The sequence below is a fragment of the Notamacropus eugenii genome, chromosome 4 (genome assembly GCF_028372415.1).
Source record: "Notamacropus eugenii isolate mMacEug1 chromosome 4, mMacEug1.pri_v2, whole genome shotgun sequence".
In the NCBI taxonomy this organism is placed as follows: Eukaryota; Metazoa; Chordata; class Mammalia; order Diprotodontia; family Macropodidae; genus Notamacropus; species Notamacropus eugenii.
This window is the reverse complement of record NC_092875.1, coordinates 453,995,378-454,139,556: the sequence shown is the minus strand read 5'-3', so window position 1 is coordinate 454,139,556 and position 144,179 is coordinate 453,995,378. Positions and strand designations below refer to the sequence as shown.

At 36.2% G+C, this 144,179-nt stretch overlaps 1 protein-coding gene across 1 annotated transcript; it reads left to right on the top strand.

Annotated features, from left to right (window-relative positions):
• Positions 1–27,640: 27,640 nt before the first annotated feature.
• Positions 27,641–141,257, top strand: RASA1 (RAS p21 protein activator 1). Its single transcript, XM_072606203.1, has 25 exons — positions 27,641–28,607; positions 64,644–64,796; positions 65,893–66,028; positions 72,461–72,531; positions 75,520–75,637; positions 77,715–77,746; positions 83,626–83,678; positions 84,827–84,977; positions 88,362–88,440; positions 95,663–95,783; positions 96,584–96,740; positions 102,434–102,521; positions 104,913–104,990; positions 110,717–110,874; positions 111,275–111,351; positions 113,832–114,004; positions 120,756–120,915; positions 121,688–121,830; positions 123,538–123,653; positions 124,319–124,405; positions 125,985–126,052; positions 127,963–128,051; positions 137,879–137,956; positions 138,820–138,954; positions 140,102–141,257. The coding sequence occupies exons 1-25, from the start codon at positions 28,138–28,140 to the stop codon at positions 140,183–140,185; spliced, it is 3,075 nt and encodes a 1,024-aa protein (XP_072462304.1). The 5' UTR covers positions 27,641–28,137; the 3' UTR covers positions 140,186–141,257.
• The last annotated feature ends 2,922 nt before the right edge of the window (positions 141,258–144,179 follow it).

Genomic DNA, 144,179 nt, shown 5'->3' with positions numbered 1-144,179 from the left:
TGATGTGGGCATGCCATGCTGAGCAGTCCTGTGCCAGAGTCTCCCATGTCACACAAACAATTACAATTTTGACCACTTATCTATTGGGGAATGGCTATTAGTCATATATACACACATCCTTGTATATGTATATATACATTTTTGCATGTATATATATGTATATATATATACAAATTGTTTATATATCTTGGATAATAAACCATCATCAGAAAAATTTGATATAAAGATTTTTTTCCCATTTCACCACTTCCCTTTTTATCTCAGGTACATTAATTTAGTCTGTGTAGAACTCTTTCAATTTCACATAAATCAAAATCATCTATTTTATTTTTTATAATTGCCTCTACCTCCTGTTCAGTTAAGAATATGCCTTCTTCCCATAGTTGTGAAAGGTATATAATCTGTTTCTCCTCCAATTTTTTTTATTGCAGGATTTTTAATATTAAGGTTGCTTATCTACATAGAACGCATTGTGGAATATGATGTAAGGTGTTGGTCTAAGCCGAACTTCTGCCATACTGTTTTCCAGTTCACTCTTTTTTTATGAAATAAGAAATTTTTTTCTGGCCAATTTATGTCTCACACTTTATCAAATACTGAGTTATTGAGTTTTATTGTTTCTGATTCCCCCTCATCTAGTCTGTTTCATTGATCTCTCTCTCTTTGTTTTTTAACTATCACCAAATAGTTTGACTGATGTCATAATAAAGTTTGGGGTCTGAAAGTGTTGTTCTTCCCATGTCCCTGCTTTTCATCGTTTCCCTTGATTCTCTAGATCTTTTGAGTTTCATTTATTCTGAATTGGAAGGGATTTTAGTAACCATTTGACTCAGTCCCTAATCTTGCAAATGAGGAAGTTCAGACCAAGTTAAGTAACTTGTCTAAGATCACAAAGGTACTAAGTTGCAGTGTAAGGATGTGAACCAGGTCTTTTGATTCCAAATCCAGTGTAGTTTTGATTTTTACCAATAAGCGAAGAAAACAGGATTAATGAAAGAAATGTGAAGATAGAACTAATAAGATTTTGTGAATGGTTGGATAATAGAAGTGACAGAGTGAAGTTTCCTTACCTGTAAAGTGAGGAAGTAGAAGTAGGTGGGTTGTCAGTTCCATTCCAGATCTAAATCTATGATTCTATGAGTCAAAGATAACTCTGATGTTGTGAACCTATGTGACTTGGAGGATAGAAATAGGGAAGTTTCAGGAAGGGATAGGTTTATCTGAGAAAATAATAAGTTCCATATTAGACTTAAAGGGTTTGAGATACTTAAGGTACACCTGCAAGCTGAGGTGTCTAGTAGCCAGTGGGTGATGCAAGACTACAGATTAGGAAAAATATTAGAGATTTGAGAGTATATTCATAGAGATAACTGAACCAATAGAAAGTCCTAAGATTTCCAAAAGAGAGTGCCATGAAATAAGAAGACCCAAACAGCTTTGGACAGAAACCTAGAGTAAAAAGTCAGGACATGGATAATAATACAGAAAAGCAGATTCAGAAGGCATAGTCACACAGGAAGGAAGAGAATTGGGAGAAAGCAGTGTCATAAAAGCTCAAGGAACAGAGAGGATCTAGGAGTAAGTGGTCAGTATTGTCAAAAGCCATATTATATTGAACAATGATGCAAGACAATTCCAAAGGACTCAAGATGAAAAATGCTATCTACTTCCAGACAAAGAATCAGTCGTGTCTGAATACAGATTGAAGTATAGTATTTTTCACTTTCTGTATTTTTTTTCCTTGGAGCTGTGTCTTCTTTCACAACATGACTAACATAGTAATATGTTTTGTGTGATTGAACATGTATAACCTATATCAAATTGCTTTGAGGGAGTGAGAGAGAAAATTCAAAACATTTTTTTTAAATGAATGTTAAAAATTGTCTTTACATGTAACTGGGAGAAAAATAAAGTATTTATAAAAAACAAAAGCTGTATTGAGATAAAAAGAAAGCTGAGATGGTTGGCTTTAATTATATAATTTAGTAATTGGGTTAATTGGATTTAATCAAAATATTTATTAAGCACCAATGAGATCATTGGTAACCATGGAGAAAGTAGTGTCAATTCAGGAGTAAGGTCTGAAGCTAGATTGCAAGGGATTAAGAAGTGAACAGGAAATTCAACAGCATCAGACAACCAAAATAAATAAAAACATAAATAATTTCATTAATATTATGCATCTATTATCAACTTAGCAATTCATTTTTAGAGATATAACTCTTAAAAAAAGTAGTCAAACTTGTCTAGTCCTACAAAATATACTCTGTAATGAATCCTGGTCTGAAGTTTTGTATCACAGTAGACTTCAGGCATGAATTGCTGTATGTATATATATATATATATATATATATATATATATATATATATATATACACACACACACATACATACATAGGCATAGACATGGAGAGAGAGAGAGAGAGAGAGAACACAGAAATCAAACCAAAACTGTTATGCAATATAATGAAAAATTATAAACATTTAAGTTTATCATGGATATAAAAATATCTCAGGAGCATCTTGAGTGGTATTTACAATAACTGAAATCTCATGCCAATATAATAAAAAAATATGATATTGCCCAAATTAGTATACTCATTCAAGGCCATACCAATTCAACTACCAAAGGATGGCTTTTATAGAGCTATACAAAACAATAAGATTCACTTAAGAGGATAAAAAAGCTAGTATCTCAAGAGAGATAATTAAGAAATGTAGGCTTGAAGAGGAAATAACACTTTTGGAGCTACAATTTTCTTATGAACCAAGAATCATCAAAACTGTTACTAGTTAAAATAGATTAGTGGAAAAAAATTACAAATAAGGGAGAATCAGAAATAATCAAATGAGATAACCCTATATTGGATAAACCTGAAAGCATATTAAAGATCTCTGTGTGTGATCAAAACAGGGTACTAAAACTAAGTTCACCCCTAACAAAGGCAAAAATCTCAAAATTGTTTTGATACACATTTCTCTTCATTGTAATGATTTAGAGCAATCTTTAATGTTGTTAATAATTTGCAAATCTTATGTTGAAAGCTCTGTTCATATCCTTTGACCACTTATCCATTGAAAAATGACTCTTGATATTATATACACTTGTGTTAGCTCTCACTATGTATTGAATATCAGAACCTTCCCAGAAATATTTGATGCATATTTTTCTACTCAAATCAACACCTTCTTTTCTTATTCAGTTCCATTAATTTTGTTAGTGCAAAAGCATGTCAATTCCATGTAATTGAAATGATTTATTTTATCTCAAGTGACTCTCTCTTTCCCTTGTTTGATTACGAACTCTCCCCAATATGATTGTCTTCCATATGACCTTTAATATTGATTAATTGAGTTTATTTTGATATATTGTCTAAGTTTTTGGCCTAAAGCTAATTTATGCCAAATGAATTTTCTGTTTTCCCAAGGGTTCTAGTCACATAGGGAGATCTTTCATCAAGTAATGTATGTTCTTAGGTTTATCCAACATTGGGTTATTGAATCTGATTGTTTCTGATTCTTTCATATTTGTAGTTTATTCCAATTAACTATTTTTAACCAGCACTAGTTTTTATGATGCTTGCTTTACAATATAATTAGAGCTCCAATAGTGTTATTTCTTCTTCATACTTACATTTCATAATTATTTCCCTTGAGGTATTCACCCTGTTAGTTCAGGTTCAATTTTGGGATGAAGTAAGGCACTCAAAAGTCATTAAGTCGTTAACAAAAGTAAGTTAATTCTGCCCTAACAGACATACAAAAAGCATACAGTGACCTTTAACTATCGCTTTGGTAGATCTGGCTATATTTGTCTCCTTAGTGAAACATGTTTGTTCACTAGGGCAGGCTTTGATGACTTTCATGATGTCAAGCACCCACCAAGTCTGAAAGACCCAGACTTAATGTGAGTGAAATTTTTATGCCCTTAGGTGACCACAAAATTATGTCAAAAGATGTAAGAACCAATCAGGTCCTAGGGACTGCTTTGTCTTCTTCTGGGAAAAACCAATCCTTGTTGTAAGGGGGACAGGGAAGATGTGGGTTAACATTCTACTCCACCTAATAGAACCATGTTGCTTAATCTCCTAAAACTACTTAATTCCTTATGTGACTACAGCTTTCAAGAGTTCTGTTGGAATAGTCAAATTGATCCTGTAATCAACACCCCTAATTCTGGCAAAATAGGAAAAACAATGATTCTACCCTTTGTTTAGTCATAACTCTAATCCCTTCAGAAAATGTGGAAGGTAATATTAACTAGACAAGTTAATTTCTTGTTCCAAGTTTATTTACTACCCTTAATCCATTTTTTTCTAAGCCTTAGCTTTTGTTTTTGACTTTTTATATACTTCTTTAAAGGGAAAAGTTTGGAAAGGGCTTTAGGCTGAAAAAATATTTCTTTATATTTTTAGATGAAATAAAAATGAATTTTGTATACACATACAAAACCAATCTTCTCTCCCACCTAGTTCTACCTATCTTTCCAGGTAGTTGATAATCCAGCTTCTTTTAGAATATCTCCCTGCCTAACTACCTTTTCCCCCACAAGTTCTTCAGTTGTTTTCAGTCATATCTAGTTTTTCATGACCCCATTTGGGGTTTTCTTCGTAAAGGTACTGAAATGACTTGCCATTTCCTTCTCCATTTTATTTTATAGAAGAGGAAACTGAGGCAAACAGGGTTAAGTGACCCACTCAGTGTCTGAGGCTGAATTTGAACTAAAGCCTTCCTGACTCCAGGTCTGGAGTTCTATTTGCTACGCCAGCAAGCTGCCCTTTTCCCACACACAAAAAAAGGGGATTTTCCCCCTTTCTGATCCCTTGTTTTCTTCATAATTCAGTCAGTGCAGACTTGTACTATCATTTATCTTTCCATATGTCTCATATTATTAAGTAAATTATGATCTTATTGAAGGAGGGATTGTGCTTATGTATAAGCAAAAGTATAAAATATGGAATTCTTACATATAATATGATCTCAATGAATAATTGTTAAAGCTAAAATAAAATCACTAAAAATAAAGATAAGGCCTAATTGTTAAGACTGAACAATTACTGAATTTATAAACCCATGTAATTTGGTGAAATTCATGGCTAAAATGCACTGAATCTGATCATATAAATGCAAATTTCTTATTTTAGTCCATTCTCAGGACTGATTCATTTCTGAAAGTTTTTTCATAATCTACTCAATTGCCATTCCTTAATTAAGTCCTATAATAATACTTTAGATTTGCATGGCAACTTTGCTGCTATGAACTCGAAGTTCTTGTACTACTCTTAACTTGGCTTCTTCTTTATTAGTGCTGACATATCACCGTGTTAGACTGATAATTTGTTAATGTGAATAGACATCCATTTAAGAACTAATTTAAAGCAATAGAACTCAATTCTCTTTTGAAAAAGTTTGGATTCAAAACTATATTTTCAAAGAACAGCTAATATTCTTCTGGTTACCAATGATCTTTTTTCTGCTAATGAAACACATAGTAAGAATATTAGTTATCACTAATCTTACATTAAAGTAGAATTTTCAAAATGACTTTTAATTACCTGTTTAAGAGGGAAGTAGCCTAGGTGGAGCAGTATGAAAGGTAACCAAAGGTTGCCAGTTTTCCTCTGCTTCCAGTGTTTCTAAGTGCTTCCTTGAGGTTTATCTGAACTCCAGGGTAATTTGCATAGTTCTAGCACTAGTTGCCAGAGGTAACCATGAAATATTCCAGCTTTTCCCCATCAGTGGGATGGGAATTTATATGAGATTGTACCCCCTTCATGAAGGAATTTAATTTGATATTTGCTTTGCTATTCTGTCCTAAACAATAACTTTTCTATTTGGTTTGTTTCTCCTGGTGGAGAACGCACGGGATAGGGGCTCAAGTTGTATTTGCATAAATACCCCATACTTAATTGGGAATTGTGTAGTCCTCATAGACCAGCCAGACCTAATGGTTGTTTTAATAAGAACTGAAGAAAGAATTTGCTTTATGTAGTCAATATAACTGAGTCTTAGAGAATGAATAATAAACCCTACAAAATGGTCACATGAATTCAAATTGGCACTATTTAAAGTCATAATTAAGCAAAACATGATCATCGATTCTAGCCCTATGGAAATATGCAGTATGAATTCAAACAGTGCACCCACACAATGGAATTCATTGTTCACACTATGTCATTCTGGAAGGTCTTCAATGAGGTAGCACAGGGATGTTAGGCCTATGTGCTTAAAATTTTTTATCAATGACTTGAAAAAAAAACAAAACAGATAGCCCTTAACAAATTTGGCTAAGTACTAGAAATAGAATTAGAAAAGTAAGACATTCTTAGCTATTGATAGTGAAAAGTAGAAAATGAATAATGGAACTGACTTTGTCATAGACTATCTCCATTTCCTGTAGAAGGTTAACCAATGTAAGAGGCAATTAGGTGGACTGGGAGCTGGACTAGAAGTCAGGAAGGAGTTGAGATCCTGTGTCAATTACTCCCTAGCCATGTGATCCTGGGCAAGCTATGTAACCTTTGTCAGCTTTAATTTATTCATCTGTAAAATGGGGATAATAATAGCACCTGCCTCCCACAGTTGTGAGGATCACATTAGATAATATTTGCAAAATGCTTGCAAAACTTAAAGCGCTACGTAAATGCTAGCTTGTAGATATCTATATAAATATTTACCTATATGTCTTTTTTCTCACCTGTAAAAAATATTTTTAAGAATAATCTACATAGCTATCAAGGATATCCTTTATGAAAAGATGAGGAAGGAACAAGCAAACTTTCACAAAGGATATTCTGAAGCAGATTATATCTTTACAATCACACAATGGACTGAAAGGTACAGAGAGCACAAGACCCTTCTGTGATTACTGTTAGTTGGCTATCTTAAAAAATTCAAGTTGATAAGGTAAGCAAAATATATCCTTAAAGGTTTTGTTTAATCAAGGTGCTCCTCATATGTGATGCTAGCATTAATTCACTTGTTCAACAAGTATTTATTAATCACCTAAGATGAATTGGCACTATGTTAGGTACTAAAGATCAAAAAAAAAAAAAAGAAAGAAATAGTTAAAGAACTTCCATTCTATTTGTGGGTGTCTTAGGTCTCATGCATGTTGGTTCCAAATGTATATTCAGGATTTGGAAAGACTTTGTCAATGAGTCATATAATTAAAAATGAAAATAAAAAAAATCTTTTTTACTAAATACATTTAGTAAGGGAAGAAAGAGAGAGAGAGAGAGAGAGAGAGAGAAGCTCTTCAGATACCTATCAATGGGGATGCACCCAGATCAATAACAATATTAAATTGTTACAAGAATAATCAATCTGTCAGTTCTGAAGAGCTACACCTCCTTTCCAACTCTGGTTTATACAGGAGTTTCCAAAAAGTGGGGCTTTATTCATTTAGCCTATTCTAGTGCAGGATCTCCATGACTAAGGGCTCTTGCATACACTTTCAATTAAGACCATGCAGCCTAAGCCACTCTTAAGCCCAGTACTGAGGCAGAAAAAGTAATGCCTAAAACCTTATTACCTTTGGTTTATGTCCTAGCATGGCCACATCAGGACTAAGATCAAACTTATTCCTGGCAGAACATGACACAGCCCCCTCAATGAATTCCAGGATCATGCAAAAGAAACTGGTCTGCTGATCCACATCAGATAAATCAGATGAATGAAGAATACCTACTTCCCAGATTATGATAAACATTAGATGAATACTTCATTGAGTAAGTCCATCAGTTTGTATCTCTTAGATATAAATTACAGATAGATAATAAATGCCACAGGATTAAATAATAATAATAATAGTATTTTTACAAAACCATTACATTTTGAAAAGTATTTTACATAGGGTATCTCATTTGATCCCCATAACAGCCCTGTAATGAAGGTTATATTTTACAAATGAGCAAACAGGCAAACAGTGGTTAAGTAACTTGCTCAGTGTCACGTAGCTAGGAAGAGTCTGAAGCAGAATTTGAATTCAGGTTTTCCTGACATTAGGTTCAATACTTTATCCACCATCCCATCTAGTTGCCACATAAATAGGTATAGATTCTATTTGGAAGATTGCCAATCTATCTCCTGTCATACACAAAAAACAAAAATATTTTTAACATAAATACTCTCCTGATGACATTAGCTATATAGCTGTGAATTACATAGTATTATGAGCTCAAAAAATTTAAAAAAATTTCAGATAATCTTTTAATGGGCATGGTGGATTTAAATAGTTTGCAGCATATTGCCAACCATGATCTTCATGGGAGAAGTGGCTTAAAAGATGGCCTGAAGCACACATACATGCATTAAAGAAGATGCACTAGTGCTATAATGAGAACAAAGGAGAGCAGCTGTACAGTGTGAGTGTGACCCTTGCATCTATGAAATATTTAAAGAACCAGAATAGGTCTCCAGGGTCTGGGATACATTCTTTGTGCAGGATTTATGGAAAATAAATAGGGAATACCCATGGCCAAGAATCACACAAGATGAGAGAGAAGACATTGATGGTTTGTCTTCTTACCAATTGAGGGAGAATCCATACTGATGATATATGTTCTTTGATGAAGCAATAATAATAAGCAGTATTTACACAGAATTTCACAAGTATAAAGTAGTTTGAGCATCTGATCTCTTTGGATCATCATAACAGTTCTGCAAAGAAGGCTGGACAAATATTATCTTCTTTATTCTTTACCAAAGAGCTAAATAGGCTCAGAGGGGTTAAATGACTTGTTCAAAGGTTAGACAGCTAGTTAGTGTCAGAGCCAAAATACAAACTCTGGTATTTTGGCTTTAAGTTCAGAGAGAGGTTTTTTCAAACGACAATACCTTTTGTGTTGTCAGGCATATTCTGTATGTTGTTATAATACTATAAAATTGTTGATGTCATCACCATCACCTCTTTGGGAAGCAATGGGTTCCCCTGATTGGGGGGTTTCAAGCAACGATGACATATCACTTATTGGGGAGATCATGATGGGAATTCTTGTTTGAGTTCTTTAGCCTCTGAGGAATGTAGTAGCTCTAGATTTCTATGATTCTGTGACTTTATAGGTGGCTAAAGTCATCTTAGATGTGTTTGGGCGAAGTATAAATTACATTGTGTAAAGTTTCCCCCTCTCACACCCTACAATATTTATATATGTTTAAATTAATAAGCCATTGTTTGATTAAAATGACTTACATTTCTGTAGCACTTCAAGGCTTACTAATTCTTCATAACAACCCTCTGACATATGGTTCAACTATAGTAATCTTCATTTTACAAATGAGGAAACTGAGGACCTGATATATTAAATGATTTGCCTAGAAGCATAGACTGTCATAGCCATACCTGAAATGAGGTCTTACTCTGGGCTCATTATTCGCTCTGTTAAATCAAAGTAAATGACAATCCAAGAGAAATTTGAAAGAAAAAAGAATCATCAAGGAAAGAAAGAAGAAAGCTACTGCCAGGCATCCAGATATAATCCACTGAGAGAATTTAGAAGTTGGTTGTGTGTACTAAGCCTTTGAATATTTTTTTTCAGTATCAGTTAGAACAGCCCCCTCTTTCTTCTTTCTCTGGAGCCCAAATCATGGACTGAGGTCAGGATTTGCCATACCTCAGAGACACAATAAGCCATGTTATAATAAGATTATACCATAATAATGGTATGACCTAATAGAAAATAAAGACTATTTCAAACCATGAGGAGTTCATTTATATTTCATTTTTTTCTTTGTGTTGTCAGTGCCTACAATAGTTCTTTGCACATAGTAGGTACTAAATAAATTTCTGTTGAATTGATTTGGGAGAAAATGTTTCTATCCTGAAGACTACTTTCAATTTTTTAAAAAAGCAAAAGGTTCAGAGTAATAGAAAATTATTACTCACTTTATTTCATTTTGACACAATACTTTGAAATGACTCAGCTGTCAATTTTTAGGAAATGCTTGGTAATTGTTTTAAGACACTCTCTTTGGTGCCCTCAATAATTTCAAGAAAAATAGCACAGTTTATGTTAATGTCCCGGTACATTTTGCTCATGTATTAACTAATTTAAAATGAGTGTATGCCAAGTTTGAGGATTAGAGTAATTTTTAGAGAGTATTGAATGCAAATATGTCTTTTGTGAACATCAGGCAAACAGTTTCAGATTTCATGTTCCCTTCATTTTTGCTAAATTATATCCCCATTGAACCAAATATGTCACTTGATTAATTTGAATTCTCATTTATCTACTCTGTCTTAGCAACATAAAATAATACGGCAAAGGAAAAGAACATCTTTGTGGGTAAAAAGAAGAATCAACAGTCCTAAAGTTATGACCTAATGCCTGGAAATTTGGGGTGTGACACTTACTCATTACCACAACAGGAATGTCACCTCAATGTGGTGCTATGATGCAAGCAAAAGAAACATTTACTGAATTGAATTGAATGGAATGTAGTGTAGTGGGAAGACATTGTGTCATTAGGACTATCTGAAGATCTATTTGATACTCTCTCAGTCTTTTCCTTTCTTAGTTTCAACCAAGTTCATGGGAAATACAATTGGAGCTTTTCAAGTCAAGAAGCATTTCTTAAGCATTCACAATGCTAGGTTAGGCACTGGGCTAAGTGGTGGGAATGAAAGCAGCGGACAGATCGTCCCGAGCTTCAAGGAGCTTACCTTCTAACAGGGTAAGATACACAATAGGGATCCAAAAAGTGTGTGTATGTTGGGGAGGGAATTACCTATACCTGGACATGATAGGAAAAGTCTGGAGAATCAGGAAGGCAGCCAGGAGGGGAAGGAAAACATGGTTAGCCTGAGAATCCTCCTTCAATCAGAGGATCTAGGAGGAACCAGTCAATCAAAGGAAGAGGCTACAGAGGTAATGGGTTGAGAAGTTCAGGGGTAAGTGGGCTTCTAGAGTGAAGAGGTTTCTGTGGCATGTATGATAAAGTCAGGAGTGAAGTCTAGTAACCAGGCTTGACACCAAGCATCTCAGGCAGCTGGTCCCACTGGATATGGCCAGTTAAATGATGTCTTACATTCTGTGCCTTCTCCTCCCCAACGGCTTCCAGTTTCTTTGCCTTTGCTCTTCCTTCATGGCAACTTGTCTCCCTTGCCTTGGCAAGACAATGTTATCATGAATGTTGTCACTGACATCCTTCTTCTCCTATCAAGATTTGCTCTCTGGTTTCATGTCAGTTTCAATACTCCCAGGATCCATTACTTTGTACATGTGGCTATTCTTTTCACTGATACAGAGCAATACCTTCCCCTCTACAACCCAGTAGATGGTCTCTGGACATTGCTGTGGCTGAAAAATTAATCATCTTAGAGCCAACCTGCTCCTATAAACAATAGACACTCAGTTGGGTAAAGGGCCTTCTACTCTAACTCTTGAGTTTATGCACCATTGGCACCATCTTTAAGAACTAGGACCACCATTACTTACACTAGGAAAAGGCATGGAGTAAAAATTCAGTGGAGATAATTAATTTAATTTACACTGAAATATACATGAGAGCTTAAAATCTTACTGTTCCCAGAGGAATTTTCATTTTAACAAGGATCAAAGGATTAAGCTAAAAAGACAAAAGCTCTGCTGGTAGAATTATAGACTTAAGCTAGGGAATAGGGAAAGACCTGGGGAAGGAAGAATCATAACTCTTCTGTCTTCATCTTTCCCTAGCATATACCCTAAAATATCCCTACTTCAAATCTCTGTAGATTTATTTGAAACTCTCTTGTCAGCCCTACCCTCAAATTTGCTGATCCCTTCACTTGAGACTGAAAGGCAGGGTAATGAGTTACTGATTTAAAAAATGATGTATCAAATCTCTTCTGCCTTAAGCTAGAACCCTCTCCTTGGTTAATGAGGAGAAAATCTCAGAGTATGAAATGGCTTATTCTCTATACTTTCAGGAAGGTGAGAATTCAGAAAGAGCCTCAATTCCCAGACATATGAGAGAAAATTAGGATCAGTATCAATTAAAGAATGATAGCATTTTAGAGCCATAAGGAAACTCAGAGTTCATCTAGTCAATTCTTTTTCCTCACTCCTTCCTATCTTCATTTGATATATTAGTAAACTGGGGCCTAGGGAGGTGCAGTACATTGCCTAAGATCTCATGTTAAGTGGTTAACCTGGGACCAGGACCCAAGTCTGCTGATTTCACGTCTTTTCTTCTTTCCATTCTATCAAAATTGCCATTACAATAATCATGTTACTTGGAGGGGGGTTCCTAAAAGAATGAGATAGATCAATAATACAAAAAACAATAGGCTTTTTATTTTGGTGAATTTTAACTAATACAAGTGGAGACAGGGACCTAAAGCAAAACACTGGTGTAGGGTCATAGGGTTGAGGGGAGGAGCAAAAAAGAGAAGGAAACTACCAAGATGGGAATCTTGGATATGCCAACCTTTAGGCTACAACAGGAGAAGGAAGGGGGTCAGAAAAGGTACTTTAAAAGGGCCATTCAACTCAGCATACCTATGCCGAGGTCAAAATCACCTGTGTGTTCCTAGAGGTAGCTGAAGTCATGGGTTTTATGGGGAGCAGGGGGAGGGAGGAAGGAGTTCTTGCTCAGGCAAGCCTGGTTTCCTGTCTCTGATTTCACAGGCTGAGAAATGATAGGTATTGGCTAAGAGGAGAATTCTGGATTAATCAAGTAAGTAGCCCAAGTGCTGGGTATGGAAGCTTCCACAAAATGGGAGGGCAGTGATGTTACACAGGGAAGTAGTGGGAGTGGGAGTGAGGGAGAATGCCCAGCTCTACCCCTCCAGGTCAAGGAGGGGCCTCTACTATTACCTCAAATTCCTTGGCAGTCTGACTATGCCCTGAGACAACTGGCAGCAGGTGGGGTGTAAGTGTAAGGTCCTGCCATTCCTATTTCTTGTGGAAAGACACAACTGAACATTCAGCTATCTGAGTCTCATTTTCTTCATCTGTATAATCATTTTTGTCTTACCTATTTTACCAGATTGTTGTCAGAATCAAATTACATAATCTATATGAAAATGCTTTGCAGTTATATGAGTTATTATAATCATCTGAAAATCCAGGAATGAAAATTAATAATAGCAAGCATAAGGACATAGTCAATCATTATATGATTAGTTGAAATTATTCCTATGCTATTATGGGAAATAAAGGTGTTAGGAAAGAATCCATAGAGGTACTATCCAAACTGAACTGGAAAACAGAATATTGCTTAGGAGCTGAAATAAATTTTTGTGTTAGCCACACTGTTGTAGGAGGAATTGTACATAGAAGTATTGTATTTTAGCAACGTCAGGCCTAAATTAGCTTTTACGATTACTAATGCCAAGCTTGGAAAGCCTGATTGTTTCACTATATTCTGAAACATAATTGAGAAAAGGGCAATAGTAAACAAACAAGGCAATAACACATTATAATTCTTATCTGCTTAGGAGATCAAGAGAATGAAATGACACTGGAATTATTTGTCAACTACCAGAACATTCTGGTGCTTTGATTTTTCATACAAAAAGAAAATTCTGACTTATAATTTTTTTCAAGTTGCACAAACACAAGGATATACAGAACTAAAATGAAATTAATTTTCATTGGTGAGCACAGAAAAACAATCATGTTAGGAAGAACCTAACTTGCAATTCTAAACAGAATTATAGACTTTCTATAAGCAAAGAAAGGGAGAGCTGAGAAATAATTGGATTAAAATGAACAATGTTGAGCTAAACTCAATTCATTTTACTTTTATTTTACTTTATATTCATATAGCACTTTATTTTTCACCAAGCATTTTCATGTGGATTATTTCATTTCAACACTGCAAGACACTGGGTTAGATGGTGAGAAGGATATAATGAGGAATATGACAGTGTCCTTTCCCTCAAGGAATATAGAGTCTACCAAGGGGGCAGATAAGAAACATATAAATATAATTCAAAGTAGGAAATATGTGAGAACTGAAGAGTACTGTAAGAGTTTAGAGAGGGTGTTGATCATTTCTAACTGATCTAAGAAGGATCAGAACAATTCTATAAATTAGATGAAGCACACGTTTACAATAATAACTAATGCTTTATATGTCCTACTATGTGCCAGGCACTGTGCTAAGTAATCTACAAATATTATCTCATTTGATTCTCACAACAACCCAGAAGGTAGATTCTATTATTATCTCCATTTCACAGATGAGGAAACTGAAGCAGAGGTTAAGTGACTTGCCGAGGATCACTCGGCTACTAAACTGTCTGAGGCTAGATTTGAACTCAAACTTTTTTTACTTCAGATCCAATGCTCTATCCACTATACCACCCTAGCTGTCTCTATAGTATCATTATTAACCCTTAATGTGGAAACTAAGACTTCTTCTTGTTATACATTTCAAAATCTCTTATATGATTTTGTCTTATGTAAAGGAGATATCAGAAAAAAGCCCATAAGGTAGCATGTTGTTCTATAGAATCAAATTCTTTTTAATAGTAAACAAACAATATGCACAGTAGGATCATGAATTTTCTATATCTTTTAATCCAATGTGATTGTAAATATATGGAATATTACTTGCAAAAACCTGCTTCATCAAGGCTGCCTTTACTGTGTCTTTGGATTGTTCTTCTAAAAATTTTGGATAGACAAGAAAGTGGATATAAGGTACAGTAGTTATTAATGTTCTCTCAGTTGCTTTTGAGGGGGTGGCAGAATAATAAGTTCTAAGATTTTTTTCCCCATGCCTTTGACATTCTCCCCTCTTCTCATGCTGAATCTTCAGTGCTGTCAAAGTGATGTTACCCTCAGCTTAGACCTCCTCTATCTAGTTCACCTGCTTTTCCCATCTTTACTTTTTAGTGCTCTTTCTTCTTACTCTAATAGCACATTCTGGACTGTGGTTTAGAGTCCACATGTAGGAATTAGTTATAACGATCTTTATATACCTTTACCATTTTTTTTGTTTGCTTGTCATTTTCTTTCTAGGCTTATCCTCAAATGACTTTACTTCAATGGGTCTCTCACCATTTTCTTTAAATTTGTTTTTCCCCTCATTGCTCCTCACTGTTTTATGAGGTAACACCATTCATAATGTTTCACCATCCTTCTCAGTAAGATTTTACGGACGGATTTACATTGGTCATGTTAGATCGGTTTTAATCGAATTCCTTATCTTTTTTCATATTTTTAGTCTTCTAGGTCAGTATTAATTTTAATTTTTGCTCTAATAATCCAGTGGACTGACTATATATAGACGCTACTCTAAAATTATTCAAATCACTTCCTTTCCAATAAAATATAATCAATTTCATTTTTTATGATAGTATTTGGTGTTTGCCATATGTGGTGCTAGTCATTTATTTCTTGAAGAAAGTGTTTATGACATAAGCGTACAGCTTCTATTTAGTCTCCAAGTCTTTGGTTAGTTGAATTCCTTACTCCTGAACCATATTTTCTAACTTATTTTTGTTGTTGTCTTCATATTTTCTCCCCCTTCAATTGAAGTCACAAATATTAAAGTATACATTGATTTAAACTGAAGGGTCCTACTGAGTTCTTCGCAGGATTTCTTTACATCTTCATTTTCTACAACAGGTATTGACACACGTAAGCTGTGATTATTTTCATGATTGACTTTTTTTCAAATATTTATCATAAGCACTGAATTAAGAAATGATCAAATGTCCAATGAAACTATGTTTCTTGTTGTTTTTGGATTCATGATAAAACCAACCCCAACAAAGCCTTTATTTGCTTCTTTAAGGAGAAACTGTGAATCTTCTTTTCATTTAGCTCCAACTTTTGTCTTCTGGTTTGGGTTATAGAGAGAGTGTTATGATGGATGTAATTTAGTTTAGCTTATCTACTTATCGATCATTGGACAAGGCCCTTACATTCAGAAAATCTAAGTGAATGTTTGTACAAGGTTCAGAAACTATATAATCCTTGGTACCACCTGCCTTCTTTCCTAACATTTTGCCACCATTACTACAGGGATAGGGGTAGTGCTGGTGGTAGGGGTGTAGATGGGACAGGAGGAGACATAGGATTAAGGACTATAGTATTTTGTATTTCCTTTGTTTTATGGGTTCCCATGACTACCAAGTCACAGACTACTGGTGGTGACTCTCTCCTTAAATAGCTAGTTTGTTCTTCCAAAAGTAGTCTATTCCCTTATTTAGTTTAGTTTTTTTAAACAAATAATGTCACAAGTAACCCTTGGGGAACTGAAACTTTAAGCCTACCTCCCTGAAACTCTCATGTTTCATTTAACCAATCTTTAATCCCTTCACAATCAAAATTCATCTCTACTTCTCTAGGTACTTAGTAATTATAGTACTTAAGTACATCAAGAAGGTGTGACCAGAAAGCAGCAATAGAACATAACTCTTTCCCTTTGGGAAAGGGGGATTAAAGTGAATAATCTTGTTTTATTTTGATGCTATTTATTATTATTAATATTAGGAAGTGGACGAGAAAGGGAAAAAGAGGAAGAAGAGAGGAGTATAATTGTTTTGGGCCTCGGCTTTCTCCAAAGTGCAACCAAGGTTATATGACATCCTTGAAAGGTATCAAGATAGCTCTGAGCTGAGAGGAATAGTGAACAGCCATGTGTTTGATGAGTTCAAGTAATCAGACCTTCCAGCTACAGAAGGTCTGGATCCTCCCAAAAAACCTTAATTTGGAGAGGCCTAACTGAAATAAGGGCAGTGAGGAAAGTATACACAGCAAGACCCTTAGGTGCATCAGAAGGTACCTAGAAAGGTGCTCACAAAATAGGATAATGTAGCTGTTGCATACAGTGAACTGCTGGACATTATAGAGTTTCCCAAATTGACAGAAATCCCAAATTAAGATTGTAGGTCACTGTACACAAAGGTATTCTATTGTGATTTGCAAGGACTATAAATTTTTAATTAGGAAAAGGAAGGGGAGGCAATATAGAAACAACAAAGACCAGAAAAAGCTTGGTCAAGGTTAACATCCTTATTGATACCACATTTGAAATACTTCTAGTAGTGACAGGGTCTCCTATAAAAGATTCTCATTGATTACTGATCCCATACCGAGGATGACTGAATGAGTCATGGATAGCCATGCACTTGAGCTATTCCTTGCACCTGGCTTTAAAAGGAAAAGCAAACGCAGAGCTTTGGGATCTAAGAGAACTGGAGCAGTTAGATATGAAATGGGTTATAGAAGTTTAGTTTGCTTATGGAGAAGACTGTGTGTCTATAAGGACTATGGAAGAAAGCATATGGTCTAGGTATGTTGCGGTCCTAGGAAGAACCCCAAGGCCGCAGAGATGGCAGCTGCTACAAGAAGTGCATAGAGAACTCCTAAGGTAGACAGGCCCAGTTCTTAAGTGATGTTCTGGAACCAAACTGAAGAGTCGTGGGACCAAGAAGGAACTGGAGCCAAGGAACAGTAAGAGGCAGAACTACTTTGTGCTACAGCAAATCTGGACTTTGTCTTTCATCAGTACTGTAAATTTTGTGGATTAAACTGGTTCAGAGAAAAGAGACTTTCTTTTCTTTCCTAATTCTTTCCTTCCGTAGGGGAGCTGCAACTCTAGAGAAACATATAGATCCCTGAGGGAGGTGACTTGTAACAGAGACTGTTTAGACTCTAAAAAGATGTGAGTCCTTTGTGTTTTGAGTTTTCTGTCAAGTAAGGTGAAACATCCTGTATTTGATACATTGTTATGTTTTCAGAGGAGATCACCATTATCTTAAAGTTTTTGTGTACATCTTTCCCGGAAGAAGACTATGCCATCAGAGAAATGATGCCATGACTTGCATTTGACTTTGTTTTGAGTGAGTGAGGGCTGTGCAGGTCACCAGCCTCACTTCTCCTCCAGAGCCATCTGAATCCAGTGACCAGATATTCATCAGGGTGACTGGAGATGACCTAGGATGCAGTGGGAGACTTTGGCCCCTTCAGGCCAAGGTCTTTGCAGGCACTCACTTAGGGTGAGGCAATGCTCATTCCTGAGTAGGCCTATTTAAGAAGTAGCCAGGGTATGGCCCCTTTAATGAGACCCAGAAGAAAAGACATCAGACTGGGAGGGAAACAGTAACAGTTAGTATTGATAATCACTGTAAAACTAGAAGGATCCAGAAGAGCCCTTAGGCAGGGGCCCATTGGCATCCCAGTTTCAGAGTGCAGTAGGTTTAAGGTTTTGGGAAAGCACAGGACAGAACAAGGAAAAGAAAAGGATACAAGCCATATGCAATGTTCCTAGGGAAAACCGGGTGGGGACACAAAGCGCTCTCAAAAGCAGTTTGTGAGAAGGTCCTAATATTGAACCAGGCCTATCTAAATTTGGTGCTATAGTTTTGGGCCATGTATGGATTTTTAAAATCCTAATTAATTTTATTATCTCCTGCTCTACATTAGCAATAATCCCCTGTTTCCATCAATGAAAGAGAGAGCTGCCCTTGAAGTAAAGGCACCAGATTTGAATGTGACTTTGCTATTTTACTAGATGTGTGAATGAATCACTTATCCTCTTTGGGTCTCAGTTTCCTCATTTATGAAAGGATCTCTAAGGTCCTAAATTTGTAATGCTAAATAATAATCATGTTCTATGACTCAGGACCAAAGTGCTGGGTTTACAAGGGTTTCTCATCTTGTAGGATTGTCATACAAATCTCTTTTTTCAGTTTATGTCCCCATCCAAGGTTTCTCTTAGGAACATCAGAAGTTGACTCCTCTCTAGTTCTGAACTACAATTTCCCAGGTTTAAAATCTTGGAATAATTACTTTTTAAAAACATTTCTTCACCTCCTTAACACCTTACTTTCCATCACTTGTCAAGTCCTATCATTTATCCATGTAGCACTCATATAGCTATATGTCACTTGTCCATATATCTAATCTAGGTTGCAGATTGATTTAAGATTAAACTTTCCAAAACACTATTTCCACCTTGGCCTCCAGCTGCTCAAAAAAGAGTGGTTTTACACTATCATAAAGCTAGAGACCAAACTCTTCCTTTTGGCTTTAAAGTTCACCTGTAAGCTGGCCTCACTTACCACATGTAAATTTATTACCACTATACGCAAGCAGTTCCCCATGCATACAGTGGTGCCAGAAGGAATGTCTTTTCACAATGCTGTTTTTAACATATAACCAAATTCCACTGTAAAATAGTCAACATTTTTGTAACATTCTCCTCCTGCCCCAATAAAAGCAAGTCTAAAAAAACTTCCCTCTCACTCTTTTTTTTCCTTAGCATTTTTGTAAGCCTCAGGATATCACTACTGGAGTTTTCTTTAGATTCTCTTTACAGATCAGTGTTACCCTTCTGCAAATATTTTTCTATGTATGTTCCTCTTTTCAAAAAAGTCTTTTAAAAATCAGTGCTAACTTGTTTCCTATGCAGTTACATCCCTCTTTTTAGATATCCTTTTTACCTTCTTCTTCCTAAGAACCATTTGTAATGGTTTGTTACCTTTGAGAGCCAGCTATATCTCATAAGTCTCTTTGCATAGAGTTTATAGACATCTGGTTGCCACCATAATAAAGGTCTCTTTTTTCTTTTCTTTTAAAAATTATATACTTATTTTATTTTATTTATTTTTTAAAATTTATTTTTAGTTTTCAACATTCATTTCCATAAGATTTTGAGTTCCAAATTTTCTTCCCATCTCTCCTCCCCCACCCCGACACCTTGCATTTTGCTTTCCCCTTCTCCCAATCTGACCTCTCTTCTATCACACCCCTCCCTTCCCTTATCCCCATCTTCTCTCCTTTCTTGTAGGGCTAGATTTCTATACCCCATTACCTGTATTTCTTATTTCTCAGTTGCATGCAAAAACAATTCTCAACATTCATTCCTAAATCTTTGAATTCCAACTTCTCTCGCTTCCTCCCTTCCCACACATCCCCACTGTGAAGGCAAGCAATTCAACATAAGCTATACATGTGCAGTTATGCAAAAGACTTCCATAACAGTCATGTTGTGAAAGACTAACTATATTTCCCTCCATCCTATCCTGTCTCCCATTTATTCCATTCTCTCTTTTGACCTTGTCTCTCACCAAAAGTGTTTACTTCTAATTACCCCCTCCTCCCATTTACCCTTCCTTCTATCATCTTCCCCCATACTCCACTTATCCTCTTCTCCCCCACTTTCCTGTAGTGTAAGATAGATTTTAGTACCAAATTGAGTATGCATGCTATTCCTTCCTTGAGCCAAATATGCTGAGAGTAATCTTCACTTTTTCCCTCTCACTTCCCCCTTTACCCCCTCCATTGAAAAAGCTTTTTCTTGCCTCTTTTATGAGAGAGATAATTTGCCTCATTTCATTTCTCCCTTTCCCCTCCCAATATATTCCTCTCTCACCCCTTAATTTTATTTTTTTAGATATCATCCCTTCCTATTCAATTCATCCTGTGCCCTCTGGCTATATGTATGTAATCCCTCCAACTACTCAAATACTGAGAAAAGTCTCAAGAGTTACAAAGAATGTAAACAGTTCAACTTTAGTAAGTCCCTTATAATTTCTCTTTCCTGTTTACCTTTTCATGCTTCTCTTGATTCTTGTGTTTGAAAGTCAAATTTTCTATTCAGCTCTGGTCTTTTCATCAAGAATGCTTGAAAGTCCTTTATTTCATTGAATGATAATTTTTCCCCTTGAAGTATTATACTCAGTTTTGCTGGGTAGGTGATTCTTGGTTTTCATTCTAGTTCCTTTGACTTCTGGAATATCATATTCCAAGTCCAGCAATCCCTTAATGTAGAAGCTGCTAGATTTTGTGTTATCCTGATTGTATTTCCACAATACTCAAATCATTTCTTCCTGGCTGCTTGCAGTATTTTCTTCTTGACCTGGGAACTCTGGAATCTGGCTACAATATTCCTAGTTTTTCTTTCCAGATCTCTCTCAGGAAGTGATCAGTGGATTCTTTCAATATTTATTTTACCCTCTGGTTCTAGAGTATCAGGGCAGTTTTCTTTGGTAATTTCATGAAAGATTATGTCTAGGCTCTTTTTTTTGATCATGGCTTTCAGGTAGTCTCATAATTTTTAAATTGTCTCTCCTGGGTCTATTTTCTAGGTCAGTTGTTTTTCCAATGAGATATTTCACATTGTCTTCTATTTTTTCATTCTTTTGGTTTTGTTTTGTAATTTCTTGGATCTACTCCATTCTAATTTTTAAAGAACTATTTTCTTCAGTGAGTTTTTGAACCTCCTTTTTCATTTGACTAATTCTGCTTTTTAAGACATTTTTCTCCTCATTAGCTTTTTGGACCTCTTTTGTCATTTGGGTTACCCTATTTTTAAAGGTGTTATTTTCTTCAGTATTATTTTGAGTCTCCTTTAGCAAGCTGTTGACTCACTTTTCATGATTTTTTTGTGTCGCTCTCATTTCTCTTCCCAATTTTTCCTCCACCTCTCTTACTTGATTTGCAAAATCTCTTTTGAACTCTTCCATGGTCTGAGATCACTGCAAAAATTTTTTGGAGGTTTTGAATGTAGAAGCCTTGACTTTGATGTCTTCCTCTAATGGTATGCTTTGTTCTTCCTCATCCCAAAGGAAGGAGGAAAATACCTATTCATCAAGAAAGTAACCTTCTATAGTCTTATTTTTCCCCCTTTTTTGGGTATTTTCCCAGCCAGTTACTTGACTTTTGAGTCCTTTGTCAAGTGGATGGTATACTCCAGGGACCTGTAAGTTCTCAGTTCCTCCAAGGTGGCACAATCAAGGGAGAGGAGTTTACTCCTTTCCTGTCCTGAGCTCTGGTTTGGGAGTAACCATAAGCTTTTTTGCCCAGGATCTGTGAATAGGGTTCCCTCTCCACAACAGCCTCCAGCTCCACCATGCCAATGCTCCTCCTCACCCCAGGGCTGCCACTCAGGGATGAGATTCAGATCAGATGTTTGATCCCCCAGGTCTTTAGGTAGAGGGTTCCAAAACTGGATGCTACAGAGGCCTGGAGATGGGACTAGGGCAGGACCCTGCTCTCTTCTCACCCAGGTGGAAGAGCTTTCTCACTGACCTTTGAAGCTGTCTTTAGCATTTGTGTGTTGAGGAATCTGGGAACCACAGCTGCTACCCAGGATTCCACACCCTGTAGTCTGCTCCAGCCCTGTCCCTGCCACACTGTGTGGCCAAGGCTGGACTGTGCTCTGCTCTGAGCCTGGTGTGATTAACTTTTCCTGTCAGCCTTCCAGGAAGCCTTGGACTGGAAATCTCTTTTACTCTGTTGTTTTGTGGCTTCTGCTGCTCTAGAATTTGTTTAGAGTCATTTTTACAGGCATTTTATGGGCTTTGGGGGGAGAGCTACAGCAGGTCCATCCTTCTACTCTGCCATCTTGGCTCTGCCCCCCCCCCCTTTTGTTTTTATTTTTATTCCAATGTCCTGGTTTTACCATCCGTCAAAAACCTTTCTTGTAATAAAGGAAAACAGCTGAGCAAAAATAAAAAATACAGCAATAAGTGTAGGCAGCATTCAGTTCTTGTACTATACTCTACTGAGAGAAGAAAGGTTTATTTTACCATGTTTTCTGTCTAATTCTAGTCAAAGACTAATTTTAGTCATTGCAATTAAAAGTTCAGTTTGCCTTTTAGTGGTGCCTTCATTTATATTTTTGTAGTCATAATGTATATTGCTGAGGTACTGCTTTCCTCATTCTGCATCAGTTCATCTAAGTTTGCCCATATTTCTATGAACTCCTTGCATTTGTCATTTTTCACAGAACCAAAATACTCTATTACATTCATATACCATGATTTATTTAGTCATTCCCCCAATCAATGAGCACCCATTCAGTTTTCTGCCACAACAAAAAGTGCTGCTATAAATATTTTTGTGTATATGTAACTTGTGATTAACCTCCTTCAGGTGTATGTCCAGTACTGAGATTCATGCCTCTCTACAATGCTTGGAAGTCAGTTAAATTGAATTAAATGAATTACTTTGCCATTTTCCTCTTATCTGTTTTTTTTTCCCTGTTACCTTCTAAATATATTCAAATTTGTGCCTCTAAAGAAAGTGAAATAAAGATTACAATGGAAAAAGGACCTCTAGGACATAAAAAGTGTAAGACTAGCCATAGTGTTAAACTTATTAATATAACTTCTGAAAACCTAGAATTGTGTCTGTATAAGACTACACACTAGAGCTAGGATTGTGTTCTTCAGACACTGATGCAAATCTCTTACAACTGGCTCTTCTTCTCCTTCATGTTCATCATATAATACTCTAAACCCTACCCATCTCCTTAAGAATGATTTAGTGGAAAGAACACTCACTGGATTTGGAGTCTGAGAACTGGCTACAAATACTTGTCAAATACAGTCAAATACTGGCTACAGTACTTGCTACCTGTGTGTCTTCAAGAAAGTTACCTGATGATATGTGTCATGTATTATTAACTTTCTAGGAATGATATAAATTGTACTTATAGCATTGCCTATGAAATTACAACTTTAACTTGATACTCAATAGTATCAATACATGTTTTATTCCAGGATGAAATCAACCCATTTTTCAAGATGCCACTGAGCACTGAGAATAACTCATATTATAGACTCTTTTGTAGCTAATTCTTTTCATTGATATAATATTCGATTTTTTCCTTTTCATTAAACAACGTCTGGTGTATGTATATAATATGGCAAATTATTCACTTAAACATTTTAATCTCATTTTGCAATTTCTCTCCTACAATTTCCTCTGGATGGTTTGTTTTATTTCTTAGCACCTCCCTATGTAATATTGTCTCTGAATTTCATTAACAGATTGTTTTAACAGATGTTATAAAAGAACAGACTTAACACCCACTCTTACTATACCCCAGGACACCTCTCTCTAACTAGATACTGACACACAGTTGCATATTGTCACTTTGTTGACTTGCGGCTGGTTTTCTACTCTCCTGTCAGCATCACTTACATCTAAGCCAAGTGATTCAGAAGCTTCTGAGTAAAAAAAAAACAAAAAAACAGACAAAAGAAGAAAAAGGGGAAATTAACAACAAAAGCCAAGAAACAAAGGAAATAAACACAACTAAGGAAAATATTTTCACACACGTGAAAAATCATAGAAAAAACCCAAATATTCAGAACATGAAGCGTATTGGAAGAGAAGTAAAAGATGAAGAAAAACTATCTTATGACATTTCTTCTCATCCTTCGAAGAAGGAGCCTCACTTAAACATCAGCATACATTTAAAAATATCATGCAAAGGAAAAAAATGTATTTTGCAATGTTTTTCAGAACAAGAAATGCAGTTATCAGAAGCCTTTCTGTTGAAACAATCTATGTAGTAAAGCTTTCAAAAATATTTTTGAGGGGTTAAATATAAACTGTTCTGTTCAGTGTTTCTCATAAAGGAGACTGTGAAAAAAGACAGTTGTTAAGAGACAAATACATATTAGGAATTTAAATCTGGACTGGAAGTCACTACTAGAAAAAGTGTCAAAACACATAGCTCACAGCACTCCTGAGAGCAGCAGAACCAGATTAAAATGTAATTGGGAAATATTTTAAAAATAAACAAAATACAATAAAATATAGATTAATATTACATTTTAAACTGTCAACACATGGCCTGCAGGGATCTTTATGTACAAATGAGAGGTATGCACTTCTAGTTGAGTTTCACATTACTTCAGTAGTAGTGTGCTAGGCATTATGTAGAAGATAAAAAAAAAAAGACAACCTTTTCTACTTACAGTGTAGTAATGTATCTGAAAACATTTATAGAAAAATATAAAGCAGCAGTGTTAGATTCTGGTTCCTTGTTTATAAGTGCTAGAACTCCAAGGAGGAAAAAAATCTGACTCTACCCTATGAAGTTGGGGGAGGTGGGACATGTGTGTGCTGTGAGAAGTATTTCCTTATCCTTCAAAGTGTAATAGAGATGGGAACTCTCTGATCACTGTTCTCAATTCCTGTATCCCAAGGTGGTCCACAGCTACAAGTAGCAGCTCAGTACTTCCTAATATGCTCCTTTCTCTCCCTTACTGTGATACTACTGGGCGAAACTTTCCTTTTTTCAGATCTTTTTCTCCAGTCAATTCTGGCTGGTTTGAATGTCAAGATCCCTCAATGAATTCCTAAATAAATTTCAATAGCTCCACCCTTAATCCTCTCCACTCCTCTCCTTCTCTCTCCTTCCCCGCCCCACCCCCCCAACCCCAGTGGTACATGGTCAAGTTGCTCCAGATTTATTTTGTACAAAGTGTACTGTAGGCAAACTAATGAAATAAGTATCCATTCCTCCAGTGTCTCCAATCATCCCTTCCTGTGTCCTTCCCTCCTTTGGGTCCTTTCCCCATTTCTCCCCAGGGTATCAATATTCTTCTGACAGTTACTTCATTTAGAAAGGAAATTTACCTAAAAAACAAATTCATATTATGCTGTTAGGAATTTAATATTACCTTTCTCAAAGGTATTTTCATTAAAAAGGGGAGAAAGGAATGTAGAGGGTAAAGCTTAAACCACTTGAATGAATCAAATGCTGTTGTAATTTCAGATGGATGTATAAAGACTTTCTGGTAACGTTTAACAACTGGCTCAAAAAATTGGAGTGCTTTAAAAAGCACTTTTAAATTTAGTCTGCATAATTATCATTTTCTTCTACAAAATTAACAAAATAATGAATTATACTCAATGTGTAGCATTTGATGATTTTTGAAGTGTGACTGCTCACATTGAAAATTTAACAATTAGTTCTCAGAGCCTAGGAGATGGGTCAAGTATTCCTCCTCCTTACCAAAAGACAACTGCTTATTTTGCCCATGCACACACTCCTTCTTACCAATGAGTTACTCTTTTTAGCTTTTACTGCTAATGGAAAAATATCCTTTGCTATATAAAGAGACTAAAAGTTTCTTTCAAGAATTTATTGGAAAATTTGGAAGAAACGTTATGCAAAGAAACTTTAAGGATAAGTAATTTTCCCTCAACTAAGTAATGCCACAACCCTCCTGTACCTTTAGTGACTGTAGCAGAAAAATTCATTTGCCTACGCCAACTAGGTGATGAGCTTCCTCAAAATTGGCTAGGCTAGTCCTTGCACAGTACATACAGTCAAATAGGGTCCTTACTCTAAGCCTTTCCAGCGTGGTAAGACCTGCTAGAACTTGTGATATCTGGCATAGTGTTCAAGACCCTCTCCATGCCAGGATGAGGCATGGGAGAACTTTGGTGGTGGTATGCACAGATATCTTTCACTATTAGTTCCTCTGGCCTGTTTCAGCTTGCAGAGGTTGCCGATTTTCAGTCTTCTAATTGTCTGTCCTGGCACATTCAATAGAATGGTGCCTGCCTAGAACTCTTTGGGGCAGGGGTTAAGACAATCAGTTCTTTAGTTTAGTTTTAAGTATTTTGCTTCCTTCCCTGGATCAGACCACCGTGGTTACTTGTCTTAATTAACCTGATGAGAAAAGGCACAAAGAAACCGAGCACCCTAGACTAAGAAAGAAAAGCATTAAGTCAGTCAACCAGCCGATAAGCATTTATTAAGCTGATACAATGTGTCAGGTAGTGTGGATACAATGAAGCTAGGAAAAGATTAAGCGATTTTACTGCCCAAGGTCACAAAGGCAACGGGTGTTTTCTCTTGGGTGCTCTTTCCACCTTTTTAATGTTTTTTTGATCTTTTCAGATCCTATCCCAAGAGCACGGTTTCCGCCTCCTGACTTCCTTTAAGTTACAGCTAAAAACTTCTGTGGGCAGCTTTCCCCCATCCTCTTTAATTCAAGGCAGGCTTCCCCATTTGTACAGTTATTTGTACATGGTTCCCACCTTTCGACGGTGACTTCCTCGACAGCAGGAGCTGCCTTTCACTTTTCTGCATCACCAGCGCTTAGCTTACAGTGGGTGCCTAATAAATGTGTATTTACTGACGGACTTCTAAGCTCTTCCTTTTGGGCTTCTGGTTATTAAGAGTATTTAGGAGCCCGAGGGAAGGGTCTGGCAGCCCATTTAACAGCTCGCTCCGAGGGCCGCCAGGAGACCCCCTGGGTGTGGCTCACTTCACGCCCGCTGGGTAGTCTAGGAGCGCCCCATCCCCAAACCAGGAATCCCCTGGAGCGCATCCTCTCCGGTCCCCGCCCCCTCCAGCCAGCAGCCAGCAGCCAGCTCCGGGACCGGACCGGGCGGCTGGGCTGGCCGAGGAGCACAGGGGAAGTCTGGGAACAAAGCGACTCGTGGGCCGCGGGAGCATTTGAACAATGCCTCTGGAGGCGCGCGCGCCGCCGCCGCGAACCAGGCGGACAATTCAGTGGCCGCCCGCCACGCGCCCGGCTGGCAGGAGTGGGGGCCGAGCCGCGAACGCGCGCGCGCCCACCTCTTCCTTCCCTCTCCTCCCCCGCCCCTTCCTTTTCCTCCTCCATCAGCCCTACTCCCGGACTCTCCCCGCGCCCAAAGCTTTCCCAGGGCGCGCCTGCGCACAAGCGGCCCTCTGCTTTTCTTTTTTTTCTTCTCCCCCTCCTCCCCCCTTCCCTTTCTTTCCCCCTCCGGCCTCCCCTCCCCGTCACCCTTTCTCCTCTCTGTAGTTCCTCTCACTGCGAGCTCCAGGTCGGGAATCGCGACTCGGGCTGTGCTCCGCGCGGTCTCCCGCCCCCACCCCCTCCCTCCCTCCTCTCCTCCCCGGCCCTCCCTCCTCCTCCGGCCCCGTGGAGGATGAAGCCGCGGCGGCAGCGGCAGCAGCGCCAGCGGCGGCGGCGGCTGCTGCGGTGGGGGTGGCCGGGACTGGGGCGGTGAAGAGGCGGCCGCGGTGGCGGTGGTGGCGGCGGCGGCCCCGGCTCGCTTCCCCTTCTTCCCGTGCTCCTTAGTTAGTTACCGAGCCGGGAAGTTTTCTTTTGTGTGCGTGTGTGAGTGTGTGAGTGCGAGTGCGCGCGCGCCTTCGGACGGTCTGCGCGGGGGCGTGTGCGCGCCTCGGCCGGGCCGGGGTCGCGGGCGGGTGTTTTTTCCCCTCCTCTCTTTCCGTAGCCGGTCAGGGCCGTTCCGGGGCGCCCGGGCTGCAGCCCCAGGGGCTCCTCGGGCCGGAGGGCGGGCGGGCTCCGGCCTTTTGTTGTTGTTTCCTCCGCGGCCCGGGGAGCTGAGGGGGGGGCCCGCCGGGGAGGGGCGGCCAGGACCCGGGGCCCTGTGGCCCCCGGGGCTCCCGGACGGGCAGGGCCAGGCAGGGCAGGGCCGAGCGGGCTCCAACATGATGGCGGCCGAGGCGGCCGGGAGTGAGGAGGGCGGTCCGGCGACCGCAGGGGCGGGAGGCGGCGGAGGCGGCCCGGCCTCGGCCGCCGACCCCGGCCCTTGCGCCACGGTGTGTCGGGTCAGGACCCCTGCGGCCCTGCCCTGTCCGGTGCCCTCCTGCCCGGGCCCGGCGCCCGGGCTGGGGGGCCCCGCTTTGTGCTCGGCTCTGGGAGCCGGGCCTGGGGCGGGAGGGGTCCCCGCCGCCGCGGCCGGCCCCCAGGGGGACGCCGCCCCCTCCAAGGGTGCCCCCGTGCCCGCCGACGCCCCCGGCCCGGGGGGCTTCCCGCCTCTGCCGCCGCCGCCGCCGCAGCAGCTGCCCGCCCTCCTAGGCGGGGGCCCGGGGACCGTGGACGAAGGCGACTCCCTGGACGGACCCGAGTACGAGGAGGAGGAGGTGGCCATCCCTCTGAACGCGCCCCCGACCAACCAGTGAGTCCGGAGCCGGGCGGGTGGGGGAGGCCGGGGTCGTCCTTCCTGAGGGGTCGCCCCCCCGGACTGGTCTGGAAACCGACCGTTTGGGGGGGACCCTGCGGGCGTGCTCCCCGCGCCTGGTGCCTTTAGGATGAGCCCTTGGGGAAGGCGCAGAGTTTGGGGAGATGCCCGCAGGGCAGCACGGCCCCCGGGTGGGAAGCGGGTCAGTGGGGCTGCTGGACCAACTGCCTGGGTGAAAGGGTGCCAACCCAAACTTGTGGGCGAGCGAGGCGGGGAAGGGCTTTGCAGTTTTGGGAGAAGAGGAATAATTTCAGGAAGCAGTGCCTCCCATTCGTGGTAGGGGATTCAGAGTTTTGAGTTATTACAGCTTTTTTTCCTTCCCAAATACTGTTCTTTTACTGAGACACCCATTCAGTACAGTACTTGTTGAATTGGGAAGAAAGGGAGAAAAGTTTATGCTTCCTTTCGTCGTATTGATAGCTTGCAATATTCCAGTAATCACCTGAAAATTAAATTCGCAATCCCAGGAGAATCTGTTTTTATGGGTGGTACTGCTACTGTATGGAGTGAGCAGTATTAATTTAATTGCTTCATCAAATGATACTGTTTGGATCCTGAGTTTAAAGAGATGTGGGACTTGGGGTTAGAGAAGAAAACTTCAGAAGGAGTGTAACCCTGGCATTCTAAACATTTTTATGACACTTCTCTGTTAGTTTAAATGGAGGCTTTGAATCATACTAGGCTTAATGTGTGACAGAACCAGAAAGATTTAAGTTAAAAATCTGTGCAGGGAAATAATTGGAACACATGACTTACGATATTTTGATTTTAAGCTACTTTAGAAGAGTTTAAGTGGATTATTCTTAAAATTAATTAGGAAAATATGCTGTAATGCTCAACACAGTAAAGCAGGATTCTTTTGATCTTTTTTTGTCAGTGCCCATTCTGATTTTTAGAGCAGAAATATAGAATTAAATTCTATTTATAAAGCCAGGACAAAAAGTTGTATTTCTGATGACCCAGTCCAGAGTGCAGTATTAAGATCAAATTTTATGATTTTAGGATAGCAGGTATGTGTTCCAAATTTGAGTGGTAGGAATAATAACCCTAATTTCAACCTTCTTTTACAATTAAAAACTTTTTCCTGTCCGAATATAATGTTTACCATTTTTTATCAAAAATAAGAAGTGTTTTTTGTACTGTATGACTAGTCTGCTGGATCACCATAGATTTAAGTTGTCAGTTTCATATCTTTAGTAGTCTTAACAGCCCAAACATACTAAGAGATGAAAATTAACAGTAGAAAACTGAGTTTGCAAAGGACTATTTTTTTGTCATGAATATGTATAATTTGAAAAGGCAATAGTTAAATGATGCTGAGTCTCTGGAAGAAAATTTACACTCTTTTGAACATCATCTATTCCCTCAGAGATTTTTGCAGTCCTCACTGAGTGTTGTAAAAATAGGTTATTTGGGGGCTGTTTTTGAAAATATTATGAAAGTTGTATTAATTTTCTTAACTATGTGTCAGATTGTAGCGACATTAAGCATTGTTTTTAAGATAGGCTAATAATTTTGTAGAATGATAGGAACTTGCTAAAAATTCACATGGTAAATAGTTTCAAGAAATGAGCTCACTTCTTGTGAGAATTTTAATAACACTAACGTTTGGCAAAATTTTTACTTTAAAAACAAAAATGTGAACTTGTAATAATAGCCTGCACTTATACAGCATTTTAAGATTTACAAAATGCTTTCTTTACAGTTGAGGTAGGTGCTCAGATATTTATTGGTCAGATGTTATTTTGTTTGTGTAAGTCTTACTATTTCTGAAATAAGCCATGTTTTAATATAGTCTGTAGTTGATTTAGTAAAATAGAATAATGAGCTGGAATCTTAGCTTATTATGCTATTGTCGTTCATGCCTCTGACCTGGTCAGGGTGTGGGACCTCCTTTGAGATAAAAAGATATTTTTGTAGCTGTACCCCATTGGAAGGGAAAACCAAGCAGCTCTTATGTAAAATATTGCTGTCTACATTAATATTTAGACTTCTCACCGGATTTAACTTTTTTGTGCTTAAAACCACAAATGACAACTTGTTAAAATCTGGTTCAGACTTTTATTGTCTGTGTAACCTTGGGCAGGTTATTTATCCTTTGTCTACCTCATTTATAGGTGAGTTTTATCATCTGTAAAATGGGCATAATAATAGCACCTACCTTTCAGGATTGCTGTTGTGTGTATCAAAAGAGAAATTTGTAGAGTGCTTTGCAATTCTTAGGACACTATATACATGCTAGCTATTATTACGAATATACTTTGTTTTGTTGCTTTAAAACATTATAGAAATTCATAAAGCATTCATTGTGACTTGCTTGAAATATGTGGTCTTAAGAGCTGGAGAATATTGGGAAACGTTTAGATAAGGCGTAGTCTCTGACTTTAGGGGACTTGCTATCAAGTGCAGCAGCACTGCTATGTAACAGTGCTTGGACAAATATATGATTTTATTCATGTGAGTACTCCCACCAGTGTTCCAGATCTCAATTTATCCTTAAATTTTTCATCCTTTACTTTACAATTATCCTTCAAGGGGGGAGGAGGGACACACCTTACTTTAGATATTTTGATAGTTCATAGATAGAAGTGGAACATGTAGGTGTTCATGGATTATCAGTCACTATCTACTTCCTTTCATGGTCATATATCTTTTGGATGATACTCTTTACACTGCTTCAGTACTTCCAGTGCATATGCCTAATATACAAATTAAATGCAAGTAATGAGAAATGTGAGGTCCAAAGGGGCCGTCAAATGTATTTGCTTTTGACTAGTTGCCGTGCATACTTTGTGTTATGTTGTATTGCATTTTGAAGATTTGTCCAATGGTGGAATTTATAGTACCTATACATACAGGATGCTTTTTACTTCAATACTTAAAAATCTGTGACTTCATGGATGTGCGGGCGATCCCTCTAGGAAACATGTAGATAGTAATCACTTCAGGATTTTGTGTATAGTTTCATAAAGTGGTCAAAAAATTAGTCACTTGGTCAAACTCTTGGTAAATAATGTATCAACCAAGCAACACGTATAAAGCGCCTGCTATATACTAGGTACTATGTTATACCAATATAAATTTTGAAATAATCCTTACTCTAGGTAGGCTTACATGTATACAGTAAGTATACATAAAAGGAATGGGGGAAGGGATTGGGAAAGTAGTAAGCATTTATATAGCACATACTATGTGCCAGGCAATATGCCAAGTGCTTTTTACAAATATCTCATTTGATCCTTAAAATGTATGAGGTAGATGATATTACTATCCTCATTTTAAATTGAGGAAACTGAGACAAAGGTTTAGTGACTTGCTGGGTGTTACACAGGCTAGTAAGTCTCTGAGAGTGGATTTGAACTCAGGTCTCCCTAATTCCAGGCTCAGTGCTCTAGCCGTGGTACCACCACCAGCTGCCTCATATAAAATATAAAACTATATACAATTTAACGTAAAGTTAATAAACATAGACACACAAATTGACTAAAGTGGTTATTTGGGAAGGATTGACACTAATGCTTAGGGTGTTAGCAGAAAAGACTTCTTGGGTAAGTCTTTGTATTTAGCTTTTATCTGACTGAGAGAGAGAGCCATACTTGAAATTTTCCCAATTTTCCATTAATTGGCAGAGCTCCACTCATCTGAGAGAACCCCTGGTTACCTCCATAACGTGATAAGGCATTGGAAGAAGATTCTGTGCCTAAGGAAATGTTTTACTTGGGTTATGTGTATTCATATATAGCTTTTGCTATCATGATTTTTAAAAAAAATTTTTATATCTTTTTTGAATTTGGAGAAAGATCCTTATTAAGTACTCCATTTGATTTGGATAATTCTTTATCCATTGATCATGGGTTAGTTTTGTGACCAGTGAATTGTAAATTTGGAAGGGACCTCAAAGGCCATTTATACCAGCCTTCTAATTTTAGCAGATGGAAAAAGTGCCCATGGTTGTATGGGTAGTAAGTGATAGCAGTAGGGTTAGAACCTTGCTCTCTGATTCCAAATCCAGTGCTCATTTTTCTACCATACTGTGCTTTTCATTACCAGTGATTTCAGGATCAGACATTTAGAGCTGCAAGAGACCTTAGAGACCTTCTTGTCCGATACCTTGGTTCTACTACGTAGAAACTAACTCCTTTTTCAGACTGAATCCCTCATTATACTGAAATCCTGAAGAGCAGGCACCATCTTTTGTTTTTTTTTTTTTTTTTTTTTTGTATCCACACTACATGGCATATAGTAGGCACTTAATAAATTCTTGGTGACTTGACTTTTGACAGCTTCCTCAAGGTCACTCATGTAGTAAGTGGTGGAACCCAGGAATTATATCCACAACCTCCAAGTTTGTATTCATCATTTTTGCCCACTGTAACTGTCTGTCTTTCGTAGTTGCTGCAATCTCTCATGTGTCGCTTCCTTTCCATTCCCATTGTAACCACCCTTTTTCAAGTCCACGTTTCTTCATACTGTGCTGTTGTTTAATATCCTCTTAATTTTTCTCTGCTTTCTTCATTCCTTCTTTTCAGTTACTCTGCTGTCTGATTAATTTTCCTAATTCATCATTCTGATGATAGTGTTCCTCTACTACTAAAGAAAAAAAATGTTAACGGGCCTTTTCTTGTTGAACAGACAACTTAAAAACTTTTGATCCTGCACCCTCCACAATCTGAGCACCAATCTATCTTTCCAGGAATAACTATGTTACGCTGTGGTCAGTGCCCACCTCCTTTCCGCCTTCCAGTGTCCCAAACTCTTAAAACATTCCTTCCTTCTTTCTTCTTTCCAATACATACCTATTGAAATCTCATTTCTGTTTTTCAAGACCCAACTCAAATACCACTGCTTTCAAGAGCCTTTCTTAGTCTCCTAAATTGAAAATCATTTATCAGATTTCCCATAGCACTTTATTTGGATCTCTTCCATGTACTTTTATCTTCCATGTACTTTAGCACATTCTCTTGTTTAATACCACTTTACTTTCTAATTAGATTTTAAACTTTTTGAGAAAGGAGCTTTGTCTTATGTATCCACCATCTTTCTCAAGTGTGTATTATGGTGTATGGCATTAAATAAAATGTTTGATATATGAATTGATTTAAATTTCTGTTTAAATAACATAATTATGGTTACAGAAATAGTATGAGATTCATGACGGCTTCTAGGCTTCTGTGACTAGCATTAGTTTTGCAAAATAATCCATTTTTTGAATTTGCAGTGTTTTGGAAAAGTTTAAGAAAATCTTACCAATGACTGTTTAAGATGGAAGCAAGCAGGATAGTTCTTAATGTGCTGATGAGTCGTGTTCTTAACAATTAAAATGTCAGATTAATCTTGAGTTGTAACTGTATTAAAACGGGATCAGTGTTTGATTTTCTGACTGATTAGTTCTTATGTTTACAGCAGTGTTTAAAAAAAAGGAGAGAGTGTTCAGGTTCACTAATTTAAACGAAGATGATGACTTCTCTATTATACTGTTACAAGACTTCATATGTTAGCTTGGCTATCTGTACTTTAATCCAGAAGGATAGCATCTTGAATGGATCAGTACAGATCTTTTACAACTGCTGAAAAGATTCATAAGAAAGCTGTACAGACTCTCCTTTGCATGTGAAGACTTTGACTTCTGGTTTCAAGTCTCCGCTCCACTGTTGCAGACTCCACTGTTAGGAGACCGATATTCCTAAACTGCAGTCCAGACCTTGTCATTCCCTTGCTCAGTAAATCCCTTGCTCAGTGGCAAATCACTTAATCATAGCCTGTTTCTTCATCTGTAAAATGAGCCTGATAATAGTACGCACTTTATCAGATTGTGAGCCCTCCAGGACCCGTATTCAGTTTACAATTCTGTTTATATACCTAGCCCTTTTAGCTTTTGGGAGCTGTTCTTTAAAAGAACACTAGCATCCAGGCCTTTGTTAATAGGCTTCACCACGTACCTGGAATGCACTCCCTCCTGCATTTGTCTTCCACAGAGCCAGGGTGAGGGTGGGAGGGTTGGATAGTTCTCTTTGGACTACCATAAGAGCCATAGAAGGGCAAGAACATGGTTGTTTTTCACTTTGTTTATGTATTACTGACAAGACTGTTCATTTGGCCATCATGAGCCTTCATAAAATTCTGACCATTATGTTATTTTTACCTCATGGTAGTAAGCATGAGAAACTATTTCATATTTTTTAGATCTTTTCTAATTATGTTACAGATAGTTATGGTATAGGGCCTACATTTTCTGTTTCTTATATCTCCCCATCCTGTTTAATACAGTTTCCTATAATCAGTATTCTGCTTGTTATTGGTTGATGCTTAAGCCTAAAACTTCCTAGTGATAGACGCAGCCATAAGAAGTGTAGTAAAATCTCCTAGATCTTGAAATCAGGTATCATACTGAATAGAGCCTTGGACTTGGCATCATTATTGGTTGATTTTTAGGTCTAAAACTTCCTATTGATGCATGGAGCAATAAAAGAGGTGCAGTAAATTTCTTGTCTATACATATCTTGAAATCATAGTGAATTGAGCTGAGGTTGGACTTGGAGTCAGGAAGACCTGAGTTCATATCCTGCCTCAGACAATAACTAACACTTAACCTCCCAAGGTTTTTGTGAGGATAAAATGAGATAATATTTGTAAAGCACTTTGAAAAATCTTATAGCAGCATGTAAATGCCTAGCTATTATTTGTTGGTAGTGGTAGTAGATTTGCGTGCTTTTTATTGCCTTTCCCCTCCCTCCCCCTTTTTCTTCCTAATCACTTTCTGTCACCTATCACTTTCATGGTAAATGAAATGGATTAACTGTTGAGCCACCTGTGGATGTGGGTGAGGGGGTAGACATGTAAGCTTGTTATAATTCAGAATTTCTTTCAATGAGCATATGGTTGTTAAATTATGTATTTAAGATAAATTACTGTTTCCTTTAGCTAGGCTTCAGCGGGTAGCAAATCCAAGAGCAGAAGTTCAGAATTCCAAAAACTAAAGCGCTTTTCAGTTTTTCTTCTGGTTTCAGCTCTATCTCTTTACTCATTCTGCTTTTTGATTAACTCCACATCTTTGATCAATCCCTTAGTCTTCCCCTTAGCAAAACTTTTTCAAAGTGTGAAGAAAGAATCCTATGTCTAGGATTAATAGAGTATTAATTTTTAAAGCAACATATATGCCAGTGTGGGAAGCGAGTTTTCAAAAAGCGGGAATGTGCATGGAACATTTAACAGTTTCCCTTATTTAATTTTCTTCAGTTGATATATTGATTCAGTTAATGTATTTACATACCTGTGTGGTATACATTTTAAGATAAAATGGCAGCATAAGAAATAGTGAGCTTTAGGATATATAATTTTTTAGGCAATTAGTAACTTTTATTCAGTGATTAGAAAAGGAGTGAGTACTATACTACTGTGCTAGATGCAAGAAATAAAAAGATAAAAATGATGATTCTCACCCTCAAGGAGCTTAATTTTTATTTGGTGAGAGAACAAGTATATAAATGTATGTGTGTGTGTGTGTGTGTGTGTGTGTGTGTGTGTAAAAATATAATTTCTGGGGAGAGAACTCTAGCAACTGGGAAATCAAGAAAGGTCTCACATAGAAGGTGACACTTGAACTAAGTTTTGAAGGAAAGTAGAGATTTTAAAGGGTAGTCGTGAAGGGAAAACATATTCCAGGATTGTTCAGATGTGTACTTAAATTATTTAGAATAGTAATAGCCTTCTAAGGAGACGCACTCTCTTGTTTTCCTTTTCAATAAAGTTCAAATTACTTTTGCCTAATATTTGAGGATTCTTCTCTATCTGACACTCTACCTTTCTTTGTTTTAATTAAAATTAATTATAATTTATTTATGTAAACTTAAAAAGACTTTGTATGAACAAAATCAGTTTAACTTTTACTAATGATGCTATCTGTGAAGTTGGGGTGGGAGGAGAATTTCACATCTCTGATAATGGCCTAATAGCAAAGAAATATAGATAGCTGCCCTTTCCTCTATTCTTCATTCATTCATTCATTCATTCATTTGTATTGTTTTATTTAATTTTTTTTATGTCCCTGTCACTTCTCAAGGGTACCCTCTTCTAATAAGTATCGTTAAAATGGATGGACACTTTCACCACATCTGATATTATGTGCCTTAATTGTTTCTATAGTCCATCACTTCTCTGCCTAGAGAAGGGAGAGTAAATTTATTTCACTTGATAGTTTTGATGATTTTTAAGTGTTTTCCCTTTTCATAATAAGGTTGCTTTGTAAAATGTTATCTTGGTTCCTTTTTCATATCAATTTATACAAAGCTTATTTCTTTGAATTCTTGATACTAATTCTTTCTTAGATTCAACATTATTGCATAACATTTTCATGTCCTAATTTTTCAGCTGTTCTCTAATTTATGAACATTTACACTATTCCTAGTTTTTTGTTTACCACAAAAAGTTCTGCTGTGAGCACAGTGCCTGGCACTCACTGCTTGTTAAGTAACTGAATGTTTTGGTATGGATAGCACCTTTCCCTCCCCGATCTCATTGGGGTATAATATGCCATAGTGATATCACTGGGTTGGAGAATATGTACAGTTAAGTGACTTTGCTAGTACATTTACAAATAGTTTTCCAAAAATTTGGCCTAATTCTTAGCCCCATCAGTGGTCCTTTAGCCTTATCAACAGTTATCATTTTAAACTCTTAAATTGGAATCTTTGCCAGTCTTATAAATATTAAGTAAAAACTAAGGTATTTTAACATATATCTCTTACTAGTGATTGGGATCATTTATGGAATTGTTGAAAGTTTGTATTTTAGAAAAAAACCCTGGAGGCAGAACCAAGATGACCCAGTAACAGCACGCACTTTCTAGAGCACTGCCCTCAAGCCCAGCCAAATACCTGTAAAAAATGTGTCTAAACAAATTCTGGAGAGACTTTAAATTTACATAATCAAAATGTATCATTTATCTTTTATTAATATCTTTCATTAATGATTTCTGTCTCTTATTCCAGAATGCTCCCCCCTATCATAGTTAGGAAATTTTCTTTATTCTCTAGTTTGTGATACAACCTTTTATTTTTAGGTCGTGAATCATTTTAGAACTTATTGTACATATATACTGCTCTGACTTTTCAATCTTATTTTATATTACTCCCATGTGTGCACTCTACATTTTAGACTAATTGGGTTCATCTTTGTCCCCTAACATACCCTACATTTACCTACTTTGGTCCCTTTGCTTTTCTTGCTGGAGAGACTTAGGTGACGTACTCTCCAGGCATGAAGTCAGGGAGAGTTAAGTCTCAGATACTGCCTCTGTGACCCTGGACAGATCGCATCATCTATTTACCCCTGTGTCCTTAGCTGTAAAGTAGGAATGTTCATCGTAGCTCCGTTATTTCTGTGTTGGAGTAAGGGCAGGTAGATGTTAGCTTTCATTAGGTATTAGTATTATTAGTTTCACCCCTTTACTTGTTTAATTCTTGTCCTTTAAAGTTCAGCTCAAATGCTGCCTACTCCATCAAACCTTCTCTGACTTTCTTAATATTGATGTGACATTTTCCCTATTGATAGTCAGGTAGTAGTTTTCAGGAGAAGGACTGAATTTGATAGAGCAGTCTTTTAGAAGCTTATAAAATTAATTGCTTTTAAAAATATTTTTCTTAGTGAAAGGGAAATTGTGTGGTTTACTATGTGTTTACTTTTAGTGAGTGTGCAAACTTCAATAAATTGTCAGTTTGACAAACCTTTCTTACAAATTAGGAAAGAAACATACCCAGGCTTCCTACTGACCACAGCAGAATGCTTCTAATTAATGTCAAGCCTGAATTTGAGGTATTGAGTTTCTGTGGGAAGACATATTTGAAATTATGATAAAAATGGATGAGGGGGAAAATTACATCTTTACTTCATATAATTGGTTTCATTTGTAATTCTGTTCTGCATTAAAAAACATTCTGAGAAGGGGCCCATAAGACTTCAATAGATTGCCAGAAGGGTCTTTGATATAAAAAAGGCTAAGGACCCTTGTACACAGTTTTCAAAGTAAACCTTGTATTTTGTATTTTGACAGTGTATTTCCTTTTCTTGAAATCCCACACTTTATTTCAGATGTTAACCTTAAAATGGTTTTTTTTTTTTAATATGGTGAACTCAATTTTCCAAATTGCTCTTCCTCCTATTTACTTTAAGGGGATGATCAAAATATTATGGAAATAGATTTTTGAAATAAAAGAACCTGAGTATGTAAGATGAGATTGTGAAATGTATAAAGACTCTTGAAAAGTTATTAGCGAACTTTTCTGGTATTATACATTTAGATCGCTGCAAAGAACTCCATTCAACAAATATTTTATTATTTACTGTATGATTTACTATAGGGTTAGATGTCTAGATATGGAAGTTAGACTAGAATGAAGAATCCTTAATGTGAGGAGGAGGTTAGACACTATCCCCCAAGTACTTAAAGAATATTTTAAAGTTTTTAAACTGGGGAGTGACATGTTTAGGAAGCTTAATCTGGTAGCAGTTGGGAATTCACAGGAGGGAACATGTGTCACCACCTTAGTACAAGCACTCCTCTTACTTACACCTGGACTTTTGTAATCACTTGGTTGCTTAACTTGCCACATGTCTCTTCTCTTTTCAGTCTATCCTCCACTTAACTGTGAAATTGATCTTTTTAAAGTGCAGGGTCTGTCTATGTTATCTCTCTATTCAATAAACTCCAGTGATCCCCTGTTACCTCTAAGACCAAATATAAAATATTGTGATATTCAAAACCTTTCTGCGACTGGTAACACTTTCACTTCTTCCTCCTACTCACTGGCCAAAGTGGGAGAGTTGCCTCCCCATTGCTATTTGCAAGTTCTCCTCCCACCACCACAACCAACTTCTCCTTTGAGGTTCATGCAGTCCACATCTACCACCCAGTTAAAATCCTGGTAGCTGTTGCCTACTTAACTCTAGGATATTCTCTTTCCTTCTTCAAGTGAGATTAGTATCTGGCTTACAATCTTTCTCTCTTGCCAAACTCCTACCCTCGAACTAGGGAACTTCAATAAACATTGATATTCCCTTAGCCTCCCAATTCATCAGTTTACTCATTTTCCTTGACCTACTCCTCCAGCCTACTTTAGCCATGCACCAAGATGGTCACACTCTTGATCTTACCATCAGTCACAAATGATTCACTTCCATGTTCATGAACTCTGATATTCCTTTATCTGATGATATGCTATTAGGATTCTACCTCTTTTTCTGACAGTCTTATACCAAATCCTGCTCTTTGTCCACACCATGGCCTCTAGTCCATTAACTCCTCAGTTCTCAGATAATCACACCATGTACTAGCTACACTCTCCCCGTTTCCCCATGTTGTCTCCTTGGTAAATCAGTTCAATGCTACATCCTCTTTTTTTTTCTTGAGACCCTTGTGTCTTGCCAAGTCTCATACTTAGATCACTTCCACCAGAGAGCAAGTGGCAAAAATCACACAACTGCCCAGACTGGGTCCACCACAAATTTGTTACATAAACCTCAACTGGACCCTTACTGCTTCTAGACAATCCTTTATATGCCCCCTTAATTAACTCACTCCACCATGACTGCCTCTTTTCATCCTTCTTCAAACTTTCCCTGCCACCTCCTCCCTCAGGTGAGACCCTTGCCTCATATTTTACTGAAAAATTGAATCCAGTCAATGAGGGCTCCCTCCTCCTTATCTTATATCATCCAGAAGCCTTCTACCATTATCTCTTCCTTCGCTGCTGCTTCAAATAATGAGGTGGTCTTTCTTGACAAAGCCAACCTCTCTTATTGCATAAGTGATTCCATTCCATCCACTCTCCTCCAACTGATTGCTCCCTCAGTCATCCTCGTCTTCTGTTTTGTCTTTAATCTCTCACTCTCTTCTGGTTGCTTCCCTGTTGCCTACAAACATGCACATGTCTCCTCCATCCTTAAAAAGCCCTTACTTAATCTATCTGTACTTAATCCATCTCATATCTCTCCTGTCTTTTGCTTTTCTTTGTATCACAAACACTTTTCCTGGCACTTTGTAAGTGCTTATTAAATATTTGTTGGCTATTTACTGAGTTGAAAAAAGATCAGTACGGATGTGGAAGTTGATGACAAAAGAGTATTTGAAGACTGAGTGACTGGAGTAATGGTAATATATTTAATCACAAAGATTGTAAGACCTTTGTGAATAATCTTGGCTATCAGCCTTAAGTACCTGTACCAATGCTTCCTAATAGTAGGAAAGACCATATAGTAAAGAACTGAGTTCTGGCCTTCGACTCAGGAAGGCCAGGGTTTTGATAATTAAATCTTTCCAGATACTGGCTGTGTGACCCTGGATAGATTTCTTGACCTTCTCTTTCTTTGATTGCAACCCAAGTTGTGCTGCTTTTCTAAGTGGGGAGGTGGGAGAGTAGAAGAGGGGACCTTTGAAGATAGTTGAAATTACTTAACCAACCTCTTATCCATAATCCTTGTTTTATTGAGTTTTGAGAGTAGGGGAAAATCAGGAGAAAATGTCTAGTCCTTCATCTTATTGGTCATAAGCTACACGTAACTTTTGCTGATGGTCTTTTTGCTTTAGGTAAGATGAGCAAATGTTACATGAAGTAGTGTTTTTTTACTGCCTTTGGTCTCAAGGAAAACAAACTCCACCAGTTCTTTGTCCTTTGAGCCATCTTCCCATTTAGCTGCAACTATCTTTTTATTTCATTTATAGTGGAAATGTTGACATGATTCAGTTCATCTATAGTATATCTGTTCTGTTGTTGGAAAACGACCTTGCATTTAAAGCATCAACAGTCAAGAGTTAGTGTTTTTGGATATTCTAAAAACTGATGTTTAACTCTTTGTCAGTATAGAAGTGAGAGTTGTATATTTCCAACAAAATTACTTACCACTGGCTAAGAATTAATTTTTATTGACTAGTCTATTGGTGATGCTCTTCAATAGTTAATTAGGCTAGTCCTCAAAGAGTAGACAGTTTGTCACCAGGATTGTACTCTGAACTCTTCTAGCCACCTTGGTGAAATCTATTAAAGCTTACCGGCATGCTTGTCCCCAAGGAGTAGGGTTAATAAGGATTCATTTAGATAAATTTGACAATTAGATCTATAACTAACGATATTCCTTAGCTAATGAAGTAGATATTATGGAGTATATACATTTTCCAAGATTCAGTAGCACTGAATAATACTGGTTTGGATGGACTTTGTAACTAAGATTTAGACTATCACTCTGGATTTATATTCTTACAATAATGACTATATAATTTATTTATTTAAAATTTTAAAATTCATTTATTTCCAAATTAGCTCATTTCTCACCCTACCTTTTTTTCTAACTCTTCCCTCTACTAAGATAGAGGTTCTTACTCTGGGGTCTTCAGGAACCCCCAAGAAGATTGTGGATAGATTTCAGAGAGTCTGTGAACTTGGATGAGGGGGAAAATTACATCTTTACTTCATATAATTGGTTTTATTTGTAATTCTGTTCTGCATTAAAAAACATTCTGAGAAGGGGCCCATAAGACTTCAATAGATTGCCAGAAGGGTCTTTGATATAAAAAAGGCTAAGGACCCTTGTTGTACCATATCATAGGAGTAGGAAGCCATGGGGGAAATGAAATAATAGATCGTGATTGGATAGATGATTGTTGGAGTTATTAAACATGAAAGTGGAACACTCAGGGGTGATGGCATGGTCAAAGATAAGACCATCCCTGTATGTAGTTGAGGTGAAGTAGAGGAGTACACCAAGGGAGTTAAGTAGATTGAGAAACTGGGAAGTCATTGGCCTATTAATTATCAAATCGAATGACCTTTTTCAGTCCTAGTTCTTTTTGTAATGTTGGACACTGTTGTTCAACTTTGGATATTCTGTCCAGTATAGATTTTCTTAACACTGCTCTTTCCTTTTTCTCCTCTTATCTGTCCAACTTCTCCATCTCAGTTTGCATTTCTAATCATGGATGTATCCCAAGGTTCCTTCCCTTTTCACTGTACTCTCTTACCTGGTGATCTGTGCAGATAATTCCCATGTCTATATATCTGTCTGTAGTCTCTCCTGAGCTATATAGTCCTACATCATCAACTGCCTTTTGGACATCTCCAGCAGGGTGTCTTTTAGATATCTTAAACTAATTGTGTACAGATATTAGATTCACCCTTCCATCCTCACAGGCACACTGGCCTGCCCCCTCTTCTGAACTTTCCCGTTACTATTGAGGATACCACCATTCTCCTGGTCACCCAGGCTTAGATTCAGTTTCCCATTCCAAATCATGTAGTTTCTACTTCTACTTACACAGCTGCCCCTCCAGTTCAGGTCTTCATCACCTTTCACCTGGACTGTTGCAGCAGTCTAACTCATTCTCTTGCCTCAAGTCTCCCAGCTCAAGTCTGACCTCTATTCAGTTACCAGAGTGAACTTTCTAATGTAAAGGACTGACCACATGGCTCCAGTATTAAATATAAAGGCCTCTGTTAGACATTTAAAACTCTTTATAAGTTGACTCTTTCTTCTCACACGTTTTTCTCCACTGACTCTGTGATCCATCTCTGCTGGCCTAATTATTGTTACTCCAAGTCTCTTGTCATTACATTTGTTCTGCAGGAGAACTAGTCTATTTTGTTTTCCAGTTACACATATCTTTGATTTAAGGTCTGTCCTGCATAACTGCCTAAATAACCTTCCTGATGCATAGATCCCTCCTTAGGGGAAAACCTTTTTTAACTTTTTTTAGGATTTTTTTTTAGAATGAAGCTGCTCCTCAAATTACACTTACTTCTCTATTTTAACTTTGAAGTCAGTGACTGTTTTTCTTTGCATTTCCAAGATCTAGCTTAATGCCTTTCTTAAATGCTTATTGAACTGAATTGCATCATTTGGTTATCGGAGTATTTGGTAAATAGGTTAAGGATTGATGGGAAAAAGGGTGGTCATTGCAGTCAGTTTAGTAAGATAGAGGCTGAAATTATCCAGGAGATAGTTGACCAGGACTTGGTCTAAGATTGTAGTTTTGAGGTCTTTCAAAGAAAAACATATTTTAAGGGAAACAGTAATATTTGAATTCAAAGATATGAATGATACACAAATACAGTTGTATTGGAGTCTCACAATAATGTACATCTATAAGTGGCAGAATTAATCCTATTGCTATTTCTAGGTTTTAAAAACTTATACAAATTTATATAAATTTAATCAGGCTTTGTAGAAAATATACTTTACAATTTGTAGAAAATATTTGTACTTTATAGTTTTCCAGTAGTATTATATTCTTAATGTTCTCTTATTTAGAGATATGATAGTGATATAATAACATTATTTGGGCCAATTGTAGCCGTATAAGTATCTTTAATATTTCTGTGACCTATATATAATCTCTTATCATTGCAGTCCTTACAGGATGGGGAACCCAGGGCCTTGAGGTCCTTGGGTGTGGCCTTTTGATTGAGTCCTAGTTTTACCGAACAAATCCTTTTATTGAGGAGATTTGTTCTGTGAAGTTTGAATTCCCATCCAGGGCTGCACTTGAGGAACTAGAGGACTGCATGTGGCCTTGAGGCCACAGATTCCCCATCCCTGCATAATTATTCAAGTGGATCTGTAATCTCATTAATTTGGAATATCCTTCCAGCAATAAATCTTTTTCTGTCCTTTGTCTTTCCATAAATTGTCCTGAAGGATCCACCCAATATACTATGTGTCTTCCTGGACTTCTGTCTCAAGAGTAGCATTGTAGCACAGTGTCATTGTTCATTCTTGTGACCACTCTCTCTTTTCTTTTCTCTCAGATGAATCCTTGATGATATCTTTTATTCCTCCTGTTCTTCAGAAAGACCATATAGTAAAGAACTGAGTTCTGGCCTTCGACATATATGTTCGAGCCTACTGACATCCTCCTCCATGCTGTCTTCTTCGTTGCTGTCCGTGTGATGTTAATGTTTAATTCTGTGGGGCCTATTGTATGCTGTATTGTTACCATACAGGAATATGGACAGAATGTTTATGTTAAAAATAGGTATCTTTGCTTTCATGGAGAAACTTGGTATCCTGAAAAGAGCTTTGATGTTTCTCGAAGGCAGTCCATTTAACTCTTCTCTTGCTCCATTTAGGGCCCAACTCCTCCATCTGTACTGTTTGACCCAGATATGGAAACTAATAGAGAAGACAAAAAGGTATATGCACTGTAATAGAGGGATTTAGTGCAGCGTCCAAGTTGAAGAAGAATTCCCAGTGGGCAATGACATTTGCTAGATGCTCCTGTTTACGAGTGATACTGTGCTGATCAAACTAAGCCCCAGAATGTTCCAGGACCTCCTGAAGGAGATCTGTCATCACTCAAAGGAGTTTGCCTTGACCATCTACATGAAAAAACCAAATGGATGAAGAATGTCAGTTGCTCAGATTACAACATGCGTATGGATTAGACAGGCTTGTAGAGCTTGTTTATCATTTCAGTATCATTAGTAATAATTTAACTATTTTTACCACAGAGTAGGATAATTTATTATTCAGTTATATTTTGTCATTAGAATCGTTGATAGTTGTTGGATTCTTTCAAAATATGTCTTGTAAAATAGCCTCGAGACAACACTACTGTCCCTGAAGTTGGTTCTCCTGACCCTTTGGATAGCATTGTTGGTTTTTCCCATTTATCTCACATCATTCCATATATCATACATAGCCTTCATATCCCTATAGCCTCCTTAGTAATCTTCTATCCAGGGATTTTTCATTTAGCTTATTTGAACTTTTAGGTCCTCAGACTAGAGATAACTGATTACCAGTTGAGGCTACCTGATAACCTGTAACACTATCATACTACTGTTTTAATAGTACTTTTAACTATTAGCTATTATTAATAACTATAATTTAAATAATTCTATATAATATGATACTGCTTGATTTAATAGATAGAGAGTTTGTCTATGAATTGGAAAGGCTAAGGTTCAGGTCCTTAGTCTGACATTTATCTATCTTAAGGTCCTAAATAGCTGAGCGTTGGTTCTTTTGCATTGATAAGGAGAGTTTCCCACTGAGGAGTCACATACCTAGTGATATCACATGACTAGACCTTCTTCCCCCTAAAAAAACAAACAATCCACTGTATATAATTATTTGTACAAATCTGAGTTTGCTGTATAATTAGCAAATTTTCTTCTTCATTCCCCTGATTTTTAAAAGACTGTCGCTTCCATCTCTGACTTCATGGTTTTTGTTTTTTTGCAGTTATACATATTAACTTAAATCTAGAGTCCCTACTTTTTTAAAATGAATGATAATAGAAAATGTTTTGGGGAATATAATTTAAGATATTTCAACCTGCTGACAAAATTTGGAAATATTCTGGGTACCTCCATTTATCAAGTAATTGTTGACATCCTCTATCCCATATTTAGTGTTCATCTTAAATATTTTGCTTAGGCTCTAATTCATTCTATCATAGCATAGATCTAGACTTAAAAAATACTTTAGAGGCTGAAAAATCCAGTATTGTCATTTTACAGAAGATGTTGTAGTTTGAGTAAGGTCATGAAGTAATCATCAGAGGAAGGCTTTAAATTAAAACCCAGATCCTCAGACTTTTAATACTGGACCACTCTGGTTTTGAGGCAGATCTGAGTTTTATCTCTTAATTAAAAAGCAAGCTATTTTGGTTTTCCATCATGACAAAATGTATTTTATCCTTTTGGACAAAATGCAAACTCCTGTTTGGCATTTAAACCCCTTTACTGTTCTGGCTTATCCTTCACAGACTTATCTTTCTAGTGTAATTATATATAATTTTCTTGCTTAACATGCTGTGCTCTAGCCAAACTGGCCTACTTGCTGTTTCCAATGTACAAAAACTTATTCCCTACCTCTCATGTGTTTTGTGAACTTTTCATCTATACCTTGAATGTTTTCTCCCCTTCCACCTTCTTGAACCTCAGCACAAAAGCTTCCTCTATCAAGAGCCCTTTTCTGATTCTCCCAGTTGTTAGCTCCCTCTTCCTGATATCACAGAATTTTATATATGTCCTATATTTACTTGTCTGTGAGTATCTATCATACCATTAGAACAGAATTTAACCTCTTTGAGAGTAGGGATTGTGTTTTTATTTCTTGAGCCTAGTACCCTGGTACCTGGGACTTAATAGGTGTCTAGAAAAAGTTCGCTGCTTGATTGGTTTTTATTTTATGTATTTATTTTATTTTGCTGCTGTTACTAATATCTAATAAAAACATTTAAAGTAAACATCTACTAAATGAATGATGAAATTCTGAAGATTCTCTTCTCTCTTCATAGTTAATGAAGTCTTGAGGAGAGGGAAGAAAGAGACTGATGACCTTGAGTAAGGACTACCTCAGGTATCACACAGCCAGTTAGCAACGTGGAAATCTTGAGTGAATCTAATATAATATTCCCTTTCTAAACTACCCTGTTCATTCCACCTTTTATCTCATCTCCTTCCCATAGTAAAAGAAGCTGTTACTCTCCCTTTCTTGGAATTGCAAAAACATGCCTATTTATTTTTAGTACCAGGGTGTCTTGTATAATATTAGGAATCACTTAATTGGGTCTGCCAATGTTTACTAGTAGTATGAGTGTTGGTCCTAGAGTCCGATGACCTGGGTTTATGTAAATGATGTCAACTGTGTGGCTATAGGCAATTAACTTCATCTTACTGAGTGTGTTTTCTTATCTGTAAAATGGGGGTAATAATATTCCCAGTAGTATCTACCTTGTAGGGTTGTTGTGAGACTTAAAAGAAATGATTTGGGGGTAGTATAATTTTTAGCAGACAAGCTGTTTTCTGATATTAGAACCTTTTTCCTAATGACATATCCTCTTCTTTGAATAAAACTAGAGAGTAATTGACTTCATAACTGACTGGGATATTCTTAGAATGCTCATTGCCCCTAAGACAAGTAAGACAGTGGTCCCAAAACTTGTTCATTCTTTGACTACACTCATTCATTGATTCTGGAGATTATTCATAATGCCACTGTATTTAAAAAGTGAAAGGAGACACATTTTCCTGATGTCAGGAAAGCATCTTTTATTTGGAATAAGTATTAGTGATAGTTTAAGGAGAGAAGACTGTGTGTTTTAGGCTGAGTTGCATTTTTCCAGTTACTAATTGGGAGAAACTGTAATTCTAATATTGCAGAGGTTCCTTGCTCACTGTTATCAGGCACCCACCCCTTCCTTTCTCCAAATAGAAACTTGGGGATGGGAGAAAATTCATTATTCACTCAGAAGATAATTATTTCAGCCTCCTGTGGGAGAGGCTGGGCTTGTGGTCAGTGATAGGAAGAAGAGTAAAACACAGCCCCTGCTTTGAGGAACAGTCTAGTAGAGGATAAAGCATGTACAAAACAGTCAGAAACACAAAGGTAAGAAAGCACAGGCATGCTCAGAGCACATGAGGGAGGAGTCCATTTGGACTGGAGGCATGTAGGATGCAGAGAGGAGCAGGAGGTCAAATTGAAATTGTAGAACACCTTGCATGTCACTGCAAGTAAGAGTCCGGACTTGATATAATGTTACTAGTGATCATTATCATTATTGCTGCTCTATATTATCTCATTTGAGGTTGACAAGACAGGATTATTATCATTATTTTAAAGATGAAGAAACAGATTCAACCAAATGAAGTGGTTGTAGCACCAGTGGCAGGCATTCGAACATGAAGGTCAGTGCTCAGCTCCTTCCACAAAGCTGCTTTTCCTGCTATGAGTAAGCATTGAAAAAGCCATTGAAAAATTTTAAGTAGGGGACTGTGTAATTAGATTGATGTTCTAGGAAAAATACTCTGGAAATATTGACTAGGGTTTAAAAAGGAAAGTATCCTGATAGTCTAGCATCTGAGGTAATCAGGACCTGAAAACAGGAATAGAAACTTTCTAACTTTGTTAGAAGTCAAATTAATAGGATGTGGTATCCAATTTGGATGTTGAATGTGAAAGAGGGAAAAAAAGAATAAAGAACCTAAGGTTTTGAGCCTTAAGCATTGATGTTTGAACTAAACTTTTGATGGTGGAAGGAGGATGGTGAACATAATTTAGTTATAAGAAAAGAAATGATCAACTTGAGTGAGATTAGTTAACAAAATATTAGGAAATATTATGACATTGGCAAAAGGCAATTAAGTGTGGAGTTTTAAGAATTTTAATAGGAATACTTAGGAAACAGCTTGTCATTTCATCATTACTGTCATGAGTGATCGTTGTGTTGATCATGGTTCTTTCTTAAGTCTTTCAGCTTTATAATGCTGTAGTCCAAGTGTAAATTGTTCTCCTGACTGCTGACTTTGCTCTGCTTTGGTTCATTCACATCTTCAGGTTACTCTGACTTCATTCCTTTAGTCAGTTCTTAAAGCATTTAGACTCCATTATATTCATGAATCCTAACTGGTTCTGCCATTCCCCAATTAATGGATACCCCTTCAGTTCCTATAAAAAAAGACTGCTGTCAAGATTTTTGTACGTGTGGGTTCCTTCCTGCATTTGTTCCATCTTTGGGGTACATACATGCCCGGCAGAGGTGTCATTCAAATGATGGGCATTGCTAATGGCTTTGGGGGGTATAGTTCTAAATTATTTTCCAGACTGATTGGATCAGTTCAGTATTCCCTTAACAATATACTAGTGAGCCAGATATCCCAAAGCCCATCTAATAATTGTACTTTGCACTTTTTGTCAGTTTTGCTAATCTGATGGATATGAGGTTATTTCTCTTCATTTTTCTATTAATTATGTGGAATATTTTTTTCATGGTTTGATAGTGAGGTTTTCTTCCCTTTAGAACTTTCTAGTCTTGTCCTGCCTTTTTTGAATCAATTCCTTATGTAGTTAACTCTCAAAAAACTTTGTTAGAGAAATGTGCTGCAAAGAATTTACCCTTAGCTAATTTTACCTTCTAATTTTAATATGTTGATTTTGTTCTTGCAGAAAACCCCTTCAATTTTATGTAATCAGAATTGTCCATTATATTTGTGATACTTCCCTCTTTGGTCAAGAGCTCTTCCCTTGTCCACAGTTGCAGAAAGTATCTCCCAGGTCCTCTAATTTGTTTATGTGGTCTTTTTATATCTATGTCCTGTATCCATTTGGAGGTTATTGAAATATACAGTTCAAGATGTTGATGTAATCTTAATTTTTGCCAAATTATTCTCAATTTTCCCAGCAGTTTCTATTGAATAGCAGATCCTTAGTCTAGTAGTTGGGGTCTTTGTGTTTATTGAACAATGTTTGCTTCTATACTCTGTGTACTTAATTTATTTCATTGACCAACATTTCTATTTCTTATACCAAATAATTTGGTGATTATTGCTTTTATAGTATAGTTTGAGCTCTGGTCCCGGTATCCCCCCCTCCTTTTCTATTTATTTCATTATTTTTTCTTGAAATCTATACATTCAGATTAATTTTGCTGTGTGTGTTTGTGTGTATGGGGAGTCTGTTGTTAGTTCCCCAAATAACTGTTTGGTAGTATGATATATCAGTCACTGAACAAACATTTATTCCAGGCATTTATTAAGTGCCTGTTATGTGCCAGGCACTGTGCTAAGTGTTGAGGAATTAATTTGGGTAATGTTGGAATGGTCCAGCCATGAACAGTAAATATTTTTCCAACTTATTTAGGACAGTCTTTTGCTACAAAGAGGGATTTTAAATGTTATATTAATATAATTCCTGTGCCTGTCTTGTTAAGTGTACTCCCCAAAATGCTGTACTTATTTTGAACAGAATTTCTCATTTTGTATTTTCCTGCTGGATTTTTGTTGGTAACATACAGAAAGGTTGATGATTTGCGTGGGTTTCTTTTATGCACTGCTACTTTGTTGAAATGATTAGTTTCAGTTAAATTTTTAGTTGAATCTCTGCAGTTTTCTAATAAACCGTGTCACTTGGAAAAGTCAGTAATTTTGTTTCTTCTGCCTTGATTTCTTAAAAAAAGTTTTTTTTACTGTTACTAACATTTTAAAAACTATGTTAAATAATAGTCGTAATGAATATCCTTCCTTTACCCCCGATTTAATGGAAAGGTATCTAGTTTTTCTTCATTACATATAATTTTGTCTCTTAGTTTTAGATAGAAACATTTTAAGGATAGGTCCATTTATTTGTATGTTTTTAATTTTTTTTTTACAGAAATGGATATATTTTGTCAAAGCTTTTTTCTTTTCATGTAATTGTGATTTTTTTTTAACATTTGCTTTTTGTATGTTAGTCAAGAAACACTTATTATGTGTTTATTATGCGTCACCAACAAGTATGCATTCTAATCTGGGAAACATGTAAATAATCAGGCACAAACAGGCTACTGCAGAGTAGATAGAAGGTTATTTAAGAGGATGAGGGGGCCAGGAAAAACCTCCTGCAGGGGTGGAACTTTTACTAGAGTACTGACAGAAGCAGGGAAACCAAGAGGCTGAAATGAGGAAGCAGTATTTTAGGCCTAGGATGATGGCCAGTGAAAAGACATAAATACAGGAGATGGAGTGCGGTGACCTAAGATACAAGTAGGTTAGGATAACTGGATAAATCTAAGAGAAAACGATTCATGTTTCATCTGAGAATAGAATGAAGGAGGTAAGAAGGGAAGATGTCTGAGTAACGTGAGATGAGGAGGGAGGAGAAAAGTAGGAACTTTCAGCCAGTGTTATATGGAGGTCTGTCAAGTGTAAGAAGTCTAGAAAGAAGATCCTGGTTATGAAAATGTTAAAATGGAGGACTTTGTAATTGGATTTTGGATGTAATATGGAGCCACTGGAGAAGCAGCATGATCCAACCTGCGAAGGTTGTGGCGCTAATGGTCTAGGTGAAGTGATGAAGGCTTGAACTTGATTGTAGTTGCGTGAGTGAACAGAAGGCAGTGCATGCAAGAGCTGTCTCAAAGGCAGAAATGACAATGAATTGGGTATATGGCATTGAGTAAGAATGAGGTGTTTTCCCTTGAAATTTGTGTTGATTTAGGGGGAAAGATAATGAGCTTATTTTTGGACATGATGAATTTGAAATGATTACAGAACATCGAGCTCCAGATATCCAAAAGAAACATTTGGTGACCTGGACTATAGTTTTAGGAGAGAGACTAGAGATAAATACCTAGATCTATATAGAAACAGTATGTGAGCCCATGGCAGCCAATGAGGTTACTAACAGGGGTAAGTGAAGATAAGAGGGAGAAAGAGAGCGAGAGAGGTGAGTGAAGAATTAGCAGAGATGGAAAGGGAAAAATTAGGAGAAAGAGGAAAACCAGGAGAGAAGAGAGAATGAATAAGCACGAGGTGATCAACAGTGTCAAACCTTTTAGAGAGGTCAAGAAGGAGGACTGAGAAAAGTTCCTTTTTCACATTTTTGCTACTTTGGCCTATTTACTTCCCGCTACACATGCAGACATGTACATATAAAGGGCACAATACACACAATAAGTATGAAACTGTAATCATACATATCTGTGTAGACATAGGTATACATACATATACATACTTGTAGTTAGGTATGCTTGAGAAGGAGACAGAAAGGGCCAAAGAGACAACACTGCCCCAGTAGTAAGAAAGTGAGGTTGTAAAGAAGCCTAAGACATGATACCAGGAGAACAAGTTATTTCCTAAGAAGACCCGTCAACGAGAGAACTTGGTAGTTAGTACCCCTCACTGGAAGTACTCAGTGATGGGACTAGAAGAATGTCAATTTGTTTAGTATGTTTTAGTGGAATTCCTTTTCAGATGTGTAATTATTAATCGAATCAGTGAAGGGAGTACTGACATTGAAGAATTAACAGATAATTTAAAGTTATAAAATTAAACCTGATAAGCAGGCTAGGGAAAAGTATAAGCACTATCCTTCAACTCAGGCATATAGCATTCTTTTCCTCTCTCCTCACTCCCTTTTCCCTCTTTTTACTCTTTCCTCTCTCTCCTCTCCCAAGTTTATTTTGAAAGTAACACTGTTCTGAGTTAGTGAAGCTTGGTTTCAGTTGTGGAGGTGTTGCTTGTTGACATGTATGATCTGGGGTAATTTCATTTAAATTCTGTGGGTCTCATTTTTTTTCATGTGTAAAAAAAGGGATTTGGGATAGTGGACTTCTGGATTCATTCTTGTCTTAAATCCCAGGATGTATAATTTTAAATTATTTTTCATATTTAGGAAAAATAATGAATAAAAATGTTTTCTTCTGCTACATTATACATTTCAAGCAGGTTAGGATAATGTTCTATAATAATACTCCTGGTATTTTACCTGGTTTTTTTTTTTACATGAAAATAGCTTTTAAGTGTATGTGGCAAACCTTCAGCAATAAACTAGCAATCCAACAAGACCTCACCTAATGTGAATGAATTATTGGAATAGAGAAGAAACTGATACCAGTATGATGATGTTAAATGTAGCAGGGGTTTTTAGTATTTTTCCTTTTCAGATGATTAAAGACAGATTATTTTGGTGCACTCTTAAATGCAAATTAAATATCAGAAATTGTGGAAGTATTTAAGATTGTAAGACAATTCTTGAAGGATCTCATACTAATATATTGAATGTAATTATTTAAGGTCTTTACCAAGTATTTATTGTGACCTTTACCTTCCTAAGAATACTATGAGATACTTCATAAAAAGCTTTGTTCATAAGCAATTGTCAGGCAGGTTTTTTTTTTTTTTTTGGTTTGTTTTATTGAGAGGTCTGGATCTATGATTTCATTGGTGCAGGAGTCTCCTAGGGAGGAAAACTCTCTCCACTAATGTAAATGGGCCCAACTCAGCAAGTTGTTTTTTGAGTGTATTCTGGAACATTGAGAGGTTAAGTGATTTAAGCTGTTAACATTTTTTTTCTCTTATGGAGCCTAAATGTGCCTTCTGGCAAACTTTAGCCATTGGTTCTAATTCTGTCTTTTGAGGCCAGCGAAACAAGTACAGACAGTTCTCACTATATGCAAATTTGACTTTATGGAAAGAATTTTGAAAGTAAGCCATATTCTAAAAAAGCACCTATGTTAACTTTACTGTGTAGCTCTCTCTCTATGCCTGTCTCTCAGCATAATATTCTGCAATCTTCCCCTCCCATCAGCCCCCCCACCCCCCAAAAAAAACCCCAAACAAAAAACACCTCCAAATGAAAGCAGAAGGGACAGTTGGAGAGACTGTCACCAGCTCTGGGGGTGGATCCAGCCAGGCCTGGAGAGAGGAGACCTTGGTCCCTCTCTGCCCACCCCACCTTGTGTCTGGTACCATGTGTCTATCTGGGACCCTGCACATTGCTAGTCCTATCCTGTCTGTATCTGATCACCATGTGGCCCCAGCTCCTTCTCTGTCTCAGCCTCCACTTGTCCTTGAACCATGTGCTGGCACAGTCACTCCATGGAAATCCTTCCTCCTTTCTGTGTCTCTTTCTCTCCTTTCCCCACTTTAATGGGTAAATTGGCATTTCGTTGGCATTGTGTAAAAATTGATCTGCCAAAAGGGTCCACTTGCTTAAAGCAAGAATTGTTTATGTAATCTCTTTACATGTTAGTCCTTAGTTATCTGAAGCCAGTATCTCATTCTTGAGTCTTGTTTTCTTTAGGCAGAACACCAGCCCTTCCAACTGATCCTCACATAGCAAAATTTAGAATCTCCATACACCTTCTTCTAGATACCTTTCAGCCTGTCCATATCCCTTCTAAAAAATGACACCCTGAACTGAACATAGTTTGCTGTGTTAAGTGGAATCTGGATCTTGTAGGATGGGACTACCACTTTCCTTATTTTGTGCATAAAACTTTATCTAAAAGTAACTCAAGGTTGAATTCCTTTTTGGGGGTTTGGGGAGTGGTGGATTGTTTGCAGCATATTATTGACCAACATTTAGCTTGTAGTTCATCATTATTTTTTAAAAAATGAATGACTTTCTAGCTATGCCTCTTTTATCTCTGTATTTGCAGTGTTGTTTCAAAATCCAGGTTCAAGATTTTGTATGATTTCTGTCAAAAAGTAGCTCTAAAGTATTATGTATTTAAGCTTTATCATCCAGTCTTAATAAGAATGCAATCTATAACCCCATGCAAGTAACCAATAAAAAGTCTGTAGAGAACAGAGCCAAAGACAGAGTACTATACTGAAGACCTCTTTAGAGATCGATAGTTATTTACTTGATCCTCCCTGGAAGGAAGCAAAAAGCAGAACTTCCTGCCATTATACTAACCTTAGTAAATATCCAATGGAGCCCTATGTGTAATTCTAGTCTTCCAACCTCAGGAAATAGGATTATTGATATATGCTGTAAGGTGCCTCAAAAGATAATCATGCTCAATCTTCTTATTTAACAAATATAGGTAACTGAGACTTAAAGAGGTTAAGTAAGTCTCCCAGAGTTACACAGGTAGTTAAATGGCAGATCCAGCTTTCAAACCTAGTTTCTCAGATTTCTTTCTGCTCTAATCAAACTTTTTCTGCTAGTAAACATTGCCGTTTCTCGGGGAATATAAGTTGGTTATGTTAAATTTGAAATTGATATAAAGGATTATGGAAGGCAGTTATACTCCCAATCATTTTCCAGAAATAAAATGCTAGGCAGGACCAAAGGACCTAGTATATAGAACTATACTTAATGGGTACTTAGTATATATGCCATGGTACCCTGTTGGGGTGTGGGTGTGTGTGTGTGTGTGTGTGTGTGTGTGTGTGTGTGTGTGTGTGTGTACATATAAAATAGTTTCTCCCCCTAATAAATTTATATCTTTGAACTGTACTTCACAAGTACATCTGAGGTATGTATATATAATATATAATATAAAAATTGCTTGTGCCTTTGCATATGCTCACTGCCTCTAGAACAACAGTTAAGAAAATGATACACATACATATGAATTGATACCTTAATGAGTAAAAATTTTTTTTTTTAAACATTTAACATGCTGTTTAAAACATTTTAGAAGCTAAGGCCACTTATGCACATTTATTAAAGCTGCTCACGCATAACAGTTGCTTTGGGGTATTTAATGTTACAAGTAACAACTTCTTGAAATATAAACATTTCCTATTTTTCTGAAAGTACCTCCATATCAACTAGAGTATAGTTCACTTTCTTTTAGAATCAGTTCAATACCTAGAAACATGCAAATCTTCAATAGGATAAGTTAACTAAATTATTGGGGATGGAAGTACTTTGTACTCTCTTGACAAACCCCAAGTGCTTGTCATTTTTCTTCTCAGGATAGCCCTCTTCAAGAGTCTTTGTCAATAAACGTTTGATTGTCTGTTGTGTTCAAGGCACCAAGGATGCAAAGAAATAATTGACATGATCCCTAGGATCCCTTCCCTCAAAGACTTTATGGTAGTTTAGTTGACAAGAGAAGGCAGAAGCACAAAATGATAAAAATCAGTACAAGATTAGCCCATTTTAAATGCCAAATTAGTGTTTATAGATAACAGCTATTGGAATTAAGCGGAAAGAGGAGTTTATTTTGGTCTCAGTACCACAAAGGGGAAAGTATAATGGTAGAAGAAGTAAGACTTGATTCAGTAGGTGTTTCAGGGCTTGCTTTTTAAAAGCAACATCTCATTCTGGAGTTACCAGTGAGTAAGACGATCTCTGCCTTCAGTTGCTTAGAGCTAGTTTCACATCGGACAAGTTGTACAAGGTGCAAAGGGATTCCAAGAACATGAATGGCATAGCATGAGCAAAGATGCGTGGGTGAGGAAGCATGGACGAGACTAAGTATTGACAGGTCATCAGGTTATACGCTGACAGGAATATAGGGAAAATAATGTGGGATAAATCTGGAAAGATATTCCCTAAGATAGACAATTCAGAGCCTCCTGTTTTCCTTTCACGGAAGAGTCTTCACTTCTAAGGCAAAGAATTTTGAACTTAATTCTGTAGCATTCGATAGAGAGCCATTGAAATTTTGGGGAATGATCTCCTGAGATACAAGTCTGTGACTTTGATAACTGAGACTGGTCTCTTTGCTCAGCAGAATTTTTAGATTACTAATGAATAATGATTTTTAAAACTAACTATAGAGGATCTTTGTAAAACTCCCTAAGATTGTACCCTGATATAAAGATTGTGATGTATCAACATTTTTCCTGGTAAGATTATTTGAAATTTCATGCTGAACAACCAGAAGATTTGTCATTATTCTTTGATTTCTTTGCATTTGGAATGCCATTAGACCATTAGCTAATACTATACAGTTCTTTTAAGACAAGTTTTAAGCAAAATATGACTTTTAAAAAGCCACATTTACCTGCACACTAACTTCATTTATGGAATTTTCCCTTGATTGTCAGTTTCAGGTGTTGGGAAAATTTTATATTAAAATCCTTTTTAATAAGGACTTTTTCTGATTTGTTTTAGACTTTTTGTCCTGTAGGCAGATATATATCTATATCTACATATATATGTGTATCTATCTATCTATCTATCTATCTATCTATCTATCTATCTATATATATATATATATATAAAATTTTTAGTAAGCTTCAATGTTTTCATAAAGGGAAATAAAACATAGAAGTGATTAAATAATTTCTAAATGCTAACTTAGTGATTATACCACTTTTAATTTACATAGCCTGCAAAAGCCAAAAAGCTATTAGGAATTAAATGTTTTGACATTCTTTGAGGAATCCAAGTCAAATTCAAATGTGTACACTTAGCAAATGAATAGTTTAGTAGCAGTTTATAGTCACCTGCAATCGTTGACATGTTTTGCTTTTTATTTTTTAAGGGCTTTTGAGCTTCTGCCGTGAAAGGAAACTAGTATTAGTCCCGAAATGAAGTGGTTTAGTAGTCGGATTAAAATCTCAATAGTGAATAGAACAGCTGCTGTAAAACCAAACTACTTATAGAAAATTCATGGGTCTAAGCAAAAAATACCTTTTTTTTTAACCAGACTCTCTTATTCTTTCTTTTTAAAAAAATAATAATTGTTAAATATTTTTATGTTGCTCTGGAAGTAATATTCTTTACTTGACTTTCATTCTGCTGAATATGAAGGATTAAAATGCTCCATGTTTCTGGACTAAAAAAAAAAAAACACCCCAATACTCAACCTTTAAATGAGATTTTTCATGTTTTAGTTTTGTGTACTGTTTAGATTGTTAGCTCTTTCTTTTCATAAATTTTTAAGGATTACTTTGTGCCATTTTCACAATGAAATAACTTAACCAGGAATATTATTTTCATACTAATACATATCATAGAAATTATAAAAAACCTTCAACATCATCCAGGGTAAATTAACCCTTCCTTTTACAGATGAAGAATTGGAGTCTCAGCCTTGGCCATGGTACAGCTGTGTAGTGGAAGGCTAAGGACTAGAAATCGGTCATCTCTAAAAAAAAAAAGATTATCTGCTCCTTGGTTTAAAAAGTTAAAATCCTAGATTTAAAACAATAGCTGCAAGTATTCAGAACATAAAGAACTCCTCTTTAGTCTCATCCAATTTTTCCCCTCCCCATCATTTTACAGATGAGGAAATTGAAGCTCAAAGAGGTTAAGTGATTTGCTCATGGTCACACAGCTAGTTAGTATCTGGGCAGGATTTGAATTGGGTCTTGGAGACTCTAAATATAACATTTTATGCACTCTACCTAAGGTCTTCTAGGTATGAAAGTTATAAAATTTATATGGATAAACCTTATTTTGTGTGTATGGGGGAGATAAGGCAATGGTGGTATATAAATATATGAGAACTTATTTTCTGTTGAGTTATGAAATCAGTGGGGTTTCATTACAGTAAGCTATCAAATGATTTCTCCTTTCAAACTTGTGGAATTTTTACCATCATGTACTTTGGTTCACAGTGGCTTGAGACTAGATGTTTATGGCATTCTACTACACTTAGAACTTGTTTGTGATGAACTTGATTTACTATCTTAGATGTCTTTTAAATGTTATGAAGAGTTACTTTGGGGAGGGGGAGGCAATTGAGGTTAAGTGACTTGCTTAGACTCACACAACTAGTAAGTGTCTGAGGTCAGATTTGAACTCAAGTGCTCCTGACTCCGAGGCCTATGGTCTATCCACTGAGCCAGATAACGTAGCTTACCCAAAAGTTACTTTAAAAAAATCTAAAGGAGGGGCTGGAAGGGGGGGGGGTGCATGGGGATTGCATGGAGGGGAGAGCCAAGATGACCTAGTAACAGCACGTACTTTCTAGAGCACTGCCCTCAAGCACAACCAAATACCTGTAAAAAATGTCTCTAAACAAATTCTGGAGCTGCAGAACCCACAGAATGACAGAGTGAAGCAAATATCCTGCCCAAGACAGCCTGGAAGGTTGGCCCAGGGAAGTGTCTATCATGCCATGCATGGGACAGGGCACAGTCCAGCGTGGGCCTGTGCCTGCACAGATGGGACCTGAGCAGGCCTTGGGAGGACTGAATCTCTCACACCTGTGGCAGTTTCAAGACTGTAAAAAGTAGACTAATCCAAATGACAAAAGAGATGCAAAAAGCCAGTGAGGAGAAAAATGCCCTAAAAAGCAGAATTGGCCAGATGGAAAAGGAGGTCCAAGAGCTTACTGAAGAAAATAATTCCTTAAAGATTAGAATGGAGCAGATGGAAGCTAATGACTTTATGAAAAATCAAGAAATTATAAAACAAAACCAAAGGAATGAAAAAATAGTAGATAGTGTGAAATATCTCATTAGAAAAACAACTGACCTGGAAAATAGATCCAAGAGAGACAATTTAAAAATTATGGGCCTACCTGAAAGCCATGATCAAAAAAAGAGCCTAGATATCATCTTTCATGAAATTATCAAGGAAAACTGCCCTGATACTCTAGAACCAGAGGGTAAAATAAATATTGAAAGAATCCATCGATCACCTCCTGAGATTCCCAAAGGAAAACTCCTAGGAATGTTATAGCCAAATTCCAGAGCTCCCAGGTCAAGGAGAAAATATTGCAAGCAGCCAGAAAGAAACAATTTGAGTATTGTGGAAATACAATCAGGATAACACGAGATCTAGCAGCTTCTACCTTAGGGGATTGCAGGGTTTAGAATATGATATTCCGGAAGTCAAAGGAAGCAATTAAAACCCAGAATTACCTACCCAGCAAAACTGAGTATAATACTTCAAGGGAAAAAATGGTCATTCAGTGAAATAGAGGACTTTTAAGTATTCTTGATGAAAAGACCAGAGCTGAATTGAAAATTTGATTTTCAGACACAAGAATCAAGAGAAGCATGAAAAGGTAAACAGGAAAGAGAAATCATAAGGGACTTACTAAAGTTGAACTGTTTACATTCCTGCATGGAAAGATAATAGTTGTAACTCTTGAGACTTTTCTCAGTACTAGGGTAGTTGGAGGGATTATATACATAGAGGGCACAGAGTGAATTGAATAGGAAGGGATGATATCTAAAAATAAAATTAAGGGGTGAGAGAGGAATATATTGGGAGAAGAAAGGGAGAAATGGAATGGGGCAAATTATCTGTCATGAAAGAGGGAAGATAAAGCTTTTTCAATGGAAGGGAAGAGAGGGGGAGGTGAGAGGTAAAAAGTGAAACTTACTCTCAGCACATTTGGCTCAAGGAGGGAATAACATGCACACTCAATTTGATATGAAAATCTATCTTACACAAGATGAAAGGAGGGAAGAAGGGGACAAGTGGGGTGAGGGAGATGATAGAAGGGAGGGCTAATGGGAGGAGGGGGTAATTAGAAGTAAACACTTTTGGGGGAGGGACAAGGTCAAAAGAGACAATAGAATAAATAGGGGACAGGATAGGATGGAGAGAATAGTCTTTCACATCATGACTATTATGGAAGTCTTTTGTATAACTACAAATGTGTAGTCTATATTGACTTGCTTGCCTTCATAGTGGGGGAAGTGTGGAGAGGGAGGAAGGGAGAGAAGTTGGAACTCAAAGTTTTAGGAATGAATGTTGAGAATTGTTTTTGCATGCAGCTGAGAAATTAGATATACAGATAATGGGGTACAGAAATCTGTTTTGCCCTACAAGAAAATAGAGGAGATGGAGATATGGGAATTGAGAGGGGTGTTAGAAGGGAGGGCAGATTGGGGGATGAGGTAATCAGAATGCACAGCGTTTTGGGGTGGGGGAAGAGAGAGATGGGGAGAAAATGTGGAACTCAAAATCTTGTGGAAATGAGTGTTGAAAATTAATAAAAATAAACTTTTAAAGAAAATCAAAAGGAAAAGTGTTCATTTGGTGAACTGAATGTCTCACAAATACCTTCACATGTCCAGAGTTGAACTTATTTTTTTCTCCAAAACCTTCTCCTCATCCTAATTTCCTTAACCCTGTTGAGGGTGTCACCATCCTTCTAGTTACCCAGGCTCTCTATTTCTAGGTGTAATCCTCAAATCTTTACCCTTGCCCTGATTCAGTTAATTGTAAAGTTATGTCAATTCTCTGATACAGCTCTGACCACCTGCTTCCCCTCCCCCTGGTCCTTATCCTCTTAATCGAAGACTATTGCAATAGCCTGCTGCTTGATCTCCTCTTCCTTGAGTGTCACCCTGCTCTAATTCATCCTCCATTCAGCTGTCAAATGATCTTAATCAAATACAAATATGATCACATCATCCTGTTCACTGTTGCTTCCAGGGTCAAATATAAAATACTCTGGTTGGTTTTTAAGTTTTTTTTTTTTTCACTTGGTTCCTTATCTTTCAAAGACTAATTACACTTTTGGGTACTGTTGCAGATCAGTGTTTGCACCCTTTGTTCCTTCGCACTTGACACTCCATTTTCTGACTGAGCCCCGTCCTTAGAACCCTCTCTTCACCTCCTGGCTTCCTCTACAAGAATCCTTTTCCAGTTCTCTTTAATATTAGTTCCTTCCCTCTGAAACTGTTCCTGATTTATCCTGTATGTATCTTACTTGGAGATAGTTGTTAGCAGGTGCCTTTTCACGTTCAAATTCCTAGCTTTTATCAAAGTTTCTGACTCTTATGTGTTTAATAAATGCCAACTTGCCCTATGAGCTCAAGGTGTAAAATACCTAAGAACTTGTAGTAATAATTTAGATTTCACTTAAAGCACCGAAGATGTAGAAACATTTGTTCAACCATCATATTGTATGTTTACTTGTCTCCTCTACATTTGTCATTCCTGATATATTTCTCTCTGTCTTTGTTTTCATATCCCATTCATTTCCCTATTACATCTTTCCTTCCTATTTTCTTCCCCCAGGAAAGCAACCCTTACAACAAAGAAAAAGGGAGATGTGTTTTCTCACTCTTTCTGCCAAACCTAGCATCCAGTTTCATTTTTATGGTTTCTTTTATTTATGTTGTTGAAATTGTTGTGTATATTTTTCCTTGTTATGTTTCTTTCATGTATCAGTTCTCCTGTCCCTATACTTCTTATCCTTTCAGTGATAGTCCTTTATGTCTTTGTCCTCCGGTTTGTGCAGCCATCTTTGTTTTCAGTTCTTTACCACCACAAAAGAAGTGTTAGCCTTGACTCTTGGCGGAGGGAGGGAGTTTTGGGCCAAAGGGTGTGGATATTTCATTAACTTTTTAAATGGAGTTCCAAATTGCTTTCAAGACTTGTTGAATTCATTCACAGTTTCACCAGACGTGTATTTGTTTTCTCTTGTTGCTCAGTTATTCAGTTGTGTCATCATGATTCTGTGGCAGAGATGCTGGAGTGATTGACCGTTTCCTTCTCCAGTCAATTAAAGCAGACAGGTTTAAGTGATTGTCCAGTAATCGCTTCTTGAGTCTTGTCCCAAAGTTCTGTCCATTGAAACACTGGCTTGCTTCAGTGTTCCTCTAATGCTAATTGACTCTTTTATCAGCCTTGTCAGTGTGCTGGTGATGATGTGAAACCTCACAGTTTTAATTTGTATTTTTCATTTATTGATTTGGAGCAGTTGCTCACACAATTAATAGTATGCAGTTTAGTTGGAAATTTGCTTATTAATTGCTGCTTATTAATTACAGAATGACTCTTGGTTATATTTGTGCTAATTCCTTATATGACTTATTGGATCCTTATCAGATATTTGATGTGAAGTTTCCCCCCTTCCCCTCCATGCCAGTTTCCTTTCTTGGCTTCATTGATTTTGGTTGTTTACCCACTTTTCATTTTCATGTAATCCTGATATATTTTTTAATGCTAGAATATATTTGTTGATTCTTAATAGCTTAGCTTAGAAGGATGTATTGGAATGGAAAGTCACTTAGAATTGTAGGAAAAGCCTATAGGCTGAGAGTCAGACCTTGAGTTCTAATGTGTGTTCTACCTCTAACTAGCTCATGGGACCTGGGACCCTGATCAAATTACTTAGCTTCTTAGGATCTACTTCCTAGTCTATAAAATGAAGAAGTTAAACCAATGATCTTTTGAGGTTCCTCCTACCCCTCAAGTTTTTCCTAGTTGCTTGAATGAAAGCATAATTTTAGCTGAAGGCTGAAAGTGTAATTTAAACAAGTTGTCTGGTAACGTATCACACAAGTCAAAAGTAGTTGCTGTATGGTCTGGCAAAGCTAGTCTTTTTGCCAATCATGCTTTCGAGGATGGGCCATTTCTTCCACATCAATATATCCTGCCCTGATCTACCGATGTCTCTTCTTTTCTTCTCCAGGAAGGAACTGGGACTACCAAGAAAGAGACTATGTCAGTTTTGTTGTGGATTGTCAAATCAGAGCGATGGTTCAGAGTATTAAGGAATAGTAGGAACCTGGGGTAGTTTAGAGATGCAGTGGTGAATACTTAGACGTTATCCATCTGTTTATTATCTTTGGAGGACAAAGATTCTTAACCTTTTTTGGCAGTCTGGTGAAGCTGATGGACCCCTTTTTAGTATATAACTTTTAAATTCATAAGATAAGATACACATTATTACAAAGAAGACTGATTATTTCAAAGTATAGTTATTAAAATGTTAAAAAATAATTGAGCCCCAGGTTAAGAACATTTATGAGTTAGCATAAGCACTACGGCAAAAAGAAAGACCATTCCCTCCTTATGTAGCTCTTATAAAAATTTTCCTTATTTCTAGGGTGGCAGGGTTTTGATCTCTGATAATAGTATAAATTTGAGATTTTGTTTCTTTCCTTAATATTATGTGTTTTTTTAAGTCTATATTTGTAAATCTTAATTTACAAAAGTAATTGAAATTTAAAAATTTTTCCTGACTAGTACTTTCTGTAATAATTAGAGGTTGATAAGTATTCTTTCCCATTTTCCTATTCAACATAGACTGTAAATGTTTGCCACATTTTGAAGTAAGTTATTCAAGAATTAGGGGTGATTGAGAAGGTTGGTAATAATTTAAGTGTGATGATCACAATGTGAATTATAGATTTAACTAAAGAACACTTAATGACTATGGGTTATGTAATGATTTTGAGAGAACCCTTTGAGATGCATGGGTGCAGTGGTAGAAGCCCTGAGAGTCTGAGGCTGAGGAATCTCTTGAGTGAGACTACAGGGCTATGTCAGCCTGTCTGCAGTAAATCACTAGTTGTTTTTTTTTTTTAATTTTATTTTATTCATTTGTTTTCAGTTTTCTGCAATTACTTTCTTAAGTCTTAGATTTTCTCCCCCTCCCTCCCTGAGAAGGCATGTAATCTTATATGGTTTCTATACATACATTCTTATTAAGCTTATTTTCATATTAGTCATGTTACATAGAGGAATTAAAATGAATGAGGGAAACCTTGAGAAAAAACATACCAAAATATAACACAGGAGAAAACATTCTGCTTCATTCCTCATTCCAGTTCCATAGTTCTTTCTCTGGATGTGGATGGCATTTTGCCTACTAGTTGCTTAAGGAAGGATGAACCTGTCCATATCAGAAACAGAACAGATCATAAAAAGAGGAAACAAAACAATTTAGATAAACTTGTATAGAATTTCTTCTGTGTCAAAATTAGTTACTGGAAAAGTTGGAAATAAAATGTGGATATTTAAAGCATTTCATGCCCTCTCCCCAAACTAGCAATATTATCTTCACATATGCCCTTTTTTTAATAATGGCATTTTCTTGAATCCTTTTATTTTTCCTAGGTGGTATCATGGAAAACTTGATCGAACCATAGCAGAAGAACGCCTCCGACAAGCAGGAAAACCTGGCAGTTACCTAATACGAGAGAGTGATCGGAGGCCAGGATCCTTTGTACTTTCATTCCTTAGCAAAACAAATGTTGTCAATCATTTTAGGTAAGTTTTGCTGTTGTATAAAAATGTCATGGAGTCACTATTTCTGTTTAATACCTTGATATGTTCTCATCTCACTTTTTATTGGTATATAAGCTAGATGGTATTTAAATTATAAATTGTTTTCAGTTCAAGTTATTTAATTAGTACATAGTAAAGGATCATATTGAATGTTCAATTTATCTCTTCTGATTTAAAAACACTGTTGACTTACTAAGTATTGATTGAGATTATCTGAAACGTATTTGCTGTCACTAGCAAAATAAATAAATGCAAAATAATAAATAAATGCAAAGAATCCTTGAATGTTAAAGCTTGAGTTACAGAAACTTCATAAACCTGTAGGTTTAAAAAAAAAAAAGGCAAAACAAACTAAAAAGTAACCCTTCCAGTAAAAAAAGTACACAGCCACACATATCCTACCCCCCCACCCCCACCCCCTTGCTTATTTGGCTTATGTGTTTTCCCCAGAAATCCCACCAATCAAGTAGGAAGGCAGCTTCTCAATTATACTCCATTTTGTGCTCTTGCATAGGTGATTTACCTGTTGTTAAGACAAAATTTGGGGGAAGAATAGCCATACCTGAGGTACAGAACTTCTAATATTAGAGTATCATAGTTAAAATTATAAATCTTTAAAAAAGTTTAAGAATATGAATTGTTTCTCATTTAATATATTTTAAATTCATTATTGCCTTTTACATTTGCATAAATTGGGGTAAATGTTTCCAGGACCCTTATATTAGCAACAAAAGAAAGAAAGGCTTATAATGTGAATTCAGACTGAAAGATGAGAAACATAGTTGGGAAAAGGTGTAGGAAGTTGTATTATTAAAGATTTTCAAACATTTCAGTGAATTGTTTAATTCATTAGGGCTCTGGCTTTCAACATGTGTCATACCATTTATTTAACAAAAGTTAATGCTTCCCAGAACTTAGTATGCAATGAAAAGAGTAATAATTTTAACAATAGAAAACATTTAAAATGGATTAGTAAAAAAATTTATTTTATCATTTAGTTTTTACAGTTGCACTAAATATGTTTATGTATTTATCAGTATCATATACTATATTTGATTCTTTTTGGCTTTACAAACAGGATTATTGCTATGTGTGGAGATTATTACATTGGCGGAAGGCGATTTTCTTCGTTATCAGATTTAATTGGTTACTACAGTCATGTGTCTTGTTTGCTTAAAGGAGAAAAATTACTTTATCCAGTAGCACCTCCTGAGGCAAGTAAAACTTTAGAATAAGAAATTTCAAAACTTGATTAAGTGACATAAATTAAAGAGATTATGAATCTCACTTCTGTTAAGTATTATTTTTTAAAAATGAAATGTGTTGTAATACAAGTTGCTGGTAACATTAGAGCAACAGGGTTTGGATTTCTGCTTATGACCATTATTTTCTTTTCGTTTATTTAGTATTTTATTTTTCCCCATTTACATGTAAAAACAATTTTTAACATTTGTTTTTGAAACTTTCCAAATTCTCTCCCTCCTTTCCCACTCCTCCGTTGTTGAGAAGGCAAGCATTTCAATATAGGTTATAGATGTGTAGTTATGCAAAACATATCCATAGTCGTCATGTTGCGAAAAAACGTACCAGAAAATAGAGTAAAAAAATATGCTCCAGTCTATATTTAGACTCCTTCAGTTCTTTCTCTGGGAATGGGTAGCATTTTTCATCATAAGAGTTGTCTTAGATCCTTATACTTCTGAGAATATTGGAGTCATTTACAGCTGATTATCTTACAATATTTTACTTTGTACCCAGTACTTTGTCCTTTGCATCAGCCCATGCAAGTCTTTCCAGGTTTTTCTGTGAGCATCCTGCTCAATTATAGTACAGTAGTTATTCCATCGTAATCACATACCACAGCTTGTTCACAGCCATTCCTTAATCAGTGGGCATCCCCTTAATTTCCAATTCTTCGCCCTCAGAAAAGAGCTGCTATAAATATTTTTGTGCATATAGGTCTTAGGATATATACATGGTTTTATAGCCCTTTGGATATAGTTCCAAATTGCTCTACAAAATAGTTGAATCATTCAGTTCACAGCTCCACCAACAGTGCATTAATGTCTCATTTTTCCTATATCCCCTCCAGCATTTGTCATTTATCTTTCTGTCCTGTTAGCCAGTCTACAATAGATATGAGGTAGTACCTCAGAATTGTTTTAATTCGCATTTCTCCAGTCAGTAGTGAGTTAGAGTATTTTTACCTATGGCTGTAAATAACTTTGATTACCTCACCTTAAAACTGATCATATCTTTTGATTAGGGAATGGCTTTTAGTTTTGTGAATTTGACTCAGTTCTCCATGTTATGAAATGAGACCTTTATTAGAGAAACTTGCTTCAAAATTCTCCCCCCCCCCCCCCGTTTTTTAATTCTATTCTCTCTCTCCTTTCACCCTGTCCCCTCCTTAGACCATCCCCTCCCCCAATCTGTCCTCCTTTCTATCACCCTCCCTCCCCCTCATCTCCTTACTCTCCTACTAAAGGGTAGGGTAAGATTTCTGTATTCAGTTGAGTGTGTGTTATTCCCTCTTTGAGCCAATTCTGATGAGAATTGTCAGAGCCTTGTCTTGCTTCTTTTATGTGGGATAATTTACCCAGTTCTACCTCTCCCTTTTCTCCGCATCCCTTTATATTCAACTTATACCTGTGTCCTATATATATATGTATATATATGTATGTATATACATACATATATATACATGTGTGTATATGTATATATATGTGTATATATATACATACATATATATATACATAGATAGATATCTATATCTAATATCTATATCTATAGATATCTATATCTAATATCTATATCTATAGATATCTATATCTATCTATCTATATATATATATATGTAAGTAGTTCAGCCTTACCAAGTCCATTATGATTTCCCTTTCTTTTATGTTTCCCTTGATTCTTATATTTGAAAGTCAGACTTTCTATTCAGTTTTGGTCTTTTCATCAAAAATGTATGAAAGTCTTTTTATATTTCCTTGAATGTCCATTTGTATCAGCCTGACACATCCAGGATGACCTGCTAACACAGGTTCTTAGATCTGCTTTTCTAAAAGGAAAGAAACTTTTGAGAGGTCAACAATCTTCTTTAATCATAAACATCAACGGAGAAAATACAAGCAGAGAAATAAAGACCAGCAAGGCTTCTAACCGACTGTAAACAATACATGCATCACAAATCAACAGACAGATCCAGCTGTCTGACCATTGCACACATACATAGTTATCAGAGAGAGAAGCACCAAATCTGCCTTTTCAGAGCTGGGGAGGAGGGGGGGGACTCCTTAACGACTCCCCAGAGTCTCATCTGGCATGTGAACTTTTTTCTGAAGAGTAACCCCCCAAATAAAACTCACCTCAGAATATATATACACTTTTCAGATCAAGAGGATCCTCCGTGACCCAGTGCCTCCTTAGAAATTAACAAAAGGTGTGGACCTTCCTACAAAACAAGTCTTCCCCTAATCAAACCTAATGGGCTCCACCTGAGGCCTATTAATGGGCAGGGAAGATCTTTAACTCTCATTAACATTATACCATTTTTCCCCCAGATGGATTATACTCATATACTATAGACTTATTTCTATATATGTGATTCTTGGTTGTAATCCTAGCTCCTTTGACTTCTTGGAATATCGTATTCCAAGCCCTGTGATCCCTTAAGGTAGAAGCTGCTAGATCTTGTGTTATCCTGATAGTATTTCCACAATACTCGAATTGTTTCTTTCTGGCTGCTTGCAATATTTTTTCTTTGACCTGGGAACTCTGGAATCTGGCTACAATATTCCTAGGAGTTTTTCCTTATGGATCTCTTTCAGGAGGTGATCAGTGGATTCTTTAAATATTTATTTTGCCCCCTGGTTCCAGAATATCAGGGCAGTCCAGGCCCTTTTTTTTTGATCATGACTTTCAGGTAGTCCTGTAATTTTTAAATTGTCTCTCCTGGATCTGTTTTCCAGGTCAGTTGTTTTTTCAGTGAGATATTTCACATTGTCTTCTATTTTTTCATCCTTTTGATTTTGTTTCATGATTTCTTAGTTTCTCATAAAGTCATTAGCTTCCATCTATTCCATTCTAATTTTTAAAGAGTATTTTCTTCAGTGAGCTTTTGAACCTCTTTTTCCATTTGGCTAATTCTGCTCTAAAGCATTCTTCTCTTCATTGACTTTTTGGACCTCTTTTGCCATTTGAGTTAGTCTATTTTTAAAGGTGTTAATTTCTTCGGCATTTTTTTGGGGTCTCCTTTAGTAAGTTGTTGACTCGCTTTTCATGATTTTCTTGCATCGCTCTCCTTTCTTCCCAATTTTTCCTGCACCTCTCTTACTTGATTCTCAAAATCCTTTTTGAGCTCTTCCATGACCTGAGACCGTTGCATATTTATTTTGGAGGTTTTGAATTCAGAAGCCTTGACTTTTATGTCTTCCTCTGATAATATGCATTTTTCCTTCTCATCCGAAAAGGATGGAAGAAAATGCCTCCTCACCAAGAAAGGAATCTTCTGTTGTCTTATTCTTTTTCCCTTTTTGGGGCATTTTCCCAGCCAGTTACTTGACTTTTGAGTTCTTTGTCAAGAGGAGGGTATACTCTGGGGACCTGTAAGTTCTCAGTTCCTCCAACGTGGTACAATCAAGGGAAAGGAGTTTACTCCTCTCCTGGTCTGTGCTCTGGTCTGTAAGCAGAATTCCCTCTCCAGAGCTTTCATCAGTTCCACCAAGCCAACCAGAGCTCCTTCTCACGTCAGGGCTGCCATTCAGAGCTGAGATCCAGATCAGCTGCTCAATTCCCCCAGGGTCTTTAGGCCAGGCCTCCAGCAGTGGAAGCTTCTGCCTGGGGCCCGAGCTAGAATGCAGAGTTTCCTTCTCACTCAGGTGAAAGAGCTTTCTCACTGACCTTTGAAGCTGTTTGTAAGTTTGGTGTTTGTAAGTTGAGGAATCTGGGACCCACAGCTGTTGCTGGTGGTGCCTTGAAGTCAGCTCCAGTCCTGTCCTTGCCATGGCGTGGCCAAGGCTGGGCTACGCTATACTCTACTCCATGCCTGGTGCAATAGACCTTTCCTGTTGGCCTTCCAGGCTGCCTTGGGCTGGAAATCTCCTTCACTCTGTCATTTTGTGGCTTCTGCTGCTCTAGAATTTGTTTAGAGTCATTTTTAATAGGTATTTTATGGGCTTTGTGGGGAGAGCATTTAGTGGTGCATCCTTTCACTCCTCCATCTTGGCTCTACCCCTATCATTTTTCAATCTTGTCCAACTCCTTGTGACCCCATTTGCGATGTTCTTGACAAAGATGCTATAGTGGTTTGCCATTTCTTTTTCCAACTCATTTTGTAGATGAAGAAACTGAGGCAAATCTGGTTAAGTCACTTAGCCAGGGTCACACAGGTAATAAATGTCTGAATCTGGAGTTGAACTCAGGAAGAATATGCTTCCTGACTTCAGGCCCTGGTTCTTTATGTGTTGTACCACCTAGCTTCCCAATATGTAGCAGCACCAGCATTTAAACCCAGATTCCTGACTCCAAAGCTAGCATTTGTCACTGTACCACAGTGTATTCCCACCATACTGTATCCCAGTGTCTTTTAATTTTGATCATGTATGAGATACTGTGTCTGAGGAAAGCTTTCTGGTTATAATTTATTTCAAATACTTTCTTAGCCATCATGTTTTTGGAAGAGAAGTATTTTTTTCATAGCTTGTTCCCTTTTGTTTTACAAGGAAGCTCTTGATTTTTACAGATGTTTTTATAGAGATGAGGAGGACATCTAGGTTGGTAGTTGGTGATGTTTACCTTTTTGGGGGGAGAGGGTAAAAGGACTATTCTTGTTCCTCTCCATTAGATTATTGTAGTGCTAGTACGATATTCACAGTGCCCACAGCAGCTGTGAACGTGCTGGTATGGTTCTGAATTGCAAAGTAAAATAGATGCTCCATAGAGAAAACAGAAGAAAAGCATTTATTTAGACACTAGAAAGCCAAATCCATCATAGCAACAAAGAAATCTATACACAATAACAATGTTGTGGGCACTAACGTCCCCGAGCCTTCCACAAACCAGCTCCCTTAAACAAAATCCCAAACGTGCTCTCCCACTGGTGCTAGTTGCTGCCTCTTTCCCAGCTCCAACTCATTTTCTGCTTTGCCTCTTCCTGTTCCACCCATTCAGCAAAATCCTCCCACCACTGGCTCCATGTGACTCAGATTTGCATGTGACCTAAGCAGGTCACATGGGCCTATTAGTGGATGAGAAAGATCTTTCCATTTAAATTGCCATTGCAATTATGTAGTTCCTTGAGAATATAAATTAATTTCACTGTGTATTTATATCCTTATCTCATAGTAATGTATTTGGTATATCATCTTGTTGATTGATAAGGGAATCTTTCTTTCTTGTACTTGTCTTGAAAAATTCATTCCTGAGTATCTTTAATTTTGTACCTGTAGCGTTAATTTTTTCTCTTTGTACTTGATCAGATTCAGATGTTTATTCCAATTCCAGCTTTTAAAGTTTTATGTCCACTTTTAGTGTTCTGGTGATAACTTTATATTTAGTTCTCTGAGGACCAGAAGCTTAACCAGAGATCATCCTAAATTGTTACTAGGTGAGCTGCTGGGTAATGTACCATTATATGGTGGTAATAGCTCTAGATGTACCGTTTCATAAGGTGGGATTCCAGCTTACATCAGTGGAAGAAATAATTCTGACAAATATACAGATTATTGAAGAATTGAAGTATACATCATTCTGCTTTATCATATAGTGTCAGGTTCAGGAGTTGACACTATTTTGAAACATTAAGGAATTGATTTTGCCATATCTGGAGATATTGAAATTAAGATTTTGGGGTAAAATATTGGACATTATTAATACTCAGAAGAAGAGATGATTAATAATAATAATGATCTTCCTAGAAGATGAAAATATCAGTAACTACCCTTCCATGTACCTACAAAATTTTTTTTTCTGCTAAATTTTTGTAAGAATAATATACACATATATCAGGAGCATTCTTCATGAAGCAATGAGAACAGAACAAGCAAATTTTTGAAAGAAATATTTTATAATATATTACATATTTTTAACCATGAATTGATGAAATGCTATTGAGAAGACATAAAATAATTATATAAAATAATTAGTTCAGTAGAACAAAAGAAAATTATGAAGGTTCTCCTGCAAGGAGTCTTCCATGCATTTGTCAAAAACAAGGTGTCCTTCTAAGAGATGATATCAAATATAATGCTGTTTAACCATCTTAAGGTAGGCATAAACAAGGCATCACATTCTTGTCAGAGACACTTGTTTTTGGTAGTCCCTCAATCTTAACATATGGCAGGTCATTTTTTTCCCAGGTTATGACATTTTTCTTATGGCACCTCTACACCTCTTGCATAATTCCTCATTTGTAATGTGTTTCAGCCTGCTCATGTCTACCATGAACAGTTTTTATATAGCCATTTGGGTGATCACTGACTTCATTTCTTTGAAGATACAAAATTAAAGTACTCAATAATTTGTGTAGTACTGTAAAGGTAATTGTAAAAAGATTTGATTCTTTTTTTGTGTGTGAATGTGGGACTTTAGTTTGGGAAAACAATTATCCATTTAAAAAAATTCTTTGTTTTACTGTTTCAGCCAGTGGAAGATCGAAGGCGTGTACGAGCAATCCTCCCTTATACAAAAGTACCAGACACAGATGAAATCAGGTATCTTTTTCACGTATGACTGCATAACTAGACAGTGTGGTGAGCATTGCTTTGAAATCTGGAGGATGTAGGGCTTTCAGGTGTAGGCTAGAAAGACGCTAAGGGCTCTGGTCTAGATCTAGAATAGAAAGCAATGCAGACTATGTCAGTGTCAGCCCGTTCTTCTTAGGCTGACCTCTATGCATTGTGAGATTGGAGAGAGTAAAAGGAAAGGTCGTCTGGCTTTGGTTTTATTATGTTCTGTCACATCAGAGGGCAGTAGTTCTTGTTATTCACCTTACTTCACATTGATCCAAGTATCCAGATGGCTAGTCCCAACCTTGCACCCATGATATTAATTTCCCTCAGGTTGTTTAATTAATTTAAGATACTATGTTAGTTATTTTAAACATACTTTATGAGAAGCAGCATGGCATGATGAATAGAAAGCCATTCTCACATCCAAGAACACTCTGGGCAACTTATTTTAAGATTCTTTAAGTTGCAGCGAAGGTGCTGATCAGCATTGGTGAAGGGAGTTTCCTCACCTAGGACTTCCTGTGCCAGTGACATCATAGGTCTAGTCTCTGTGCATATGAATAGTCTTCTGCATTTGAAGAAATCCAGAACAGAACATGTATTAAAACAAAGAAGACTGCTTTTTGATTGAGGCCTTCTCTACCATCAGATTGCTTTGGCCCTCAGTCTCAACATTTGAATTTTTATATCAGTATTTTATTTCCTTTATTGATAAAATGATAGTAGTTATGCAGGTAACTCTTAAGATCATATATCTGTTACTGGAAGGCACCTCAAGCTTTAACCTCCTGATTTTACAGATGAATAAAACTAAGACTGAGGAAGGCTAAGTTCTGGTAATGAACATAAAGACTAGATGTTATCAAGAGTATTGAAAACATTCTACTTTAACAGAATCCCAGAATTATGGAATTTTAAAGTTGGAAGAGAGCTCAGTCCTGCCCAGTCCAACCTGTAAAGTAAAGTTATCCTCACTATATGACATATTCAGCAAGCTGTCTTTTAGCCTACAGGTATCAAACACATGACCCACAACACTTCCAAGTGCAGTACAAACCAAATTGAAATGTAATTGAGAAATTTTTTTAGCAGAACAAATAAAAATACAATAAAATACAGATAATTTTAAAAACTAAGTCAATATGCAACTTGTAGGGATCCTCATGTATGGATTAATGTCTCTCATTTCTATTTGAGTTTGACACCACTGCTCCAACCTCTGTTTGAAGACCTCCAGGGAATCACTTCTCAAAAAAACCCAAAAAACAAACCCACAACTATGGTTCACTTGTGTTTACAAAATCATATTTAATTCAGGAAGATATGAGGAGCCAATAGAGCAGTTTTTTCCAGGGTGTGAAGACAGACAAACATATTAGGACATTTTAGTTTGGAATGATTAAGGCTTAAAAGGGAATGTTACTGAAATCTATAAAACCTTGAAGGGTTATGAAAAGACAGAAACTAACTCCTGATGTAATTCCTAACCAAATTCTGGCATAGTAGAACTAGTTGTCATTCCTTGAAATGCAAGTAGATGAGGAGATATTTAAGGAATTTATTGGTTTATACATGAGTAACAAAGAATTAATTATCTAGACCTTCAGTTTTAGAAGTGGGAAGGATTTAGAGAACATTTGGCCCAACCTCCTCCCTCATTTTAGAGTCGAAGAAGCTGAGGCCTAGAGAGTTTGGAATAACTGTTCCAGGTCACACAGCTAGTAAATCAGTAGACCAGCATTCAAACCAACATCCACAGACTTTTTCAGCATTGTGGTACTGGCTGAAAATATATTTGATACATTTTGTTATTGATGTCTCTCTTAAGGGAAAATAGAATATTTGGGGTAAATTCCCAACTTCTGAAGATATTAGAAAGGTCAAACATGTCTTTTTTGTAACATGTTGCTTTGGTGCTGCTATGAAGATAGTATGGCATATCATGAATCTATCTCTTGTGGTGTAGTTCATGTTTTTAGTTAGAAAACGTTTAATGTGCTCAACCTGTTAAAGCAATAGTGCTCACATAAAATATCTGACGTTAACTTTTAAAATGTTTCGTGAAGGTTTTTAACATTCTTATTTTCTAGTAACAGCTAGCCAGTAGAAACTCCTCTTTAAAAATAATTTTATTCTTTTTTTTTTTAACATATTTAAACATAATTCATTTTCAAATCTATACTTCTTCCCCTGTCCAGAAAGCCATTCTTTGCAACAAAGGGAAGAAAAAAAGGATTTAGTTATTATTCTTCACCCATATTCCCTGCTTTTGCCAGAAAAGGAAAGAGCATTCATTTTTTCAGGAGTAGGCTTGGTCGTCGTAATTATTACACAGAACTCAGGTTTTCTTCTTGTTCTTTCCTTTTACGTTGTTGTGGTCATTGTGCATAGTGTTTGTCAGGTTCTGTTTGCTTCGCTTCGCATCAGTTTACCTGCCTTCTCTTGCAGTTCTGTATCGTTCATATTCACAATTTCTTGTGATGCTGTAATATTTTACGTGCAATAATTTGGATACTTATTCTCTAATTAGGCATCTACTTTGTTTCCAAGAGCCTTCTTTTGTAACTGATAAGCAAAGCATAATAATATCAGTCATATCTGAGAGCATGTGTATTCACACATACACACACACTCCCCTAAAGGTGATAATAATATTAATGATATTTCTGTTAGTTTTGTGGCTATCTGTATTAATCAGTTGAGCTTATGCTTAAGTGCCAGCTGTAAGCTGAGCGCACATATGTATGTAGTAGGCATGTATTGTCTGTTCTCTCAATAAGTCAGTGCTTTGATCCTCGTAACTCTTGCAGTGTGTCATTTTGTCATAGCGTACATCTTTTACTTATATATTTTCCCCTAATCTCATTGGTTTATGGTAGGGTAAGATAGCTTTTAAAATTTTCTTTTTAATGTTTTTTTTTTTTTTTACCATGACTTCATTTTTAATAACTTCAATATTTTTATCCTTAGTTTCCTAAAAGGAGACATGTTCATTGTTCATAATGAATTAGAAGATGGATGGATGTGGGTGACAAATCTGAGAACAGATGAGCAAGGCCTTATTGTTGAAGATCTAGTAGAAGAAGTGGTAAGTGGTTTTCTGTTAATTTATAAAGAGTTCCATGTAGTTCTTTAAAAGCCGTGGGAAACTGCAGATGCTTAAGGGGCTGTAGCTGTGATTGAAAAGGATTTGATGAGAAAGTTTAGTTATTCTATTTATAGATTTATATATAGTTTCTATTTTTCCTTTTATTAAAGGATACAGATTTTTTTAATACTAATATTTACATGTAATGAAGGTCATGATGTTTTAGACTATTAAAAGTACATTGCTTAAGGCCTTAAATAATAGAAGCTTCTGTGCATTTTTGAAACTTGTTTTTTGAATCAGAGGACTAACACCAGTGCATACTTTGTGTGTGTGTGTGTACATATATTTATGTTTGCTAGTCTTCAGATAATTGCATATTGAAACATTATCTCAAATTTACCTCATAACTTTGAAATATTTGTGTATCTCAGTGTCTCAGATTCCTGTCCTTAACATTTTACGTTTTTCTGTTTCCTAATTTTTAAAATTTTACCATTTTGAATTTCTCCTTCGTTTGCATACTACATCACATCACCTTTTGTTCATGTGACAATTAGTTATAAACATAGGAAATGTCTTATTACAGTAGTGCAAATTATCATTTTAAATCTATATTTGTAAATGTATGAATATGATGGAAAGACCATCTGAATCTAAGTCTCCGCTATGCTATTAACTATGTAACTCTAAATTCCCAATGAGAATTAAAGTCACTTTGCTTCCTTGGGACTTCCCTATCTATATATCAGTTGAGGTCATCTTAAGTTTTTTACTAGCTCCAAAAGTATGTGTAATGGAAAAGAAAATTGTTTAATTACTAAAATATAGACATCTGTATTTTTTAAATTTCAAAATAAATACATCTTTTCCTGATACTTCCAGTGTGATAGAATGACACTGAGGGACCTCTCTCAGCCCAGAAATATGAAACTTCCCAGACTATGCCATGAATCTGGTTATGTGTTAATTTCTGCCATCTGATGACAGCTCCAAAAAATGAGATGAGGCAAGACATTTTTATTTTTTACCTAATTGTCCATTTGATGAAGAGACTATCTGGGGATGAGGGACAACCTTTTCGTTTTACTTTTTATTACATAGAAGAAAAACATCTTGGGGCTGCTAGTGGAGATTGAACCTCTCCACTCTAAAATAGTTAATATATATGACTTTAATTTACCTATTTTTGTAACAAATTAATTGCAAAGGTTATGAAAGTCCTTTGCCAAATTTTTTGAATAAGTTCTGTTTCACCTGTCTGGCAACAGGAATTTAAAAATGTGCCACGAATTTTTTGTGTACTGTCTGTTTAAAAAAAACCCCACAAAAAAACCTTTGTTAATCCTTGTAATGTGGGTTTTTTCTTTATACTCTTGTTAACTAACCTTAATGAGTAGAAATATTGAAAGAGGATGAGGTCTTATGAAATAATTGTTTACGTAGAGCAAACAGCACTGTTTATCTAATTAGAATTTGTTTCATTTAAGTATTAATGCATGCCAGCTAACTGATTCATAGAAGAGAAATACAAAAACTTTCTTTCCTTTTTTTAAATTTAATTTTATTTCTCCTCAATTATATGTAAAAATAATTTTTAACATTCGTTTTAAAATTTTTGAGCTCCAGATTCTCTCCCTCCTTGCCCCTCCTCATTGAAGAAGGCAAACAATTTGATATAGGTTAAACATGTGTAGTCATGCAAAATGTATTACCATATTAGTCATATTGTCAAAGAAATATAGACCTAACCCCTCCACCCCGCCAAAAAAAACCCAAGAAAAATAAAGCAAAAAAAGTATGCTTTGATGATCCGTATTCAGACTCCATTAGTTCTTTCTCTGGAAATTGATAGCATTTTTTGTCATAAATCCTTCAGAGTTGGAGTATTGTGTTGCCGAGAATGCTAAAATTTTCTACAAATTAAGACAAATTTACCTCTCTCCTGATATACACAAACAGATAAAAGATGTTTGTGATAAAAGGATTGTTTTAATTAAAACTTCAAAATAAGTTTTTGAAAATTTTTCAAAATAGACTATATAAAGTGTAAAATATTGTTTCCTTCTTTAATTAGGGTCGCGAAGAAGATCCACATGAAGGCAAAATGTAAGTTAATATTAAAACATTTTAATTTTCAGTCACCAAACCATAAGACTGCTCCAGTTTAAAATTTATAATAATTTAATGTTGACTAAGTTAAATTTTATATTTTTATTAGCGGAGAATATAAATTAATATTATAATTGAGGACATAGTGGAAATCTTATTGCTGAAAGGGATTTTGAAAGATATTTGATTCAGGGTAGTGAATATCTAACATGATTAAGATAAACAGTTTTAAATATCTCGAGGAGACTGATGTTTCTTTAAATCACAAAATGGCATTATATATACTTAGTTTTTTTAAGCCACTGAGCAAACCAATTTTCCACAAAAAATAAGTTTATCACGAATCTCAAATCTTCTTTTTGTCACCTCTTTTATAGATGTCTTTTAACTTTACTGCTGTCCCAAAGAGTATTTGCTCGTGTTTTCTTTTCTTTTGAAAAATGTTTTTCTATTTTAAAAAATCGTTAGTGCAAAAGTCATTATTATGTTTTAATTTAAACATGTTTCTGAATATATCCTTCTCCCATCCCCTTCCCAGCAAGCCTTCCCTTCAGATAACAGGGGAAAACTATTTCAGCAAAACCAATCAAAATATTGACTCTGTCTGACAGCATATATAACATTTACACACTCTTGGTTTCTTACTTCTGCAGTGAATGTGAAGGGGGAGATGCATTTTCTCACCTTTACTGAGTGGTCATTTAAATCCTAGTGCTCATTTGTTGGGTTTTTTTTCTTAGTCACGTAATCACTATACATATTGTTTTCACTTTGCATTAGTTCCCTTAAGGGAGGGAAAGGAACAAGGGGGTTATCAAGTGCTACTGCATCAGAGACTGCTAAGTACTTTGCAAGTATGATTTCATCGGATGATTTAAGTATTTCCATGTCTCTTCACATTTAATGTTTCTTATAGTACAATAATACTCTATTGCATTCCTGTGCCAAAGTTGGAACCATTTCCCAATTGATATGTACTTATTTTGTATCAAAATTTTTTCCTATCACAAAAGTGATAATGTAAGTATTTGGGCATTTGTAATTTACTGGCTTTGACCTGCTTGGAGTAGAACTCTACTGGATTCTCTGGGTCAAAGGATAGACATTTTCACTTGTTTAGCATAGTTTCAAATTGCTTTTTAATATTGTTAGATCAGTTTATACCTTCACTGACAATAACCTTACTTCCCACATTCCCTTCATTTGTGTTTCACTTTTTCTTAACTTCAGTGGTTATGTGATGAAACCTGAATTGTTTTAATTTACATTTCTCTTATTAGTGATTTGAAACAATTTTTCGTATGGTTGGTTCTTAATAGTTCAGTTCTTTTGAGGAATGTTTGTTTATATCTTTTGATTTGGAGGTGGTTCTTGTTCCTATATATCTGTGTTAATTCCTCATTTATTTTGGATATCAGACTATTTATCAGAGATATTTGATGAACTGTTTTTTTTTTTCCCTTTCAGGAGTTTTTCTAATCTTGGTTGCATTGATTTTGTTTATGTGACAGCCTTTTTAATCTTATGCAGTCAAATTATTTTATCTTGGCAGTTTTTTAATTACTTCTATCCCTTGTTTGACTAAGAATTTCCCCTAGTCACAGTTGTAAAATACACCTACATTTATTTTCTTCTAAATTTTTATGTAATGACACTTTTTCTTTTAACAAGATTTTTCTTAAAATTATTTTCAAAAATAGTCTCTCAGATAATAGTCTTGTGTTCTGAAACTTATTTTTAATAGTTTGTTATCTGTAGGAAAATGTTCACATTTTTTTTTTCTTGACCAAATGCTTTTCTTCATTTCAAAAAACCTTTTCAATCTCCTCTTATACTGCGGTTGAGGAGGTAGGATGGGAGTTTGGGGGTAGTGTGTATTGCATCTATTTTAGATATAGAATATGTTCTTGGTTTTCTTGTCATAGATTATCTCTTCCTTTTTCCTTTCTGCAGTCCTTATTACCAAGTTATTTTCATAGGTCGTGCCTTTTCTTTTTAGCACCTCATTTTGTTTCAAGTGGATCATAACTCTTTCCATAAGACTTTTGGCACATACAGATGTAATTCAAAGTTTGATTTCCCTATTGCTTGTTTTTTCTATTATGCATTCTTACCTTTGAAACATGAAAGCAATGAACAGGTAAATCATTCTGCATTAAACCTGCCTAGACTTCCCTTTCTGTGGCAGGTATATGAGCAGCTTTTTGGCCATCCCTGACCCATTATTATTCGTTACATTGATCAGTATTCGCATCATGTGATCTAGAGAAAGTCTTAGCAGAGTCATGTGGAACATCACTGCCTACAGGATATAATATAAATAACCCTTTCTGGCTCTCTGTTTAAGAGCATCTGTAGCCTGGTCCTGTCTGCTACCTCTTTTGCTCCTTTTTTCTCCTCTTTGTCCTTGGACACCACACATATCCCTTGACTTCTATCCTTGTGTTTGCCCTGTTGTTCCTTTTGCAAAATATGCCTGACTGGCTCTTGTTTATTCAGGTCCTGACGACTGTTGTTAAGAGGAGTGCTCTGTGAAGCTTTTCTTGATTACTCACAGCAATCTTTCTGTTATAATTTGTCTGTGCCATTCTGTCAGGAGTTTGAGGCTAATTATAGAATTAATGTCAGGGAAGCCAACAGAAGAGAGAGCATTAGGAAGGAGTAGGTGAATTTTTTACAGGGTCACATTTAGAGCAGGCAGGGAGGATAAGAATTCTTGGATGTTAGGAAGTAATTATTCATCTTGGAAACATTTTTTTGGTGGAATGCTAGATAAGAAAGTCAGATTCCCTTAAGAGTTAGTTGCTAGTGGGTGGTGAAATGGAGTCATTCAATACATACTATTATTTATATGATTTTGGTGTGTGGGAGCATTGAGAAAGGAAATAGTGACTAGTAATATTACCAGCTTTTGGAGATTGACTTGGGCACAATGAGTGTACCGAAATGTGATGACTGAAGCATTTCCTTTTCTGCTGCTGATTGAAGGCAAAAAAGAGGAAGGTATCTGAGTCAGCTGGTTAAACTTAGATAAGAGAAGATTATTCTAAAAAACAATTTTAAGAGAAACCTTGTTAAAATAAAAAAATGCCATCGTATAAAAATTTGGGAGAGAATAAGTGGTGGCACCATGGGTAGGGGGAATATCCCAGCCTAATAAAGGATAGACACATTTGCAAAAAATAAGTTAAAAATTTGGATTTATGGACCATAGCTTGAAATAGAAAATAGTGGAGTTTTTGTTTGGTCTTAGGACTATTAAGGAACCACTAGATTTTATTGAGTGTGAACCAGTCAGGCCTTCTGTGCTTTAGGAAGAAGTGGTTTCAGTTGAATGTTAATGGAAGAAGTCAGACTGAAAGGAGAGGAAGTAGAGAAACCAAGAGGAATTGACTTTTTCATTAATTGTAGCTGAAAAGGTGAGGAAAAAAATTCAGCATGAAGGCTAATGGAGAAGAGCAGAAGGTGGTGAGAGATTTTATGGAGCAGGCAGATGAGTACATGTTTAAGCATCTAGGAAAGAATTGTTTGATGGGTAGAGACTGAAGGTGAGAGAAGCAGAAGTAGGGGTGTTCATATGAGCAGTTGGCTGGAGAAGATTGGAGAGGGCAGAATCAAGGATTCATATAGAGGGGGTGGTCTTGGTGAGGAGGAGGACTACTTCATCAGAGGTTTAAGGAAAGGGAGAGATGTGAAAGGAGGAGGGTGGAAAAGAACTCAGTGAATCTCTTTGATTTTTTTGAGTGAAGTTTGATGTGATGTACTAAACTTAGAGGATGGGAGGAAGAGAGGCTTGATGAGAGAATAGTTTTCCTCTCTGAGTGGACATAGAGCATTGTTTGGGAAGGGAAAAAAGGATGGCTTTACTGCAGTGAGGATCCACTTCGAGATTTAGGAGAAAGTACAAAAAAAAAAAGGAAGGGAGCCAAGTGAGAAATAATGGGGGCCTAATGTTAGATTGTAGCCATGATTAGAGAGAAAATGGAAGCAAAAGACGTTGTAAAGGTTGAATAAGATGTGGCACTTGATTGTATACTTGGAGTAAAATTGAGAAAAATTAATAAGGAGGCCCTTGAGGATTCTGAACTTCAGAATCAGAATCACAGTCAGAACTTCAGTTTGGAGTGTGTCTTGTCTGCGCAGTTCCATTACTTCCATAAGCAGTAGCATTTGAATGTGGGAGTAAAGGAGTTGGATGGTGAGAACAAACCACAATGATTGGAAAAAGAAATAGGGGGCAAAGAATTGGAGAGTAGAAATTAATGATACTGGTCCAGTGGTGTTTTCTCAGTTTGACCTTTTTGTTAGCTCTTGACCCTCCTGAATCCCTCTTCTTGGACACGGTTGTTGCTTATATGACGGTACACACTCCTCTTTCATCTTTCTGTTTCCTCAGTCATCATGGCTTCATCATCGTCTGTGCACACCAGCTAAGCTGGATGTCTGCCAGAACTCCTTGAGTCATCTTCTCTGAATCTATTCCCTTGTGTTCTCTTATTATCTCTCTGTAACTGATTCCAACGTCTACACATTGAGCCCTAAATCTCTCTCCTGAACTCACATCACCCTTGCCTGCAGATGTGCCATAGGTCTTTCCAGTACAGCAAGTTTAAAACAGAATTTATTGTTGTTTGTTCCTATACCAGACATACCCATTTTTCTCAAGATCATCATTATCCTTCTGGCCACTCAGTTTCAGAACCTCAGCATCACCATTGATTCCTTATTAATTCTTCTCAATTTTACTCTTAAATACAAACCAATTGCCAAATCTCGAGTTGGCTTTCCAGCATCCATCTTGGCTTCACTCATGCTTACTGCCCTCTGTTAGATCCTCATTCTTTCTCTCTTGGGCTATTGTAGTAGCTTCTTCCTTGGTCTCCTACACAGCTGCTGTTGTATTCGTAAAGCATAGGGCCATTGATGTCACTCCCCCAATCAAGAACGCTCAGTGATTAAAAAGGGGGTGGGGGTTGACAAAAAACAAAACGCCTCCTTATTGCCTCTGGCAGACATTTTAATCTCTTCAGTTCTGACTCCAGCCTACCTTTCCGCACTTAGTTCACATTCCTCTTCTTCTTGATCCATGTAATACCTGCAGTAATTGCATGCCTACTGTTGATGAACTTGGAATTCCATCTCCTCCTTTGCTTTCCCCAGTGCTTAGAATACTCTTTCCTCGCCTTTGCCCTTTGAGCCCTTAGCTTCCTTCAAGGCTTATGTCAGATGCCACCTTCTGTACCTTTTCCTCCCATCCCAAGGGATTCCCCCCATCTGTTTACATATTATATCCCTTTGAGGGAAGACATTTTTCATTTTTGTCTTTGTTTTCCCTGTGCCTAGCATAATGTGTTGCACATAATAGGAGCATTTAGTGCATTAAAGTATATCATATTTAAAGTAGTCAGTGATGATTCTAAGGTTCTAAACATCAATTTTTAGTGGATCCAGTTAGCATGGTTTCATTGTTTCTATAAACAGTAGCATTTGAGTAGGAGTTAAGGAGGTAGATGGTGGAAATAAACCAAGGTTAGAGTTTATCAAATAAGTTGTCTTGTTCTAAAGAAAACTTTTGAACTTCAACAGTAGAATAGATATTCTGAGTTCCTCTTTTTTAGGAGGTCTGCGGAGCAGGGAGTAGGGGGTGGAGGCAAGGGATGGAGGTTGTTCAGATTGAGGCTAGCTAGCTCCTTCTGTTGGGGATATTGTAGAAGAGATTCTGGGGCACATAGGTGGTTTCTTTAGTAAATTGACTTATCACCTAGTCCATTGTGTTTTCTTTGAATAAGATTTAGTAAATTAATTTTTAGCCCTTACCATCCATATTAAAGCAACAAAAATATATTTTTGAATTTTCTCTTTATTTTATTTTAAAGATGGTTCCATGGGAAGATTTCCAAACAAGAAGCTTATGCTTTATTGATGACAGGTATATATATATATATATATATATTCTCACTGTTAATGTGTACTTTAAAAACCTATAAATTATTTTCATGTCTTTCAGATATTTTGTTTATTACTGTTTAATTTATACGTAATTATTTGTTACTTGGTAATTGATAATAAATTAGGATCTGTGTGACATTAGATGCTATGCAATTGAGTAGTCACTGGCAAGTTGGATAATGCCAGAATTAATGCCTTATTTATAAAATGAAGATGATAGTTTACAGTACTTTTTTCAAAAGTTATTGTATGAAGAAAATGCATACAGATATGAATTATCTGATAGTTTCACTAGGACTGAGGAATTACTATTTATATTTAAAAACCTTGATTTTGGGGGAATGAAACTCTGAAAGTGAGGTAAGGAAAAGAGTTTATCGAAATTTTAAAAGTTTTTGGTTTGTTTTTGTTTAAAGCTTCCCACTTTTCATTTTAGAAATAACATGTTTCTGTATGTGTGTATACATATATGTATATTTAAACTAACATGTGTATGTATTTAAAATTTTTTACCATGTTCTAAGACATCACAGGAACTAATTACAAGTAAAGTAGCTTAAATAATTGGAACTTATTTGCAAGTGCATTAAATTTTAACTTTTCTGAGAAATTTTAATTATTGAGACGTATTTGAATTTGTATATTCATCCTGTTCATCACCGAGAATATAAATTTAATTAACCTGATTGACAAAAGCATCTCCTTTAGAAATACACATAAAATGATGAGATAATTAGGAGCCAATTACAGTATGAATTTAACTTTTTGTCTTAAAAGTTAAGTGGACCTTTTTTTTTTTGAATGATTACCTTATTATAAATGAGGCATTTATGGAAATTATTGGTGTTTCTTAAGGTCATAAGGCAAAGTGTTTTAATGTACTTCAGTACAGAATTAAGAAAGGTGGCATGCCACAGAAAGAAAACTGGACTAAAAAATGTTTGAGGGAAGGACACACGTGTAAGCACACACACATGAACACACACACATGTACACACACGTACACGTGTGTGTATGTATATGTCTGTATATTTTGCTACTTGTGCTTATAAGGTGCAACCGATTTGTGAAAGGTTTTAGGATAACTGAGGGTATAAAAATAATTGTTACTTTATTGTATTTTCACAGTGGGTCAGGTTTGCAGTTTCCTTGTGAGGCCATCTGATAATACTCCTGGTGATTACTCACTTTATTTTCGTACCAGTGAAAATATTCAACGTTTTAAGATATGTCCAACACCCAACAATCAGTTCATGATGGGAGGCCGGTATTACAACAGGTGAGTTCGTTTTCATCTGCCTTGGCTGCCTGGAGTACATTTTTGTTGTCTTTATATTTGAACTCTGAGATTTTTAAAAATATCTTTTCCCAGTCGTCAAAGACACGTTGCCTTCAGATATTAATTGACATCTAAAACATACCCAATATTGTTCAAAACCCCCCAGGTAGGGATGAACTTAATTCGTGGTAACCTAAAGGTTAATCTGTAGTAACCTTTTCATAACATTTGTATCTTATGATTTTTTAAAGGATGAAATGATAAATTAGAATGAGCTTTAGGTAAAGCATGTATAGTATTCTTTTTTTTTTTTAAGCAATAAGATTAAAAAAGATAAGAAAAAAGAAAAGAAGGGTTAAAAGTGTAATTAGATAATTCCTTTCGGGATTCCCAGTTTCTATGTCTTGAACTTTTAGCTTGGATGTCTAAACTGCAAAGAAATTACAGATCAAATTTCTAACAGTGAGTCTTTTGCTTAGAACAAAAACTTAGGGTGAAACTGTTAGCTGCTAGATTGATTTAGAAAAATAAAAATTAGTACAAGAAAACCTAACAAAGAACTAGCATTTCTGAAAAAAATTGCATCTTCCGTTTCATTTTCTAGGATAATCGAATAAGTAGAATTTCCTGTACTTGATATTTAGAGAGTGACATTCTTCTGCTCTTTTGGAGGACAGAATCTGTTCTTAAAAGATTTTGCCACACTTTATTCTTTTAATAGAAGGTATTTTATTTCATTCCAGTTAGAATTTCTCTCACTTTTCAGCTTGACCTCTGAGTGAGTAGAGATCTAACATCTGTTTATCAGAAAAAATAATCAGGTTCTCCTAATGAACAGATATGTACCTGATGATATTGAGACATCAAGTGGAAGGCAGGAAGCTAGACAGTTGAATTCTCTTGCTTACCACACACAGGTTCCTTTTGAGTAACTGCAGCATTGTAATCTGTTTCTCAGTATCCTCACTGAAAATCAGTCCAGCTCCACTTTGAGTACTTCATCAAAGCAAATTAATTTTTCAAATTGTCCAGTTTTCTCGTGGTCTGGAAAACAAACTAAAAACTGAAAGCTTAGAATGTGTGCTTAACTGGATTGACAAAGGTCCCTTTGGTGAACGTTGTTGATGATCAGATGATTGAAGTATTTACTTATTTGAAAGTGTATTGAACCAGTTAAATTCTATATAACCTAAAGTGTCAAAGGTTTATAAATAGAGAGTTTTTTTCTGAATACCAGAAGCAGTTTTTGTGGTAATAAGACAGTCCTTTATGATAATGAAGGGAATGGTTGAACAACAAGGAAAAGCATTTTGTTTAAATTTCTTCCGTATTTGTGTATATTGATTAAGCCCACAAATATGAAATAATTTCTTCAAAACTATGCCAACTAGTTGCTTTAACTACATCCCTAATCTTTATTTTTCGGGCTTCATTGTAATACAAATGTTGCATTTCTAGAAATAAACTGAGTTATTAAAAAATTGTGAGCATTTCAGGGTTTTTTTTTTAAGAAATATAAATGTTACTTTATTTCAATATGTAGGTGGCATTTTTTGTGAAAAATACAGTTTCCCAGCATTTTTTAGCAGAAACAGATAATCTGTTAGGAAGTTTATGCTGCCAATTTTGTTTTGTCTGTATGGGATTAAGTATACTTTAGAAATTTATCTAACACAGTTCCAGTTCCATCTTTTCTGTTAAAGTAAAAGTAAAACCATCCTTGCTGCTCTTTAGGTGAAGAGAGCTGGTAATTGTTACGCACCTTAACTGGTACTTTTTATGATGGGATTATTGATGCTGTATGTAGCTTTGGGAACATTAGGAATGGCCACTCACATATTTATCACATAACCAAAATTGAAGTCACTGTAGATTTTTACAATGAAAGAGATGTGATTTCTGGCCAAGATTCATAGAACTTTATTTTTGAATTGGCATAATTAAGTGATCATTAGTCATATGCTCATTTTAAAATATGAATAATCAACATTTAAAAAATGAAATTTCAAGAATTTTTTTCCTCAGAAAAATATTGCGAACACAGAGCCCTGGGGATATTTGGATAGACATTCCTCTTTGTAAATTTGGATGAGGTCAATTAGTGAATGTCCTTGTGGGGATCTTTATTACCACTCTCCCTTTTTCTTGTGTTAAATAACATTTAAAATTCAGTTCATCTATTCATCTTTTTTATGTGATGTCTTCAAGTCATTTGTTTTCACTTTGTGATGATTAATTTTGTGCTTTTTATATTTTCTAGTGGAATTAAATTTTTGTATCTTCTGATTACTCTTTTATTAAGAGTAGAGGAATAATCAAATGACAGATAAAAATAAAATCTTCAGTATTAAGAAATATTTTCCTAGCTGTCACTGAATTTTTTCTCCTTAATGAATTAAGAGAATCTTAGAATTTAGATCAGTCTTAAAGACAGCATAGCATAGTGAAAAAGGCATTGGACTTAGAAAACTTAGATTCTGACCTTCAGTTTCTTAATTTGTAAAATAGGGACAGTAATGTATACTACCCAAGGCACCAAATTGTTGTGAAAAAAGTGCTTTGTAAACCTTAAACGCAACCTATAAATGTCAGCTGTTGGATTTTGGAGACGCCTAACTTACTTTTGTTATATTTTATATTTATCATAAGTAGAAGCTAAGTGTTGGAAATAAATCGCAAACTTTATGTTATTGCTATCCTTTAATTTCAGTTTTTATTCATCTTTTTCTTGAAATATTAAATTATTTGTAGTAGTGTTTTAAATAAAATTACATAGTCCTTTCATATATAAATATATGTTATAGATTTCTTTTACTCTACTGAGAGTATAGTAGTGATATTTGCGAGAGATACTTTTAATTTTTCTTTGGTTTTATTTTTACCTCTCAGACATAAGTCTTTATAATGCAATTGCAGCCTAAATGCACCTGTTAATTAGAGAAACAATATAAATGAGTTTTGGTGTTGAGAATAATTAATTTAACATAACTCATTGATTTGCTAAGTAAATGGAGTGCATCTATCAGTTCTTCCATTTCAGTCTTATAGAAGAATTTTAATAAAAATTGAATGCTTCTAATCTTCCATCCACAGTTTTACCATCTTAGCTAATGTCAACTTATTTATTTCAAAATTTTTTGGTATTATCATTGACCAAAGGAATCTTGATTTAGATAGTAACTTGATGAAAAGATTTTGTTTTAAATCCAGTATTGTCATGAACATACATTTCATTAGGATTTTTCCAGATTGTATGCTATGGAAATCTTGCTAACATGATACAACTCCATTACTGGCATGTGATATTTAAGATTAATTTTATAAATTAGCACATTTTTTTGAACGTTATACAGATTGTCAGTTTTATAATTTTTATGTTCATAGCATTGGTGATATCATTGAACATTATCGGAAGGAACAGATTGTTGAAGGCTACTACCTTAAGGATCCTGTCCCAATGCAGGTAAGGGTTTCATACCCCAGAGGCCCAAAAAGTATTTTGAAGCTTTTTTTTTTAGGTTTTTTACTGATATACTTTGTGTATATGTTTGTGTGTGTAAAATTCACAGAATTAAATCTGTGAAATAAACCAGAAAACGATCAAAGTTGAATGATGAGAAAATTAAAATAGCAACATGTTTCTTCAACCTAAAGCAAACTGAAAAATCCTTTTTGGCTTCTGAGATTTGAGCAGTCGTAAATTTCTAGAGATAACTTGTGGGGTTTACAGATTTTGTCTTTCTTGCTAGTTTACAGTTTATGTCAGGTAGCTCATAATTTTCCCTACATTTTTTTTTTAAAGTTTCCTGAAGGGGTTCTGGTCTAGAACTGTAATTTCATTTCTATGGGGAACTCCTCGGTATGAAACTCTTTCCTCTGATGCAGAACAGCAAGTGACCCTTAGAATGCTAGAGGTTTACCTGTGGCATTGAGAAGTTAAATGTCTTGCCCATGATCATACAGCTAGTGGTGTCAGCAGTAGAACTTGGGCCCCTTTCTTGGTGACTCCAGGGATTATTAAAGTTTAAAACTGCACTAAGACTTTTCAGACACCTTACAGACACTTAATGATTGTTGAACTGAATTGAATTTCTGAATTCTCTTTATCATGTTTAAATGCCATCATGGCTGCCTTCCAGTACTCTGAAAGTACTCTTCACTTCTTATATCATCAGTTGGCTTGTTTGAGGGAATGTTAACTGAGTTCAATATTTGTAGCTTAGCAAAACATGATTAGAAAGGTAAAATCTGTTGTGTTTGCCTGTGTATGTATATGAATATGTATATATATGTACATTTGTATTTCCTAACATGAATATATCTTTTTAACATAGGAGGTGGCTACCCTACCATTTTTGTTTCTTTTAAAGAGAGCATATCTGTCTAGAGCCATGATGTAGTCATGGGTTTCATCCTCCCAAATATCAGTCACGTTTTCTTCCTTAAATTAAAACTGGAGTTCCTTCTGTTTGTTACCTAAACTTTGTGTATGTGGATATTTGAAGTCATGGGTTGAAAGGCTAGGTCCTTTATCCTAGATCTTTTTCTCCTGTGAACTTCTGTGTGTTTCAACAGTTATTCTTATTTTCTATGCTATCTACTCTTTGGGGTATCTAATTTGAAACATATACATGGGTATTTTTCTTCCTCTTTTCTTTTAAATTTAAATTTTTCTTGATTATTACATTTGCCAGATACCTAGGAAATTCTTTCTAGACTGTTATTTGACAGATTTGTCATTTTTAAAGCTGTTTTCCAAGAGTTCAAATCTCATTCTTAGACATTTCATTCTTAGCCAGCTTTTTGTTTTCCCAAGTTAATTTTTCATTTCTGTGTTCCTTACCTTCAAAAGACAAGAAGAGTAAGCAAAATAGAACCTGTTTCCTTACAGCAGGACAGCTAGGTGGTGCAGTGGATAGAGTACCAGGCCTGGAGTCAGGAAGACTCATCTTTCCGAGTTCAAATTTGACTTCAGACACTTTCTAGCTTTGTGGCTCTGGGCAAGTCACTTAACCCTGTTTGCCTCAGTTTCGTCATCTACAGACATGAGCTGAAGGAGGGAATGGCAAACTCCAGTATATTGGCCAAGAAAATCTCAGATCTCTCACAAAGAGACACAACTGAAAAACTACTAAACACCATGAACTATCTCTTAAGATTTTTGTCCAATACTTCGTATCTGTGATATGATCCTTCGCATTTGGGCTCATGTAAATCATGAGTGGTGGAGTAGCTGTCATCCATTCTAATAAGCTTTTCTTATACCTTGAATACGTCCTTTCAGGAAGACAAAAGATCTCTCCTTTTGTTATCAGATCAACAAATAGTCATCTCGTTACTGCTCCTATTCTTTGAGTTTTCATCTGACTCTTACTAGGTGATCTCCCGATGTCTTCTGTGACTGCAGACCCGATTCGAAGCTCTGAATGTACAGATTTCCTATTCCTTTCCTCACTTCTATTTCTACTGAAGTCGTGCTGCTCTTGTCTTCACAACTTAAGGTTGTGGAGGGGCATTCTTTGAGTGACTTCATTTTGTCCGTTTTGTAGGGAAATCAACCCAGACTTTGAACACAGATAACATTCATTCAGTTATGGCAGAAATGCAGACATAGAACACTTGATGCTTGTCACTGCCTGGATTTTCATCTTTTTTTTTTTTTAACCTTCTTGTGGGAATTTTCACCTCTACTCTTAGCACATAACTAAAACTTTTCAGCCAACTATTGTCTCTGAATAACTTGACAATTCTACTTGATTTCTTTTCCTTGGCCTCAGCAACTCTATTGCTATACTTACCTGCCTACCTTTTGCCTTATACTGACCTGTATGTTTCACGTATTTGGCCTGCACACAAACCCACTCTTGCCAAATTGCTCTGCTTCTAATTGATCTACCTGCTTGGACTTCTTTACCTTTCCTTATCTTTCCATTGATTTTATTTGCTAATATGTATTCAAGGGATGTAACAGATAGCATCACACTCACTTGACAGTTGATTGGCTCTGGAGGGTAAGGGGCAAATGAGAAAAGAATGACTTCAAGGCTGCAAACCTTGTGTGACCGGAAGAATGATGGTGCCTGTAACAGAAATAGGGAAGTTTGGAGGAGGGATGGGGAAAGATGATGAACTCAGTTTTGAACATGTGATATTCTTGGGATATCCACATAGAAATGTTCAATAGGCATTTGGCAGTGAACTAGAAGGAAGAATAAAGCTAGCTTTATACATTTAGGAATCATCTGAATAGAGGGTATTGAGACCTTGGGGACAGAAAAACAAGAGGGCCTGGGACAGAAGTTCAGGGGATGTTGACCCTGACTGGGCAGGAGATAGATGGTGGTGCAGCAAAGATGACTGAGAAGCAACAATCAGAAAGGCAGAAGGAAACAAGGAGAGAATCTCAGTGTTATCCAAGGCAACAGATGGGAGATTATATAGGGCCTCAGAGATCAGCATCCAAAGCTGTAGAATTAAGACTGAGGAAGATTTTTAAAACCAGTTAACTAACATATTGTTGATTATCTTTGATAAAGCAATGTTGTTAGAGTGGTGGGGTTGGAAGCCAGATTGCAAGGGGTTGAGATGTGATAGGATTGAGAATATGGAAACAGTGAATTTAGATGATTCTTTCAAGGGGTACGACTGGAAAGGATGATTATGGAGATTGATAAGGTTATATAAAAGTTTTGTTTTATTAATGGAGGAGATCTAAGTATGTATATAGGCAGGAAGGAACTAGTGGATTAAGAGAGAGTGAAGATGTGTATTGTGTTCTGTGTATGTATGTTGCAAACTCCTGAGAGATGTCAATCATTCCCTGCCACCTTCTTTCCTTTCCTCCTGACCTCAGATGGTTAATGTGAAGAGAAAGACTGGATCAGATACCCTATTCCTTGAGAGAGGAGTAAGAATGATGTGGAAGCTATTACTTGACACAAGGGTAGTATATGATGGATAAAGTGAATCTTAAAGAAGGAGAGGTTAGTGCATTATGGCTGTCAGTAGAGAGTCTGAAACTGGCATAGAGCAAGGAGTATGCCTTCCCTTCCTCATATTCCATCCATTGTATTGGGAGAAGAGTGAAGGAACTCCCTTCGTTGGAACAGGTATAGAATATCTTGTAATTAAAACCTGATTTCAGTGAATGAAGGACAAGGGGGGAAAGACAATTCTCTTAAGGATATGATAGGAACTATAGAGACATAAGCACTAGAGCCTGGGGAAGAGTGTGGGCTAAGATAGATGGCTATAGGAGAGTGATAGCAGGTAATAGTGCCTTAAAAGATGACTGAATCACAGGGATTGGAAGAATAAAAGGTGGGAGGTTGTGTACTACAATATGGAAATGCTATGATGTTATGGCAGCTGGTACTGCCACCCTTAAGGGTCCTGTAGTGACAGGAGTAATACATCAGCAGTATTTTCTTTTTCCAGATATCAGGGGAAAAGGTGTTGAGCTGACAGAGGTTGAGATCTAGTCCATTATCTGTGTTTGTAAATGCATAGTGATTGGGTCCCCAGGCAGCTAACCAAGCTCTCTCTGTACTGTTTCCTTGCCTTCTTCCAAGATGGTAGGAGGTGGGACATATCTCCAAAGATATCCTGCATATGTAACAGTCATTTGGCTTTGGTTTGCAGTTTAATTTGTTTCCAAGCTGCTGATATTGGAGAAATACCTGGCTTTAAGAAGACTGACAGTGTGTTCTGGTCGTGAATGAGTCCTGGTTTACATGAGAAGCCTCATGTCTGGTCACAGAGGGCAGAGCCATTATTACTTTTCTCTAGTGGTTAAGTGAAGAAGTGCCTTAACTAATGCCTTCTTAAATAGTAGTGGGTTACAGAGTGAGGAAGATTCCAAATCTTCCTGGAAAGGATGATTCCAAATCAGGAGTTAGGGCTAGAATCCTGTGCTTTTGGGTCAGATAGTAAGAATGCAGGGAATAATTAGGTGCTAGGGCAGGAACTTTGGTGCTAATGGCTGTCCTCACCCACCTGGTGTCCCCTTTGGAACAGCAGTACGTCCACACTATGAAAATAGTTCAAGATGGGGCCTAAACACAGGGCTTACAAAGGGCTGGGGTCTATAAAATGGACCATGTCTCTATGGTCTGGATCCTTGTTTGCATATGGCAAACCAGATGGTGTAGAAGATGTTCATGGACTACATTGGGTACATTTTTGGACTTAGAACAAATTGTCTTGTTTCCTTTATTTTCCTCTAAACAAACCCAAGGCCTCTTCTGATTGTTAACACTCTGTCTGTGAGCCTTCAGGACGCTGCAAATCACCTCATTGATTATAAATACTTTGACTTAGTATTTTCCACTACTGCTGTAATCCTCAGTGATTTATGCATTCATATTGATGACCTTTATAATAATAATAGCTTCTATAAGGTTTACATATCATTTTCCTTACAACCTCCTGGAATAGGTAGTATAAATATCCTCATTTTACATGTAATGAAAGTAGTTTCAGAGCAATAATGGAAGTAGTTTCAGAGAGATTAAGTTACATACTTACAGCCACCCGCTAACAATTATGAACTCAAATTCGATGAGCCCTAGTCCGTTGGCCTCTCAGATCAAATTAACTCCCCTGACCTTCTTCTCAATCTGTGAGCAAGTATTTCTTCAGTAATCTCCAGTTCATCTATAATAATGGCTACACATGTTAGACATAAAACTTTATCACCTAAAACTATTTAGTTAGAACTGAAAGATAACTTAGGCCTATCTAATTTTCTCATTTTTTGAATTAGGAAACTGAGCTTCAGAGAGTTGAGGTGACTTACCCTAAATTTATGTAGAAAGCAGCAGACCTAGAATCTGAACCCGAATCCTCTGACATGTTTTTCCTATTGTACCATGACTCTCTCTAATCAGTCTCCTATGCTTTAATCCAATCTTGTTCTCTGTTTTTTACTTCTGCTTTGACATTCCCTCCTTCTGTTCATAATAATGAGTCATTTCAACAATGCATTCCCTTCTGTTCTTGAATCTTTTCTGTGCACTCTCCCACTCATCATCTTTTCCACTCCTGCTCCCAAGCTTGTCAGCTCTACTATAGTTTCAGTGACTGGGTTCACTACAGATTACACCATCTACCCTCAGCTGGGCCCGTACTGGTTCACAGTTTTAGAATCCATCTTTGATTGAACCCCGTACATCACTTCTTGTAGGGGCTAGTCTAAATTTTCTGCTTTGCCCTCAAGTCCCCAACTCCTATTCCATTCCCTTCTTTGAGTGCAGGACTTTGAACATGGATACAAATGGAAAAGTTAAGACCAGTTCATACTTTCAAGGAACTCACAAATGCAAGTCAGATGGGAAAGTTCCATGGTTATGAGAATGCAGTGACAAAGAAGATATTAAAGCATATTAAAGCTGCCTCTTTTGCATCATTATTTAACCTTACATTCCCAGAGCTTTAAGGGTCAGAGTCTTGGACTATTCTTATCAGGGTTTGATGGGAGATGGTAGTCAAGGTGGTGGTTTGATTTGTGTTGCACTTGCTGCCTCCTGTCCCTCCCTCAGAGTACCCAGCTGGCCTGCCTGCCCTGTGTGTGACAGGTGGGTGGCAGTTCCTGTGTATGACAGGCCCCTTCTCTGCAGGAGTTGCTTCCCTAAATGATGACTGTGTGGACTGGGCTGGAAGCAGGAATGGTGTGGTCCAAGGGATACCACCACTCCCAGACTTCTGTGCCTGTTGATCAGCAGTTGATGATTAGAAAGGTGGGTCCCCTCTCCACAATGATTTCTCCCCACAGTGATGGCTGTGGGGGCTAAACTGGAAGCAAGTCTGGTGGTTTAGGGGTCACTGTTATTCCTAAGGTTCTTTGTGTTTGGTGTCCTGGGCTATCCTTATCAGAGGCTAAAGGGAGATTTTGGATGAATTGGTCATAGTGGTTTGACTTGTCTGGCATATGCTTTCTCAGGAATTGTATGAGAACCTGCAAAATATAACTGTGGGAAACCAGTCTGACTGACATCAGTAATGAAATAGTGAATACAAATTTATGCAGTTTTATTTCAGTAGATAAACGTAAGATTAATCTGGAAGAATGGAAGTTGTACCTGGCTTTTGTCTATTTGTTCTCTTAGGCTTACTATGCTGGTTTCCTTAGATTAAGTCTTTTCTCACAGTCTACTAGATCAGCAGTTTCACTGCTATGGATCCTTCTTTCAGTAATGAAGCTGATAACCTTGTTCAAGCCCACCTATCCATGAAACTTCTGTCTGTGTCCTTCTGTAAATTCACACAGACTATTCAAGATTATAATGGAGTTTAGTAGTTATCCCTAGTTCTTACTATATGACCAGCTTTTCTTTCATTTATGCATTTCTCTGATTACAACTTTGACATTGTGTAATATATACGTTCCCAAGAAATTGTAAATGTGAGCTTTATTACCATGTTTTATTGTAAATTAAATATTCTAATGATACTTACGCTGTTTAAGAACTGTTCCAATACTTCTGTTGAAAAACAAGAATTCTTTATATATAAAACCTCTCCTTGTTTTATCTATTATGCAAATTTAGGATTTGATGTGCCTTTTTTTTTAATTGAGGGCACATACACATTTCCTTAATTAAGTAACCACTACATAGATTTATCTCAGATTCACTAAGGAGTTGTATTTGAAAGATATTTGTATGTATACTTTTTTTTAAAATCAGCATCAAGAACAAGTACTTAATGATTCAGTAGATGGCAAAGAAATCTACAATACAATTCGTCGCAAAACAAAGGATGCCTTTTATAAAAATATTGTAAAGAAAGGTTATCTTCTGAAAAAGAGTAAGTATGTTTTTTCATTATATTTTAAAATAAATTATATTTTACTTGCTTTAAGTTGTCATTCACATCAGACATAAAACAAGTCTTTTTTAAGTATGCTTATTAGATATAATATTGATTTTCTCTGCTAAATGATTTACACAACTTTTTAAAAAAAATGTATAAGGGTGATAAATAAAACCCCTCTTAATTCTCCTAGGTTTAAAGAACAAATCTGTCTTACCTCCAGGTCTCCTACTTCTAGCTTTAAGGAGCATACAGTAGTCTTGAATGCCAACACAAGTGGGTGTTTTGCAGTTACTTGAAGGGAACATCCTCTTATATGTGGAATACTAGCCCTTGTTATCACTCTTTGAAGTGCTTTTTATAATCTGGTTCATTGAGGCATTAGAATGTGGAAAAGGACTAATATAAGGTGAAGATCTTTTTACTGTTTCTCTAAGGCTAGAGAAAAGTTAATTTCATGTTACTAGAGAACTTTAAAAACCTATAAAACAGTTTGTAGGAACCACATGCTTTGATTAGAGGATACACACACACATACATACATACATACATACATACATACATACATACATACATACATATATATATATTTACGAAGTTTCTAAATATTTTTCATTCTGAAGGTGTTCTTCATTTTCTTTGTAAAAGATTAAAATTTAGAAGGGACAACTGTTAAGATTTTAGGTTAAAATTTAAAGACATTTGTTGAACACTTAATTTCTGTTTTCAGTGGTTTGACTTAGCTTTTACTGTTTACTGGGAAAAAATAATTACTTTTTTTTTTTTTTGGACAGGCAAAGGAAAGCGGTGGAAAAATTTATATTTTATCTTAGAGGGAAATGATGCCCAACTTATTTATTTTGAAAGTGAAAAACGAGCCACGAAACCAAAAGGATTAATAGATCTCAGTGTTTGTTCTGTCTATGTTGTTCATGATAGTCTGTTTGGCAGGTAAGATGGTTTTTTTCTTATTTATCTTTTTTGGAATTTTCATCCCATTACCACCACCAGGCTTCCTCCCCTCCCCCCCAAATAAAAGACTGTTAACTGAGTAATGCAGTGGCCCCTTTTCAATTCTAATTCTCTTTGATCTCTCTGTCACTTTGTGGAAGGAGTGAGTGGGTGGATGAGTGGGGTATATTCTTGTTTCTTGAGACTTAGTGTCCCTTAGGCCCTGTCCTGATCTCTCTACTCTCCCTGTACTTCTCTCTTAGTGGTATCAGCTATCCAGTATATAGATAATTCCTAAATCTATATATTGTTTTCGTTGTTCAGTCTCCACTCAGAGTTCATCAGTTTTCTTTCTGGAGGTGCATAACAATTTTCATCATGAGTCCTTATGAATTGTCTTGGATTATTGTATTGGTCAGAGTAGCTGAATCTTTCAGTCGATCATCATTGCAGTATTGCTGTTACTATGTATAGTGATCTCCTGAATCCACTCACTTTGCATCAGTTCGTAGAAGTCTTCAGGCTTTTTTGAAATTATCCTGCTTATTGCTTCTTATAGCACAATAATATTCCATCACAATGATAAACCATGGTTTTTTCAGCCAGTCCCCAATTGATGATTAGCCTCTCAAATTCCATTTCTTTGCCCCCATAAAAAGAACTGCTACAAGTGTTTTTGTACGAATGGGTCCTTTTCCCTTTTTTTGTACGTCTTTTGGGGTATAGACCAAGCATTGTTATTGCTGGATAAAAGGGTATGCACAATTTAATAGCTCTTTGGACATAAATCCAAATTGTTCTCCACAATGGTTGCACCACAACTCCACTAACAGTTCATTAGTGTTTGCATTTCCCTACATTCCTTCTAGCCTTTGTCACTTCTGATAGGTGAGATAGTACCTCAGAGTTGTTTTAATTCATATTTCTCTGATCAATAGTAATTGGTTAAATTCTTTTTCATTTAAAATTTTCATAAGATTATATGATACATAAAAATATAACATACAAAAAATATAGTTTTTCTGAGATTGTAAATGATTTTGATTTCTTCTTCTTTGGAAATTGCCTGTTCATATTCCTTGGCCATTTGTTATTTGAGGAAAAGCTCTTTTTATAAATTTGACTTAGTTCCATACATACTGAGGAATTAGCTCTTTGACTGAATAACTTAGTGTAAAATTTTTTATGTTGCTTAATTGTCTATTGTACCTTTTATCAGATTCTGGTTTCTAATCCATTCTGCTATCTGCTTTTGTTTAATGGGTGAATTCATCCCATTCACATGCACAGTTATGATTACTGTGTATTTCCATCAATTCTGTTTTCTTTTGTTTATCCTTCTCTCTCTCTGTTTTAACCCTTTGCCTCCTTAAAAGTCTGTTTTGCTTCTGACCACTCGCTCCCTTAATCTGCTCTCCCTTTTTGTAGATCAGTTTTCCTAATGAATATTGATGGAAAAAAATTTAAGTGAAATACTAAGCAAATAGATCACCGTAAATTATTACAAGTATTATACACCATGGGCAGGGGGGAATTTATACCAGGGCTGGAGGTCTGGTTCAGTATTAGGAGAGCTCAGCATAATTGACCCTACCAGCAACGAAATCATATGATTATCTTAATAGGTACAGAAAAGGCTTTTTGAGAAAATATAGGACTTATTCCTGTTTAAAAACGGTAGAGATCATAAGAATAAATGAAGCGTTCCTTAACATGATAAGTTGTATCCATCTAAAACACCAGCAAGCATTGTCTTTAAGGGGGATAAACTTGAAACTTTCCCAATAAGAACAGGGTGAAGTAAGGATGCCTGTTATTTCCACGATAGTTCTACACTATAAATGTTAGCTTTAGCAATAAAGGAAGAAAAAGAAAGTAAAGAAACAAATAGACAACAAGGGAAACAAAATTTGCTTTTTGCAGATGATATGTTATACCTAGAGAAACAACTAAAAATCTACTTTAAGTAATTAACAACTTAGGAAAGTTATAGGATATAAAATAAACTCACATGAATCATCAACATTTCTATATATTGCCAACAAAGCCCAACTATAAGAAATTGAGAAATTCCATTTAAAGTAACTGTAGACAGTATAAACTACTTGGAAGTCTGCCTGCCAAGACAAACCCAGAAACTAAATTAACACAATTACAAAACACTTTACACAGAGATAAAGTCAGGTCTAAACAATTAATTGGAAAATTATCAAAAGCTCATGGGTAGGCTAGGCCAATATAATAAAAATGACAGTTCCACCTAAATTAATTTTATCTGGAAGAACACAAGGTCAAGAATGAAAGGAATTAATGGAAAAAGATGTGAAAGAAGATGACCTTAGTGGTATCAGATCTCAGACTATATTATAAAACAGTAATCATCAAAAGTAACTGGTACTTGCTAAGAAATAGAGTGATGGATCACTGTACTAGATTAAGTACACAATACACAGGAGTAAATGACCAGAGTAATGTACTATTTGATAAACCCAAAGACCCAAGCTTTTGTGACAACTTATTATTTGACAAAACTGCTAGAAAAACTGAAAAAACGGTGTGGCAAAAGCTAGGTATAGAACAACATCTTACGTGGTATCACCAGGATAAAGTCAAAATAATGATGATTTAGACGCAAAGGATGACACCATAAACAAATTAGGAAAGCAAGAATAGTTTGCCTGTCAGATATATGGAGAAGGGAAGAATTTATGACCAAACAAGAGACAAAGAACTTTATGGGATGGAAAATGAATAATTTTGATTGTCATGAAAAGATTTTTGCATAAACAAAACCAGTGAAACCAAGATTAGAAGGAAAGCAGAAATCTGGGAAAATTAAGTATCTTTGTTAAAGGCTTCATTTGTCAGATATATAAAGAAGTGAGTCAAATTTCAAGGGTAGGAGTCATTCCTCAATTGATAAATGATCAAAGGATAGACACAGGCAGTTTTCAGATGAAAACAAAGCTGTTTATAGTCGTGAAAAAAAAAAATGCTCTACCGATTAGAGAAATGCAAATGAAAACAACTCTTACATACTATCTCACGCCTTTCAAATTGACTAATGTGATAGAAAAGGAAAAGAAGATGTTGGAGTATGTGAGACAATTGGGACATTATTGATAGAGTTGCAGACTGATTCTTGCGAGCAATTTGGAACTATGCCTAAGGGCTATAAAACTCTGCATACTCTTTGATCCAGCAATATCCCTACTAGGTCTGTATCCCAGAAAGAGTAAAAAAAGGAAAGGATTTATTTTTATAAAAAATATTTCTGTTAGCTCTTTTTGTGGTTGCATAGAATTGAAGATTGAAGTATACCCATCAGTTGAGGAATAAATAGCTTGTCAAATGTAGTATGTAATCATGATGGAATATCGTTGTGCTATGAGAAATGGGAGGGAGATGGCTTCAAGAAAAACCTGCCAAAGTTTATGTGAACTGATGCAGAGTGAAGCAAGCAGGACCAGGAGAACACTGTACACCTGAATGACTTGGCTATTCTCAGCAATACCGTGATCTAAGACAATGAACTACAAAAAACTCATGATGAAAAATGCTTTCCATTAAAAAGAACTGGTGGAGTGTGAATACATAGCAAATATGCTATTTTCCACTTTAGTTTTATGGTTTTTTGTTTTGTCTTTTCACAATGTGACTCATCTGGAAATATATTGTGCCTGATTGTATCTGTATAACAAATCAATTTGCTTCCTATATCAGGGAATAGGGAGGGAAGGAAAGAATATGGAACTCAAATTTTTGAAAATTGAAGATTCAAAATTATTTTTACATGTAATAGGAAAAAAAAATACTACTTAATTAAAAAAAAAACATGCCCTCCCTTTTTTATCACTTACCTTCTTTTTCTTTTATCCCCTTTCCCTCCTATCTCCTCATTGGGTAAGGTAGATTTCAGTATTCAACTTAACGTGCATACATTTACCTACCTATCTATCTATCTATCTATCTATCTATCTATCTATCTAATCTATCTAATCTATCTATATGTCTGTCTACCTATATGTTCTTACTTCTTCCAACAAATTCTTATGAGAATGAGGTTCAAGTTTTGCCTGCTATCCCAAGCCCCTATTTTCTCCTCCAGTGGAGTCATTAACTTCCATTTTCTCAGTTCTAATTTTTAAGAAATTATTTTCTTCTGTCAGTTTTGTGCTTCCTTTTCCCTTTGCCCAATTCTACTTTTGTCCAAGTTCTTTTCTTCAGTGAATTTTTGTACCTCTTTTACCTTTAGGCCAATTCTGTTTTTTAAGCTATTTTCTTCAGTGTTTTTTTAGTGCCTCTTTTACCAAGTTGTTAATTCTTTTTTTGTAATTTTCTTACATCACCATCATTTTTTTCCCAATTTTTTTCTATCATTCTTATCTCTTTAACTCTCCTAGGAATTCTTTTTGAGCTTGTTTCCAGTTAGAATTTTTTCTTTGAGACTGGATATAATTATTTTCACATTGTTGTCTTCTTTTGAGTTTATATTTTGGTCTTTGCCTCCATAGTAGCATTTTATGGTCAAGTTACTTTTCTGTTATTTCTTAGTTTTTCCAGCCTATTTCTTGACTTTGAATTTGATGTTAAAGTTATGCTCTGTGTAGTCACTGTCCCAAGTTTCAGGCTTTTTTGTGCTACTGTTTTCAGAGCTAGTTCTAGGGGTCCACACTTTTTGGTGCTTCCAGTATCATGTGATCTGGGAAGAGGTGTTGTCACTGCCCTCCTGGTCTGTGCTCTTTATCTTAGACTGGGACTGGGTTCCATACTGTCTTGTGACCAACCACAAGTACTTCTCTTCACTCTGGAACTGTGACGTGAACTGTATGTGGGTAATAGACTTGATGGTCAGTGCCAGCAGAGAGCCTTTGTCTGACCAGTTATCAAAGACCCTCTGTATCACCAAGGAGATATTCACAGCACCAACAGTGACTATGAATATGCCATCGTAGTTCTGAATTGCAAAGTATAACAGACTCTCCATATAGAAGGTAGAAGAAGAACATTTATTCAGACACCAGAAAGCCAAATTCCAACACCAGAAACCAAATCCATCATAGTAACCAAGAAGTTAATACACGTTAGCACTATAGGGGACAAAGTCATTACCAAACCTTCCCTTGTCCCCTGCTGGGGCCTTCCCACAAGTAAACACTCATGAGCCTAGCTGTCTGCTTCCTGTGCCCTTCCCAGCTCTGACTAGTCTGACCAACTTCCTCTCAGCTCTTCATTATCCTGTTCCACCCTTCCAGATCAGCAAACTTCTTTCACCACAGGCTCCATGTGATCCAGGTGCCTATTAATGAAGGGGAAAGATCTTCCCATTTAAATTGCCATTACATCCATTACTGTCTCTGGGTTGAGAACTTGCAAAGTTGCTGTTACCACTGTCACAGCCACCTCCCAGTCCTTGTCCCAGTGTCATAGACTTCTCCTCTTTACTTTCTAAGTTGTCTAAGACTTGAAAAATCACACCCCGACCTTTGGTGGCTCTGCCATTCTACAATTTAAGCCATTATTTCAGGGACTGTTGGGGAAGTTCAGCTGAGTTGCTGAATCCATTCCACCATCTTGGAAGTGTTTACTGTTAAAAGTTTGAATATTTTTTATTAGTAAGATAGCAATATCATATTATTATTGATTTTGGTAAAACTTTTTTCAATAATGTTTTTGTCCTTTGTGTTTTCAAGGCCAAACTGTTTTCAGATCGTAGTTCAGCACTTTAGTGAGGAGCATTACATCTTTTACTTTGCAGGAGAGACCCCGGAGCAAGCCCAGGTGAGAAGCTTTGCTGTCTCTGTGACGTAAGCTAATGTGCTAGAGTGTTTCATGTTGGGTTATCTTGGGGAGCTCCCTCAGATAATGTAAGGAAGACAAGGAATTTGCTCAGAGCAAAAAAAGAACTTTCATAGATTTGTGAGAACTTATAAGAAATTCTTTACAGTAATTTATTTAAAGGAATAACTAATAACAAATGAAATGTTTCTCTTTTTAAAAAATGAAATTATTTTATTCTGAAGTGAATACTCATTTTGATTATATCTGTGCTATTAAAAAAAAGCTCCTTGACATTCTCAGCACAGTACAGACAGGAGCCAACTAGTTGGCTTTGTTACAGAACATTATTTTTTGTTGTTGTTGCTTTATGTATTTTTTGTTGGTTTAAATCCATGTTTTTAAAAGAGAATTCTAGTCATTAGGAAGAAAAAGAGCATGCCCTAGATATTATACACATCCTAGAATTATTCTTTACTTCCTTCTTTGTTTCTTCTATTATTTTAGCTCAATATTAATAAGTAGCTGGGAATATAGTAATACAAAGTCAAGTGTGTATATGTGTGTGTGTGTTTTTAAAAAATAGTGTACTAGATTTAATGAAGAAATAATGGTCTTGAAAAATCTAATTTCTCTAAAATGTCACTTTAAAGAAAATAAAATAGTAACTTGCAAGTAGTGTTGTTATGAAGTATGTAATTCAGGTATAGCTCTACTATTGACCACTTTGTGAATATTTGATGCTCTGTGGAAGAGGTAACCTGCCACTGGTTAACAGGAAGCATGTGGCTCTGTCTAAAACTGAAGTTACTAATGTAATATACTGACTATCCCCTGGGCAGAGAGAGACTGATTTTCTGACTGTGCATCTTGTCTTAAGACTGTGTATGACACTGGCTTACGTTAAAAAACAGAACAGACTTAAAAAAAAATTTATATAAAGACTATATGAAAAGGTTATGGTTCTGAAAGGAACATTTGCTTTTCCTATTTCAAGTTTTTCTCCTGGGGCCTTGCAGAATTTCTCAGTTCATTAAAATACCTTGTATTTCTGTAGCGGTTGTACAAAAGTCAGACCTGTGCAATATCTCTCTTGAGGTATATGTCCCTATTTTGCAGATGGGAAAAGCTGGGGCACAGAAAACTTAGTTGACTTGTTCAGTGTCGCACATGTTAGAAGTGGAGTTAGGAATAGAGCCCAGCACCTCGGGATCCTCTGCTTTAATCACTTTACCATGTTCCCTCTTTCTGTGTGAAGATATTCCTCACACCCTGAGGACAACACTGTGTAAGTTTCGCATGTCACATGATTATGTGGACAGCCAGTTCTGTCATTTTCTTCCATTGCATTTACGTTCTTTTTTCCGTTGCTGCTTAGTAACGTCTCTGCAGTATGATTATTTTCAGGTTTCTATTAGACGATTGGTGAACTTTTGAGTTTTTGGTTGCATTCCTTGCTCATGCTTTTAATTCTTTGCTTTATGGCAGTAGTTTTAACTTCGATATTGGCACAGCTCAAGGAAACTCATTGAAATAGCTTCCAAACTCAAGATATGGCTAATGCAAAAAATACAGACCTTTCTAGAAATCTTCACTTCCAAAGTGAAGTGTTTGTACATTATTTTTTAATAAGCACAAAGCTGTTATTTCCCTTCCCCAGAGCATCTTCTATTTGAAAGTTGTTAAAGTAAAACTATACTTTAAATTGAGTTGTTTGAAATTGCTTCAGCTTAAAGTACATTAAGTTTATTTTAGCCTTTCAAACTTTTATAAAAAGAAAAAGAAATTTTAAAAGAAAGTAAAATAAAAACCAAACTCTTGGGATTCAGCTCTAACTATAATAATGTATTTCATAAATTATTTTCTGTATTATGGTTGAATAGTACAAGTTAAGATGCTTTGCGAGTCAGTCCTCATTTAATCATTTCGTTTTTGAATTTGATATCACACACATACAACACATACACGCACACACACACGTTCACATCCAACTTTAACTGTTTATGCAGTTTAACTGCTTTATGTTTACCCAACATTGTATTTACTTAGTGGAAATAAGTACTGATTCATTAAGAAAATAAAAATGTAATTTTTTAATGAAATGCAAATGCAGTAGTGACCATTTTCTATTTAGTACTTGATATTTGCTAAAAAGAGACTTTTGGTGTGTAAAATCTTTTAAAAGTTGAATATATGAACATTTTTACTACATGTTTCTTCAGTGTGTATACATACATCAAAGTATATTTGAGACTGAGGCATAGAAGCAAAAGAGAAAGAAATCTACCATATTTTGTTAAAGTGTTAACATTAAATTGGTACTAATATCAGATACACATTAAAAATGTACTTACTTTGAAATATTGGGATTCTTTTCTTTTTCTTTTTTGGTAGGAGTGGATGAAAGGTCTACAGACATTTTGCAATTTACGAAAAACTAGTCCAGGAACATCTAACAAACGCCTACGTCAGGTGAAGCATTGTAGTTTTCTTTTGGCTTATTGATTGCAATTTCAAACATAATATACTTTGGAAATTTTAGCTAAATATAACTTGTAAAGGTAGTCTGTAATGTAGTTGTGAAAACTGATTTGCTTCTAATATACTATAGTACCTAGGCTTGGAAGAATAATATTTTGTTCATTTTTTACTGTTCCTTGAAGTTCTAATGTTTAGCCATCATCTTTACTCTTTTGAAGATCTTATTCAAACGCAAGGAGATCTAGATGGCCTAAGTGGATTATTCCTGGACTTTTACATTTTTTTGTATCTAAATAATGTGAAACAAGCATGTATTAGAAAGAGTCCATTAATTCTTACTTTGGTGGAAATGTCCAAAACTAAGAATTAACTAAATATCTACCAAAAGATTGTTTAATTTTAGTTTATTAAACTATATTTGGGCCAATTGTTTCTAATTTGTGTCAGTGACAGCTGTAAGGAATTATCCATTTTCTTTATTTATTGAAGTTAAAATGTTATTTTAATTGTTATCAGCTCTTCCACAAAATTAAAATGAACTTGTTTTAAAACACATCAAAAACCATAGATATTCAGAGGGGTCCTGTAACAGAATCTTTGATTGTGATTTCTGGAGAACTCAGGGGTAATATCTCATAATTTTGTTGTTCAGTTGGGTCCGACTCTTCGTGACCCCTTTTGAGTTTTCTTGGCAGATATACTTGAGTGGTTTGCCATTTCCTTCTCTAGCTCATTCTGTAGATGAACTGAGGCAAACAGGTTTAAGTGAATTGCCTAGGGGTCACATTGCTAGGAAGTATCTGAAGCCAGAGTTGAACTCAGGAAGATGAGTTTCCCTGACTCCAGGTCTAGCACTCTATCCACCATGTGATCCTAACTGGCAAATGTCTCATAATAGGCCACCATTATGAAAGCTTAATGTGCCCTGGATTTACTTGTAGTCTGTTACTTCTGTCTTTTTCTATCCCAGCCATTCCTTGCATTCACTCTTATGTTTAAATTCCCATAGCAATCTGGGATTGCTTGAATAACTTTCTCCACGTGACTTACAAATTGACTTTTGATGCCTAGCTGTAGAATTAACTTTGTTAGTAGTAGAATCAGTAAACCTACTAGAACCAGTGAACCCTACTCCCTTTTTGTGGTTGCTTAGTACTAGTGCCTACTAAGCCACTTTCCTTTTCCTTTTCTTCTCTTGTCCCTCTGGAATATGTAGTGATAAAAATTGTCATGATATCAGTTTGTGAATGCCTTTTTAGAAACTGGAAAATTAAGTTAAAAAGGGTTCCTATGCATGATAAGATGTATGGAAGTTTTTTCCTAGAGATTGAGGATGTTACTTCAGTTAATGTTAATAATTCTTTGACCTCTGAATTTACCATTAATTCTTGACAAAGAATTTTTAGAGCAAGGGAATTTTTTTTCTCCCAGAGTAATTATATAAATATATTCTGGAATTGTCATTTCTCTTATGTATCTCATTTCCTCTTTATATGAGTTCTGTGGTTAGAAAACATGTATCTTTATGAGAAAATGCTTGGAGCAACATCTTGTGAAAAATAAGTTGTGAGGGAGTTCTGAATAAGATAAGATGGCAGCTTGGAGTTCGAACTGTCCCATTTTTATTCCTGTGTTGCTATAGTGAGAGCAACAGGTCAAATAACAATTAATAAATGCATAGAGAAGCATCAGTAGACTTCTTTAGGAGTGCACAAAAGCACATATACTGAAAGAGGAATTTTGCCAGAGAAACTAGCAAAAATACAAGAAAGCTAAAATTCATGGCAGCACTATGAATTGGAAAGCCCTAGGAAATACAATGACCATAAACTCCCAATCAGGGAAACCCCAAATGGAAAAGAAGTCATCCCTAAAGGGGAACAGGAAAGAAGCAATAGTCCCCTGACAGGGAAGTCCAGGATGGAATGTAAGACCACTCAGCATCCTGATCAGAAAGTCTTGGGAAGAACAAGGAGAGTGATGATCCATGGACTTGTTCAGGACATTATGAGGGGAGCAAAATATTCTTTGGTACCTTGGTCAGGGACAACTCAGGGCAATAGAGACTACCCAGTACCCTTATTGCAGAAGCTTCAGGGTTGGCAGAATGCCACCTGTACCCTGCTCAGGGACTGCCCCCTATAGAGAATTTACCAGGGCACAGAGAACAGACAAACCAGGGAAGTTGAGAGCTAGCAGCAGGAACCTAAGAAGACAAGGTAAGGAGCATCCCATCCAGTGATGGAAAAAGGTATAGAGCCTCTCCCTGGACTATGTCCCAGATTAAGAATTGAGGCTAAACAAGATATCAGATTTTATGAATAAAGGTCTGAGAGGAAGGAAGAATCCACAACTATGAGACTAAAATAGATTGGGGAGAAGCATTGCAAGTGTACCTGGAAAAAAATGAAACAAGAGATTATAAGTAAAATGAAAGAATTAGGAGGAATTAATAGCTTTGAACATAAAATGATAAACCATATTCCCAAATTGGATTCCGTGAAAATTAGGATGAACCAAACAAATCATCATTGTCATAAGACAATAGAAAATGTTAAAATAAATCTAAAACATTGGAAAAATTGAAAATGTTAAGTACCTACAATTGATAATAATAGACTTGAACAACAGTTGAAAGAGAATTTAAGAATCATCAAACAATTGAAAACTAAAAAAAAGTAGCCAAGAAATCTTGAATATGATATTTCAAGAAGTCATAAAATACCAAGAAATCAAAATTAGAGTGGCATAAGACTCTATAGTTACATTGAAAAATAGAAGAAGTCTTGAATATACTATTCTGAAATGCAAAAGATAGAAACTAACAACCAAGAATAACTTGTAAAACTGAGCATAATCCTAAAAGAAATAAAATTTTTAGTTGAATAATTGTCTTGTTCCCAGATGAAAATACCAGATCTGAGTAGAAAGGCCAAAATGCTAACACAGGACTCAAGAAAAACCAGGAAAGGCAAATACATTTAGACAAATGGGAAGGGATTATACAACCATGCAAAGTTTGTATTCTAATAGAATAGTCACGTATCCTTTCAGAACTGTAAGGTGTTTAAGGGTCATAGAAGAAGTTATATAAGATAAACCAAGGTTGTAGAGAATGGACAAAAGGAGGAAAAATATGGGGCAAGGCTTACCATTTCTCCTAGGTGAGTAAGGAGAGTACACAAACAGGGAACAGGGAAGTAGGTGCCACATTACTTTTACTGTTAGGTAAGCTGGACAAAGGAAAACATAAGAGTTTAGTTGTTGAACTACATTACATTCTTGATGAAGGAGGGGAGGGTGAAGAGGGAGTTTAGCATTGAGAAAGGAATAATTGACAGGCAAAAAAAAGTTTGAATTTTTAAAAAAGTACTTTGTGAAGGGGAAATTAACAAGACTAAGAACCAGCGATTGAAGTTTGGAAAAGGGGAAGAGTGAAGAGCCAACTGAATGGAAGTAGATCACTTCAGTTACAGTGAAGTAAAAACATTACTAGCATTGATCATACTGTTTCACCACTATTCTCTCCTTTGTAAAGAGGGGCTTGGAGGAAAGAGAAGAAAAAATAAAATCATGGCCATGAACCTTAAATGGGGGGTAACCTTAGTAATAATAAAATGTGAAAGGATAAAAGAATAAATTAGGAAGCAGAACCTAATAATATGTTCACCAAAAAAACTCTAAAAACTTGAAACAAAGATCCTGGAGCAGAATTTATGAACTTAAAAAAAATGGCATGGTAACAGGCTTGATCTCAGACAAGGCATCAGAAAAATAAATACTGTTAAAAGGAATAAGCAAGGAAAATACATTATTATACTTAAAGATACAATATAGAATTTAAGAGATAAGGACTTAATTTATGTGCACCAAATTGTATAACATCTAATAAAATGTGAATCAAATTAAAGGGAGAAATAGCAAAATCATCATAGGAGACCTCAATGTGTGTGTGTATTCCCTTTAGACTTAGATAAATCTAATAGATAAACAGGAAAGAAATGGAAACCTTGAGTAAAATTTTAGAATAATTATGATAGAGCTCTGCCACTTACTGAATGGGAGTCATAAGATCAAAAGGGATATAGATGTTTTCAGTTTTGCTTAGTTTTGTCAACTTTCTCAAATTTTACCATATACTAAGAAAAACCTTATAAAGAAATGGAGTAACAGTAACAGATCTTTTCCTTTCCTCACTGCTTGTAAAAAAAATTATAATCAATAAAGATCTTTGAAGAAACAATTCAGTCTTTGTTGGAGACTAGAAAACCTAATCCTAAAACATTAGTGGATCAAAAAATAAATCAACCAAAACAATAAAGAATTTAATCAAAGAAAGTGAGACAACATTCCCAAACTTTTGAAATAAATCCAAAACAGTCATTAGGTGAAAATTTATCCCTAAGCTTTCTTGTTTGGGGTGAGGGTAGGAGAATAGAAAGTACAGAATTATACATGCAGCTAGAAAAGTTTTTTAAAAAAATATCAAATCAAAGAAACCTAAGTTAAAGACTGAGGTAGAAATTCTGAAAATTAGAGAAGCAATGTAATAAGCTTGGAAGCAAAAACCATATATTCAGTTAATAAGTAAAAACAGGAACTGTTTTATGAAGTAGGTAAAATATTAGCCAATCTTACTTAGAAGAGAAGAAAAACAAATTGTCATTATGAAAAATAAAAAATAAGATTTCACTCTAAATGAAGAATTAAATGAAAGAAATTGCTAGAAACTTCTTACTGGAAAGTAGAAAATTGAGGAAGAAATTTGTAGACAGATTCTTGGATAAAGTATTATACATGAAACCAACAATTTCCATTATATTCCACTGCACTTTTAAAAATCAGATGTGATAAATATATGAGATAAATTTATTACACATATGTTGGCTTCAAAACTGTCCTGTTTGTCTCTTCTCCTGAATGTTGTTCTTTTTCTTGTTAGGATTTTTTTTCTTTTCTATATATTATGGTTATCCTCTTTTCTTTCTTTTAAAATTCTCTCTTTCCAAATCTCCCACATCTTTCCCTTGGAAACTGATAAATAGGGGATGGGTGGTGATGGTGGTGGTGCTTCTCTTATAACAAAATTAAAACAAACAAGTCACAGTTAAAGGAGGACATATCTCAATTTCATCAAGTCCCCTGTAATTGTGATTGATCACTGCAGTGAAAGAGCAACACTCAGGAGAAGACACACACAGGATAGCTTTGAAGCCAACATATATCTTACATATACCAAATTTATCTCACATATACTTAACACATCTAACTTTTTTAAAATGCAGTGAAATATAATGAAAATTGTTGGTTTCATGTATAATACTTATTTTTTTGGTATATATAGAAAATGTTCATGTTTGATTATCAAGACTATGAAGACAGCAGACCCTTTAGAAAATAAGTTAGGACTGTATGTATGTTTTTAAGGTAGAAGGATTGTTTAAATGATGATGTAATGCAGTTTCTCAGTATTCACAAAAGTATTTTATATAATTTCATTTGAATACAGAAGTTGGTTGGTATTTATTATCTGTTGCATTTTATGTTCTACTTGATGATAACCCTCCTAAGGGCAAATATGATTTAAGTCAATATTTTCATTTGAAATGGGAAAATATTTTGAAAAAATGGAAGTAGAAATTTTGTTAAATTTAAAATGATTATTTTCTGGATCTGTTATGTAATTGTTAATAAAATGGGACTCTTTTTTCCTTTAGGTTAGCAGTCTTGTTTTACATGTTGAAGAAGCTCATAAACTCCCAGTAAAACATTTTACTAATCCATATTGTAACATATACCTGAACAGTGTTCAGGTAGCAAAAACACATGCAAGAGAAGGACAAAACCCTGTATGGTCAGAAGAGTTCGTCTTTGAGTAAGTCGTATTTTGTTACTCAATCTAAATCTCACTGTAGTCAAACTTTTTTTTAATACTGTGTGTGTATTTAATGTGTTAGAGCCCTGAAATCACAAGCAAAAAAGAGGAGATATTTTAGTATTGGCTTCTCAAAAAAATGACATTCCTTTGTTGGGTCAGCTTTTTTGTTTGTGCATTTCAGTCATTTGTTCACCATATATATTGATGAATTAATATTATCTTGAGAGATTTTGGAACGTGAAGGATTTGGGGATGAGTACCTATTGTGAGGTAGCTTGCGTATATTTAACATGTCATTTCTGCTTTTAAATCTAATTGCTTGGGTAGGAGACTTAGATTATTATAATACCAACATTTATATCTTTATATCAGTCCATTTTTGTTCTTTTTCTTCCAGTGATCTCTCGCCAGATATCAATAGATTTGAAATAAGTTTAAGTAACAAAACAAAGAAGAGCAAAGATTCTGACATATGTAAGTTGATCTAGGGAAATGTGCAGAAATAAACTTCATAATTATTTTATTTTTAACAGGTTTGATCTTAAAGAGGATTAGGTGTTTTAGTCCGTAAAGTAAAAGTCCAACTTAAATTGTATTAAATGTATGTGGCCATTTTAATTTATTTACTTTTAATAGTTTACATTTGCTCATTTTAGATGAGTTGTACAAATAACTTTAACAGACGTACTGTCCCAAGGAGTTCAGAGGCTTACTATGTATTTTAGCCAAGATAGAAATTATACTTCATCTTGAAGTCAAGTAAACAGTTCTGGTTGTATGGTTACTGTAAGCATATGTGAAACCAGAGTTACTGTATATGAAATAATGATTATAATTCACAATTATATAGGGCTTTAAGTTTGAATCTCTACCCCTCATCCCAGGTACTAGTTGCTACCCTGTGAAATAATGTGAAGCAAGTGTTATTTTCATCCGTATTCTAAGATGAGAAAATGAAGTTTTAGAGAACAGAACTAGTTTCCTTATTTCTGTTCTACGATTCTTTGTAACTGTACTCCCTGCATTTTAGTGCGTACTTATGAAGAATTAGTTACATGTATGAGAAGTGTGTGAATTAGTGCCAAAAAATACTCATCTGGAGTTTTTATGTTGAATAATGGGATGGATATTACCTTGATATGTAAAGTAAGACAAAATGCTTCCTCTTGAGTATTGCCTTTCCCATTCTTTGTTTCATTGAGACATGTTTGCTCGTTTTTTACAGACTCCTTTTTTTTTTGGATGGGGCCACTTGATTGCTTAGGGAGTAAGGGAAGAATCAGATTGTTTTCTTGGTGTTCTGTCACTTTAGTCTTGTCTGACTCTTTGTGACCCCATTTGGGGTTTTCTTGGCAAAGATACTGCAATGTCTTGCCGTTTCTTTCTCCAGCTCATTTTACAAATGAGGAAACTGAAGCAGATAGGGTTAAGTGACTTGCCCAGGATCATATACCTAATGAAATGTCTGAGGCTGAATTTGAACTCAAGTCTTCCTGCCTCCAAACCTGGCACTCTACTGCATCACCTGGCTGCCCAGATTAATTACAACTTGATATTAAAATTAAAAGTAACAGTTTAGAACGTAGTAGATGACAGGAAACCACTACAAACTTTTGAACAAATAATGTACATGTATACACAGAAAACACAACCAAGTAAAGTAGTGGTTGTTGGTGAAAAGGACTAATAAAGAACAATGCAGTAGTGCAAGGAAAAGAAAGCAGAGGAATGAAAGTTTGTGAGAAATGATGTAATGGGCAATTTACTTTTGATTCCAGAGGTCACATGTCAGAGTAGCAATTCTGGTGTGTGTTTAACTTGGCTCTAACAAGGTGATTATTCTTACTCTTGCCTTGGACTTGGAAACAAGTAGTACAGCAGCTCTTCTGCTTGTTATAGATATGTCCTAAAGAATAATTTTAAATTTCAATTAAGATGGTTATATTTTCAATATTTTAAACAGATATGGCACCTGTTATTTTAGAATATTTAATTATAATCCATTTAGAGCTCTATATTTTGACCAAACTGCTTAATGTTTTATATTTCTGTTCCCATCAGAAAGGATACAGCAATAAGTCATTGACTAATCTCACTTTTAAAAGATTGTCTTAATTAAAATCTGTTCCCTTGTACTTAAGCTTAGTTCATTTGCATTTTATGGGTATAACCTACCTAGACTATTTGTATTACTACATGAAACTAGTATCTTGTTTTAGTATTAATTGGCTGTTTGAAAATAAGTATTGCAGATCATCATTTAACTGCTTCTTATCAGTAAAATTATAGATTACATAGCAGAGTTATAGAGTTTTTATTATTGATAAATTCAGTTCAGTGTGAGGACAATTGGTAATTTGCAAAACAATTCAATCCCCCAAACAAACCAAAAAACCAAATATGGGTAAATGCACACAGAGAACCCTAACTTTGCAGGCTGGTGAATTTTTTGTATTCATTTTCAAAATTGAGCTGGTACTTTAAATAGTAAAAAATAAAATATAGAGGAAAAAACTGTGAAGTAGCATGTTGAGTATTCCTCTCTGTCTTATATAGCACTTATAAAGCTCAGTGTTAATGATCAATGGAAATAAATTGCCATAGGCTAGCCATATTTTAAAAGGGTATATAGGACTTGGTGTTAAATGGCCTGAATTTGAGGCCGGGGCTGTGCCATATCAGGCACGTGAACCCAGAGTGAAGCCATTTAACCTTGTAAACTTCAGTTTCCACATTTGTAAAATGGGGAATATTTTGTTCTCAATATTCATAATAATTGTCTCATTAACTTGGTGGGTGGCGTAACACTTTGTAAAGTGCTATATAAATGTGAGGTCATAGTTAGTTATTCCAGAAAACAAACCAAGCCAGTACTTACGGTAAAGCCAATTGAGATATAATGCAAAGCAAGACATTGACATCTTTTAACTTGGAACAATATTTTTCTCCCTAAGTGTTTATGCGCTGCCAGTTGAGCCGGTTACAGAAAGGGCACGCGACTGATGAATGGTTCCAGCTCAGTTCTCATATACCGTTAAAAGGTATTGAACCAGGCTCCTTGCGTGTCAGAGCACGATATTCTATGGAGAAAATCATGCCAGAAGAAGAGTACAGTGAATTTAAAGAGGTATTAAATTGCTTTACCAGTCTAATTATCCTTGAAAGCATTATTTAATAGAAACATTAAAATGTTTAATAAAAGATCCATTAACTTAAGTATAGTGATTGCACATTTTAGTGGCATGTTGACAACTAGGAAAGGTTATAAAAGCCTTGCAAAGTTGTGATGTTGGACTTTAGAGACTAGAATATGTAGGCTACATACCTCTTCCGTTTTCTTTTTTTCTTATTCTTTTTCTTATTTTATTTGTTTTCATTGTTCTACAATCACCTCCATATAACTTGGATTTTTTTTACCCTCTTTCCCCCTCCTTTCCCTCTACCTCCCCCCTCCCTCCTGAAGATGGCATATAATTTTATATAGGTTCTACACATACATTCCTATTAAATACATTTTCACCTTGGTCATATTGCATAGAAGAATTAAAATGAATGGGAGAAATCATAAAACAAACCAAAATGTAATACATAAGAAAATGATCTGCTACATTCTGCAATTGAATTCCATGGTTCTTTCTCTGCATGTGGAAGGCATTTTGCCTTAAGGGACCAGTGGATATTTTTTAAGTCCTTACATTGCAGTGAAGTTCTAACTCTACCAGAAAAAATCCTCGCTCACTGTGGTTGTTGCTGTGTACAAAGTTCTCCTGGTTCTGCTTCTTTCACTCAGCATCAGTCCATATAAGTCTTTTCAGGGCTCTCTGAAGTCTTCCTGTTCATCATTTCCTATAGCACAATAGTATTCCATTACATTCATATACCACAATTTATTCAGCCATTCCCCAATTGATGGGCATTCCCTTTATTTCCAGTTTTTGGCCACCACAAAGAGCTGCTATAGATATTTTTGTACATGTGGGACCCTTTCCCATTTTTATGATCTCTTGGAGATACAGTCCTAGAAGTGAAATCGCTGGGTCAGAGGGTATGCACATTTTTGTCGCCCTTTGGGCATAGTTCCAAATTGCTCTCCAGAATGGTTGGATCAGCTCACAGCTCCACCAACAATGAAATGCGCTCCACCAACTCTCCCGCATCTCCAACATTTATCATCATCCTGTTTTGTCATGTTACCCAATCCGATAGGTATGATATGGTATTTCAGAATTGTTTTGATTTGCATCTTTCTAATCCGTAGTGATTTAGAGCATTTTTTTCATATGACTATAGATAGTTTTAATTTCTCCATCTGAAAACTGCATGTTCATATCCTTTGAGCATTTACTACTGGGGAATAACTTGTATTCTTGTACATTTGACTCAGTTCTCTCTGTATTTTAGAAATGAGGCCTTTATCACAGACACTAGTTGCAAAAATTCTTTCCTTGTTTTCTACTTCCCTCCTAATCTTGGTTGCATTGGGTTTGTTTGTGCAAAAAGTTTTCAATTTAATGTAATCAAAATTATCCATTTTGCACTATGTTGTTTAGTTAAAAATTCTTCCATTTTCCATAAATCTGATAAATACACCTCGCTCCAGTAATTTGTTTATAGTATCGATCTTTATACCTAGATCATGTACCCATTTGGAATTTATTCTTGTGTATAGTATCAAGCATTGATCTATGCCTAGTTTCCGTCACACTGTTATCCAGTTTTCCCAGCAATTTTTGTAGAACAGTGTGTTCTTATCCCAGAAGCTGGGTCCTTGGGTTTGCCAAACAGTAGATTACTATATTCATTGACTACTGTGTCTTGAGTACCTAACCTATTCCACTGGTCTACCCCTCTGTTTCTTAGCCAGTACCAAATGGTTTTGATAATTGCTTTATAATACAATTTGAGATCTGGTAGAGCTAGGCCACCTTCCCTAGCATTTTTTTTTTTTTGTTATTTCTCTTGATATTCCCTTGATCTACCTTTTGTTCTTCCAGATGAATTTTTGGTATTAATTTTTCTAGCTCTAGAAAATAATTATCTGATAGTTTGATTTGGTATGGCACCGAATAAGTAAATTAATTTAGGTAGCATTGTCATTGTTATTATATTGGCCTGGGCGACCCACAAGCAACTGATGTTTTTCCACTTACTTAGACCTGACTTTATTTGTGCTAAAATTGTTTTGTAATTGTGTTGATATTGTCCCTGGGTTTGTTCTGGCAGCTAGACTCCCAAATATTGTATAGTATCTACAGTAACTTTAAATGGGATTTCTCTTTCTATCTCTTGCTTGTTGGGCTTTGTTAGTGATACATAGAAATGCAGAAGATTCATGTGGGTTTATTTTGTAACCTGCTATTTCAAGTAGTTTTTTACTTGATTCTCTGGGATTCTCTAAGTATATCATCTGCAAAGAGTGATAACTTAGTTTCTTCTTTGCCTGTTCTAGTTCCTTCAATTTCTTTATCTTGTCTAATTGCTACAGCTAACATTTCTAGTACCATATTGAATAATAGTGTTGATAATGGACATCCTTGTTTCACCACTAATCATATTGGAAATGCATCTAGCTTATCTCCATTGCATATAATGCTTGTTGAAGATTTTAGGTAGATACTACTTATTATTTTATGAAAAGTTCCCTTTATTCCTATGCTCTCCAGTGTTTTTAATAGGAATGTGTGTTGTATTTTGTCAAAAGTTTTTTCTGCATCTATTAAGATAATCAATTGGTTTCTGTTAGTTTTGTTGTTGATATGATGATAATACTAATAGTTTTCCTAATATTGAACCAGCTCTGCATTCCTCATATGAATCCTACCAGATCATAATGTATTATTCTTGTGATAAGTTGCTGTATTTTTTTTTGCTAAAATCTTATTTAAAATTTTTCCATCTATATTCCTTAGAGAAATTGGTCTTTTAATTTTATTTCTCTGTTTTGGCTTTTCTTGGTTTAGGTATCAAAACCATATTTGTATCATAAAAAGAATTTGGGAGGACTCCTTCCCCAATTTTCCCAGATAGTCTATATAGTACTGGAATTAACTGTTTTTTAAATGTTTGATAGAATTCACTTGTGAATCCATCTGCCCCTGGAGATTTTTTCCTAGGGAGATCATTGATGGCTTATTCAGTTTCTTTTTCTCAGGTGGGGTTATTTAAGTATTCAACTTCCTCTTCTGTAATCTGGTGAATGTATATCTTTCAAAATAATCATCCATCTCATTTAGATTGTCGAATTTATGGGCATACAGTTTGGCAAAGTAATTTCTTATGATTGTTTTAATTTCCCCCTCTTTGGAGGTTGAGTAATTTGGTTTTCTTCTTTCTTTTTTTAAATCAAATTGACCAAAGGTTTTTCAATTTTATTGGGTTTTTTTCATAAAACCAACTCCTGGTTTTATTTATTAGTTCAATAGTTTTTGTGTTTTCATTTTTATTAATCTCTCATTTGGTTTTCAGTATTTCTAATTTGGTATTTACATGGGGATTTTTTGTTCTTTTTTGAACTTTTTCAGCTGTATGCTCAATTCATTGATCTCCTCTTTCTCTATTTTATTTATGTAGGTATTCAAAGATATAAAACTTCCCCTAAGAACTGCTTTTGTAGTATCCCATAAAATTTGGTAGGTTGCCTCATTATTGTCATTCTCTTGAATGAAGCTGTTGATTGTTTTTATAATTTGTTGTTTAACCCACTCATTCTTTAGGATTAGATTGTTTAGTTTCCAGTTAGTTTTTGGTTTATATTTCCATGGCCTTTGATTTACATATTAGTTTTATTGCATTATGTTCTGAGAAGAATGCATTGACTATCTATGCCTTTTTGCACTGGATTGTGAGGTTTTTAGGGCCTAGTATATGGTCAGTTTTTGTGTATGTGCCATGTACCACTAAGAAAAAAGTATATTCCTTTCTATCCCCATTCAATTTTCTCCAGAGATCTATCATACCTACCTCATCCGGAGTTCTATTCACCTTCTTTCTTGTTTATTTTGAGGTTAGATTTATCAAGTTCAGAGAGGGGGAGGTTGAGGTCCCCCCTAGTATAATTTTGCTGTCTGTTTCTTCCTGTGACTCCCTTAACTTCTCCTCTAAGAATCTGGTTGCTAATACCACTTGGAGCGTATATGTTTAGTAATGAAATTCCATTATTTTCTTTGATGCCTTTTAGCAGGTTATACTTTCCATCCTCATCTGTTTTGATTAGATCTATTTCTACTTTTGCTTTGTCTAAGATTAGGATTGCTACCTCTGCTTTTTTTACATCAGCTGAAGCACAATATATTCTGCTCCAGTCTTTTACCTATATCCTGTGTGTATGCCCCCTTTTCAAATGTGTTTCTTGTAAACAAAATATTGTTGGATTATGATTTTTAATCCATTTTGCTGTCTGTCTCCATTTTATGGGAGAGTTCATCCCATTCACATTCACAGTTATGATTACAATCTGTGTCTTGGCCTCCATCTCCTTTCCCCTTGTTTATACTTTTAGTTCTCCCTTCTCTGTTCCCCTCCACAATAGGGTTTTAATTTTTGACCACCAACTCCCTCAGTCTTCCCTTCTTTCTTTCAGCCCCCCCCCCCCTTTTAATCCTCTTTTTCCTTACTACTTCTTCCCTCCCTTTTACTCTACCCTCCCTTTTCTTTCCTCCTTCCCCTCCTACTGCCTGTAGAGCTAGTTGTATTTCTGTACTTAACCTAGTTTGTTGTATCCTCCTTGAATCCAATCAGATGAGAGTACCTCTCATACAATGCTCATCTCCCTCCCCCTTTCCCTGTACTGTAGTATAGTTTTGTGCCTCTTCCTGTGATGGAATTTATTTTTTTCTGCGTCCTCCTTTTCACATCTCCCATTATACTCCCTTCCACACCCTTAAATCACATTTGTTATCACATCATTTAATACATACCCACTCCCTCTATCTATGTATATCCCTTTTACATTTCATAATAAATATACAATTCTGAAGATTAACAAGTATCATCTTCCCTTTAGGGATGTACACAGTTTGCCCATATTGTGTAACAAGTTATTTTTTTCCCCCCTGTTTACCTTTCTATGCCTCTTTTGTGTTCTGCATTTGAAGATCAAATTTTCTACGGAGTTCTGTCCTTTTCATCAGGCAGGTCTGGAAATTCCTTATTTCATCTAATGTCCCATCTCCTTGCCTGAAATATTATGCTCAACTTTGCTGGGTAATTCTTGGTTGTAGTCCCAGCTCCTTTGCCTTATGGAATATCATATTCCAGTTCCTTCGATCTTTTAATGTAGAAGCTGCAAGGTCCTCTGTGATCCTGACTGTAGCTCCTCGATATCTGAATTGTTTCTTTCTGACTGCCTGCAGTATTTTCTCCTTCACTTCATAGTTCTGGAATTTAGCAATGATATTCCTTGGTGTTTTTTTAGTTTGGGGTCCCTTTCAGGAGGTGAACAGTGGATTCTTCTGATGATTATTTTTCTCTCTGGGTTTAGGACTTCTGGGGAATTTTCCTTCATGATTTCTTGGATGATATTGTCCAGGCTCTATTTTTCATCATGGCTTTCTGGTAGATCAATAATCCTTAGATATTCTCTCCTGGATCTATTTTGCAGGTCAGTTGTTTTTCCAGTTAGATAGTTTACATTTTCTTCTCTCTTTTCCTTCTTTAGATTCTGTTTGACTGATTCTTGATCTCTCATAGGTTCATTAACTTCTACTTGCCTGATCGTGTTTTTTATCAAATTGTTTTTTTCAGTCACCTTTTGCATCTCCTTTTCCATTTGTCCTTAAAAGAACAATTGTTTTTTTAAGGAGTTATTTTCACCAGTTTTGTACTTCCTTTTCCGTTTGTCCAGTTCAGTGAATTCTTTTTTCATATTTTAAAAATCATTGGCCAGTTTTTCTTCTATTTCTCTAATTTGGGTTTTAAAATCCTTCCCGAGCTCTTCCAAGAAGGCTCTTTGTGCTTCAGACCAGTTCATATTCCCTTCTGAAGTTTCAGATGGGAGCACAGTCTCAGTGCTGACCTCTGCTATTTGTGTTTTGGTCCTTGTCCCCATAGAAAGATTCTATGATCTTTTCTTTTCTGCTTTGCTTCTTATTCATGATAATAACCCTTTTTATGGCTTTTAAAGTAGATCTCTAGATCTGTGGCACAGGGAGCTCTGTCTCACAGTTCTTGTGCCTAAAACTTGGGGCTTTGTGTGTTGTGGCCTCTGGTTCTTTCAGCTAAAATGCTGCAGCTTACCTGGTGCTGAGCTGGCTGGTGTTTGAAAGCAGAGGCCAGGTGAGGTCTTTTTGGGTTTCCCCACAGTTAACCTGGAGCTAGCTCATTAAGTGTGGGGGAGGGGGTGGTCTGGTCTCAGGAGGTCTCCTCTGCTGAGCTAGAGCATAGGGAAGCTCAGCTGTCTGTGCTAGTGTTTTCCTGATTCCCCTGGGGTGCTGAGGCACACTTGGGGTCCTGGTGTTGGCAGTTGCTGGCTTCACCACCCCCCTGGGGCTCAGGATCTTCTCCTGGTTTGTTGAGGGGCTGTCTTGGACAGCTCTGATGCTGTACTAGTCACCTTTGGCCACAGCAAGAGGAAACCCTCCTTAGCAATCTTTCTAGCCTCATGGGCTAAGAACCTGTTTTCCCCTTCTGTAGCTCCCACTGTTCCAGGATTTTTCCCTGAGGAGATGATATTCTCTGGGCTTGTCAAGGTCAACAAGGGGAGGGACATAGCAATTACTGATCACTCCGCCATCTTGGCTCCTGGAACGGGAAGAAAATCTACCTCTTTCATTTTAATGAATTATTCATTGTTATGCCATCATAGCCTCAAAACAGTGTTCTTTTCTTAATCTTCCTAAGGACTACTTGATAATGTTATTGTGTTCTGATATTCTTCTTAGCTTATTCTACAAAAAGAGCTGCACGTAGTCTATGCTTTATCACATGTGTGTGGACAGGACCGAACACTATTGGCTAGCATCTTACTGAAGATTTTTCTTCATGAAAAGCTTGAATCGTTGTTATTACGAACACTAAATGACAGAGAAATAAGCATGGAAGGTACAGTATGAATTTGTTGGTGCCATTCAGAAAATGGAATTACACAGATATTTGTACCATTTATTTCTTGTTCTTTGAATGAATGTTTTGCTTCTGATTTTTTCACCAGTTGTGGAAGTTCACAATTACCTCTTATGTTGCCTGATACTAAAACTTGGTCATTCTCATGTCTGTAGTGTTACATTGCAATGAGTAGCATTAGAGAGAAGTTTTTCTAAGTAAAAGTTATTTATAAGGGGTAAAATTTTCTGTATCTGGACAAGTTGATCCATTGTGCTGTTGTTATGATTACTTGAAATTTTTACCTCCTACTTTGTCATACTGAGTTCAGAGTTCTTATTTTTACTTATTGTTATCACAAGCTATGAGTAATTTAAGTACTTTACTTTTTTCAGTACACTTTTTATAGTGCACCTCATAGTTAGTCTCATTTTTCCCTTCCATTTCTTGTCTCCTCTTCTAGCAGAGCTTGTAAGCTCTGTTAGGACAGGGACCATGCCTTATTCTGTATTTTAAATGTTGATTTGTTGAATTAATTAACGTATCCAAAAAGGCTGTGATATCAGCTGTGTGTTTTCAGTGAAATTTTTTCCCATTACTCTTGATTTCATCAAAATCTGGTGCTGGAATCACTTTCCGGTGGTATGATATAATTTTCATAATGTAGCCAGTTTTTTAAATAACTATGATGACATGGCAGTTTTGAATGTTGTAATTTGGAATAAATTGTTGGAGTTTTTTTGTTCATATTCCATTTAAAACATTTATTTAGATGAAGCTACTACCTTATTTCGAGCTACCACACTTGCAAGCACCTTGATGGAACAGTATATGAAAGCCACAGCCACACGTTTTGTTCATCATGCTCTGAAAGACACTATTTTAAAGATAATGGAGAGCAAGCAGTCTTGTGAAGTAAGATTTAATATTTCCATTATTTTTCTTGAAGAAATGCCAACTATGTATCCGATAATGTGTATTTTAAGGGAAATGTGTGATGTTTGCAAAATAAAATGATTGCATCATTTGTATTTATGTTGTGACACGGGATCTTTAAAAGTGAATGCCAAAACAGGATTAAAAAAGAATATTTTATTTAAGATTATAACATTACACCATAAAATTTTGATGTCCGTTTCTTACTTTCCTTCATGCATTATTGTTAGAATTTGTATAGACCACTTTCTAAAAGCTTTTTAAAAAACTGAAAATTTGGGTGACAAAGGTTTTTTGGATGGAACTTAAGAAATACTTGAACTTGCTTTCTAGTGGAAAAGATCTATTGCAAGAGATGTATTCATGATCCTTTCTGAAGATGGTTTAGTTAAGGCACTCATTTCATTTTTAATCAGGTGTCAGTCTAAATCTCTAACTGTCTGTTTAGTCATCTGTGAACCTGTGAAGTTGTACACAAATGTAAATAAGAGTTGTGCTGTCTGTCCAATAAGGTGGTGCTGGCGTGGTCCTTCTTTTTTCTTTTTGAGGTGCAGACATTTATAGACCTATGATTTCCTCAGGGCAACTCTCTACCAATGCAGATTGGCTAGTTATCTCTAATTTAGAGAAGTGGCTTGTCCATGTTCACATGGGAAGAGATAGGATTTATAACCAGATTTTCCTGACTCCAAGACTCACCCACTATTCAAATGTGATACTACTTATTTCCATTTAAATATATTTTTCATCTCCTGCCTGGAAACACAACCAATTATATCTTACGTTGGCCAGCTGAGGGTTCCCAGCACACAACATTCTACCTCCCATCTTTGTGCCTTTGTACTGGGCTGTCCCTCATGCCTGTAATTATCTCTCTCATGTCTGCTTTTTAGTTTACCTGGTTTTCAGGTCTACCTTCCTATGCCCTGTACCACATCCCTTCCCCTTCCCCTCCCCCCTCCCATGACTATTGCTTTCTCTGATATTACCTCTCATTTACTCTGTTTATATCTTGTAGGTACCTAGTTAAATAATTTATTGTGTCCCTATTAGAATATGAACTCCTTGAGTAGGGCCGGTTTTTTTTTGAACCTTTGTGTCCCAGTGTTTTAGCATAGTTCTTGGCAAAATGTAAACACTTAATAAATGCTTGTTGACAGATTAGTACGTAGTAGTCACTAAATAAATGCTTCATGGATTGATTGATTTCATTGGTCATAGGGACCTCGTTCAAGAAAACTCCCTGTACCATCACAGATTGCCGTTTTGCTGCAGCTTGTAGTTTTAGGAATTTGCCTGGGCACAGAAATGGTCGAAAGTTTGTGCAGGGCATCAGATAGCTAGGGTTTCAGAGGTAAGGCTTGAGCATGTAAAAATCAGGGTTTCTCCAGCTCTTGTGTCCTCTTTGCCGTTCAGTGTACACACCTAACAGGTATGTCGGATTATGTTGTTGAATGACAGGGAGCCCTACAGGAACAGTGCCCAGAGAGAGTATATTGATATATCCTTTGTTGTTTTCGTGAACGTTGTTGTGGAAAGCCTTTACGTTTATAGCGATGTTTGTCTAGAAGCCAATCACGTGAAAAAAATGGTGCTTGTAGAGAAGTGAGAACTGTCTGACATAGAAATCTCTCTGAAGTTTTACTTTTCAAGAAGCATTGATGTTGGTTCTTTTTTTCTGTTTAGCTAAATCCTTCAAAATTAGAAAAAAATGAAGATGTAAACACTAACTTAGTGCACCTGTTGAACCTACTTTCAGAGCTTGTGGAAAAAATATTCATGGCTGCAGAAATTTTGCCTCCGTAAGTTAATATTTGTTTAGCTGTGATATTGAGAGGATTTTACATTTGTACGTGAACATGTGCAATTCTAAAATATATCTGTACTTTAAAGAAAAAGACCTTATACCCTGTGAGTGATAATGTTTTTTACTTTCTAATTATATTGTATTTTATTTTTTATTTCTATTTAATAGTAGATACCTTATATACATTCTGGGGCTAAATTATTTACCAGTGTTGTTGAAAGAAAAGTGCCCCATATATCCTCCAAACAAACAAAAAGTTGAATATTATTAGTTGGGAAAATAGCAAGATTTTAATGATATATGTAAATCAAAAATAAAAATAATTGAAAGCTTGTTGGTTAATTTTTGCCTTTTGTGAATATTGTACTTTTGGGGGAATAGGGTCTTCTTGAGTGGAGACCAACAGCATTATATGCAGCAACTAAAAAAGCATATGTTCTAATAGAATGTGAGCTCCTCGAGGGCAGGGACCTTTGCATTTTTGCCTTTTTATTCTTCACTCTTAGGATAGTGCCTGGCAAATCATAGGTGTTTAATAATTGTTTGTTGTTTGAATTGGGATAGAAAGTAGATTTTATTAGAAGATGCCATTAAGAGTAAACATTTCTATTCTAGTACATCATAGAAATATTTTTAAAGTAAATTATGTTATTTTGGCAGGACATTGAGGTATATTTATGGGTGTTTACAGAAATCTGTACAACACAAATGGCCAACAAACACAACCATGAGAACCAGAGTTGTTAGGTAAGAATTTTCAGTTTATTTATTTCTGTAATGCATAACTTTCATAAATAAGGAGTTAATAGGCACCAGACAGGAGAAATATGACATTAGGAATAGAAGAGAGAACCTGATTTTTAGAAAACAGATTACATAAATAGTTTGACCTCTCATTTGATACTGGAATAGTTGCTGAGCACTGTTTCTGAATCATTAAGCTTATGTTAGAATTTAATTTACTACATTTTTGTATCGGCTTCCAGATGTATATTAAACATCTTGTTTTTAAAAGTTTAGCCTTTGGTTGACATTGTTAATTGACTTCAAATTTTCATTTTGTAAAACCAACTAAAAATTGTTGAACTAAAACTAACAAAATCAATAGCTCACTTCATAGAAACTTCTCTTCTCCTGAACTGTATTTGTGAAATAGCCTTCTTCAACACGATGCAAAAAGAATCAGCTGATCTCCCAGTAGGGACAACATGAATAGTTAGAAAATTCTTGTTGCATTTTAACTTGGTGGGACGTTCCTCCCTCTCTCGTATCCCCAGTGGGATCCTTTTTTTCATCACTTTTTTGTAGGGGATTAGTGTGTTAGTAGAGAAAGACCTGCCCTTCCTAGCCCTATTGTCTCATATATTTTTATAAGTAGGGACTTGATGTTCTAATAATTTACTTTGCTCATCGAATATAGGTTTGATGTTGCTAACATCATCCCCACTGACAAATCAGCTTCAATGAAAGAAAATATCTGTAAAATAAAAGTTAGATTGTGACAAACCCCCACTGTTTACTAAAATCCTTTTGTATCTCATTGTGGTACAGAGGTACCACAATGGGTGTTTGTTGTGAGTGGATCTGTAACTGTTAGGACATAGTTTAGAGAGCATGATAAGTAGAAGATTGGCTAAGAGATGTTGATTTCTTTTTTAAGCTATACTACATTATAAAGAGATCTCTCGAAGTGTTGAAATAGTTTGAGAACAGTCATACATTCTGCATTTGCTCTTTCCTGGTTATAGATCTTGAGATGAGTGAGTCTCGAATACTAAGCAAAGTTTGAAAATATCAGTCCTTAGCCTTATTATGTACTTACACAAAGGATTATAATGCTTTAAGTCAGAAGGACCTTAGATATCATCCATAGTCCACCATCAGCTGCCCATTTTGCAGATAGATAAGGAAACTAAGACCCAAAGCAGTGAAATGCACTTTCCATCATATAGGTAATAAATGGCAGTTCTGGAATCAAATCTAAGGCAAGAATTGTTTTCATTATGCCATGCTACCTCATCCTGTTCAGAGAATAAAACAAACAAGTTCACTGGAAAAATTGTCAGTTTGGTGTAGATAGTGTTAAAATTCTATAATCCTGACAGTCAGAAGGTTTGGGGCACTTCTCTTGTTTTCTCTGATGCTAAATTAGGTTTTGCTATTGAATTTTTGTTTCTGATTTAAAAATTGTCAGGATTGCCTTATGTTCAGAGTCCATATCAACTTTCTCTAGTCCTTTGGTTGTTTTGAATTTATATCTCTGATGTGATGAATCTTACTTGGTATTTCTCTTTTTAAAAAACATCTTTTTTCCCTTCCTATTCAGTGGTTTTGTTTTTCTTCGACTTATCTGTCCTGCTATCCTTAATCCACGGATGTTTAATATCATCTCAGGTAAATAAATAGCACTTAATAAATTTTAGATATGTAACTTAGTAGTCTAGATTAATTTAGAAAAAAATTGATAGTTAAAATGTTCTTACTGGTACTTTCTGTTGGTGTCAAGTCTGTATTTGGTTTCAGTACTTAAAAGAGGCAGGAATCTAGAGTCAAACACTCGTTTTTTGGAGCAACTTTATCCTACTTCCATAATTGGATATAAAGCAACCAGAATATAGTATCTCACACTTAGCAAGCACTTAAAAAATGCCTGTGATAGCACCTCACTTACCTCCTTCCATCTTCCCTTTTTTCTTCCTCATCTTTTCTCCCAGTGTCTGAAACAATAGGTATCTATAGACCTAGACACCTAAATAGGTGTCTGTTTTTTTTTCTTGGCCCTTCAATACCCTGATTTGTATGAAATCTGTGAAACTTTTGATTGATGGAAAACGATTATTGGTAAACTCTTTGTACTAGACACTATCATACTATACTCCCTTATTAACCTGAACTCACTACTGGTTTTGTTACTGTGAGCTTCCAGTCCTGATAGTATAGTTAAATTGGTGCCTTTGGTAGCAGAAATAGAATGGATTTCAGAGCTGTCACCAGCTAGCAAATGGTAGTCTTAAACTCTGTAAATGTCCAACAAACCACAGATTCTGTTTACCTTGTCACACGTTTTTTAGAGAATGTCTTACAAATTTAGTCATCTTTTAAAAGAAAGTCAGTAAAATGAATCATGTAAAATATAGTTTGGCTTTTTATATATTTTGGGAAAAAAAAGTACTGTTTAGTTTTCTAGCAGTCATTTCTCTTTGATGGTGTTTTTCATTGCTTCTGCAAAGGTTGGAGGGCAGCTCGGTGGTACAGGGGATGCAGTGCTGGGCCTAGACGCAGGAAGACTCAACTTTCTGAGTGCAAATCTGGCCTCAAATACTAACTTGTATTACCCTTAGTTCTTCATCTGTAAAACGATCTGGAGAAGGAAAAGACAAGTCACTAGTATCTTTGCTGAGAAAACCCCAAATGGGATCATGAAGGGTCTGATGTGTTTGAAAAAAGACCAGAGAACAACAACAAAATAGATAGCCAGATTGCTTAAATTCTGAAAGAATTAAGTAATTCAGATTATATCTTGTATGTAATTATTAATTTGTCCAAGTTGCTCTGCCCACATTTAGACTTCTAGGAAACATACTTATATTAACTCTGATGATTTGTGAAATTATATAAAGGAATTTAAGGATGAAAAACTGGCTTTTTTATCAGTTGACCAAGATCAGGCATTTGTGGGCTGCAGACAACTTTTAACTAAATAAGTGCTCCAGTTTACATGCCTTACAGATGCACACGTCTCCCAACTGTGTCTAAAGCATCTTTTGAATTTGATATGACCTATAGCATTCCGTGAAATAAATGTTAGAAGTCCCCAAAGTAGAACGGGGATCTCCAACTTTTTCCTAATGATATATTTTTTAATTTGAGAGGAGTCTGCTGATTTGCAGTGTTATTGTCTGAATATCCCCACCATGTTTAGCAAATCGTAACTAACAGGCCAGCAGCTGGATTCCAGATTTCCCCTTGGGAAGAGAAGTATGCTGGTGATAACGAATGTAAATTAAATTAGGTGTTGGCTGAATATTCCTGAATTAAGAAAATTTTTTATTTGTAATAACCTGTTTGGTAGCAGTAATTCTGTAAAGTGTTTTTAGCTTTCTTTAAATCCTAAGATTTTCCAAAATATAGGGTGTCCCAAAAGGACTTTTGTACTTGAATTTTTGTCATTCTTTACGTTTTGGATGAAGAAATGCTAGGATTTTGATAGTAAAGGCTTTTTAAAGTACTAATTTCTCAAATAAAAATGACTAAACCCTTCTGACTTCAAATCACTAAAAGTATTCTGTTCTTTTTTTTTGTAGATTCTCCATCTCCTACTGCTGCAAGAACACTGACACTGGTGGCCAAATCTGTGCAGAATTTAGCAAATCTTGTTGAGTTTGGTGCCAAGGTAAAAATATTTTAATGGCACAAAATGTAATTTTTACAAATTTTTGTCATAACTACAAAATGTAACTTTAAGTAGAGAATTTTATTTTTTAAAATTTAGGTTAAAATTTTAGGGCCTCTCACCCCTTACCCCTTCTCGTCTTCACCCAAAAATATGGTATATGGCTTAAATTTTGCAGCATATTTTTCAGGTGGTTAGATCATGATATGACAGCCATTTTATAGAAGAAGTTAAGAGATTCTGAATCCCCTAAATTTCCAGTGAAAGCTAATAGCATAACTGAGAAAATATTTCACAATTCTGGAAATGATACAAATGGGAAAACAGATAACATAAGTGACTTTAAAAAAAAACATTCTATCAGTGCATTTCATCTTTATAGCATCATAATTTCCCATGCAACTACCTCCATATTGCACCATCCTTTGTTACAGAAATGATTAAGCAAAAGTAACTAATAAAGAGAAATTTTTGATATTGGCAATAATAATCAGTCCTGTTGTTCCCTGCCTTTGCTGTTTTGGAAGGCTATAGTTCATTAATTTTTCACAATAATCTACTTTTTTGATCGCTTCTAATCTTCGCTTTAGCAGTCTTTTTATTTATGTTGTTATGATTAGGCATTGTAAGCAGCAAATCATTTAGATCTTCATACACATTCCTTTGAATTCCTGATATTTAGGATTCTTCTTACAAAATGATGTTATGTTGCATTCATATACGTTTCTGTGCCTTTCCCACATTGATAGGCACCCACTTTCTTTCCAGTTCTTTACTGTTATGAGCTGTGAATGTTTTGCTATATATAGGATTTTATTTTTGCCTTTGAGTTCCTCAAAGTATACATCCATTAGTGAGGGTGAGCCATTTAAAGGTTATGGACAATTTAGTCAGTTCCTCAAATAATTTTCATTTGAAATTCTTAAAGCTCTAACAGATTCACAGCTCTACCAAAAGTGGACCTATCTTAGCACAGCCCCTCAAACATTGATGGTTCACTTTTTTTTTAATCTTTGCTAATTTGTTAGTAGAATGGTGAAGTCTTAAAATAACTTTTAATATGCATTTTTCTTACTACTGATGATTTTGTATGGTCAATTATAGCTTGCAATTTCTTTGAAAATTAGTCATTCTTTGCCTGTTAGATATTTCTGTTAATTGATATTTGTTTCGAATATCAGTCTTTAATGATATTTGATTAATATCTTTTTATTAATGTTTCTTTTCTGACTCTGTCTTCACTGATTGTATTTTTGCAGAAGCTTTTTAAAATTTTAAGTACTCAAAAATTTTTATCTGTTATGATTTCTTCTATCCTCTGTGTAAGAATTTGATTCCTAGCCATAACTATAGAATATACTTGATCTTGTACGTTATAGTTTTTTAAAGGTATACAATCTTTAGGTTTCAAATCCATTTTGAATATTTTGTATAATATAAGATTTTATCAAAATAGGAGTCCTTCCTCACAGAAATTCATGTTTTTGAGTTAATCAAACACTGGACTCCTGCTTTTGATTGCTTGTTTCTTGCTTTTGTGGTTTTACCCCACCAATCCCTCTCTCTTTATTTTTTAAAGTAGTGCCAAATAGATGGCTACTGCTTTGTAATACAGTTTGAAGTCTGATGATTCTTTCATCTTCATTTGTACTTTTTTTTATTACTGTCCTTGATACGACAGCTTTTGTATTTTCAAAATAACTTTGTGTAGTTTTAAGAAGTATGCTCAGTTATTTAGTGTAGTGCTAAATCTGTATATTAACGTATCATTAGGTGGTAGCTTTTGAATCATATTGGCCTGGCCCGTAATGCCAATAGCTAGTGAATGTCTTCAGTTTGTCTCTTTATTTTGTTTGTACTTACATTTATTTACATTTTGTGTATATCTAAGTAGGTTAACTGCCAGGTATTTTATGCATTTTTGTAACTATTTTGAATGTAATTTCTTTTATCATTTCTTCCATGTTGTTGTCATTACTACACAAAAATGCTGATGATTTTTAACTTTTCAAATACTCTTAATTGTCCCAATTAGTTTCTTTGTTGATTCTCTGGGATTTGTCATTTGCAGATAAGAATAATTTTGTCTCTTCTGGTAATGTTTATACTAGTTTGTCCTGTTTTACTGCTAAAGCTAACATTTCTAGAACTTCGTCACATATGGGAAAACTTCCATTGTTTCTCCCTTGCAAGCAAGGTTAGATCTTGGTTTTAGATATATGTTTTTATTCCAAGGTTATGCTTTTTAATTATTCTAATATAAATGAGGGTTGAACTTTATCAAAGATTTTTTTATTCCATCACTTAAAACAGTCATGTCCTTTGTACCTTAAAGTTGCTTTTTTGATTGTTAATTTCTTTCACTAGTTGAAATATACTCTCATCGTTGGTATGAGTTCAACCTGGTTATACTGAATTACGTTCTGCATTTATGGCTATAGTGTTCTTCTGAGGAATATATTTACAGTTTTTGTATCAGTATTCATTAGTGCAGTTGATTTATAGCTCTCTTTCTCTGCCTTGTCTCTCCCTTGTTTTGGTATCATGATTTATTTATCACATAAGAAGAGTTTGGTTAGGTGTTTTCTCTCTGAGAATAATTTTTGTAGCATAACTATCAGTTGCTGTTTTTGATATATCTTCATAACATTCACAAGCAGATCCTTCTAGGGCTTTTCCCCCCTTCAATAATTCATTTATAACTAGGTTATATAATATAACTAGATTATGATGTTTAAATATTTATTTTTTATTACATATTTTTATAAATAGTCATCTTCTGTCCTTAAAATGTTGCTAGTATGTTTTATGTCTGGTAGTTTCTGATAATTCTTTTTATCATTGACCTTGTTAGTTTTTATTTTTAAAATACCATATTATTCTCTGTCAGATTAGCTAATTGTTATTGATTATTGATCTTTTAAAAATGAACTCTTTTGCAGATTTTATTATCTTTATTTTCAAGTTTTTCCTCAAATTTTCAAACTTTCACTTCATTTTGAAGTGTTACTAAATAATTTTTTAGCCCTTAATTTAAAAATATGTTTATTGACTCCTTTTCTCTTTTGCTGTTGTGATCTTCAACATTATTGTCAGCATAATTTATTTTTTGACCCCATAATCAAGATCAGTATCCTTTATTAATTAATGTTACTGCATTATCATCTGTAAAGGCTTAAAATTTTTTTTTGTAAAAGTACCATGGGATGATGATGAAAAGGTATTTTCTTTAGTATTCTTATTAAAAAGTCACAAGTCAGTCAAATCTACTTTTCCAACAGAGGAACCCTGATATTTGGTGAGGTGGCAAGTTGAATACTCTGTTTAGCTCTGGCTTTGTTTGAAGAATTGATTCAATTTTTGAATTTGAATTTACTGAATGTTGAAGAATCTTTGATTATCCAGACATTCTTGTTGAAAAGACCAGAGTTGAATAGAAAATTTGACTTTCAAATACAAGAATCAAGAGAAACATGAAAAGGTAAACAGGAAAAAGAAGCTTTAAGCATTAAAGTGGAAATGTTTACATTCCTGCCTGGAGAGATGTTATTTGTAACTCATGAGACCGTTTTCAGTATTAGGGTAGTTAGAGGGAATATACATATGTAGGTATGTATGGGTATGTATGTAGGTGTGTATTATATATGTGCAGGTATGTATATGTACATGCGTGTATGTGTGCGTACACATTCATACACACAGAGAGAGAGGGCACAAGGTGAGCTGAATATGAAGGGAGAATACCTAAAAAAAAAATAAAGTTTACCGTTGAATGTACTAGGAGTAAGAAAAAGGGAGAGGTAGAATGTAGCAAATCATCTGACATACAGGAGGAAGAAAGAGCTTCTACAATGGAGGGGAAGAGAGGGGACGTGAAAGGAAATAAGTGAGCCCTACTCTCATGGGAATGTGACTTAAGGAGGCAATAACACAGACTCAGTTGGATATGGAAATCTATTTTACCCTACAGGAAGGCAAGGGGAAGGGGATAGGAGAGGTAAGATAATAGAAGGGACAGCAAATTGAGGAAAGGGATAATCAGAAGCAAACACTATTGTGGGAGGACAGGTCATGGGAGAGAATGGAATAAATGAAGGGCAGGATAGAAGAGGGAAATGTGGTGTCTTTTATAACATAAATATTATGAAAATGCTTTGCATTGTTACACATGTGTGATATTAAATTGCTTTTTTTTCTCAGTGAGGGTGGGTGGGGAGAGAGGGAGAAAATATGGAACTCAAAGCTTTAAGAACGAAAGTTAAGAATTGTTTTATCATGCAACTGGAAATTAAGATATACACGCAGTGGAGTATAGAAATGTATTTTGCCCTACAGGAAAATAGAGGGGAACGGGGATGGAAGAAGGATGGGTAATAGAAGAGAGGACAGACAGGAGGGAAGGGGTAAATGGGGTGCATGCTGTCCTGGGGTGGGGAGAGATGGAGAGAAAACTGTGAATTCAAATTCTTGTGGAAGTGATTGTTAAGAACTGAAAAATAAATTATATATTTAAAAAAATGAATTCACATACACAAAAAAAGAATCTTTGATTATGTTTTTATGTTTAGGCTCAGGTTTGCAGGGTACATTATTTGTGGTTTATAGCCAGTGTTACATGCGTTCTTTGATATACTTTATTCCAATTTTTCCTTTGATTTCTTGTAACCATAGAATAATCCTGCCTGTCCTCGTTATTTGTGCTTGGAATTTGACTTTTTTTCTTTTATTGTTCTTCCTTCCATCCTCTAGCTATAATATATAACTCTTTGAAATTAGAATTCCTTCCAGTACATATGATTCAGTTTCTCAACAGTGTAAATCTGAGATTTCTTTACTGTTTGGTTCTCTGTGAACTTTCTTGATCTGAATTTGTGTTGTCTGCTTACAGTCTTTTTGGATGGTTTTTCTGTACTGTTTATTGGAAGTGTAGTATTCAGGTTCTCTTCTTCATGACATTTTTTTTCCTGAAAGACAATACTTGCCCTAAATTGCCTCTTTGCATCCCATATTCATTTTATCTATTCTTGTTTTGCAGAGTTCAGATGTATTCTTTCAGTCTCTTAAAATTTTATTCAATTTTTTTCTTGTCTTCATTTTTGTGTTCTAATTCTATTTTCTTCTTGAAAATCTAATAGGTAGAGTATCTTTTGTTCTAAATTCTTAAATTTTTGAGGAGGAGTCTCCATTTAACTAGTGACATCTAGGTGTTGATCCTGAAGGATGGGGGAGGATGGCAAATCCTTCAACAAACTTGGGGAAGTCAGGAGGATGGAAGATAATGAGTTCAGTTTGGGACATAGTGAGTTTAAGATGTCTACTGGACATTTTGTTTTAAATGTCTCAGATGCAGTTGGATATGGTTAAGTTTGAGAATTTTGAGCATAAAGATGTTAACAAATCCATGGGAGCTATTTGATGACCAAGTGAAGTAGTATAGAAGAGGACAGGATCTTGTGGGACACCGACAGAGGGCATGATCTGGTTTAGGATCCAATAAAGGAGAAAGAGAAGGAGCAGTCACATACGTAGGGGCAGAACCAGGAGAGAATGGTGTTCTGAAAACTTAGAGAAGAGTGTCCAGGAGGAGAGAGTGATCAACAGCGCTCTCAGTCTTTTAGGCCTGTGAGAAATATGATACCATGTAATTAATGAAGAATCAGTTATTGAATAGTCAGGTGATGAACAAGTCCTTGATTCTAAAAGAAGCGGGGGGACCCTCTCATGGATTTTTATATGCCCTTTACTACTTCCTGTCCATCAACTTGAAGATCTCTATTTTTATATTACTTCATTTTATCTCCCATTTATAAAACTTGAATGTTTTACTGTTTATGATTTAGTTTTGAAAACAAGTTCAGTTGCTGTGAAATTTTAAAGGTATTATTTTCTTCAGCATTTTTTGGGTCTCCTTTAGCAAGCTGTTGACTTGCTTTTCATGATTTTCTTACATTGCTCTCATTTCTCTTCCCAATTTTTCTTCCACTTCTCTTAATTGAGTTTCAAAATCCCTTTTGAGCTCTTCCATGGTCTGAGACCATTGCATATTTATTTTGGAGGTTTTGGATGCAGAAGCCTTAACTTTTATGTCTTCCTCTGATGGTATGCATTGTTCTTTCTCATCCCAAAGGATGGAAGAAAATACCTATTCATCAAGAAAGTAAACTTCTATAGTCTTTTATTTTTCCCCCTTTTTTGGGCATTTTCCCAGACAATTACTTGACTTTTGAGTCCTTTGTCAAGAAGAGGGTATAATCTGGGGACCTGTAAGTTCTCAGTTCCTCCATGGTGGCACAATCAAGGGAGAGGACTTTATTCCTCTCTTGGTCTGCACTCAGGTCTGGGAGCTACTACAAGCTTTTCTGCCCAGGATCTGAATAGGATTCCCTCTCCAGAGCCTTCACCAGCTCCACCAGGCCAATGCTCTTCCTCACCCCATGACCACCACTCAGAACTGAGACCCAGATCAGCAGCTTGATTCCCCCAGGGTCTTTAGGCCTAGGGCTCCAAAAATGGACACTGATGTTGTCGCAGCCTGGACCCAGGGCTAGGGGAGGACCCTGCTCCCTTCTCACCTAGGTGAAAGAGCTTTCTTCACTGACCTTTGAAGCTGTCCCTGGCATTTGTGGATTGAGGGATCTGGGAACCTTAGCTGCTGCTGCTGGTGCCCTGAAGCCTACTGCAGTCCTGTTCCTGCCACGCCATCTGGCCAAGGCTAAGAAGTGCTCCGCTCTGGGCCTGGTGCAATAGACCTTTCCTTTTGGCCTTGCAGGCTGCTTTGGGCTGGAAATCTCTTTCAGTCTGTCGTTTTGTGGCTTCTGCTGCTCTAGAATTTGCTTAGAGTCATTTTTTACAGGTATTTTATTTATGGGCTGTGGCGGGGAGAGCTTCTACAGGTCATCCTTCTACTCTGCCATCTTGACTCCACCCCTGTGCTGTTAACTTTTAAATACATTTATTCAATCTTTGTTTGAAGTTTCAGTTATAAGTGCAACTTAGAAAACTTTTGTAGGGGCGTCTACTATTTTACTACTTCTACTACTTTATTTTTTTTTTTAATGTGTATTTTTTAGTTTTTGACATTCATTTCCACAAAATTTGGAGTTCCAAATTTTCTCCCCATCTCTCCCCTCCCCCACCCCAAGACTGTGCATTCTTGACTACCCCTTCCCCCAGTCTGCCCTCTGTTCTATCACACGCCTCCCTTCCCTTATCCCCATCTTCTCTCTTTTCTTGTAAGGCAAGATAGATTTCTATACCCCATTACCTGTATTTCTTATTTCCCAGTTGTATGCAAAAACAATTCTCAACATTTCTTTCTAATACTTTGAATTCCAACTTCCTCCCTCCCTACCCATCCCCACTGAGAAGGCAAGCAGTTCAATATAGGCTATATATGTGTCATTTTGCAAAAGACTTCCATAATAGTCATGTTGTGTGAGACTAACTATATTTCCCTCCATCCTACTTTGTCCCCCCTTTATTCTGTTCTCTCATTTGACCTTGTCCTTCCCCCAAGTGTTTACTTCTAATTATCCCCTCCTCCCGTTTGCCCTCCCTTCTATCATCTCCCTCACCCCACTTGTCCCCTTCTCCCCTATTTTCCTATAGTATAAGGTAGATTTTCATACCAAATTGAGGGTGCATGTTATTCCCTCCTTAAGCCATATGTGATGAGAGTAAGCTTCACTTTTTCCCTCTCACCTCCCCACTTTTCTCCTCCATTGAAAAAGTTTTTTCTTATCTCTTTTATGAATGATAATTTGCCCCATTCCATCTTTCCCTTTCTTCTCCCAGTATATTCCTCTCTCACCCCTTAATTTTATTTTTTATAGATATCATCCCTTCTGATCCCGCTCAACCTGTGCTGTGTGTGTGTGTGTGTGTGTGCGTGCGCATGTGTGTGTATAATCCCTCCAACTACCCAAATACTGAGAAAAGTCTCAAGAGTTAAAAATATTATCTTTCCATGTAGGAATGTAAACAGTTCAACTTTAGTAAGTCCCTTATGATTTCTCTTTCCTGTTTACCTTTTCATGCTTCTCTTGATTCTTGTGTTTGAAAGTCTGATTTTCTTTTCAGCTCTGGTCTTTTCATCAAGAATGCTTGAAAGTCCTCTATTTCATTGAATGACCATTTTTTCCCCTGAAGTGTTATACTCAGTTTTTCTGGGTAGGTGATTCTTGGTTGTAATCCTAGCTCCTTTGACTTCTGAAATATCATATTCCAAGCCCTTCATTGTGTTATCCTGATTGTATTTCCACAACACTCAAATTATTTCTTTCTAGCTGCTTGAAATATTTTCTTCTTGACCTGAAAACTCTGAAATTTGGCCACAATATTCCTAGGAGTTTCTCTTTTTGGATCTCTTTCATGTGGTGTTCTGTGGATTCCTTGAATATTTATTTTGCCCTCTGGTTCTAGAATCTCAGGGCAGTTTTCCTTGATAATTTCATGAAAGATGATGTCTAGGCTCTTTTTTTGATCATGGCTTTCAGGTAGTCCCATAATTTTTAAATTGTCTCTCCTGAGCCTATTTTCCAGGTCAGTTTTTCCAATGAGATATTTCACATTGTCTTCTATTTTTTCATTGTTTTGGTTTTGTTTTGTAATTTCTTGGTTTCTCATAAAATCATTAGCTTCCATCTATTCCATTCTAATTTTTAAAGATTTTCTTGAGTGAGTTTTTGAACCTCCTTTTCCATTTGGCTAATTCAGCTTTTTAAAGCCTTCTTCTCCTCATTGGCTTTTTGGACCTTTTTCCAATTAAGCTAGCCTATTTTTAAAGGTGTTGTTTTCTTCAGCATATTTTTTGGGTCTCCTTTAGCAAGTTGTTGACTCACTTTTAAGGCTATGACCTGAGGCCATTACATATTTATTTTGGAGGTACTGGATGCAGAACCCTTGACTTCCTCTGACAGTATGGATTGTTCTTTCTCATCCAAAAGGATGGAAGAAAATACCTGTTCACCATTCACCAAGAAAGTAACCTTTTATAGTGTTATTTTTCCCCCCCTTTCCCCGTTGGCCATTTTCTCAGCCAGTTACTGGACTTTTGAATCTTTGTCAAGAGGAGGGTCCCAGTGTTCCTCCTCACCCCAGGACCATGCTCAGGGCTGAGATTTAGATCAGCTGCTGAATTCCCTCACAGCGGCTTTAGGCAGAGTGCTTCACAGATGGAAGCTGCAGCCTCAGCAGCAGCCTGGGACCAGGGCTAGGGGAGGACACTGTTCCCCTCTTGCCCAGTTGGAAAAGCCCTCTCGTTGACCTTTGAAGCTTTCTTTGGCACTTGTGGGTTGAGGGATCTGAGAACTTCAGCTGCTGCTGGGAATTCTGTCCCCAAGTCCTCGTCTGGTCCTGTTCTCCCAGTGCCAGGTGGCCAAGGCTGGGCTGCACTCCGCTCCCTGTGATAGACTTTTCCTGTCGGCCTTCCAGGTTACCTTTGGCTGGAAATCTCTTTCACTCTGTCGTTTTGTGGCTTCTGTTGCTCTAGAATTTGTTGAGAGTCATTTTTTACAGGTATTTTATGGGCTGTGGGGGAAGAGCTAGAGTATGTGCGTCTTTCTACTCTGCCATCTTGTTTCCGCCCCAGTTTTATTTTAGAAATCAAAAAACATCTCAGAACATGGAGCCTTAGGGATTTTCGTCAAGTAATCAAATACTCATCAGGTTTGTTACCCTGTAATAAGGATACACAATCGTTTTGAACTTTGGTAATAAGTAGATTAGTAAGAATTATCATACTGTGACATATTAGATAACAATTTTTTTACATGTAATTCATGTGATTTCATAAAGAGTACAGAAAGCCTTTATTTTTATTTTTCTAGGAGCCTTATATGGAGGGAGTAAATCCATTCATCAAGAGTAACAAACATCGAATGATCATGTTTTTAGATGAACTTGGGGTATGTGTATTACATATAATAGTTGTCGTAAATATAATTTTCTGCTTTAAACAGTGTAATATATAGCCCTTTCTTCAAGACATGCAGTAGTGGGTACCAGTGATTATTGTTCTCTCAATCAAGATTCTACAAATTATAAGAAAACGAAAAGAAAACCACATTGGGGAGCAGCAGGGTGGAGTGAGTGGGTGCTGGACTCAGAATCAGGAGAGGCCTGTGGGGACTCAACTGACCCTGAATGGTTCTGTGACATTGGGGAGGTCATCTAATCTCTCTGAGCTTCAGTTTCCTTAACTGTAAAACAGGCAATAATTGTAGTCCCTTTACATGGGATTCTGAGGGAACCTCTGGGTGGTGACTTCTCTCTAGTAATGAAGATTAAATAGCTGCTTCGCTACTTAATAATAGTCTTAGGGAGATGCCTGGGACGGAGATACCAGGTGACTTGCCCTCTCACTGGTGACACAGCCAGTGTCTATCAGAACCTAGGTTTTCTGACTCCAAGTTTATTATAGATAAGTTCCAAGTTAGCTTTTAGGAAGAACTCATTTCTTCAGAGTACCTAGGATTTTAGTACTACTTTATTCTTTTAAAACAAATACTATGGAGGAAAAGGGGAAGATTCCCCCAGATAGGCTGATTGGCTACAGTAAGTAGAGAGGACTAACACTGTGTAAACAGTACGTTGCAAGCCTTGACAGTCTTTGCATTTTATCAGGAGTAGTGTAGTTTTAGGATCTGATACAATGATTACAGTGAATGAGAAGATAGCTACTATATCATTAGTTGACAATCACAATTTTTAAATTACATCTTTAAAGGGGCTTGCCATTCTAAATGCAATTTTATGGTTCTTCTTCAAGAATGTACCTGAACTTCCAGACACTACAGATCATTCTAGAACTGACTTGTCACGTGATCTAGCAGCTTTGCATGAAATTTGTGTGGCACATTCAGATGAACTTCGAACACTCAGTAATGAGCGTGGTGTACAGCAGGTGAGTTTGTACTATTTGGGAAATAATGCGTTCAAGTAATTAGTACTTAAATTATCAGTATCAAGATTAATCGGACTATAAAACAAGTACTTGTTTTACTAAAATTACTTATGTTTGGATGAATTTTGGCTTATTAAGAATGCATCCAGAAAAATGCCTTTAAGATAATCATTTAATGCATTTATAAGTTTGATGTATTCTGTCAGCGAAGATAGTGTTTTCATCTGTTTTGTGTCTAATATGCCTAATTTAAAAAAAATAAATTTAAGAGTTTCAGTATTTGTTACGTTTGCATTTTCTTTATTTGGACACAATCAAGACTATATTTCTAGAAGAGGTTTTTGATAAAGCTTTTAAAATGAGTTGATGTAGAATAATCTAGAGACATGCTATATTATACTAAGCAGCTAGGTGGCACTGTGGGTAGGTAGACCACTGGGCCTAGAGTCAGGAAGACCTGAGTCCAGATTTACCAGCTGTGTGACCCTTGGCAAATCACTTTACCTTTGTCTATCTTGGTTTTCTCCTCTGTAGAAGGGGGGGCCGGAATAGTAACAGCATCTAATTTCCAGGGTTATTGTGATGATCAGAGGAGATAATTGCACAGCACTTAGCACAATGCCTGGCATATAGTAAGTACAGTATAAATACTGGCTACTGTGAGTAGCAAGCCCTGCCTGATATCATATACTCTTACATCTACCCCTGACCATTTATGACAGGTAGGTTTGTCTCCTAGTAGGAGACTACTTTGCCTTGAATGTCAGGCTTAAATAAATATTGTGTGATTGTTTATTCACTTGGAGTGAGTATTCACCTTTCTCCATTCCAAATCCAAATCTCTCTCATTTGGCTGACTTCTTCAGTGTCACTTTAGATAGGAAGAGTTCCTCCAGGGATTTTCTGCTGAAAAGAAAATTGTCAGATTTTTGCTTAACTCTAGTGGAATTCTTACCCCAGAAACCTCATTTAGCTGTGAATAGCAATTCTCTTTCATAAGAGTTCATTTGAGTAACTTAAATTTATGAAAATTCACATTTCCTTCGTGGAAATTTTTGTCCTAGACTTGAATCTCAATTGTTGTTCATGTGTTTTCCATACTTTGGGATTCTGAAGTTAATTTTCCACTTGTTTTTTTCTTCCTTAGCATGTCTTAAAAAAGCTCCTGGCTATTACAGAACTGCTTCAACAAAAACAAAACCAGTATTCAGTGACAAATAACATCAGGTAGCAGCCTTTGCCTTAGTATTCTGCATGGATTCAGCATGCCCAACATGGTGTAATTCCCATCAGTATCACTTTCTCCTTGCTCTTGCCAAAAATAGCACACCTTTCCACATTCCCAGGAATGTGTGAACTATGCAAAACAAAACCCAAGATTCTGCTGGGGGAGAGTTGTGCCAGCAGCTTTGTAAGCTATCTGTGCAGGATATTTGCACTTTTTTCCACATGGAACAAATCTTTAACAACCTCTGAGCCTTGGTGTACAGATCACCTTTCATAAAGTAAAATGCTGTGACTGTCTCTTGAACTTTGAAAATTTATTTTCAATACATCCATTTGCCAAAGTTTCGCTGTCTGTTGGAAAAAGAATTATGTCATCAACTGACAAGAAAGGAAAGCCTTCTCTTTTGACAGCCGAGTATAACTGGATTGCAGATTTTTCTTACTGTAACTTCTTCCTCGTTGGGAGGTGACCATTTGACTGTTCAATCACTTTATTTGTATTTACAGTTTCCAGAATTTGACATTATAATAGGAACAATCTTTGTTGTATACTTTTTTTTATACTGTACTGTTTTCTCCTGCCTGGATTGTGTTAAAAGAGAATGTTTAGAAATGGTATTTGTCAGCTTTATTTTTAAATGTGCCATTGATTTTGTCTGTTTGAGTAATTCTTTCATCAAAGACAGTGAATTCAGATAAATCTCAATGCTTTTGTAAAATGTTTACAACAGTAAATAATTTGAATTCAGTAAATTTATTGATCATTGTTATCAGTCATGCATGCCTTCATTAAACCATTTTATAAAATATGAATTTGTTGTCTTTTATGTAAAGCCAAACCTAAGCATTATCTTTGTTTAAAACACTCAGCCATTCCGAATTTTTGTGCTGTTTTAAATTAGATAAACCACATCTATTGCTTGTTAAAAAATTCTCATTGGTTGAGAGCTGCACTTCATGAAGGGATATTTTGTTTGACTACATAGTTTTATTTATTGACAAGATTTGCTTCTGTATTTTTTTGTGTGAAATTCACAAAAACTGAGTTGAAATAAAGTCAAAGGGGTCTTGTGTTATTTGCTGTTTCTCCATTCATTTCTTGGTCTCTGCTTTTGCCTAGATATGGATTCCTTAGGCTGTTCATTTTCATTTTCTGCCTCTTTCTTTTGTCCGCTTTAGAGGCAAGTCAAACAATTTTCAAAGCCCCCTAGATGATGAAACTCACTTCTTTTTACTTAAAAGTTGTTGATGAATGTATTTGAGTACCTGCTCTTTGCATGGCCTTGTGCCTAGAGGCCATCCTGTACTCCAAATTTTCCAGCCTCATTATTCGGTTAATGGAGGCCTCGTGGAACTGTGTAAAAGTTCTAGCTCAGGTGTCAAGAGGACCGGAATTCAGATCCCACATCAGATTCCTTCAATGTGTGACCTTGGGCAAACTGTTGTACTTCTGGACTGCAGTTCCTTCATTTGTAAAATGAAGGGGATGGATTAGGTCGCTACAGCCTCGAAAGTTGTCCATCTATTAATCTGTGAACTGTGCTACCATCTAACCTACACCTCTCCATCTTATCCACAAGGATGGCATGAGACTACAGCATTATCTATAGAATTCCCTGGATGAGTTAACCCAGAAAAGGAAATGAGGTTAGCCTAGGATGCCTGCTAATGATGAAGTTAAGCTGTACGAAGGTATGGGGGTGGGAAGAGGAATAGAAAGGCTAGCACATGGGCCTCATCCTCCTCCCAGAGTAGGGTGCTTTGTCCGTTCTTCCTCTTGGTGGAAGTGAGGATTACATATACTGGGCTGTTTTGAGGGGAAGCTGAGCGTAGTAACTGAATTCCAGTATGTTTTGAGTCCAGTAAAACTGAAAAGTAGGGAAAAGTGTGTCTTCCAGTCCTTAAAATCATGGGAAATGTTTAACCCTTTTCTTGACGTTGAAGGCCTAGTGCTTTCCTTCTCCCCAAAAGTATTTATTCTCTGTATGCCCAATTATAGCTAAAATAATTCATATTAAGCTTTGAGTTATTTGATTAAAGTCATTCATATTAAACTGAGTTATTCGTATTTTAGAGGAGGACCTTTTACCCAGATGACTATTAGAATCATAAGTTTCAGAATATATGAAGCAGCTTGTTTTGTATCAGATTTAGAGGTCAAAGGTATCTCATCTAATCCATACTCATGTCAGTGAAGAAACAAGCTGAGAGGTAAAGTAAAACATTCTGTCATATGGCAGCATTGCAGAGCCAGGATTCAGATGTAAGTCCATGGGCCTTTTGTTCTGTCCTGCTTCCCTTGAGAGCAGGGGCTCTTCACCTGGGATTCCATTGCCTTTTAAATGTTTTTTTTGACAACAGGTTTGTTTTCCTTTAATCTCATTTTGTGTATTTAAAAAACATTCTGTGGAGTCCATGGTCTTCAGCAGACTGCCCAAGCATCCATTACACAATAAGTTTGATGCCCCGCTTAGGGAAGCATTTGTTGCAATGGCCAAGTACTGTTGAAAGTCAGTATGGATTTAAGTTGTCACTGTCATCCTGTGCAGCAGGCCTCTGGAAGCTTTTTCCCTCGCCTGTAAAATAAGTGTTAACCTAAAATCTACAGAACCTTGTAGCTCTAAGTCTATGAACCACATCATCTTTCCGACACCACCCCCTCAGCCCCCGCAGTCTACCACTATATTCTATTCAAATAGGGAACCATTTTACAGGTGCAAACTAGTTGCCGCACTACCACTTCATAAAGGGACAGGGGTCATTCTTGCCGATTGCTTTTCTCCTATACTGGCTTTTCTTCATCCATTTAAGTCATTTAGTCTACAGCTTTCTGCTTTTCTCTCTACACTCTGCTTCAATTTTTTTGTTATTAGTCACACATTAAGTTTTAAAATGTTTATTTTTTAAATTTATGAGGAAACTGGATGAAAGAAGGGAATGGAACTGCTGTTGGACAAGAATAGGGTTAAACTGCTCAATTCTTACTTGGCTTGTGACTTTTTTCCACCAAAGGAAAATACTTTGAACTGTGGAAAGGGCAATGAAAATGGCTAATAGGGAAAGGCATCACAGGATTGTTATGGACAAATGTTTCTTTTCTCAAAAATAAATGGTTAACTATTGCAATCGTCCAATCCAGTCAGGGACTTAAATTCTAGAATTTTGCCAGCAATCTTATTAAAGAGATAGTGTTGTTCATCTAGAAGAGACATACAGAGATATTGCATTCCCCTCCAATGCCAAGGGTCTGCAGATCTGCTTTAATGAACCAGAAAACGTTTCTTCTTAGGAAGGGTATTCATCCTTAAAACCTGGTTACACTTTAAACTACAGTATGAGAAAAGTGTGTATGACCTGTTTGTGAAGGGGAAAAACTGAAACCATGAAATAAGATGTATAAGATAAATCTCAAATTCTTCCCTGAGTTTGCAAATTAAGTAATTTGCCAATTTTATGGCATAAAAGTTGTATTTTGTTATTGCCTGACACTGACTCTATTTGGGCTTTTCTTGGTGAGATATTGGTGTAGTTTGCCATTTACTTCTCCAGCTAATTATACAGTTGAGGAACTGACACAAACAGGGTTAAATGACTTGCCCAGGGTCACACAGGTAAGTGCTTGATACCAGATTTGAACTTGGGAACATAGGTCTTTCCTGACTTCAGACCCAATCTCTATCCACTGTACCACCTCGCTGCCCATATAAAAACTGCATTTTGTTACTTATTATAATAGAACACTGCCAATGCCCCTACAGATAAGGAAACTGAGGCCCAGTGGGACTTAACAGTCCTGTCCATAGCCAGATGGATAAGTAGTAGAAATGGAATTTGAAATCAGGTCCCATGACTCCAGCATTCTTTCTCCTTTACTCACTGCCCCAGAGTCTAATTCTTTGATCAGTAGCTATAAACCTGAACTAAATTAAGGCCAAACCTAAGCAGTTAATGAACATTTTACTTAGTGGCTCCTGCATCTCCGTGAGATACTTGGCAGG

Bases quoted from the DNA above. Each gene is read 5' to 3' on its own strand.
- RASA1 (XM_072606203.1), top strand. From the start codon at position 28,138: ATGATGGCGGCCGAGGCGGCCGGGAGTGAGGAGGGCGGTCCGGCGACC. The intron at 88,441-95,662 runs GTAAGGGTTTCA...TTTTAAAATCAG, and splicing joins AGGATCCTGTCCCAATGCAG to CATCAAGAACAAGTACTTAA. The intron at 128,052-137,878 runs GTAAAAATATTT...TTATTTTTCTAG, and splicing joins TTGTTGAGTTTGGTGCCAAG to GAGCCTTATATGGAGGGAGT.